General features: G+C 46.4%; 2 protein-coding genes and 2 pseudogenes across 2 annotated transcripts; all 4 read left to right on the top strand.

Moving 5' to 3' along the window:
• Nucleotides 1-1,946: 1,946 nt before the first annotated feature.
• On the top strand, nucleotides 1,947-28,285 carry LOC100084426 (scavenger receptor cysteine-rich domain-containing protein SCART1-like). Its single transcript, XM_039911330.1, has 15 exons — nucleotides 1,947-2,255; nucleotides 3,299-3,616; nucleotides 7,154-7,459; nucleotides 9,002-9,088; nucleotides 10,585-10,911; nucleotides 11,103-11,567; nucleotides 12,599-12,916; nucleotides 13,744-13,812; nucleotides 14,150-14,464; nucleotides 16,017-16,052; nucleotides 17,380-17,517; nucleotides 18,986-19,165; nucleotides 22,383-22,529; nucleotides 26,553-26,705; nucleotides 28,083-28,285. The coding sequence occupies exons 1-15, from the start codon at nucleotides 1,961-1,963 to the stop codon at nucleotides 28,163-28,165; spliced, it is 3,237 nt and encodes a 1,078-aa protein (XP_039767264.1). The 5' UTR covers nucleotides 1,947-1,960; the 3' UTR covers nucleotides 28,166-28,285.
• A 17,204-nt stretch (nucleotides 28,286-45,489) lies between these two features.
• Nucleotides 45,490-56,933, top strand: LOC100090281 (scavenger receptor cysteine-rich domain-containing protein SCART1-like). The gene is made up of 9 exons (XM_029060582.2): nucleotides 45,490-45,793; nucleotides 46,839-47,156; nucleotides 47,644-47,949; nucleotides 51,151-51,477; nucleotides 51,819-52,133; nucleotides 53,413-53,730; nucleotides 54,646-54,714; nucleotides 55,058-55,372; nucleotides 56,842-56,933. The coding sequence occupies exons 1-9, from the start codon at nucleotides 45,499-45,501 to the stop codon at nucleotides 56,931-56,933; spliced, it is 2,355 nt and encodes a 784-aa protein (XP_028916415.2). The 5' UTR covers nucleotides 45,490-45,498.
• A 20,767-nt stretch (nucleotides 56,934-77,700) lies between these two features.
• On the top strand, nucleotides 77,701-91,078 carry LOC100086871 (annotated as a pseudogene).
• Nucleotides 91,079-91,429: 351 nt separating this feature from the next.
• Nucleotides 91,430-105,381, top strand: LOC120638003 (annotated as a pseudogene).
• Nucleotides 105,382-121,896: the final 16,515 nt, after the last annotated feature.

Genomic DNA, 121,896 nt, shown 5'->3' with positions numbered 1-121,896 from the left:
GACTCAGTAGTAAAGCAGCTTGTTGCGAAGTCACCACACTCTTGAAGTCCTTTTAGACCATCATTCCATGTAAATGTGACTGACCATTGTCATGTCTCTGTTTCTCTGAAGGCTGTACTGAGGAAGAAGTGAAGCTGTTTCCTCCTGGAAGTCCCTGTATAGGAATCGTTTTGGTTAAGCACCAAGATCAGTGGGGGTTGGTGTGCAGTCATTCCTGGAATGTGGAAGAAGCATCCGTGGTCTGTAAACAGCTGAACTGTGGAACTGCCTTTGGAGCGCCAAAGTTTTTTCTAAATAGTCAATATCCATCTGAATTGTCAACACTCCCCGGGTTGCATGGAGTTTCATGTAGAGGGAATGAATCTTCTCTCCAGAACTGCAATCTAGGGGAGTGGAGTTGGAAGGACTGCTCCGACGACTGGTTCAATTCTGTTCTTTGTTCAAGTAAGAAAGTGCCTGTCTCAGATTTCATGGGCAAACTTCCCCTCACCCCATTCAACTTCCTCGAGGGCAGAGATCATGTCTACCAATCAGATTGTGTTGTAGTCTCCCAACTACTTGCAACAGCTCTTTCAAGCACACAGAAGGCACTCAATAAATATCGCTCTTTGCTTGACCGATGGATTCCCTCAAGTGGCTGCTTATAGTAAGTGGGCCAAGTAAGGGCAATCTTCATTGTAAACAAATTTTGGAAAGTAGCTAGGAAAAAAAGGGAACAAGGGGTGTGGAAATGCAGTCAGTTTATGACATGGAAACATGGAAATAGTGACTGGCAATAGAACTGGTTTGATTAAATGAAAGAACCTGGAGGGGGAAGTGCTCAGTGAAATCTCTAAATCTCCAGGTGATACAACTATATCATCATTATCATCATCATTAATTCGACTGATGAAGTAGGGACTCAATAATTCTAACATCAGATTTAATAAGTGCCTACACAGTCGATCCGTTAATGATATTCACTGAGGGCTCCTGGGTGCTAATTGTACATTCCAAGCGCTTAGTACAGTGCTCTGAACATAGTAAGTGCTCAATAAATACTATTGAATTGAATGAATAATTGCTGTACTATGCACTTGGGAGAGTACAGTAGAGTTAATAGTCATGATCTCTGCTCACAAAGGTTTTATAATCTAGTGGGAAAGACAGTGCATAAAACAAATTACAGGAGGGGAAGTAACAGAGTTCAAGAATATGTGCATAAGGACTGTACAGGTCAGGGTGGGGTGAGTTTCAAAATACTGAAGGGGTATGGACCCACATGCATAGGTGATCCAGAAGGGAGAGAGAATAGGGTGGAGAGATGAGAGGTTAATCAAGCAAAGCTTCCTGGAGCAGATGTGATTGGAATAGGGTTTTGAAGATGGGGAGAGCAGTGGTCTGTCAGATAGCTACCGAGATCCATTATTCTATACAGAATGCTTTCTGAGCACTTTGGAGAATACTATAAAAGCATAAAGATATGGGAATGAACAATCTAATCCATCTATCGATGGCATTGATTGAGCATTTATTGCGTGCAGAGCACCGTACCAAGGACTTGGGAGAATACAACACAATAGAGTTGGTAGATAAGTTACCTGGCTTCAGTGAACTTATAGTTTAGAGAGGACGGGCTGGTACAAATTGAAAAAAATATCACTACAAGCCCCTTACTGCTGATGCCTGAACAAAAATGTCAATCTGTGTGAAATGGACGGAGTTGACTCTTTCCTTGGGAGGTCTCTGTGCATTCTAAACCCACAAATGGTCTCGTTGGGAGGATTTTCCTCTCCAGAGTCCAGGGTACTTATACAAGGAAACATGGAGCTCACTGAATTTGAATTTGAGTTTCTCTCTGAAAATGGAGACTTACTCATGAAAGTTTTGATAGACTTCTTTTGAAAATCAAATGATTTGGTGGAATGTTCTCCCTGAATCTCAGGTCTATGTTCTTACAGAGAGTCCCTACTCAACACCAATGCTGGCAAAAGGTAACAGTCCCTGTGCTGGGTTTCCTGGACAACTCATAGCATCAAAAGACTTGGTGATGACATGTGACTTTCAGAGCGAAGAGGCCACCGTTCTTTGCAGAGAGCTGGGATGTGGTTCAGCTCTTCAACCTTCCACTGACCTCCGTCTAAGAGAAGACTTGGGAAACACATCCAGGGCTATCACCTGTCAGGGCACTGAGCCAACTATCCTAGACTGCTTCATTCTAGAAACACTTTTAGGTCTCTGTAATCCAGACTCGGACCCTCAGGTCATCTGTTCAGGTGAGCGTGACTTTCAACTGGAAGTGAATATCATCCACGCAGTAAGGGGGAAATCAAACACTGAATCTAGAATAGGAATTCTCTGCTTGGAAGTTCCTATCCAGGGGGCATATCATTCAGCTCATGGAGAGGCATGCTCAACTCTTTTTATGTTACAACCCCACTGAACATTCCCACTTGTCAATCACATAATAATTTCCATTCATTCATGTTTCTTTAATTGTCCTCCTCTCCCCAAACCTCTTTCCCACTCAGTCCATCCTCCCCCTGCCAACTTTATTCAAATAATGGTATTAATCTGTTTTTTCTTTTCTGTGTTTTGTTCAGCACTAACTACGTGTCAGGCACTGTTCTAAGAACTGGACACAGTCTCTGTCCCTCATGGGGCTCACAATCTAAATTAAAGGGAGGAGGAGCTAATCCCCATTTTAAAGATGTGAAGCACAGGAAAGTGAAGTGACTTGTCCAAGGTCACACATCAGACAGAGGAAACAGAATTTTAAACCCATCTCCTCTGATGGAGTCTGTCCTCTTTTCCCCAGGCCAAGCTGCTTCTGTGTATAAGGCACTGTACTAGATGCTTGGGAGAGTCTTAATTAATAGTCTGAGAAAATATCTGCCTTCAAGGAACTTCCAGTCCATTGGGATTGTCTGACTGAAGCAGCCTGGCTTTTCTTAGCTAGTCAGGGAGCAAGTGAAGGGGGCACAGTGAGACCCTTGGAGTCCCTGGCTGGAGAGTGGGCCTTTGTGTTGGCATTAACACTGATATTACTAGCCTGATTATGAGCTAATACCTTCCCAGTGGAAGATGAGATTGGGAATCCCGAGTCTTCTTAAGAGGAAAGATATTTCTCAGGCTGAACGAGGAGAATCGGGGATCGCTCTGTGTGTGTAGGTATTGCCATTGTGGTGGGTCTGCTTGTTTCATCAGGGCCATGCTGCCAGGGAGGCCCTGTGTGAACGCGGAGGGCTGGGGGTGACTCTGTGGCTGTGTGTGAAGGCTGAGGAGGTTGCGGCGGTTGTGTGTCTGCTTGCTTTGGCAGGGCACAGGGAGGTGCGCCTGGTGGGCGGCGAACACCCGTGCGCGGGGCGCCTGGAGGTGCGGCGGGGCCTGGAATGGGGCACGGTCTGCCAGTCAGACCTGGACCTGACTACAGCCCACGTGGTCTGCCGGGAGCTGCGTTGTGGAGCTGCCGTGTCCATGCCCGGGGGTGCTCACTTTGGCCGGGGGCTGGGCCCACTGTGGACCCAGGAGACTTTCCGCTGCCAAGGAAATGAGTCTCTCCTGTTCCACTGCCCCCGCGGGCCTGCGCAGACAGAGCCCTGCTCCCACAGGAAGGAAGCCGCCGTCCGCTGCTCAGGTGAGTCTCCCAGACCCAGTACTGGGGGAAGTCTAGCTGTCCAGGTCTCTTCTCCAGAAGAGTGTGATTCTTCAAGATGATTTCTTTGCCTCCGATGCTTTGGGTTTTCTTTATCCCCACTGCACTGGGAATATTAATTCAATAGTATTTATTCAACGCTTACTATGTGCAGAGCATTGAACTAAGCGCTTGAAATGTACAATTCGGGAACAGATAGAGGCAATCCCCACCCAGTGACAGGCTCTTCCCAACAAAAGGCTCCATCATCTCCATGATAAGCTTACATCTCTAGACTGTAAGTCCGTGTGGGCAGGGAATGGGTTGATCCAGCTCTTTTATGACTTCGGAGTCAGAGGTCATGGGTTCGACTCCCGGTTCTGCCACTTGTTGGCTGTGTGACTGTGGGCAAGTCACTTCACTTCTCTGTGCCTCAGTTACCTCATCTGTAAAATGGGGATTGTCTGTGAGCCTCACGTGGGACAACCTGATTACCCTGTATCTACCCCAGCGCTTGGAACAGTGCTCTACACATAGTAAGCACTTAACAAATACCAATATTATTATGGAGAGAAAAAGGGACAATTTCCCGGGTGGCTGGTCCTCCCGTTTTATACCGGGCAGCGTCATTTTTGGCCAATCTGCGAGAGGACACGTTGATGTCCTTTTTTAATTTTTGGCCTGATCCTCTCTCCGCCTCGGCTCCCGCTGCCAAGGTCCTCGGCCAAGCAGCGAGTCCTAGTGACGAGATCCCGGGCCTGGAAGCCAGAGGACCTGGGTTCTAATTTGGACTCCTCTGCATACCTGCTGGGTGATCTTGGGCAAGTCACCTCATTTCTCTGGGCCCCAGTCCTCTCATCTCTAAAATGGAGATTCAATGCCCGTTCTCCTGCCTACGGACATCGTAAGCCGCACGTGGGACCCGATCATCTTGTATCTACCCCAGTGCTTTGTACAGGGCTTGGCACGCTGCAAGCAGTTAACACGTACCAGAATTATTATTACTATTTATGGGTGCAACTCAGTGTTTATATGGACCAGGAGTTGGGGGTTTCAGTGGCTCCAGAGCAAGTGGTGGGCTTGAGGTCTACCATCTGTCAGCTGTGTGACTTTGGGCAAGTCACTTCACTTCTCGGTGCCTCGGTTACCTCATCTGTAGAAATGGGGATGAAGACTGTGAGCCTCACGTGGGACAACCTGATTACCCTGTACCTATCCAAGAGCTTAGAACGGTGCTCGGCACATAGTAAGTGCTTAACAAATACCAACATTACATTACTTTATATAGTGCTCTCCTAAATATTCGTTTATTCAATTCAATTCAGTTGTATTTATCGATCACTTACTGTGTGCAGAGCACTGTAGTAAGCACTTGGGAAAGGACGATACAACAATAAACAGACACATTCCCTGCCTCCATTGAGCTTACAATCCAGAGGGGGAGACAGATGTTAATATAAATATATTATGGATATGGATGTAAGTGCTGTGGGACAGAGAGCAGCGATGAATAAAGGGAGCAACTCAGGATGATGCAGAAGGGAGTGGGAGAAGAGGAAAGGAAGTCTTAGTTAGGGAAGGTCTCTTGGAGGAGACGTGCCTTCAGTAAGGCTTAGAGGAGGGGGAAACTAATTGTCTGTCATGTTGGAGGAGGCTGGGCATTCCAGGCCAGACACAGGATGAAGGTGAATGCTCTTTACACAGAAGGTGCTCCATAAATAACAGTGAATGATTGATGAATACATAAGGAATACGATGGCAGTATCAAGTCACCGGGGTTTGAAATGTGGGGAGGAAGTGTGTCGGTTCAAATTATGAAACATCTTTGCCATTCAGAGTAGGCAGTGGAGGGGAGCCTTCTTCAATGGAGGGGCTACTTTGTTTCTGTCACAGGGATTGTATCTAAAATTTCACAATTTAGAAACACAATTTAGAAACTACCATTTAGAGTGGGATATCTCCTAGCTGAACCCTTCTCTGTCTCTATCAATCAATTAATCAATTGCATTTTTGAGCACTTACCGTGTGCTGAGCACTGTACTAAATGCTTGGGAGAGTACAATATAAAATGACAACAGAAACATTCCCTATCCACAGTGAGCTTACAGTCTAGAGGGGGAAAGAGACATCTCCAGTGGTTGCTTCTCCACCTCCTTATCAAACAAAAACACCCCAGCATTGGCGTTAAAGCTCTCCATTGCCTTGCCCATTCTTACCTCACCTCGCTTCGCTCCTTCTCCAGCCCAACCAACACACTTTGCTCCTCTGGTGCTAACTTTCTCAATATGCCTCGATCTCACCAGTCTGGACGCCAATCCCTAGCCCATGTCCTACTCTGACCTGGAACGCCCTCTCCTCCAATCCACCGGACAATTACTCTCCCCCACTTCAAAACCTTACTGAAGGCCCATCTCCTACAAGAGGCCTTCCCAGACTAAACCCCTCTTTTCCTCCTTCATCTCCCACTCCCTTCTGCGTTATCCTGACCTGCTCCCTTTGCTCTTCCCCCTTCTCCCAGCCCCACAGCACTTATGTATATGTTTATAATTTTATTTATTTGTATTGATGTCGGTCTCCCCCTTCTAGACTGTGAGCTCATTGTGGGCAGGAATTGTCACTCTTTATTGTTGTATTGTACTTTCCCAAATGCTTAGTACAGTGCTCTAGACACAGTGGGCACTTAATAAATGCTATTGAATGATTTAAATTATTAAATTTCAGATAAATACGTAAGTGCTGCGGGTCTGGGGGTGGTAAGCGAGCAAAGGGAGCAAGTCAGGGTGTTGCAGAAGGGAAGAGGAGAACTGAAGAAAAGGAAAAGAGGGCAGAGTCTAGAGCCAACTTACTCCATTTGAATTGCTCTCGTCTCTCCCAACGCTGACCTCTTGCTCACATCCTCCCTCCTGCCTGGAACCTCTTCCCCCTTCACATTCGACAGACCATTATTCTCCCCATCTTCAAAGTCCTACTAAAAAATCACATCTCTTCCAGGAAGCTTTCCCTGATTGATTTCTAATCTCTCCGCTTTATATCCTCCTACTGCTTCTCCAGCACTTACGAAGGCAGCATGGCCCAGTGGCAAGAGCCAGGGCTTGGGAGTCAAAGATCATGGGTTCTAATCCCGGCCCCGCCACTTGTCTGCTGTGTGACCTCGGGCAACTTAACTTCTCTGTGCCTCAGTTAGCTCATCTGTAAAATGGGCATTGAGAGACAGTGAGCCCCATATGGTCCAGGGTCTGTGTCCAACCTGATTACCTTGTAACTACCCCAGCGTTTATAACAGTGCTTTGCACTTAATAAGCACTTAACCAATATCATAATAATAATTATTATTATTAGCATCTTAAATACGCAAGTGGTTTCTCCTACCCACAATCAAGTATTGTTCTTGCCTCTTGTGCTGACTCCTGTAAACTCTGTGAGGGGAGGATTCTGGTCCGACTCTACTGTGATCACCCAAGCATTTAGTACAGTGTTTTGCACATTGAAGGCACTCAGTAAATACTGATGGATCGATGCGATTGATTGTCCCCCGCGCAGAATACAGGCTGGTGAACGGCAGCAGCCGCTGCGAGGGGCGAGTGGAGCTGCAAGTAGGAGAGTCTTGGGGGCCCTTGTGCGCCGTCCACTGGGACCTGGCGGACGCCCACGTCCTCTGCCGCCAGCTGGGCTGTGGGCCGGCACTGGGGACCGTGGGCAGAGAGTCTTTTGGGGCGGGAGACGGCCCTGCCTGGACCGACGCTTTTCACTGCGCGGGGACGGAGCCCCATCTGTGGAACTGCCCGCGGAGCGCCTTGGGAGCCGCCGCCTGCCAACCCAACCACGTGGCCACCGCCATCTGTTCCGGTGAGTGCCGGCCCGGGATGGGAGCTGTGGATGGGGGGTGGACCGAGCGCTCTGTCCAGCTGCAGGGTCACGGCCCAAGCAGCCATCTCTGGATGCAGAATGGTGAAAACTATAGTAACCCTTTCAAACTCATCCTGATTCACCTGAAAAGCTGATTTCAGAAACATTTGCTCTGAATTGACTTTAGAGCACACAAATGAATCTATGGATAATCAGGTCTGGCTTCAGGCAGTTGCCCCATCCCCAACATTCCCCATGGTGTTATTCTGTGCACACATAGGATACAGTGATGTCACGTCCAACATTTTGCAGAAAGGTGTTTCTTTTGTCCCCTGTCCTCCCCCTGCCACCCCCTCAACCCAGTACGCTGAACAGTTTGACTCCTAGACTGCCACCAATTCCCTGCTAATGGGCCCTTCCCTCCCAATGCCATCTTTGTGAAGGGCAGTGGAACCGCCATCTGGGCAGAAACTGACCAGGGCCTGGCATGGAAAAAGACTGGGTTGCAGCCACCTCTGGGAAATCTCATGTGGCCTCCATCCTTGGGAAATCTCATGGGGCCACCATCACTGGGAGGTCATCCACGGCCACCATCTTTGGAAGTTTCACTGCCACCGCTTCTATCAGAAAAGCAGCGTGGCCAAGTGGAAAGAGCAAGGACCTGGGAGTCAGAGGACCCGGGTTCTAATTCCAGCTCCACCACATTCCTGCTGTGTGACTTCAGATAAATCACTTAACTTCTCTGTGTCTCAGTTACACATCTCTAAAATGGGGATTCAATACCTGTTCTCCCTCCTATTTAAGCCCACCGTGGGACCTGGTGATCTTGAATCTGCCCCAGCACCGAAACAGTGCTTGACATACAGTAAGTGAATAACAAATGATTTTATTCATTATTACCACTGTTATTTTAATGGCACGTCTTAAGTAGTTACAATGTGCCAGACATTATAGTCAGTGCTGGGGTAGATACAAGCCACATTCAGTCCTATAGGGGGTTTCCAGTCTTAATCCCCTTTTATCAAGTGAGGGAACTGAGGCCCAGAGAAGTAAATTGACTTGATTAAGCTTACACAGCAAGGAACGTGGTGGACCTGGAATTAGAACCTGACATGAGCCCCGACAGAGATCCTTTCAGACAAGTTCTATCCTCCTCATCGCCATTTTATGTCATGAGCCCCGACTGAGATCTTTGGCCTGCCTGGCCTCCCGAGGCTGCTAAAGATTCACCTCATCCAGATTCCTGCTCCCCCGGGGTGAGATCCCTGGATATATCTCCCCCAGATTCCTTGTCCCCTAAGATGACATCCATAGATTCACCTCACCCGCTGGACGGCCCTAACTAACCTGGAGTTCCTATTGGGTCAGGCATTCGCTGACAAGTTCAAAGTGAAACCAAACCACCACTGCATACAGTGGAAAGTTTTATTCTATGCACAGTCTACCTAAAAGGGGTAAATATGCACACCCACTCACACACACCAGTGATGACAAAAAATAGCTACTCATCAGACTGTTTTCCCCGGGTTCGTGTGGTACTAGTCTCAGATGGTTCCCGGCAGCTGCAGCGGGCATCTCAGTCCTCTCGTGAACCCTTGGCTTGTCCCAACCTCAACCTTCCTGGAGCTGGTAGGCTCCGTGACACGTAAAGATTCAAACCAAACCACCAAAGTTACTGTGGAATTTTCAATTAGTTTTTTACCAACATGCAGGGAATGACAATGTACACTCTCACTCACACCCACTGCAAAAAGGGTCCAGTACCAATCTTCTGCTCAAGGGATCCCGTTCTACTGATCCCATGGTGGAAGTTTGGGAGACGTTCCTGGCCACACGGACCGCTGATGATGCAAGCCTCCTCCGCACGCCACTTCTCCCTGAATGCTCCTTCCCTCACAAATGCTGCTTCCCTCTGAATGCTGCTTCCCCTCGAATGCTGCATCCTTTAAATGCTGCTTCCTGCTAGTGCTGCTTCCTCCCTTGAGCTTCAAAGTGACCGCCTTTAATCTGTCTTTGCCGTCACAGCTGTGGCTCTACGTGGCAGTCGATTGATCCAGGCCCGTTACTGGGTAGACCTGGGAGGGAAGGCCACGTCTCCCTCCGTGCCCTGACCCCATGGGCCGGCAACAACCTGTCCTGGAGTAGAGAGCGCTAGTTCTATAGCAAGTTTCTTCTCTGTTGCTTTTCGCGGGATCACAAACAGTCACGAGTAAAGCAGGTTGTTGCAGGCTCACCACAAGTGCATTTCTTAGGTAGTTTTTGCCCCCAACATGCCATAGGTGTCTTGGCTTAGATGTTTTCACAGTGCCCCAGGGGCCAGTTCTTTCCCCTTTTTGTCCAGTCATGGCAGTTTTGTCCAGGGGAACGCATTCATTCATTCGTTCATTCAATCGTATTTATTGAGCGCTTACTGTGTGTAGTGTTGCATCGGGGGTCCTGATTCACTGCACCAGTTGCCTCTCCTCTCAGGTCCGTTTCTGGGTAAAGCCGGGGGGCAGCTACCCCTCCCCACGCACCTACCCCCAAGCTATCTTTCCATCCAACAGTCCTTCTCCTGATCAGTAGGGTAATTCGATTCCTCCTCAACCTAATCTGCAAGACAATTTCATTTCTCCTCAAATTCCTCAGCAATTCATGTCCCATTTCCCCTCAAATTCCTCCTTTTACCCTGTTGCTTCCTGGGCCAAAGAGCAGTCAATTATGAAATGGCTTCTGCAATACAAGATGGATTCACTCTTGCTCTCCACAGAACCCAGGTCCTTCTGACTTCCAGATCCGTGCTCTATCCATGAGGTCGTGCTGCTTCTTAATCAGAGATGCATTGGCATATACGCATACGTTACACAGTGCCCTGAGGAGATAGCTTAACTTGTTTTCCAGAAGATGCCATCTGGGAGTTTCCTGCCCTTTGGAAATAGGACTGTTCTCTCATTCTTTCCCAGCCTGAAAAGTAGAGTGAGAGCTCACCACTCCACGATTCACGGTGGTCTCCCATCAGTATCTTACCCTCCTTCACTGAGGGGTTCTTACTCTGGCTATGGTCTCTTCTGAGTGCTGGCCTTCTCAGAGGGATGCTGGCAGTCCCTCCCTACACGTGTCCACATTTTTCCTCTCCCCGAGCCCAGGTGAGTCGGCGGAGGCGCTGCGGCTGCAGGGCGGGCAGAGCCGGTGTGACGGCCGCGTGGAGATCTCCCTGCGGGGCTCCTGGAGCAGGATCATGGCCGAGGCCTGGGGCCTGGCCGAGGCCGGGGTCGTGTGCCACCAGCTGCGCTGCGGAGAGGCCCGGAGAGCCTACAGCCTCGATCCGACGGCCCGCGGCCCAGAGGCCACCCCCTTGGGGCTCAGCGCCGTCAGCTGTGCCGGGAACGAGACCCGCCTGACCCAGTGCCGCTTCTCCATCTCCCCACCGTCTCCCGTGGGGACGGCCTGGGACGTGGGCGTCGTCTGCTCCGGTGAGCTCCTACATCAGGTTTCTGCACCCCAGCCCTGTCCGGCCATACCTGGCCCATGGGGCTATCCCTATCCCTGTCAGTTGTTCCACCCCTGGCTCCACACCTGACATTAGTCCTGCCTTTATTCTAACTCCTGATGATGGTCCTACTTCGGCCACTGCCCCACAACTAGGCATGTCCCTTATCTCTAGCCGCACCCCAGCCATGGTCTAACCACAAGTCTTACTCCTGGCCCCAGTTCCACACCCTGTTCAAACCTTGCCTTCTGCCCCACACCCTCCTCGCCCCCAGCCCAGCCCCCGAGGCCGGGGACGAGGAGCAACGTCAGTCTGTGTCCACAGAGAGCGAAGGCCTGCGTCTGGCAGACGGTCCTGGGCGCTGCGCCGGACGGGTGGAGCTGCTCCATGACGGGCGCTGGGGGACGGTCTGTGATGATTCCTGGGACCTGGAGGATGCCCAGGTGGTCTGCCGGCAGCTGAGCTGCGGCGTGGCCCTCGGGGCCTTCGCCTCCTCTGGGCCCGGGCCCGGGATGGGGCCCATCTGGCTGGACGAGCTGGGCTGCGCCGGGAATGAGTCTAGTCTCTGGCAGTGCCCCTCCACAGGCTGGGGCCGGCACGACTGCCGCCACAAGGAGGATGTCAGCGTTCTCTGCTCAGGCAAGTTCTGCGGCACGTGGGCTCATCCTCGCGTGGGGTGGTGGGCGCCAATGGGACATTCATCCACCTCCACAATATATGTCAATCGGACACAATCAATCAGTGGTGCTTATTGAGCGCCTTACTAAGTCCAGAGTACTGTACTAAGCGCATGGGAGAGAAGAAGACAGAATAATAATAATGATGTTGGTATTTGTTAAGCACTCACTATGTGCTGAGCTCTGTTCTAAGCGCTGGGGTAGATACAAGGTAATCAGGTTGTCCCATGTAAGGCTCACAGTCTTAATCCCCATTTTACAGATGAAGTAAGTGAAGCACCGAGAAGTTAATAATAATGTTGGTATTTGTTAAGCGCTTGGTGAGCCTTGGTGGGGGTCAAGGCTGGTGGGGATGGGTATCAAATGTCCAAACATCACAAATCCAAGAAAATAGACCACACCGAAGGGCGACTGAGCTGGGGAAGAGAGGGCTTAATTAGGGAAGGCCTCTCGGTGGGCTTGTGGATCACTGTCTACGGGAAATGGAGAACAAATACTATGCCCCATTTTAAAGTTGAGGAAACTAAGACCCAGAGAAGTTAAGTGGTGTGCTCAAGGTCACACAGCAGACACAGAGGAGCAGCAGGGCCTAGTGGCAAGAGCAAGGGCTTGAGAGTCAGAGGTTGTGGGTTTTAATCCCAGTTCCACCACTAGTCAGCTGTGTGACCTTAGGCAAGTCACTGAACTTCTCCATGTCTCAGTGACCTCATCTGTAAAATGGCGATTGAGACTGTGAGCCCCTCATGGGACAATTTGATTACCTCGTATTTACCCCAGCGCTTAGAATGGTGCTTGGCACATAGTAAGCACTTAACAAGTACTATAATAATAATTAGTAGTAGTAGTAGGAGTCGTATTACATGATAGCGGTGGGACTAGAACCAGATCTCTGGATTCTCAGGCCCGTACCCCTTCCATTAGACCCCGACGCTTCAAGCTTCAGGTTTCGGCCCCTGAGCCGACGTGGATTCTCAGTGGTCCTTCTCTCCCCAGAGTTCACAGACCTGCGGCTCGCTGGCGGTTCCTGGGCCTGTACTGGGCGGCTGGAAGTTTTCTACAATGGGACGTGGGGAAGCGTGTGCCAATACTCCCTGCCGGCTGTCGCCCTCACCGTGATATGCAAACAGCTGCAATGTGGAGCCCGGGGGGAGATGTTGGCCAGGCCGGAAACAGATGCGGAATCCAGTCCGAGCTGGGTGGACGACATCAGATGCCGGGAGCGGCACCACACCTCTCTGTGGCAGTGCCCCTCCGCACCTTGGCATCCACACTCGTGCCTCAGTACGGAAGAAGCCTGGATCCGTTGCAGAGGTGACGGCCTTGTCGATCTATCGCCTCTGCCCTAGGAGTCCCGTGGCCTGTTTCAGGCAACAAAGTCTCTTGATTTGCAATGTACCACGAGAGTGAAAGCCCCTTGTGGGCAGAGTTAGTAGTAGCCAATTCAATGCCACTTTCAATTACAGGGCTCTGTCACTTTGAAATGACTCTGTAAACTCTGGCTTCCTCAGTTAGACGTTATAACCTTTAGTGCCGGAGTCTCTGCGTGGCAGAAACAACTCCGGCTTACCCACGTCACTAAGAAGTATTTTGACACCTTGCATAAAGCGATTAAAGACTTTTCAATTGAGGATGAAACGAAACCTGTATATCATACATAATGAATAAATACGATTAAACACGATACAATAAATACGATTGAATACATAATGGCAGCTCTCGTGTGTGCTAATGCAGGATGCTTCATTTCTCAATGGGATGTGAAGGCTAGGTATTCATATCTCAAAGAAGATATCAAAGCTACTAACATTATTTTATACATATTTACATTGCTATTTGACCAGACAGCAATATTTTCAGTATTTTTCATTGGTGATTTTAATGTCTCTTAGTCAATCTTTGTATCTTGGGAACATACCAGCGCACTTTGGTTTTTGTAGCTTAATGCATAATTTCTCACTGGAGTTTACTGGTATCCTGCTAAAATGTTTCAAAAAGTGTTAGCCCTGAATTATATGTTATCGCTGTTATACGCACCATCTTTCTCAGGTCGGGAGTAGGGGTGGTTAAGGACAATCTGATAATCTAACATGGTAGCTGGCATCATTGGCTACATTGTCTCCCCCCTTTTATCTCCGCAGAAGAGACAGATGAAAAAAATGAGAGCCCGGAAGAGACCCTTAAATGCTCAGTCTTCAAAAACTGCACAGGTATATGGCTCATTTCTCCTCTCTTCTCATTTCAGGCTTCTTTTCTCTCTCTTTCTTTCTTTTCCTTCCTCCCTTTCACACCCACTTCACTTCCTTCGCCCTCCTCTTTTCCATTTCTCTCTCTGCTCTTCCCTTCCTCGCTCTCCCTTTTTGCTCCCTCTTCCTCTCCCTCTTTCTGCATCTCCTTCTCCATTTTCTTCTTGCCCAATCCTCCCTCCCTCGCTGTCGGTCTCTCTATGTCTATCTCCCCCACTATTTCTTTTCCTTGTCCTGTCCCTCTCTGCCCCCTATTTGCTCTTGGTGATCCAGGTGAGACCAACAGGGCTTTCATTTCCAGCGCAGGAGAAGGTGCGCCTGCGGGACGGCGAGGACGACTGCTCGGGACGCGTGGAGGTGTGGCACGACGGGTCCTGGGGCACGGTGTGCGACGACGCCTGGGACCTGGCAGACGCCCACGTCGTGTGCCGACAGCTGGGCTGCGGAGTGGCGCTGGCGGCCCTGGGATTGGCGGCCTTCGGCCCGGGGAAGGGCACCATCTGGCTGGACGAGGTCCGGTGCCAGGGCGGCGAGGCCTCTCTCCGGGACTGTCCGGCCGCCCCCTGGGGCCGCACCGACTGTGGCCACAAGGAAGATGCCGCCGTCAACTGTTCCGGTCAGTGCTGGGAGGACAGAGGGAGGGAGGAAGCTTTGTCCTGCTGGGAGGGAGTGGGATTGAACTGAAATGATGACTAGCTCCTGGTCTCTAGAGAGAGACCAACATTTTTGCCCGGCACCACGGCAGGGAGCAGCCAGTTGATCATTTGCGGTTGGTACCACTGTCCCATTAGCACCGAGTTCCTGGTCGTCCATGCCCTCTCCCCTCCCCCCTGGACCGATGTGACTTGGGCTTCCTTATGGTGATCATCACTTTAGCCCCAGAGACTATATCTCTGGAACCATTCCAGAAAACCCTTCAGTTTCGTCTTTCCTCCTGTCTTCAAGACATCTCTGATAGTATATCCCAACGACACCTTAAACAACATGTCTGAAACACAGCTCTTCATTTTCCCTCCCAAATCCTGTCTGTCCCGTGTCTTTCATTTATTCATTCAATCGTATTTATTGAGTACTTACTGTATGCAGAGCACTGTGCTAAGTGCTTTCCCTTCACTCTGGCTAGTACTACCAACTTCCCTGTCTCACAAGCCCATAACCTTTGAATTGTCCTTGAGTCGTCTCTCTCATTCAATCCACTTATTCGATCAATCCTCAATCATATAGGTTCTACCTTGAAAATATCACAAAATCGGCTGTTTTTTCTCCAACCACACTGCTACTTTGCAGATCCAAAGCGGTTCTCATAACCTGCTTTGTTTACTACATCAGCCTCCTAGCTGATGACCCTGCCTCCTGTCTCTCCCTCTTCCAGCCCTTACTTCACTCTGCTGCCCAGATTATCTTCTTAAAGGCTATTCAATCCTACACTTCCCTCCTCTTCAAGAAATCCACTGGTGGCTCATCCACCTCCACATCAAACCAAAACTCCTTGCCATCAGCTTTAACGAACTCAGTCAGTCTGCCCCCTCTTAACTGACCTCTCTGATTTCCTATTACAACCCAGCCCCCACACCACTTTCTCCTAACACCAACCCTATACCTTGGTCTCATCTATCTCACTGTGGACCCTTTGCCCACAGTATCCTCCCACTATTCTGGAACTCCTATTCCCTTCATATCTGACAGACCACTGCTCTCCCCACTTTCAAAACCTTATTAAAAGCACATCTTATCCAGGTGGCCTTCCCCAACTAAGCCCTTATTTCCTCTACTTCCTCTCCTTTCTGCATCACCCTTGCACTTGTATCTGTAGCCTTTGAGCACTTGCTGTCCACCCAACCCTTAGCCCCCCCCAGCCATTATGACATATCTGTAAGTCATTTTGAAGCGTGTTTGCCTATCTAGACTGTAAATCTCATGGTCAGGGAAGGTGTTTCCCAACTGTGTAGTGCTTAATACAGTGCTCTGCAGACACTAAGCATTCAGTAAATACCAGTGATTGATTGATTAGTTGGAGATGACACAAGCAACCTACACAGACACAGCCACAAATGCAGGTATTTTAACTGGCAGGGAGAGACATTGTCAAGGCTGTGGTAGAAAAGGTTGGAGCAACTAATCTACCATTCTCCCTCCCCGATTCTCATTTTCCTCATTTCTCTTCCTAGGTGAGAGACAGGTGACCACCTCGCCACTGGAAACAGGTAACCTGCTCCGATGTGGTTTGATATTAACCCTGCTGGCTTTTCCCCTTGCTCTGAAAACAAGGAAAACCTCTCCCTAAACCATTAGCTACAACAGGCAAGCCAGTGAGGACAGAACTTCATTTGGAATGGATGTTTGAGACTCAATCTGGCCTAACCTCAGTCTGGCCCAACCTAACATTTCCCAGGCTCGGTCACCGGCCAAGGGCTGAACTTGTAATAATAATGACAATAATAACTGTAGTATTTGTGGAGTGCTTACTATGTGCCTGGCATTCTACTAAGTGCTGGGGTGGGTACAAGCAAATCGGTTTGGACACAGTCCCTGTCCCATGTGGAGTTCACACTCCCAATCCCCATTTTGCAGATGAGGTAACTGAGGCACAGAGAAGTGAAGTGACCTGCCCAAGGTCATACAGAAAACAAGTGCTGGAGCTGGTATCAAAACCCATGACCTTCTGACTCCAGGGCCTGTGCTGTATCGACAGGGTGTTGCGAGCCGTGCCCAGATATCGATGGTCAGTTACGGATTTTGAAGAGGAGGCAGGAAATAAACACCGGACAGCACCAGGCAGAGTGTCATGGCCCCGGCTGAGTTCTTCAAAGTCCTAACCAGTCCATGGGCCCTGGGAGTGCAGGACCAGGGGAAGGGCCAAACCAGAGAAGCAGGATGGCCTAGTGGATAGAGCACGGGTCTGGGAGTCAGAGGAACTGGTTTCAACTCCTGGCCCCACCACTTGTGTACTGCGTAACCTTGGTCAAGTGACTTTATTTCTTTTTGCTCATTTCCCTCATCTGAAAAATCCTACTTCCTCCTACTTAGACTGTGAGTCCCAAGTGGTACAGGGGCTGTGTCCTATCTGATTAACATAGAGGTACCACAGTGCTTCCCCCCCCACCCCAGGATTTCATCTGGAGAATTTCCAGTACTCTACCAGTTTTGACTATGGAAAAAGTAGAGGCCTGCCCGTTCCATTCCTAGCTTGGGCAGTGGCTAGCTAGTGGAAGGCAATCTGCCACAAGTCAAAACTCACCTGTGCTGGACAGCAGCGGCACGGGAGAGAGTCGAGGGAGGAGACTCAGGTTTATGCACAGAAGGAAGCAATGGCAAACCACTTCTATAGTTACACCAAGAGCACTGTATGGATCCATGACCAGAATGTTTGCAGATAGAGTTGGGGTGTTCTGGAAGAGTTGTTTATGTCCATGGAGTCGCTTGATAGTCTAAGACGAGACCCCAGTGCTTAGTACAGTACTTGGTATATAGTAAGTACTTAAAAAGTACTGTTTCAATGATAATTTCCAGTTAGTATGTCTTCCCATTTAGAATTCAGCCCGCCTCTTCCAGAGACCCCAGAGGCTTACTCAGGGTCTGAAATCACCTGTATCGTCCTCGGAACAATTCTCTGTCTCCTCCTCGTGTTCCTGGCAATGGAGATGTGGAACAACAGATGCCAACGCAGGGGTAAGTGCTACGGCAAAGGAGGTTCTCCCGATGACCAGTCATTTCTGGCACCTGGGGCAGTGAGGAAGACTCTCAGAGAGCTGAATCAACAAAACGAATAGTCTTGGGGTGGCATCACTCGTGAGACGAATCTGGTTCCAGACTAACTTCTTTGGTGTGGACCATTCCTGGTGGGCAACAGGCTGTACCAGAGGCCGGCCTCTGTGGTCAGGAGTCCCGGCAGGATCTGGACACACACCCAGTTGTCCAAGGAAGATAGAGCGAGTTGGTTCTGGTGGGGTTTATGGATTCGGGTGTTTGCTGAGAGGCAGTGCGGTCTAATGGAAAGAGCAAGGGTCTGGGCGTCAGAGGACTGGGTTCTAATCCCAGCTCTGCCACTTTTCCTCTTCTTTCTTCCTTCTTCTTCCTTCTTCTCCTCCTCCTTCTCCTCTTCTTCCTCTTCATTTTCTTCTTCTTCCTCTTCTTCTTCTTCCTCTTCCTCTTCTTCCTCTTCTTCTTTCTCCTCTTCTTCTTCCTCCTCTTCTTCTTCCTCTTCTTCCTCCTCCTCCTCTTCCTCCTTCCTCTTCCTCTTCTGCTTCCTCTTCTGCTTCCTCTTCCTGTTCCCCTTCCTCTTCCTCTTCTTCCTCTTCTTCCTCTTCTTCTTCTTCTTCTTCTTCTTCTTCTTCTTCTTCTTCTTCTTCCCTTACTCTTCTTTCTCTTACTCTTCTCCCCCTTTCTCTTCCTTCTCCTCCTCCTCTCTCCCCTGCTCCCCAAAACAGCCCTAGATTGTGAGATCTGTAAAGGCAGGGACTGTGTCTTCTACTCTTATAGTATACTTCCAAGCACCTAATCCAAGAGTTTGCACATAACTGAGCTCTAATTGGAAAAGTTAGTGGTTGTGATTGCCATTTCTGTGGACTCTGAATCATAAAAAGAAATTCTGCTCTTCTAGCTACAATTTTCTACAGACATGTTTTACTTTGTATATTGAGCATTTGTCCTTGTCCTTAATGCTGTTTAATGTTTTAGTGCTTCACTGATACCAATGTGTCCACTTCCAATCCTTCCCCTACCTCCATATTCAAGATCGAGAGACCCTTGAGGAACAGGAACCACGGCGAATTTCCACCTGTATACTCTTTCCCAGCGCTTACATTACGGTGGTCTACACCCAGTGAGCTCTTAATAAATATTATTACTACTATTTCTACTACCAGCAATGATCAGGTTGATGCAGTAAATGGAATTTAAAATTATCAATCTAAACAAGCAACAAATACCCCAAACAATACCTCTCAGCTATGAAAACATGGGAAATACATGTAAACTACATGAAAAGATTAGTGTACTAATGAGTTAGATTTAATGTTCAGTAGTCTCAAAGGAAATGGAGTGAGTCTACTGACATATAACCCTTGGTGTATTGTACCCCTGTCCTGTTCATTTTCATGAAACAAAATTTCTGAAGGAATATGATTTTATTTTTAAGTTTTTAGGAAAGATGTGAATGCTCTTCCTGAGGACATCTATGAAGAAATTGCAAGCTCCATAGAGTCCAATTACGAGGAAATAGAAGAGACTGAAAAGTATCAAGTAACAAAGGAGTTTGATGAATTTAGGGATACAGAGGACATGCTGGTGGATGAGGAAAAGGGGGCTGCTTTTTCAGGTCTGTACATTTCTATTAGTGCCTGCACTGAAATAAATATTGTCCATCTCTTGAACCAGTTGGCAGTCGTGTTGAAAAAGGAGTCCAGTTAAATTATTATCATTATTATTTTGACATTTGTTAGTCACATAGTATGTGCCAGGCTTCATACCAAGAGCTGGAGTAGATCCAAGCTAATCAGGTTGCATACAGTCCCTGCCCCACATGGAGCTCTAAGTTTGTTGTGGACAGGGAATGTTTATGTTATATTGTTGTCTGTACTCTCCCAAGCCCTTAGTAAAGTGCCCCACACACAGTAAGTGCTCAATAGATGCAATTGATTGCTTGAATTATTGATTAATCTTCATTTTCCAAATGAGGTAACGGAGGCACAGAGAAATGATGGCACTTCCCCAAGGTCCCACAGCAGATGAGTGGCAGGGTGAGGATTAAAACCCCAGTCCTTCTGACTCCCTGGCCTGTGCTCTATCCACTAGGCCATGCTGCTTCTCAGTGTGAAGATTCTCAGCAGAATCTGCCAGAAGTAGCCAATGAAAATGAAAAATTGATGATCCGTATTTTGGGGACCACAGCGATACCGCCCTGACAGACCACAGATTTCCCCAACTTCAAAGCCCTCCTAACATCTTGTCTCCCCCATCAGCCTTTCTGTGACAACTCCTCTACATTCTGAGATGGATCAGCCCAGCAGCTCCATGCACTTATGCACTTAGACCCATCCTCAACATATTTGTAGATTTGTTTATTCGATTGTCTATTTGGATTTTTCTATTTGTAAAAATTATTTTATCTGTCTCCCCCTTAGAGTGCGAGTTTCTCAAGGGGAGGGAAGGTAGGTGTCACTTCTCACTTTTGAACTGATCAAGCAAACAGTGAGGTGTATCGTTCCTGTGGAAGTTTCATAAATACTCCTGTTGGTCCCGAAGCTGTGAGCCCACTCCTCTGCTAACTTTACCCACGAGGTCTCGGCAGCCGGGACCCTCGTGAGGTCAGCCCTGGGGGCTTCCCACCCTCTCGCTCAACCTGCTCTTGGTCCTGGGCTCAGCACGCGGCATTCTGTAGCTAAGGTTTATGACTTGGGCAGCAGCCTGAAGAGGATGCCTTAAAAGCATGACATAAAGAAGTTTCAGAATCTTCCCTCTTCCACAGAAGTTAATCAATCAGTGGTATTACTATGTGCACAGTACTATACTAAAGGCTTGGGAGAATACATCACAACGGTGTCAGCAGACATGTCCCCTGCCAATCAAGAGTTTACCATCTTGATATTTTCATTTTTACCCCCACCGGGTCCTCATCATCTCTCAGAGTCCCCTTCGCCATCATCCTGGCTCTGTAACCTTGGACAAGTCACTTCACATCTCCGTGCCTCAGTTCCCCCATCTGTAATATGGGGATTAAGACAGCGAGCCCCAAGTAGGACAGGGTCTGTGTTCAACCTGATTAGCTTGTATCTACCACACGACTTAAAACAGTTCTCAGCACATAGAAAGCACTTAACAATTACCATCATTGTTAGTACAGCCCATTCAGGGATCATGTGATAACCCATGTCTTGGCTTGGTCACTACTTGTGGGTGCCTCTTGGGGTGACGTTTCTCCTAATTTCTCTCCTGAATTTTCTCTAGCTCACATCACCATCCCCTAGCAGAACTGGTGTTAATGATAATAATAAAGTTGGTATTTGTTAAGCACTTACTATGTGCTGAGCACTGTTCTAAGCGCTGGGGTAGATACAAGGCAACCAGGTTGTCCCACGTAGGGCTCACAGTCTTCCTCCCCATTTTACAGATGAGGTAACTGAGACACAGAGAGGTTAAGTGACTTGCCCAAGGTCACACAGCTGACAAGCGGCGGAGCTGGGATTAGAACCCATGACCTCTGACTCCCAAGCCTGGGCTCTTTCCACCGAGCCACGCTGTGTTAGCGCAATACTTTCTTTAGATTAAGCTTGCCCTGCTCTCCCACAGCTGCAGTTTTTAATTAGACTTACTCTCCTGCCTTGCTTTGCCATAACTGTTCCTCTATCCCATTCTTCACCACTTTTTTTATTTGTTGAGTGCTTACTATGTGACAGGCACTGTACTCAGCACTAGGTTGGTTACAAGTTAATCAGGGTGGACACAGTCCATGTCCCACATGGGCTCACAGTCACAATCCCCATTTTACAGATGAGGTTACTGAGCACACAGAGAAATTAAGTGACTTACCCAAGGTCACACAGCAGTTAAGGGGTGGAACAGTGCTTGGCACATAGTAACCGTTTAACAAATGCCATTATTATCATTATTACCATTGCGACAACTCCTGCTACTCTACTGCTATTTGACTTACTTTTACTTCTTTACAAGATGTAGTGGGATTTCTCATCAATCTTGTTGATTTTCTCTCTCCAGAATTTGCTCCTTCTTCTCCACTCAAACTTCTACCACACCGGTTCAAGCACTTGTCATCCCCACCTTGACTACTACATTAGCCTCTTCGCTGACCTCCCTGCCTCCAGTCTCTCCCCTCTGCATTGCATAATTCACTCTGCTGCCCGGATCATTTTCCTAAAAAATGACTCTGTCCATATCTGCCCACTCCCAAATGCCTCCAGTGATGCCCATCCATCTCCACCTCAAGCTGAAATTCCTCACGATGGGATTCAAGGGTTTCATTTGGCTTTCTCCCTTATTTATCATTGCTGCTGTCTAACTTTAACCCAGCCCACACACTTTGTCCTCTGATACCAATCTTCTCACTCTCCCTCACTCTTCTATAACCTGCTGTCAACCCTACGCTCATGCCCTTCCTCCAACCCCCTCCTCCTACATATCTGACAGACCAGCACTCTTCCTGTTTTCAAATTGGATCTCCTCCAAGAAGCCTTCCTGGACTATGCTGTCATTTTTCCCACCCTCTTTCTTTCTCCCCCCACCCCCCGCTGCCTCTCCCATGAATTCGTCCCACCCCCAAGGATTTAGTTGTCCCCCCGGCCCCCTATTCCCACAGGACTTACGTCCACCTCCTTGCCCTCCATGGCTTCCTTTACCTGTCATTAATTTCAGTGCCTGTCTCCCCCTCTAGACTATGAGCTCCTTGTGGACAGGGCACATATCTACCAACTCTGTTGTATCTCATTCTCCCAAGCACTTAATACAGTAAGAGCTCAGTGAATAGCACTGATTGATTGATCACCTATCTTCTAACTGTTAAAATTACTTTTATTTTTCAGATTCCTTAAAAAATGAGGTCACCGAAGAAGATTTTCAGAAAGAGTCAAGGAGGGAGAATTACGACGATGTCATGATGGCGGAGGAGGAGAGGGAGGTAGATGAGAAGATGGTTGAGGAGGACGCCAAGGAAAAGGCCACTGAATCAGGTGAGCCTGGGGCTCCCATGGAGGACTGGACTATCTTGTTTCTTCCTCTGTGTTTAGTACTGTGCTTGGCACATCTTAAGCTCTCAACAAAGAGAAGCAGTCAGACGTCAGAGAGAGGACCGGGCTTGGGAGGGAAGATGAGGAGTTCAGTTTTGGTCATGTTGAGTCAACAAATAGAAGCAGTCTGGCTTAGTGGAAAGAGCATGGGCTGGGGAGTCAGGGGTTGTGGGTTCTAATTCCACCTCTGCTGCTTGTCAGCTGTGTGACTTGGGGAAAGTCACTTAACTTCTCTGTGCCTCAGATACCTCATCTGTACAATGGGGATTAAGACAGTGAGTCCCACCTGGAACAACTTGATAACCTTTATCTTCCCCAGAGCTTAGAACACTGCTTGGCACATAGTAAGTGATTAACAGACACCATTATTATTAGTATTATCATTATTTTTATTATGGATCATTCAATCAATCAATTGCATTTATTATCATTATCATTGTTATTATTGCTACTCAGTCAGTCAATCATATTTATTGAGCACTTATGTGCAGAGCACTGTACACTTGGAGAGTACAATTGAACAATATTACAGACAGGTTCCCTAATAATGTTGGTATTTGTTAAGCGCTCAGTATGTGCAGAGCACTGTTCTAAGCGCTGGGGTAGATACAGGGGAATCAGGTTGTCCCACGTGAGGCTCACAGCTAATCCCCATTTTACAGATGAGGGAACTGAGGCACAGAGAAGTTAAGTGACTTGCCCACAGTCACACAGCTGACAAGTGGCAGAGCCGGGATTCCTACTACAGAGCCCTACTACAATGAGCTTGCAGTCCAGAGGTGGAGATAGACATTATTATAGATGAATATTGTTTTTATGTTCCTTAAGAGCTTAATATGCATCAAACAAAGTACTAAGCACTAAGTACTAAGCACTTCACGTTAATCAGGTCTGACAAAATCCTTGTTTCACATGGGGCTCACAGCTTAAGTAAGGAGGGAGAACTGGTATTGAATCCCCATCAATCCATCAATCAATCAGTCAATCATAAAACTCTTCTCAGTGGTCTTCAAGGCTCTCCATCATCTGGATCCTCTTCACCTCTCATAATCAGTTGGATTTATGTTGGTATTTGTTAAGTGCTTACTATGTGCCGAGCACTGTTCTAAGCGCTGGGGTAGACACAGGGGAATCAGGTTGTCCCACGTGGGGCTCACAGTCTTAATCCCCATTTTACAGATGAGGGAACTGAGGCACAGAGAAGTTAAGTGACTCACCCACGGTCACACAGCCGACAAGTGGCAGAGCTGGGATTCGAACTCATGAGCCCCAACTCCAAAGCCCGTGCTCTTTCCACTGAGCCACGCTGGATTTATTGAGTGCTTACTGTATGCAGAGCACTGGACTAAGCACTTGGGAAAATATAGTCACGTATGAAGAGGGAAGGCGTTCCAGGACAGAAGCAGGAAGTGAGCGAGAGGTTGGCGGTGACATAGACAAGATTGAGGTACAGCGAGTAGGTTGGCTTTAGCAGAGTGAAGTGTGCAGACTGGGCTGTAGTAGGATATCAGGGAAGTAAGGTCGGAGGGAGCAAGCTCAAGAGTGACTTAAAGTCAATGTAGGGCATCTCTGTCTGATGCGGAGGTGGATGGGCAACTGCTGCAGGTTCTTGAGGTTTGGGGAAACATAGATTTGAACGTCCTCGTAGACAAATGATCCAGGCGGTCGAGCAAAGCATTGCTTGGAGTGGGGAGAGGCAGGAGTCAAGGAGGTCATCCAGGAGGCTGATGCAGTAATCAAGGTGGGATAGGATAAGTGCTTGGATTAATGGGGTAGCAATTTGGATGGAGAGGAAAAGGTGAATTTTTGCAATATTGTGAAGATCAAACTGACAGAATTTGGTGACGTCGAATAATAATAATAATAATAATAATGTTGGTATTTGTTAAGCGCTTACTATGTGCAGAGCACTGTTCTAAGCGCTGGGGTAGACACAGGGGAATCAGGTTGTCCCACGTGGGGCTCACAGTCTTAATCCCCATTTTACAGATGAGGGAACTGAGGCCCAGAGAAGTTAAGTGAATTGCCCACAGTCACACAGCTGACAAATGGCAGAGCTGGGATTCGAACCCATGAGCCCTGACTCCAAAGCCCGTGCTCTTTCCAATGCGCCACGGGAATAAGTGAGTTGAATGAGAGAGATGAGTCAAAAACAATGCCAAGGTTATGGGCTTGTGAGACAAGAAGGATGGTGGTGCCATCTACAGTGATGGGAAAATCAGGGAGTGGAAAGGGTTTAGGTGGGAATATGAGGAGTTCTGTTTTAGGCATGTTAAGTTTTACAACTGAGGAAATTGAGGCAGAGAGGCTAAGTGAGTTTCCTAGGTTACACAGTAGGCAAAAGACAGAGCCAGGTCTAGAACCGACTTTCTCATGACCTTTCACTGGGTTAAGCTGCTTTCCACTAGACCATACTGCATCTGAATCCTTACTGTGTGCAGAGCCCTATGCTAAGTGCTAAGGAGAGTACAATACAATGTAGTCAGAAGATATGTTTCCTCACCACAAGGAGTTTACAATCTAGAGGAGGACAAAGATGTTAAAATAAATTAGGGATAATGTAACTGAGTGTTGTGGAGCTAAGAGTGGAGTGAATATCAAGTGCTAAAATGGGTACAGATCCAGGTGCAGAGATGACACACAAGTTCACTGAATATTGCTTTTATAGACAGAGGGAATTAGGGGAGTAGGAGAAATGAAAGGAAGGGAAAGAGCCCATCCCCTATTCCAAATCCCATCATTGGTTTTAAAGACTGAGAAATAAACATCAACATTCCCCATTTCCTTGTCATGGATCAATGGGATTAGAACCCAGTTTCTCTGATTCACAGGCCCAAGATCTTTCAGAGAAGCAGCGTGGGTTAGTGGAAAGAGCACGGACCTGGGAGTCAGAGGACATGGGTTCTAATCCCAGCTCTGCCACTCGTCTGCTGTGTGACCTTGGGCAAGCCTCTTCACTTATCTGGGCTTCAGTTACCTCATCTGTAAAATGAGGACTAAGACAGAGCCCCACGTGGGACAACGTGATTACCTTGTATCTATCCCAGTGTTTAGAACAGTGCTTGGCACACAGTAAGCACTTAACAAATACCATTATCATTTCATTAGACTATGCAGCTTGCCACTAGACCACACTGCTTCTACACCCTTTCTGTGTGCAGAGAACTGTACTAAATGCTTAGGAGAGTACAATATAATAAAGTTGGCAGACATGTTCCCTCACCAAAAGAGCTTATAGTCTAGAGGAGGAGACAGACATTCCAATAAATTAGAGACATGTAGATCAGTGCTGAGGGGCTAAGGGTGGGGTGAATATCAAATGCTTCAAAGAGTAGAGATTCAGGTGCAGAGGTGACACACAAGTTCACTGGCTATTGTTTTTATAGACTGATGGGAGTAGGGGAGTAGGAGAAATGAAAGGAAGGGCAAGAACACATCCCCTATTCCAAATCCTATCACTTGTCTTAAAGGATTAGAAAAAGCATCAACACTGTCCATTTGCTTGTCATGGAACAATGGGAGAGACCATAATAACAATAATAATAATAATATTGGTATTTGTTAAGCACTTACTATGTGCAGAGCACTGTTCTAAGCACTGGGCTAGATACAGGGTAATCAGGTTGTCCCCGTGGGGCTCACAGTCTTCATTCCCATTTTCCAGATGAGGTAACTGAGGCACAGAGAAGTGAAGTGACTTGCCCACAGTCACACAACTGACAAGTGGCAGATCAGGGATTCGAACCCATGACCTCTGACTCCAAAGCCCAGGGTCTTTCCACCGAGACACGCTGCTAATTCCCATTCTTATCGTTCCTTGGGGCAGTAAGCTCCTTGTTGGCAAGAGACCGTGTCCACCAACTCAGTTGTACTGTATTGTCCCAAGTGCCTAGTACAGAACTCTGCATACAGGAAGCACTCCATACATAGCACTCATAGATGTATTAATTGATTCCCTTCCCTTAGTGACTCTGCTGAAGCCGGAGGATGTCCTGGAAAGTGCATATGATGAAGTTGGAGAGGTTTCAGGCTTTGAGCAACATGCTTGTTCCCTCCCAAGTCTTGAGGGATCACAGGGACACTCTGAAGAAAGAAGCCGGAGGACCCATGTACTGGACAGTAAGTGGGGATGTAATAACAATAAATAATGATAATCAATAACAGTAATAATAAGAGTTGTGGTATTCAAGTCGTTACGTGTGCCACACACTGTACTAAGCTCTGGGGTGGATACGAGCAAAATCAGGTTGGACACAGTCACTGTCCCATGTGGGGTTCAAAGTTTCAAACCCATTTTACAGGTGAGGTAACAAGGCACAAGCAGTCAAGTGACTTGTCCAAGATCCCACAACAGATGAGTGGTGGACTCATGATCACAACCCAGGCCCAAGCTTTATCCACTACTTCTTGGCCCCAGCTGTCAGGTAAATATTATACTAAGTATTCAGATACGGCCCCTCTTCTTCAAAATGGAGAGCAAGGGCAAAGCCAGTTGCCTTGAGAAAACAGTCACACAGCCCCTATTTTCTGAGCTTAGTTAAGCACCCAAAAATCCAGGATCCCCATTTTTACCTGGAAAGAGCTATGAGTGAGACCTTCAGCTTCAGCATTAAAACACTGCTGAAGCAATGGAGAGTGGTCTTTTCCACAGATCTGCTCCTAAATTGGGCAACCTCCGGCAGTCAGGCTCATGCACCGGTTGAGAGACTGAGGATTCTCTCTAGTCAGTTTCTAGGGTGAGATTCTGCTTTATTCATTAAAGGCCTAAGGGGTTCAGAGGCATAAGTGAAGACACATATGAATATATGATACATATACATATGTGAAGAGATATTCATCTGCTGCTATATCTTCTCCAGTACAGTGTCATGATGTCCACATTCAAGAGCTTAGTGTGTGGTTCATTGCACCTAAAAGTCACTCAATAAATACAACTGCCAGCATTCCTACTGGCAGTGCCAGCATTGCCTTTTCCATCGTGACCTGGCTGAAGAGCAATCCCAAAATCTCAACAGAAGAATTCCCTGGCTCTGATGCTTTTCATTTCATTAGAAACACTTCCCTGATGAGAGGATTTACCTCAGAAATTGAGCAAGACTTTCTTGGCAAGGCACAGGATTGTAATGATAAGAACAATAATTTTGGTATCTGTTAAGTGCTTACTATGTACCAGGCACTGTGTTAAGCACTGGGTTAGAAGCAAGGTAATTGGGTTAGACACAGTCCCTGTCTTACATGGGGCTCAAGGTTTTAATCCCCGTTTTACAAATGAGATCACTGAGGCCCAGAGAGGTGAAGTGGCTTTCCCAAGGTCACACAGCACACTGGTAATGGAGCCAGGATTAAAGCCCTGGTCACCCTGACTTCCAGGACTGTGCTCTGTCCACTAGGCCACACTGCTTCCAGTACTGAGGAGGGAGATATTTGACTTGGGAACTGGGTGACTTTGAATAAAATAGAGACTGAGAGAGTAAGGCTTTTCTGTTGTTATTTCAGAGTCCGCTTTGCTCCCCTTAAGAAGAGGTTCCGTCTTGGAATTGGAAGAAGGGGGCTATGATGATATCGAATTCAGCTTCTGAGAGAAGTAACTGTCAAGATGGAATTTGAAGGCAGCATTCTGGTCAGTTACGCATGCTCTGCAGCTTTTCCATGATCCTGTTTTTTCTTGCTGTAATGTTTTTGCCTAGCACATGAATAAATATTTTGGGGAAAAAAAAATCTCTTTTTCCTCCTCAGTAAAATATGTCTCTACCCTTCACTAGGGAGAAATGGTGGATCAAAACTCCATTGTCTCCATGTGTCTCTCGGCATCAAATAAAATCTCCTCTCAATCGTCATCAAGGATCTCCATCATCTTACTCCCCATCACCTATCAGTCAATCAATGATATTTATTGAGTGCTCACTGTGTGCAGAGCACTCTAACAAGCTCTTGGGATAGTACAATTTGACAGAATTGGTAGACAGGTTCCCTGACCCCAAGGGCCTTCCAGTCTAGAGTGGGGAGAACATCCTACTAGAGACGTACCTGCTCTCTTCACCTCCTATTCCTCCACTCACTGGCTTTACTCCTCCTAAGCTGGGTGTGTGTGTGATAGAGAATCCTGCTAAAAACCAAGCTGGACAGCCTTTTCCAGAGAGGGAGGCTAAGTGGGAGTTCTTGGTTGGCCACAGAGATTGAAACCGTGGAGGCCAAATCAGCTGCACACAGTAAGCGCTTGAGAAATACGATTGACTGACGGACCGTTAGATGATTGCAGCAGTAGAAATACTGGTTGTATCCATTGAGTGTCCACTGGGTGCGAGGCACTGTTCTGAGGTGAAGATGATTGAAGACTTCACACACTATGTTTCTCTAATTCTAACCTTCTCACTGTACCTCCATCTCTTCTATCTCACTGCTAACCTCTCGCCCACATCCTACCTCTGGCCTGAAACGCTCTCCCTCCTCATATAAGAAAGACAACTACTCTCCCTCACTTCAAAGCCTTATTAAAGGCACATCTCCTCCAAGAAACCTTCCTGGACTAAGCCCTCCTCTCCTGTTCTCCCACTCCCTTCTGCATCTCCCTGACTTGCTCACTTTATTCATCCTCCCTCCCATTCCCCCAGGTAAGCTACAAAGTAGAAGTGACATGCTCCCTACCAACAAGGAACGTACACTCTGATGAGGGAAGACAGAAGTTATGCCATTTACAATTAGAGTGATCAAAATCAATAATTGAATATCCATTTGAATAAATCATTCCTCTCAAGCCAAAACATCTCACTGTATCTTTACCACCCCCTACCTTTCACCGGTCCCTCCCTCTTGCCAAAAACTCCCTCTCCCTTCGTATCTGGCAGATCACTGCTCCCCTAGTCTTCAAGGCCCTTGGCAAAGCACATCTCTTATAGCATTAATCTTTCATCTCCCCACCCTTATTCCCCACAGCTACCACTTCATACAACTACACTTCAACACCTAAGCAGTTGGACACTCATCTCCACTCTTTGGCCTTAAACCCGTATCTTCATATTCTATTATTTCCTCCTATCTATAATTTTATTTTAGTATCTGCCTCCTCTTCTAGTTTCTAAGCTGCTCGAGGGACTTAAAACTTAATTGTACTCTCTCACATACTTAGTATAGCATCTGCACACAGTAGGTACTCAGTAAATGCAATAGATCCTTTGATAAGCATATTCATTCATTCATTCAATTGTATTCATTCATTTATTCAAATGTATTTATTGAACGCTTTCTGTGCGCAGAGCACTTTACTAAGCTCATGGAAGAGTAGAATACATCAAAAAACATATACATTCTTGGCCTATAATGAGCTCACCGTCTAGAGGAGAGACAGATATTAATATGCATAAATAAATACTTGAATAAATAAATAAATTTCAGATCTGTCCATATGAGCTCTGGGAATGGGAGGGAGGATGAATGAAGTGAGCAAGTCAGGGAGATGCAGAAGGGAGTGGGAGAAGAAGAGAGGAGGGCTTAGTCCAGGAAGGCTTCTTGGAGGAGATGTGCATTTAATAAGGCTTTGAAGTGGGGGAGAGTAGTTGTCTTTCTGATATGAGGAGGGAGGACATTTCAGGCCAGAAGTAGGATGTGAGGGAGTGGTCGGCAGTGAGATGGATGAGATCAAGGTACAGTGGGAAGGTTAACATTAGAGAAACATAGTGTGCAAAGTCTTCAATCACCTTCCCCCACTACCGCCTCACCTCGCTACTCTCCTATTACAATCCAACAGCAAAGGATTGAAGGCAAGAGATGGGGAAGATGGAGGCACGGGTGGGTTGGGGGGGCAGGGGGTTTAAGGAGGGAGTTAAATGTGTGGAACAACTGGCGGGGCCGATGGGCATGGGGAAGGATGGAGGAATAATTTTGCCAGCTTGAGAAGAGGAAAGAGTTAAAGCATGCAAGGATTACCTGGAAGTGGACCAAGTCGGCCTGATATCTAGATTTCCTCCAGTAATGGTTTGTGGCTTGTGCACAGGAGTGAAGGAGGAGAACTGTAGAGGTGATCCAGGACTGTGGATGAGTGGTATGAGATCAAGGGATAGAGGAGGGAGTGAGTTGAGTTCAGTGGCTGAGTTCAGTGGCAGTGGTGGTGTTGAGAATATCAATTTGGTCATCAAGCTAAATGGGGTATGATGAGTTGAGGAAACAAGATGGGGTCAATTTGGAAGTCTCTGTAGGGGAACAGTAGAGAGTTATGGGGAGGAGGTGTGTGGGAGTGAAGGCAGATGAGAAGGTTGTGGTCAGAGAATGTGGATTTCAGAGTTAGTGAGGATAGAGATTGTGCAAAGCCTAGAGATGATGAGATCGACTGTGTGTCTAAGGTGGGGAGTGGATGAGGTGGGGTAGAGAAAGAGGTCAGTGGAGTTGAGGAGTGAGAGAAGGAAGGCAGCGGAAGGGTCATCAGGAACATCTATGAGGATATCCAAGTCTCCAAGGAACAATATAGGCAAGGAGAAAGAGAGAGGAATGTGAGAAATGGATCAAAATGGTAATGGTGGGAAGTGGGACCTGAGAGATGGCAGATGACCGTTACTAGAATCTAGAATGAGTAGTAGAGGTAGATGACATAGGCTTAGAAGGAAGGGAAAGGAAGGGATGGGGGAGGAGGAATGGTGTGAAAGCGGCATCAGGTGCGGGAAGGAAGCCAACACTTCCTCCTTTCCCACTGAGTCTGAAGGAATGGGAGAAGATGAGTCCCCTCTAAAGAGAGCAGCAGGGGAGACAGTTGCCTTTGGGGAGAGCCAGGTTTTAGTGATGTGAGGAGGAGGAGTAACTGGGATAGGAACAGGTTAGTGATGAAGGGAAGCTTCTCCATGATGGAGCAGGGGGTCCACAGACTGACCTTGGCTGAGACTAAGGGGAGGGGGTATGGGGTGGGGACAGAGAGAGGATAGGAGGGGGTGGAATGGGGATGAGCTGGCCGGGGCCAATGAGTTGGGAGGGGGATGGAGAGTGGAGCTGGACTGGGGGGCAGGGATGGGGCGGGGAAGAGGAGTGGGGAAGGGTTAGATGGGGGTGCACTTGGTGGGGGTGGGCTGGGGGGTAAGGAGATGAAGAGGGGTGCTGGGTGGAGGAGACAGGGCAGGGGAGACCAAAGGGAGAGGAATGAAAGACCACTAGGGGTTAGGGCAGAAGAGAAAGAAAGTCCTGAGCTGCCACAACTTACACCTTACAGGCTGGGAAGGGGGGAGCCAGATATTAAAATGAATAAACAAATGACAGGTAAGTACATAAGTGCTGTGAGGGTGGGGGTGGGGTGGGGGGAACAAAGTGAGCAAGTCACGGTGACGCAGAAGAGAGTGGGAGAAGAGGAGGGGGGCTCTTAGACAAGGAAGGCTGTATACACAAATGCTGAGGTTGGGTATAAATACTAAAAGGGCTCGAACGGTTGGGTATAAATAGATACTAAAAGGGCTCGAACTGGATGGTGGGTTTCTACATTTTGGGTTTGAGGGATTATGTGGGGAAGGCTTGTTGGAGGAAGAGGGATTGTAGCTGGACTTGGAACATGGGGAGAGGTGTGGTCTAATGGATTTGGGAGAGAGAGGAACGGCGTGAACAAGGGGGATTAGTCACAGTAGAGAAGAGTCAAAAATTCGAGGACCTTCAAAATTCAAAACTCTGAAGATGGCATGTCAAAAATGAGCCACACTGAGCATTTATTTTTATTACTGCTTAATTGGATCTAGGGTTCTCCTTTTCATCCCTCTCTTCCTCTGCTACTATTGCCTCAAATCCAACCTCTATTATTTCCATCACACTCTCGGGACTTCCTTCTCTTTCCCACAGAGACAGGGGCAACACAAGGCAGAGCTATGAAGATACTTATTTCATAACTACAGAAAATTAAGGATGTGAGGAGTGGGAGCAGAAATAGGGAGAAGAACTGACTGTGTATCATTATGCCCTAAATTGACCTCTATGTCACTGGTTAGTGTCTCATTAGGCAGAATTACAGAAATCTTCAAAGTAAGCCCGCCTCAGCTGGAGGCTTGAACTAAAGAACGTTGGAGGATCTGGTTAAGATTATAGTCAGACATCTTCAAGAGATATAAACACCCAGATACAGGATGTGATGTAGAGAGACAGCACAAGCGACAGAAGAAAAGAGCAAGGGGAGGCATTTCCATGTTCACAGTTACATCCCATAAAAAGTTTTTGGCTGTTTCATAAAATCTGCTCTGAATGAGTTGAAGACGGGTGAAATTTCTCAACATACTTCTTGGAGTGAGCTGTAAACAAAATACGTCTGATATCTGAAGAAAGGTTCCTAGTTATATATGAATCCGATTTTAAAAATAACAATAATAAGAAGAATGATAACAGTATTAAGTGCTTACTATGTGCCAAGTACCGTTCTAAGGGCAAGGGTAGATACAAAAGCATCAGGTCCTTCATGGAGAACAGGCAAATCAGGTTGGACACAGTCTCTGTCCCACATGGAACTCACACTCTCAATCTCCATATTACAGATGAGGTAACCGAGGCACAGAGAAGTTGACTGACTTGCCCAACGTCACACACCAGATAAGTGGCACGGCTGGTACTAGAATCCATGACCTTCTGACTCCCAGGCCCGGCATCTATCCACTGTGCCCTGCTGCTTCAAGGTATTAACTAGTCACACCCCAATCTTTTATTCTCCGGGGACTTTCTTCCAGGTGTAACCTACACTCTTCTATCGTTCTCTTTTCCCTAGATGGTGAAAAGGCAGAAGGGCTAGTTGAGAATACTCCTCCAGTGGCTATTTGACTTGCCCTAGGGCACCAACCTTTCCGAAAGCAACTGTCTACAGATAGAACATTACTGCATAGTATTGCCACCGCAAGGCAGTGAGCTCATACTGCTCCTTTAACACCGATCTACTCACTGTATCTCGATCTCCATCCCACTGCCAACCTTCACTCCCATCTTGCCTGTGGGCTGGAACCTCCTCCCCCTTCATATCTGCCAGACCATCGCTCTTCCTACCTTCAAAACTTTATGAAAATCATATCTCCTCCAAGAGGCCTTCCTCAAATAAGCAATTTCCTCTATTCCCTCTCCTTTCTGTGTCAGCCTTGAACTCTGATTTGTATATTTCTAATTGCATTTGTATATTTATACTTTTATTCACCCCACCCTCAACCCCACAGCCTTTATGTACATATCTGTCATTCATTTTACTGTCTCTTTAGCCCTCTAGACTAGAAACCCCTTGGGTGGAGACCACGTCTACCACCGTGTCTGCGCACAAGGATCTCATGGTCTAAAGGTGAAGATGGACATTAATATTATTGAATGAATTATGGAAATGTACAAAACTGCTGTGAGGCTGTGGGTGGGGTGAATAAAGGGCACACATTCAAATGTAAGGGTGACACAGCAGGGAGTGGGAGAAGAGGAAATGAGGGTTTAATCTGGGAAGGCTTCTTGGAGGAGATGTGCCTTCAATAAAGTCTTTGAAGGTGGAGACAGTAATATCTGTCATATATGAAGAGGAAGGCCATTCCTGATCAGAGGCAGGATGTGGGTGAGGGGGCGACGGCAAGGTTGACGAGATCAAGGTACATTGGGTAGGTTGGCGTTAGAGTAGGGAAGCGGGTGGGCTGGGTTTTAGTGGAATTCAGAGAGGTGAGGTAGGAGGGGGCAAGTTAACTGAGTGATTAAAAGTCAATAGTAAAGAATTTCTGTTTGATGTGGAGGTGGATGGGCAAGCAGTGGAGGTTCTTGAGGAGTGGGAAAACATGGATTGAGTAGTTTTGTAGAAAATGACCAGGCAGTGGTGCGATGTATGGAATGAGTGGGACTAGGCAGGAGTCAGGGAGGTCAACAAGGAGACTAGTGCAGTGATCAAGGCAGGACAGGATAAACGCTTGGGTTTGCATTGTATGAGAGGAAAGGGAAAATCTTAGCCCTATTGTGAAGGTTGAACTGTCAGTATTTAGTGACAGTTTGAATATATGGATTGAATGAGACTGAGGAGTCAAGGACCAAGATTAGGGGTTTGTAAAACAGGGAAGGTAGTTTTGCTGTTTACAGTGGTGGGAATGTCAGGGGGAGGACAAGATTTGGGTGGGAAGATGAGGAGTTCAATTTTAGACATGGTAAGTTTGAGTTTCAGTGAAACATCCAAATAGAAATGTCCTGAAGGCAGGAGGAGACATGAGACTACAGAGGAGAGAAATCACGGTTGCAGTTGTAGATTTGAGAATCACCTGCTTCGAGATGTTAGTTACAGCCATGGGAACAAATGAGTTCTATAAGGGATTGGGTGTAGATGGAAAATAGAGGGAAACACAGAACTGAGCCACATTCATTCATTCAGTCGTATTTATTGAGTGCTTATTGTGTGCAGAAAACTCTACTAAGTACTTGGAAAGTACAATTCAGCAATAGACAGACAATCCCTGCCCACACCAGGCTTACAGTCTACAAGGGGGGAGACAGACATCTAGACAAGTAAAACAGCCATCGGTTTAATTAAGTAGAATTCTAGATATATACACATCAAAACAAGTAAACAGCCTCAAGGGACTCCAACAGTAGGGGGGTGGAAGGCAGAGGAGGAGCCCTCCAAAGAGACTGAGAATGAGAGACCAGAGAGAAAGGAGGAGATCCAGCAGAGGACAGTGTCACTGAAGCCAATAAATATGACTGATAGATTGACTGAACCACAATCTCAGTGAATGGGAGAAGGAAGCATTATTTCCATTATTTTAGCTTTATGCCTGGGTGCCCCACCCACAATTCTCTCTTTTGGGGTAGGGAGAATAGGATTGAATCTCCTGGTTTTGGCCATGGGACATTTCAGGACATTTTTGGAACAGCAGTGCTAACATCTAAGCCCCTCTTTTCCGCAGCTCCCCTTCCCCTCTGCGTCACCCTGACTTACTCCCTTTGCTCTACACTCCTCCCTGCCCCACAGCACTTGTGTATATATGTACATATCTATAATTCTATTTATTTATATTAATGCTTGTGTACTTGTTTTAATGCGTATATATCTATAATTCTGTTTATATTGATGCCTGTTTACTTGTTTTGATGTCTGTCTCGCCTCTTCTAGACAGTAAGCCCGGTGTGGGCAGGAATTGTCTCTATTGCTGAATTGTACTTTCCAAGCACATAGTACAATGCTCTGCACACAGTAAGTGCTCAATAAATATGATTGAATGAATGAATGAATGAACATCCTAAGGCTATGTATAATCAATCAATCCTTCAGTCGATGGCAGAGCACTCTAGTAAGTAGTTGGGAAAGTACGATGCAATAGTATTTGAAGAAATAACCCCTTCCCACAATGATCGTACAGTCCCATGGTATATTAAAACCCGGTTACTAATCCTTGGAATTCAATAACATATTCTAGTAGGATTTAGGTGAAGGCAATGTGACCTAGTGGTAAGAGGGTGGAACTGGGAGTCAAGAGACTTGGGTTCTAGTCTTGGCCCTGCTACCTGCCTGCAGGGTGACTTTAGGCCTGGCATTTAGCTGTGCTAGGCCTCAGTTTCCTCATATGTGCAATGGGAATACAATATTTGCTCTCCCTCTCACACAGACCATGGGTCCCATAGGGGACAGGAACTGTGTCTGTTTTGATTGTCTTGTATCAACTGCAGTGCTTAGCACAGTACTTGCTACATAGTAAGATCTTAAACAATAGCAGAGTAACAGTAATGATAAGAGTAACAATAATTATTATGTAATGACATGGTGATCATTATTGATAATCATTAATAACAATATCATTTGTCATCCATGAAAAATCTACCTCACTGTTTAGCACTGTACTTGTCACTTAGCTCTTAATGAATACTGTAATAATGATAACAAGAGTAGCAATAGTAAGTAAATAATGTCACTTTGATTCTTCTTCATTCAATCGTGCTTATTGAGCGCTTACTGTGTGCAAAACACTGTTCTAAGTGCTTAGTATAATGATGAGGATAATTAATGATAATTATCAATGACAATAATATTGCTAATTGTCATCCCTAATAAAACACCTCTGGGGTGACATCTCCTGAGTCACTAGTGAGCATATTGTCTGTAGATCTCAAAGGAGCAGCATGGTCTAGTGGATAGAGCATGGGCCCAGGAATCAGAAGGATGTGGATTCACATCCTGGCTCTGATATGTCTTCCGTGTGGCCCTGGGCAAGTCATTTCATTTTTCTGTGCCTCGGTTACCTCATCTGTAAAATGGAGATAAAGATGTGGGACATGAACTATGACCAATCTAATTAGCTTGTATCTACTCTAGGGCTTAGCATAATACATGGCATATAGTAAGCACTTCACAAAGACCATTGAAAAAATGTGAAATTCACAAGTTTTGGTGCCACCTGGTTGCCTCCATCTAGTACGCACGCTCTTGATTTCTGCAGTCGGAAGGAGCCATTCAGCTCTTCTCTCTCTTCACACACACACACACACACACACACACACACAAAACACCACACACACACACATATGGTGATAGCTGAGGCTGAAATTACCATTGGATGCTTGGTTTTTAGAATGTTTCAGATAAAACCTCTGATAATTTCATAAAAGGTAATCATCATTCCTATTGGTTCCTTGCCCTAGGTTTTCACCAGCTGCAGGGTCTATATATGTTTGCCCCCGATGCCTTTGTCACTTCCTGCTTGCGCTGAAGAAGGCCCTGATTAGGGGAGAGGGGCTGAGGAGGTGAGGGCAAGAGACGACGGAGCCACAAGACGGGACCCAGGATGTCAGCTCTCCTCACGCTGGGTCTCGGGCCTCTCCTTCTAGCCTCCTGGGCCGGCCTTGTGGGTGAGTGTCTTTGCTTCACTGGCGCCAGGCCGCCGGGCTCAGCTGGAGGAGGTTTCGAGCCTGAGGGACTGAAGCGGGGGGGATGCCAAGTAATACTGGGTTTCCCGGAGATCCAGTAGACCAGGGAAATTCAGCTACTTTCCTCCAGGTTTTGCCAAGGATTCCACATGCGGTTCCACGATTCACCCACCCAGATCCTTGGAGAGAAACAGTTTGGGATTTGGGGAGGTGGAGATGGTTGGATGGGAGGCTCGGTGACAGATGGTAGGCGGAAGCTTAGTAAGATTAAATAGAAAAATACAAGCGTCTTTAGAGGATTTTCTCCACAGACATATCACCCCAAGGAAAATCCCTCCAGGACAATTTTCACTTCCCAGAGAAGCTCTGGAGAGTCACTCAGCAGTAACTCAATGAATATCATTGATGGATTGAGTGAGTAGTGATGACAATTATTGAGCACTGCTGAATGTGACAGACGGTACTTTAACATCTTAGCACTTGGGAAAGTACAACAATAATAATTAATCATCAAAATGCTAATTAAGTGCTTTCTATGGACCAAGTAGCGTACTAAGCAGATTTTAAAAAATCAGGTTGGACACCGTCCCTGTCTGATGTGGGGCTCATGCTCTAAGTAGGAAGGAAGCAAAAGGAGCAAGAAGTATGTTTCCTGCTCACGGGGAGCTGACAGTCATAGAAAATATTATTCATGTTGGGAGTGGCTGAAAGAGTACGTGCATAGATGGGGACTGGAGAGGCTGTGCCGGGAAGAAATAGCAGAATAAATCAGAATAAATGAATGGAGAATTGATTATATTATAAATTCATACATGTTATTTGGTACAAGGTAAGCGTGTACCAAGTACCATCATTATCTATCTATGATATATCTATGATATAATGTGTTGTTATTGGGGCTTTTCTACCCCGAAGCCTGGCTGTAAGAGCCTGTGGTGTCAGTGTAGGACCACCTGGACCTGGGTCCTCAAGCCCTCCAGATTTCTTATTCTTCTACAGCAGGTTTGGGGAGTCCTACTAACTGAACCCCAAATTTCTGATCTCCTCTTGCTGCTACTAATCTAAGGTGGAAGGTGTCCCCCCAAAAGTGTAGAGAACATGGCGGGCTAGCCTACCACCCCTGTCCTGGGGCTGGCTGCAGGAAGCCCTTGGACAAAGCTCGCCAGCTCACGGCTCCCCACGTCACATGTCTCCCTGTCACCCTGAGCTTCTACCCCAGCCGCAACCGTAGGTTGACACCACGATCTGGAATCTCTGCAATATTTTATTTAGTCTTAACAAGGCAACAACTTAAACAAATCCAGATTAAGCCATCTTTCCCTAGATCAAACTTTGTTCGCCCCGGGGCCCTCTCTACTTCCATTTCGGGGTCCTGGGACTCATGTCCTGGGACTCATGAACCTCTCTCCCATTGGAGTCAAAGCCACTGGGCCCTGAACCTCCAGGCATCCTCTTTGATTCCTCCCTGAGGCTGGTGCCATTCAGGAGCCACAGCATGAGTTTTTCCTGTGTTCTGCTCTTCCAGAAGCACTGCTCACTTCCCCTCACCTCAAGGTGGCCAAAGGTCTCCTTCTTTCCAACCTGCCCCTCTACTTCCTCCCTAATCCTTCTTTTTGATTGGTTCGGCTCACCCTTCAGGAGGGCACCAAGGACTGACTCTCCTGGCTTCCTCCTCCCACTCTTGAGTGTGGGGGCCAATGGAATTGGTTGTCATTCCTCATTGCAGTCCTTATTTCACTCTGACCCCCAGATCATATTCTAAAAATACTGTTCAGTCCATTTCTCCTTGCTTCTCGAAAACTACTTGAGGTTGCTTATCCACCTACGAATCAAATGGCTTACTGTCTGTTCATTGTGGGCGGGGATTGTCCCTCTTTATTGTTGTATTGTACTTTCCCAACTGCTTAGTGCAGTGTTCTGGTTAGTAAGCACTCAATAAATAAGATTGAATGAATGAAAGCATTTAATCAGCTGTCCCCTTCCTGCTTTATTCATTCAATCTAACAATCAAATTTGTTGAGCACTTACTGGGTGCAGAGCACTGTACTAAGTGCTTGGTGGAGTAGAACACAGTAATATAGCAGACACAGTCCCTTCCCAGAATGATCTTACAGCCTAGAGGGGTTAACAGATATTAATATAAATTCATAAATTTCAAATATATATTCAAGTGTTATGGGGCTGGAGGTGGTGGTGAGTAAATGGAGCAAGTCAGGACAACACAGATGAGAGTGGGAAAAGAGGAAATGAGGGATTAGTCAGGGAAGGTCTCTTGGAGGAGACCATTTTTATTATTATTATATGTACATTAGTGCTGTGAGGCTGGGATGGGGATGCATAAAGGGAGCAAGAAACAGAAGGAAGTGGGAAAAGAGAAAAGGAGAGCTTAAGGAAGGCCTCTTGGAGGAGAGGTGCCTTCAACAAGGCTAAGAAGATGGGGATAGTAGTTTGCTGGATATGAAGATGGAGGGCATTCCAGGCCAGAGGCAGGATGTGGGTAAGAGGTCGGAGGTGAGATAGATGAGCTCAAGGTATAGTGAGATATTTGGCATTAGAAGAGCAAAGTGTGCATGATGGGTTGTAGTAAGAGAGTAGAGAGGTAGGTAGGAAAGGGCAAGGTGACTGAGTGCTTTAAAGCTCCCGGTGAGGAGTTTTTTTTGATGCAGAGGTGGACGGGCAGCTAATGGAGATTCTTGAGGAGTGGGGAAACATGGCCCGAACGTTTTAGTAATATAAATAATAATAATGTTGGTATTTGTTAAGCGCTTACTATGTGTCAAACACTGTTCCAAGCACTGGGGTAGACAAAAGGTCATCAGGTTGTCCCGCATGGGGCTCGCAGTCTTAGTCCCCATTTTACAGATGAGGTAACTGAGGCCCAGAGAAGTTAAGTGACTTGCCCAAAGTCAACAGCTGACTAGTGGAGAAGCTGGGATTAGAACCCACGAGCTCTGATTCCCAAGCCCGTGCTCTTTCCACTGAGCCACGCTGCTTCCCGTATCTGTAATTTAACTTATTTATATTAATGTCAGTCCCCCCTCTGGACTGTAAGCTTGATGTGGGCAGGGAGTGTGTCTCATATTATAATCTGGTACTCTCTCAAGTGCTTAGTAAAGTGCTCTGCACACAGCAAGGACTCAATGTGTATGTTTGACTGATTGACTTGCAGAAGGTCACACAGCTGGCAAGTGCCAAAGTCAGGTTTGGAACCCAGGTTTCCTGACTCCCAGTCTTGTGCCCTTTGTATTTGGCAAGCAGGGTTGCACTATGGAAAGAGGCTGGGCCTAGGAGTCGAGGACCTGGATTCTAATCCATTAGAGAGGCAATTTAGCTTAGTGGAAAGAGCCTGGGTTTAGGAGTCAGAGGTTGTGGATTCTAATCCCAGCTTCGCCACTTGTCAGCTGTTGTCACTTCACTTCTCTGTGCCTCAGTTACCTCATCTGTCAAGTGGGGATTACAACTGTGAGCCCCACATAGGACAACCTGATTATCTGGTATCTACCCCAGCCCTTGGAACAGTGCTTGGCATATAGTAAGTGCTTAACAAATACCATCATCATCATCATCATCGGCCGCTTACCTGCTTTGTTACCTTATCTCACCTTGGCTTCACGGACTCTGTCCTCTCCTGGTTCTCCTCTCACCTCTCTGGCAGGTCATTCTCTGTCTCCTTCGCTGGAGCCTCCTCCCCCTTCCATCCTTTAACTGTTGGAGTTCCTCAAGGGTCAGTTCTTGGCCCTCTTCTGTTCTCCATTTACACTCACTCCCTCGGTGAACTCATTCGCTCTCACGGCTTTGACTACCATCTCTACGCAGATGACAGGCAGATCTACATCTCCGCCCCTGTCCTCTCCCCCTCCCTTCAGGCTCGCATCTCCTCCTGCCTCCGGGACGTCTCCACCTGGATGTCGGCCCGCCACCTAAAACTCAACATGAGCAAGACTGAGCTCCTCATCTTCCCTCCCAAACCCGGTCCTCTCCCAGACTTCTCTATCACCGTCGATGGCACGACCATCCTTCCCGTCTCTCGGGCCCGCGATTTCGGTGTCGTCCTTGACTCGTCTCTCTCGTTCACCCCACGCATCCTATCCGTTACCGAGACCTGCCGGTTTCACCTCTATGATATCGCCAAGATCCGCCCTTTCCTCTCCACCCAAACGGCTATCTTACTGTTACGGGCTCTCATTATATCCTGGCTAGACTACTGTGTCAGCCTTCTCTCTGACCTCCCTTCCTCCTCTCTCGCCCCGCTCCAGTCTATTCTTCACTCCGCCGCCCGGCTCATCTTCCTGCAGAAACGATCTGGGCATGTCACTCCCCTTCTTAAACAACTCCAGTGGTTGCCTATCGACCTCCGCTCCAAACAAAAACTCCTCACTCTAGGCCTCAAGGCTCTCCATCACCTTGCCCCTTCCTACCTCTCCTCCCTTCTCTCTTTCTACCGCCCACCCCGCACGCTCCGCTCCTCTGCCTCCCACCTCCTCGCCGTCTCTCAGTCTCGCCCATCCCGCCGTCGACCCCTGGGTCACGTCCTCCCGTGGTCCCGGAACGCCCTCCCTCCTCACCTCCGCCAAACTGATTCTCTTTTCCTCTTCAAAACCCTACTTAAAACTCACCTCCTCCAAGAGGCGTTCCCAGACTGAGCTCCTCTTCTCCCTCTACTCCCTCTGCCATCCCCCCTTTACCTCTCCGCAGCTAAACCCTCATTTTCCCCTTTTCCCTCTGCTCCTCCACCTCTCCCTTCCCATCCCCACAGCACTGTACTCCTCCACTCAACTGTATATATTTCCGTTACCCTATTTATTTTGTTAATGAATTGTACATCGCCTTGATTCTATTTAGTTGCCATTGTTTTTACGAGATGTTCTTCCCCTCGACTCTGTTTATTGCCATCGTTCTTGTCTGTCCGTCTCTCCCAATTAGACTGTAAGCCCGTCAAGCGGCAGGGACCGTCTCTATCTGTTGCCGACTTGTTCATCCCAAGCGCTTAGTACAGAGCTCTGCACATAGTAAGCGCTCAATAAATACTATTGAATGAATGAAGGTACGTCACATCACTTCTCTGCTCCTCACTTTCCTTTTCTAGGAAGAAAATCCTACTCTCTCTACTTTGACTGTGAAACTCATGTGGGACAGGGACCTTGTCCAACCTGAAGATCTTGTATTTACCCCGGTGCTTGGTACAGTGCTTGGCACATAGTAAGGGCTAAACAAGTCACATAGCATAATGATTATTAGGACATGCTGCTTCTCCAGAGTAGAAGGCTGCTTATGCTGATCACCCAGGAGGAAAAGGCTATGAGAGGGTGAACCAGTCCTCTCTCTTCTCAACCCCATTGCCTAAGTAGTCCCCCTTTACTGCCATCTTGCCTGGTCATCAGTAGGGCCCCACCCTGACTTTTGAGGAGCAGGAGATTTTGGAATCTGGAAATCACAAGACTCTTTAAGGTGGAGGTTTGGGAGATGAGAGAGCAGTTTTGGGTGGCCCTGTAGCTTGCCTGCTCCAGTGGCTGGTCTCAACCCCCCAAACGGAGGCTAAGAAATTCAATTATTCAATCCCCTGGGATGGTTTAGGTCTGGCCTGTGGATTCTCCATGAGGAAAAAGGAAAATTTAGGGGCCCTCTTTGTCACAGGTCTCTGGCTTACTCATACCAACAGAACTTTCCTGGATCAGGTAGCCTTCATGACCCTTAAAGAGTCAAACTGAAGCAGGTACCCAACCACCAAGATTATTGTAGAAAGTTTTAGTTTTCTACCAACATGCAAGGGAGTGAAACAGGCACACTGTCACTCACATGCACACCACCAAGGGTTCAGTGACAACCTACTGGTCAAGGGGGCCAGTTCTGTTGATTCCGTGGTGAAAGGTCAGGAGGAGTTTCTGGCTACACAAACCACTGACTCTGCAAGCGTCCTCCACAAGCTGCTTCCCCCAAATCTGCTTCCTTCAAGCTGCGTCCTCCTAACATCGCTACTTCCTGATGCAGCTTCCTTCACTGCTTCCTCCACTGCTTCCTTCCTCGTGTTTGAAAGTGACCACCTTTAATCTGTCTTAGGTATCGCAGCTGCGGCTCTACATGGCAGTCATTGATTGGTCCAAGCCCGTTGCCAGGTTGAGCAGGGAGAGAAGGCCACATCTCCCTCCGTGCTCTGACCCCTCGGGCCACCAACAAACCGCCCTTAAGTAGAACACCCCAGTTCTTTTGCAAGTTTCTCCGTCTTCGTTGTTGTCCTCAGGATCACAAAGAGTCAATAGTAAAGCAGCTTGTTGTGGACTCACCACACCCTTGAAGTCCTTTTAGCCCATCATTCCTTGAAAACGTGACTGACCTTTGTCATGCCTCTGTTTCTCTGAAGGATGTGCTGAGGAAGAGGTGAAGCTGTTTTCTACTACAAGTCCCTGTGTAGGAATCGTTTTGGTTAAGCACCAGGATCAGTGGGGGTCGGTGTGCAGTCATTCCTGGAATATGGAAGAAGCATCCGTGGTCTGTAAACAGCTGAACTGTGGAACTGCCTTTGGAGCACCAAAAGTTTTTCCAAAGAATCAATATCCACCTGAATTGTCAACACTCCCCGGGTTGCATGGAGTTTCATGTAGAGGGAATGAATCTTCTCTCCAGAACTGCAATCTAGGGGAGTGGAGTTGGAAGGACTGCTCTGACGACTGGTTCAATTCTATTGTTTGTTCAAGTAAGAAAGTGCCTGTCTCAGATCTCACGGGCAAATATTCCACCACCCCATTCAACTTCCTTGAGGGCAGAGATCATGTCTACCAATCAGATTGTGTTGTAGTCTCCCAACTACATGCTACAGCCCTCTCTGCACACAGTAAGCACTCAATAAATATCGCTCATTGCTTGACCGATGGATTGCCTCAAGTGGCTGCTTATAATAAGTGGGCCAAGTAAGGGCAATCTTCATAGTAAACGAATTGTGGAAAGTAGCTAGGAAAAAAAGAGAACGAGGGGTATGGAAATGCAGTTTATGGCATGGAAACATGGAAACAGTGATTGGCATTAGAACTGGTTTTATTTAATGAAATAACCTGGAGGGGGTAGTGCTCAGTGAAATCTCTGAATCTCCAGGTGATGCAACTGTATCATCATTATCATCATCATCATTAATTCGACTAAGTAGGGACTCAATCATTCCAACATCAGATTTATTAAGTGCCTACTCAGTCAATCAATTAATGATATTCACTGAGGGCTTCTTGGGTGCTATGTGCTGTACTAAGCACTTGGGAGAGTACAGTAGAGTTAATAGACATGATCTTTGCTCACAAGGATTTTATAATCTAGTGGGAAAGACAGTGCATAAAGCAAATTAGAGGAGAGGAAGCAACAGAGTTCAAGAATATGTATGTAAGGACTGTACAGGTCAGGGTGGGGTGAGTATCAAAATAGTGAAGGGGTATGGTCCCACGTGCATAGGTGATCCAAAAGGGCGAGAGAAGAGGGTGGAGAGATGAGAGGTTGATCAAGCAAAGTTTCCTGGAGAAGATGTGATTTGAATAGGGTTTTGAAGCTGGGGAGAGCAGTGGCCTGTCAGATAGCTACCGAGATCCATTATTCTATGCAGAATGCTTTCTGAGCACTTTGGAGAGTACTATAAAAGCTTGAAGGCATGGGAACGAGCAATCTCATCAATCTACTGATGTGTGCAGAGCATTGTACCAAGCACTTGGGAGAGTACAACACAACAGAGTTGGTAGATAGGTTACCTGGCTTTAGTGAACTTATAGTTTAGAAAGGACAGGATGGTGTAAATTGAAAAAATATCACTACAAGCCACTTATTGCTGGTGCCTGAACAAAAATGTCAATCTGTGTGAAATGGACAGAGCAAATTATTTCCTCGGGGAGTCTCTGTGCATTCTAAACCCACAAATGGTCTCATTAGGAGGATTTTCCTCTCCAGAGTCCAGGGTGTTATACAAGGTAGCATGGAGCTCACTGAATTTGAATTTGAGTTTCTCTCTGAAAATGGAGAATTACTCATGAAGGTTATGATAGACTTCCTTTGAAAATCAAATGATTAGGTTGAATGTTCTCCCTGAATCTCAGGTCTGTGTTTTACAGAGGGTCACTATTCAGCAGTAATGCTGGCAAAGGGAAACAGCCCCTGTGCTGGGTTTCCTGGACAACTCGTTCCATCAAAAGACTTGGAAATGACATGTGACTTTCGGGGCAAAGAGGCCACCGTTCTTTGCAGAGAGTTGGGATGTGGTTCAGCTCTTCAACCTTCCACTGACCTTCATTTGAAAGAAGACATGAGAAACATATCCAGGGCTGTGACCTGTCAGGGCACTGAGTCAACTGTCCTAAATTGCTTCTTTCAAGAAAAACTTTTAGATCTCTGTAATCCAGACTTGGATCCTCAAGTGATCTGTTCAGGTGAGTGTGACTTTCAACTGGAAGTGAAAATCATCCACGCAGTAAGGGGGAAATCAAACAGTGAATCTAGAATGGGAATTCTCTGCTTGGAAGTTCCTATCCTGGGGCATGTCTTTCAGTTCATGGAGAGGCATGCTCAACTCTTTTTATGTTACAACCCACTGAACATTCCCACCTGTCAATCACATCATCTTTTTCATTCATTCATGTTTCTTTGTCATCCTCCTCTCCCCAAACCTCTTTCCCACTCACTCCACCCTCCCCATGCCAACTTTATTCAAGTAATTGTATTTATCGGCCACTTTCTGTTTTTTTCTTTTCTGTTTTTTGTTAAGCATTAAGCATGTGTCAATCACTATGTACTAAGTCTCTGTCCCTCATGGGGCTCACAATCAAAGCTGAAGGAAGGAGGATTTAATTCCCATTTTAAAGATGAGATAAGTGAGGCACAGGAAAGTGAAGTGATTTGCCCAAGGTCACATAGACAAACGGAGGAGATGGAATTTTAAGCCCAGCTCCTGTGAAGGAGTCTGTCCCCTTTGCCCTAGGCCACAGTGCTTCTGTGCATACAACACTGTACTAGATGCTTGGGAGAGTCTAAATGAATTAGCCGAGAAAATCTCTGCCTTCAAGGAACTTCCAGGCCATTGGGATTTTCTGACTGAAGCAGCCTGGCTTTTCTTATCTAGTCAGGAAGCAGGTGAAAGGGGCAGAGTGAGGCCCTTGGAGTCCCTGGCTGGAGAGTGGGCCTTTGTGTTGGCATTAACATTGATATTACTAGCCTGATTATGAGCTAATACCTTCCCAGTGGAAGATGAGATTGGGAATCCCGAGTCTTCTTAAGAGCAAAGATATTTCTCGGGCTGGATGAGGAGGACCGGGAATTGCTCTGTGTGTGTAGGTAACGCTATTGAGGATCTGCTTGCTTCATCAGGGCCAAGCTGGCAGGGAGGCCTGGTGTGAACGCAGAGGGCCGGGGGTGACTCTGCGTGGGTTGTGAGGGCTGAGGAGGTTGCGGCAGTTGTGTGTCTGCTTGTTTTGGCAGGTCACCGGGAGGTGCGCCTGGTGGGCGGTGAGCACCCGTGCACGGGGCGCCTGGAGGTGCGGCGGGGCCTGGAGTGGGGCACGGTCTGCCAGTCGGACCTGGACCTGGCCACGGCCCACGTGGTCTGCCGGGAGCTGCGCTGTGGAGCTGCCCTGTCCATGCCTGAGGGTGCTCGCTTCAGTCGGGGGACGGGCCCACTGTGGACCCAGGAGACCTTCCGCTGTCAAGGGAACGAGTCTCTCCTGTTCCACTGCCCCCGTGGGCCCGCACGGACGGAGCCCTGCTCCCACAGGCAGGAGGCCGCCATCCGCTGCTCAGGTGAGTCTCCCAGACCCAGTAACTGGGGGAAGTCTGGCCGTCCAGGTCTCTTCTCCAGAGGAGCGTGATTCTTCAAGATGATTTCTTTGCCTCTGATGTTTTGGGTTTCCTTTATCCCTGCTCCACTGGGAATATGCCACTGGCTTTTCCCAACAAAAGGCTCCATCATCTCCACGATGAGCTTACATCTCTAGACATTAAGCTCGTGTGGGCAGGGAATGGGTCGACCCAGCTCTGTTATACTGTGCTCTCCCAAGTGTTCGTTCCTTCAATTCAATTCAATTCCTTCATTCAATTGTATTTATCTATCACTTACTGTGTGCAGAGCACTGTAGTAAGCACTTGAGAAAGTACAGTGAGGCAATAAACAGACACATTCCCTGCCCCCAGTGAACTTACAATCCACTGCATTTAGTACAGTGTTTTGCACATCGTAGGCACTCAGTAAATACTGATGGATCAATGTGATTGATTGTCCCCCGCGCAGAATACAGGCTGGTGAACGGCAGCAGCTGCTGCGAGGGGCGAGTGGAGCTGCAAGTAGGGGAGTCTTGGGGCCCCCTTTGCGCCGCCCACTGGGACCTGGCGGACGCCCACGTCCTCTGCCGCCAGCTGGGCTGTGGGCCGGCACTGGCGACCGCGGGCGGAGCGTCCTTTGGGGTGGGAGATGGCCCCGCCTGGACCGATGCTTTTCACTGCGCGGGGACAGAGCCCCATCTGTGGAACTGCCCACGGAGCGCCTTGGGAGCCGCCGCCTGCCAACCCAACCACGTGGCCACCGCCGTCTGTTCCGGTGAGTGCCGGCCTGGGATGGGAGCTGTGGATGGGGGGTGGACCGGGCACTCTGTCCAGCTGTAGGGTCATGGCCCAAGCAGCCATCTCTGGATGCAGAATGGTGAAAACTATAGTAACCCTTTCAAACTCATCCTGATTCACCTGAAAAGCTGATTTCAGAAACATTTGCTCTGAATTGACTTCAGAGCACACAAATGAATCTATGGATAATCAGGTCTGGCTTCAGGCAGTTGCCCCATCCCCAACATTCCCCATGGTGTTATTCTGTGCACACATAGGATACAGTGATGTCACGTCCAACATTTTGCAGAAAGGTGTTTCTTTTGTCCCCTGTCCTCCCCCTGCCACCCCCTCAACCCAGTACGCTGAACAGTTTGACACCTAGACTGCCACCAATTCCCTGCTAATGGGCCCTTCCCTCCCAATGCCATCTTTGTGAAGGGCAGTGGAACCGCCATCTGGGCAGAAACTGACCAGGGCCTGGCATGGAAAAAGACTGGGTTGCAGCCACCTCTGGGAAATCTCATGTGGCCTCCATCCTTGGGAAATCTCATGGGGCCACCATCACTGGGAGGTCATCCACGGCCACCATCTTTGGAAGTTTCACTGCCACCACTTCTATCAGAAAAGCAGCGTGGCCAAGTGGAAAGAGCAAGGACCTGGGAGTCAGAGGACCCGGGTTCTAATTCCAGCTCCACCACATTCCTGCTGTGTGACTTCAGATAAATCACTTAACTTCTCTGTGTCTCAGTTACACATCTCTAAAGCGGGGATTCAGTACCTGTTTTCCCTCCTATTTAAGCTCACCGTGGGACCTGGTGATCTTGAATCTCCCCCAGCACTGCTTGACATACAGTAAGTGAATAACAAATGATTTTATTCATTATTAACACTGTCATTTTTAATGGCACGTCTTAAGTAGTTACAATGTGCCAGACATTATACTCAGTGCTGGGGTAGATACAAGCCACAGTCAGTCCTATAGGGGGTTTCCAGTCTTAATCCCCTTTTATCAAATGAGGGAACTGAGGCCCAGAGAAATAAATTGACTTGATTAAGCTTACGCAGCAAGGAAAGTGGTGGAGCTGGGATTAGAACCTGACATGAGCCCCGACAGAGATCCTTTCAGACAAGTTCTATCCTCCTCATCGCCATTTTATGTCATGAGTCCCAACTGAGATCTTTGGCCTGCCTGGCCTCCCCGAGGCTGCTAAAGATTCACCTCATCCAGATTCCTGCTCCCCTGGGCTGAGATCCCTGGATATATCTCCCCCAGATTCCTTGTCCCCTAAGATGACATCCATAGATTCACCTCACCCGCTGGACGGCCCTAACTAACCTTGAGTTCCTATTGGGTCAGGCATTCGCTGACAAGTTCAAAGTGAAACCAAACCACCACTGCATACAGTGGAAAGTTTTATTCTATGCACAGTCTACTTAAAAGGGGTAAATATGCACACCCACTCACACACACCAATGACGACAAAAAACAGCTATTCATCAGACTGTTTTCCCCAGGTTCATGTGGTACTAATCTCAGATGGTTCCCGGCAGCTGCAGCGAGCATCTCAGTCCTCTCATGAGCCCTCGACTTGTACCTATCAGGACCTTCCTGTACCGGGTGGGCTCCGTGACACGTAAAGAGTCAAACCAAACCACTGAAGTTACTGTGGAAATTTTAATTAGTTATTTATCAAAGTGCAAGGGGAATGACAGTGTACACTCTCACTCACACCCACTCCAAAAAGAGTCCACTACCAGTCTTCTGCTCAAGGGATCCCGTTCTGTTGATCCCATGGTGGAAGTTTGGGAGACGTTCCTGGCCACACGGACCACTGATGATGCAAGCCTCCTCCATATGCCGTTTCTCCCTGAATGCTGCTTCCCCCCGAATGCTGATTCCTTTGAATGCTGCTTCCTGCGAGTGCTGCTTCCTCCCTTGAGCTTCAAAGCGACTGCCTTTAATCTGTCTTTGTCGTCACAGCTGTGGCTCTGCGTGGCAGTCATTGATTGATCCAGGCCCGTTACTAGGTAGACCAGGGAGGGAAGGCCACGTCTCTTTCCATGCCCTGACACCATGGGCCGACAACGACTTGTCCATTCATTCATTCAATAGTATTTATTGAGCGCTTACTATGTGCAGAGCACTGTACTAAGAGCTTGGAATGAACAAGTCGGCAACAGATAGAGACAGTCCCTGCCATTTGACGGGCTTAAGTAGAGCATGCCAGTTCTGTAGCAAGTTTCTTCTCTTTTGCTGTTTGCAGGATCACAAACAGTCACTAGCAAAGCAATTTGTTGCAGGTTCACCATAGATGCATTTCTTAGGTGGTTTTTGCCCCCAACATGCCATAGGTGTCTTGGCTTAGGTGGTTTCACCGTGCCCCAGGGGCCAGCTCTTTCCCCTTTTTATCAAGTCATAGCAGCTATTTCTGGGGGAGTTCATTCATTCGTTCATTCAATCCTATTTATTGAGCACTTACTGTGTGTAGTGTGGCATCGCGGGGCCTGATTCGCTGCTCCAATTGCCTGTCTTCTTAAGTCTGTTTCTGGGTAAAGCCAGGGAGGCAGCTACCCTGCCCCCCTGCGCTTACTCTGAAGCTATCTTTCCATCCAGCAGCCTTTCTCCTGATCAGTATGGCAATTCAATTCCTCCTCAAAATAATCTGCAAGACAATTTCATTTCTCCTCAAATTCCTCAGCAATTCAAGTCCTGTTTTCCCTCAAATTCCTCCTTTGGCCTTGTTGCTTCCTGGGCCAAAGAGCAGTCAATTATGAAATGGCTTTTGCGATACAAGATGGATTCACTCTTGCTCACCACAGAACCCAGGTCCTTCTGACTTCCAGATCCGTGCTGTATCCATGAGGCCATGCTGCTTCTTAAGCAGAGATGCATTGGCATATATGTATACGTTACACGGTGCCCTGAGGAGATGGCTTAACTTGTTTTACAGATGATGCCGTCTGGGAGTTTCCTGCCCTATGGAAATAGGACTGTTCTCTCATTCTTTCCCAGCCTGAAAAGTAGAGTGAGAGCTCACCACTCCACGATTCACGGTGGTCTCCCATCAGTATCTTACCCTCCTTCAGTGAGGGGTTCTTACTTTGCCATTGGTCTCTTCTGAGTGCTGCCCTTCTCGGAGGGATCCTGGCAGTCCCTCCCTACACATGTCCACGTTTTCCCTCTCCCCGAGCCCAGGTGAGTCGGCGGAGGCGCTGCGGCTGCAGGGCGGGCAGAGCCGGTGTGACGGCCGCGTGGAGATCTCCCTGCGGGGCTCCTGGAGCAGGATCGTGGCCGAGGCCTGGGGCCTGGCCGAGGCCGGGGTGGTGTGCCGCCAGCTGCGCTGCGGAGAGGCCCGGAGAGCCTACAGCCTCGATCCGACAGCCCGCGGCCCAGAGGCCACCCCCGTGGGGCTCAGCGCCGTCAGCTGTGCCGGGAATGAGACCCGCCTGACCCAGTGCCGCTTCTCCATCGCCCCACCGTCTCCCGCGGGGACGGCCTGGGATGTGGGCGTCGTCTGCTCCGGTGATCTCCTACCCCAGCTTCCCGCCCCCCAGGCCTGTCCTGTCGTACGCGGCCCCCGGGTCTTTCCCTACTCCTATCAGTTGTCCCTCCCCTGGCTCCACACCTTTCATTGGTCCCGCCCCTATTCCAACTCCTGACGATGGTCCTACTTGGGCCACTGCCCCACAACCAGGCATGTCCCTTATCTCTAGCTGCACCCCAGCCATGGTCTAACCACAAGTCTTAATCCTGGCCCCAGTTCCACACCGTGCTCAGACCTTGCCTTCTGCCCCACACTCTCCTCGCTCCCCGCCCAGCTCCCGAGGCCGGGGACGAGGAGCAACGTCAGTCTGTGTCCACAGAGAGCGAAGGCCTGCGTCTGGCAGATGGTCCTGGGCGCTGCGCCGGGCGGGTGGAGGTGCTCCACAACGGAAGCTGGGGGACGGTCTGCGACGACTCCTGGGACCTGGCGGACGCCCACGTGGTCTGCCGACAACTGAGCTGCGGCGTGGCCCTCTGGGCCCCCACCTCCTCTGGGCCTGGGCCCGGGACGGGGCCCATCTGGCTGGACGAGCTGGGCTGTGCAGGGAACGAGTCTCGCCTCTGGCAGTGCCCCTCTGCGGGCTGGGGCCGGCACGACTGCCGCCACAAGGAGGATGTCGGCGTTCTCTGCTCGGGCAAGTTCTGTGGCCCTTGGGTCTCGTCTCCACGTGGTGAGAGAAGAGGGGTGGTGGGCGCCAATGGGACATTCATCCATCTCCACAATATATGTCAATCAAACACAAGCAATCAGTGGTGCTTATTGAGCACTTTACTAAGTCCAGAGTACTGTATTAAGCGCATGGGAGAGAAGAAGACAGAATCATAATAATAATAATGATGTTGATAGTTGTTAAGTGCTCACTATGTGCTGAGTACTGTTCTAAGCACTGGGGTAGATACAAGGTAATCAGGTTGTCCCATGTTAGGCTCACAGTCTCAATCCCCATATTACACATGAGGTAGCTGAAGCACCAAGAAGTTAAGTGACTCACCCAAAGTCACACAGCTGAAAGGTGGTGGAGGTGGGATTAGAACCCATGACTCTGACTCTTAAGACAGTGCTCTTTCCACTGAGCCTCGCACATACTCCCTCCCCATAACGAGCTTACATTCTAGAGGGGACGTAGACAGTAATATATATAAATGAGTACTTTGTAATCTATAATTTAAATATGGTATACAAATGCTATGGGGTTGGTGGAGAGTCGGGTCTGGTTGGGGGTGGATATCAAATGTCCAAACATCACAAATACAAGAAAATAGACCACATTGAAGGGAGACTGAGCTAGGGAAGAGAGGGCTTAATTAGGGAAGGCCTCTCGGTGGGCTTCTGGATCACTGTCTATGGGAAATGGAGAACAGATACTATGCCCCATTTTAAAGTTGAGGAAACTAAGACCCAGAGAAGTTAAGTGGCGTTCTCAAAATCACACAGCAGACACAGAGGAGCAGCAGTGCCTAGTGGCAAGAGCATGGCCTTCAGAGTCAGAGGTTGTGGGTTCTAGTCTAAGTTCCACCACTTGTCTGCTGTGTAACCTTAGACAAGTCACTGAACTTCTCTGTGCCTCAGTTACCTCATCTGTAAAATGGGGATTGAGACTGTGAGCCCCACATGGGACAATTTGATTACTTTGTATTTACCCCAGTGCTTAGAACGGTGCTTGGCACATAGTAAGTGCTTAACATATGCTATAATAATAATTATTAGTAGTAGTTGTATTACATGATAGAGGTGGGACTAGAACCCAGATGAAGAAGCAGCGTGGCTCAGTGGAAAGAGCCTGGGCTTCGGAGTCAGAGGTCATGGGTTCGACTCCCGGCTCTGCCACTTGTCAGCTCTGTGACTGTGGGCAAGTCACTTCGGGTTTCGGCCCCTGAGCCAAAGCGGATTCTCAGCGGTCCCTCTCTCCCCAGAGTTCACGGACGTGCAGCTCTCTGGCAGCTCCTGGGCCTGTACTGGGAGGCTGGAGGTTTTCTACAATGGGACGTGGGGAAGCGTGTGCCAATACTCCCTGCCGGCTGTCGCCCTCACCGTGATATGCAAACAGCTGCAATGTGGATCCCGGGGGGAGATTTTGAATAGGTCGGAAACAGATGCGGAATCCAGACTGAGCTGGTTGAATGACATCAGATGCCGGGAGCAGCACCACACCTCTCTGTGGCAGTGCCCCTCCGCACCTTGGCATCCACACTCGTGTCTCAGTACGGAAGAAGCCTGGATCCATTGCAGAGGTGACGGCCTTGTCGATCTATAGCCTCTGGCCTAGGAGTCCCGTGGCCTGTTTCAGGCAACAAAGTCTCTTGATTTGCAATGTACCACGAGAGTGAAAGACCCTTGTGGGCAGAGTTAGTAGTAGCCAATTCAATGCCACTCTCAATTACAGGGCTCTGTCACTTTGAAACGACTCTATAAACTCTGGCTTCCTCAGTTAATAATAATAATGTTGGTATTTGTTAAGCGCTTACTATGTGCCGAGCACTGTTCTAAGCGCTGGGGTAGACATAGGGGAATCAGGCATTATAACCTTTAGTGCCGGAGCCTCTGCATGGCAGAAACAACTCCGGCTTACCCACATCGCTAAGAAGTATTTTGACACCTTGAATAAAGCGATTAAAGGCCTTTTCAATTTAGGATGAGGAAACGAAACCTGTATATCATACAAAATGAATAAATACGATTAAATACGATACAATAAATACGAATGAATATGTAATGGAAGATCTCTAATGTGCTAATGCAGGATGCTTCATTGCTCAGTGGGATGTGAAGGCTAGGTATAAATATCTCAAACAAGTAATGATAGCTACTAACATTATTTTTTACACATTTACATTGTTATTTGACCAGACAGCAATATTTTCAGTATTTTTCATTGGTGATTTTAATGTCTTTTAGTCAATCTTTGTATCCTGGGAACATACCAGCACACTTTGGGATTTTTAGCTTAATGCCTAATTTCTCACTGGGGTTTAATGGTATCCTGCTAAAATGTTTCAAAAAGTGTTAGCCCTGAATTATATGTTATCGCTGTTATGCTCACCATATTTCTCAGGTCGGGAGCAGGGGTGGTTAAGGACATTCTGATAATGTAACATGGTAGCCAGCATCATTGGCTACATTGTTTCTCCCCCCTTTTATCTCCACAGAAGAGACAGATGAAAAAAATGAGAGCCCAGAAGAGACCCTTAAATGCTCAGTCTCCAATAACTGCACAGGTATCTGGCTCGTCTCTCCTCTCTTCTCACTTCAGGCTTCTTTTCTCTCTCTCTCTCTTTCTTTCTTTTCCTTCCTCCCTTTCACACCCACTTCACTTCCTTCGCCCTCCTCTTTTCCATTTCCCTCTCTGCTCTTCCCTTCCTCGCTCTCCCTTTTTGCTCCCTCTTCCTCTCCCTCTTTCTGCATCTCCTTCTCCATTTTCTTCTTGCCCAATCCTCCCTCCCTCGCTGTCGGTCTCTCTATGTCTATCTCCCCCACTATTTCTTTTCCTTGTCCTGTCCCTCTCTGCCCCTTATTTGTTCTTGGTGGTCCAGGTGAGACCAACAGGGCTTTCATTTCCAGCACGGGAGAAGGTGCGCCTGCGGGGCGGCGAGGACGACTGCTCGGGACGCGTGGAGGTGTGGCACGACGGGTCCTGGGGCACGGTGTGCGACGACGCCTGGGACCTGGCAGACGCCCACGTCGTGTGCCGACAGCTGGGCTGCGGAGTGGCCCTGGCGGCCCCGGGATTGGCGGCCTTCAGTCCGGGGAAGGGCACCGTCTGGCTGGATGAGGTCCGGTGCCAGGGCGGCGAGGCCTCTCTCTGGGACTGTCCGGCCGCCCCCTGGGGCCGCACCGACTGTGGCCACAAGGAAGATGCCGCAGTCAACTGTTCCGGTCAGTGCTGGGAGGACGGAGGGAGGGAGGAAGCTTTGTCCTGCTGGGAGGGAGTGGGATTGAACTGAAATGATGACTAGGTCCTGGTCTCTAGAGAGAGGCTAACGCTTTTGTCTGACACCACGGCAGAGAGCAGCCAGTTGATCATTTGAGGTTGGTACCACTGTCCCATTAGCACCGAATTCCTGGTCGTCCATGCCCTCTCCCCTCCCCCCTGGACCGATGTGACTTGGGCTTCTTTACGGTGATCATCACTTTAGCTCCAGAGACTATATCTCTGGAACCATTCCAGAAAACCCTTCAATTTGGTCTTTCCTCCTGCCTTCAAGACATCTCTGATAGTATGTCCTGGCAACACCTTAAACAACATGTCTGAAACACAACTCTTCATTTTCCCTCCCAAATCCTGTCTGCCCTGTGTCTTTCATTCATTCATTCATTCAATCATATTTATTGAGTGCTTACTGTGTGCAGAGCACTGTGCTAAGTGCTTTCCCTTCACTCTGGCTAGTGCTACCAACCTCCCTGTCTCACAAGCCCATAACCTTTGCATTATCCTTGAGTCGTCTCTCTCGTTCAATCCACTTGTTCAATCATTTCCCCAATCATATAGGTTCTATTTTGAAAATATCACAAAATTGGCCATTTTTCTCCAACCACACTGCTACTTTGCAGATCCAAAGCAGTTCTCATATCCTGCTTTGATTACTGCATCAGCCTCCTAGCCGATGACCCTGCCTCCTGTCTCTGCCCCTTCCAGCCCTTACTTCACTCTGCTGCCCGGATTATTTTCTTAAAGGCCATTCAATCCTTTACCTCCCTCCTCTTCAAGAAATCCAGTGGCTGCCCATTCACCTCCACATCAAAAGAAAAGTCCTTACCATCAGCTTTAAAGAACTCAGTCAGCCTGCCCCCTCCTACCTGACCTGGCTGATTTCCTATTACAAGCCAGCCCACAACATCCTTCCACTATTCTGGAACTCCTATCCCCTTCATATCTGACAGACCACTGCTCTCCCCACTTTCAAAACCTTATTAATAGCACATCTCCACCAGGCTGCCTTCCCCAACTAAGCCTTTATGTTCTCTACTTCTCCTTTCTGCATCACCCTTGCACTTGTATCATCTATAGCCCTTGAGCACTTGCTGTCCCCCAAACCTTAGCGCCCTCAGCCATTATGACATATCTGTAAGTCATTTTGAAGCGTGTTTGCCTCTCTAGACTGTAAATCTCGTGGGCAGGGAAAGTGTCTCCCAACTCTGTAGTGTTTAATACAGTGCTCTGCTGACACTAAACATTCCTTCAGTGCTAGTGATTGATTGATTAATTGGAGGTGACACAAGCAACCCACCCAGACACAACCACACCCGCAAGTATTTTAAGTGGCAGGGAGAATCAAGGAAAGGTTGGAGCAACTAATCTACCAATCCCCCTCCCCGATTCTCATTCTCCTCATTTCTCTTCCTAGGTGAGAGACAGGTGACTACCTCACCACCAGAAACAGGTAACCTGCTCCGATGTGGTTTGATATTAATCCTGCTGGCTTTTGCCCTGCTCTGAAAACAAGGAAAACCTCTCCCTAAACCAGGAGCTACAGCAGGCAACCCAGTGAGGACAGAGCTTCATTTGGACTGGATGTTTGAGATTCAATCTGGCCCAACCTAACAGTTCCCAGGCCCGATCACTGGCCAGGGGCTGAAATAGTAATAATAATGACAATAATAACTGTAGTATTTGTTGAGTACTTACTATGTGCCAGGCATTCTACTAATCGCTGGGGTGGGTACAGGTAAATCAGTTTGGACACAGTCCCTGTCCCATGTGGGGTTCACACTCCCAATCCCCATTTTGCAGATGAGGTAAATGAGGCACAGAGAAGTGAAGTGACTTGCCCAAGGTCACACAGAAAACAAGTGCTGGAGCTGGTATTAAAACGCATGACTTTCTGACTCCAGGGCCTGTGCTGTATCGACAGGGTGTTGCGAGCCGTGCCCAGCTATCGATGGTCAGTTACAGATTTCTGTGCGGAGGCAGGAAATAAACACCGGACAGCACCAGGCAGAGTGTCATGGCCCCGGCTGAGTTCTTCAAAGTCCTAACCAGTCCATGGGCCCTGGGAGTGCAGGACCAGGGAAAGGGCCAAGCCAGAGAAGCAGCATGACCGAGTGGATAAAGCACGGGCCTGGGAAACAGAGGACCTGGGTTCTCATCCCGGCTCTGCTGCTTGCCTGCTGTGTGATCTTTGTCAAGTCACTCACTTCTCTTGGCCTCCATTTCCTCCTCTGTAAACTGGGGATTTAGTACCTGTTCTCCCTCACCCTTAAATTGGGAGCCACATGTGGGATGGTGGCTGTGTCAGACCCAGTTATGCCAGGGCTTAGTACAATATGTAGCACATAGTAAGTGCTTAACAAATGCCATGATTATTATTACTATCATTATTATTGTCGTTATTCTTGTAAAAATCTCAGGCAGAGTGTTGTGGGCAGATCTTGGAAGAGTCTCTCTAGCTGGTTTGCGTTCTTATGGGAAAGACTAGAATTAAGCTGGCATTCTTCCAGTCTGGGTGATGGTGCCCTAATTCAACGTGGGCAATAGATGTTTGCCTGGAGGGTTTCTCGGGGTTTGGATTGGAATTTCCAAGGAAGCAGTGTGGCCTAGTGGATCGAGCATGGGCCTGGGAGTCAGAGGAACTGGTTTCTAATCACGGCCCCACCACTTTTCTGCATAACCCTGGTCAAGTCACTTTACTTCTTTCTGCTCATTTCCCTCATTTGAAAAATCCTACTGCCTCCTATTTAGACCTTGAGTCCCATGTGGTACAGGGACTGTGTCTTATCGGATTAACATAGAGGTACCGCAGTGCTTCCCCCCTCAGGATTGCATCTGGAGAATTTCCAGTACTCTACCAGTTTTAGCTAAGGAAAAAGTAGAGGCCTGTCCGTTCCATTCCTAGCTTGGGCAGTGGCTAGCTAGTGGAAGGCAATCTACCACAAATCAAAACTCACCTGTGCTGGAGAGCAGCGGCACAGGAGAGAGTCGAGGGAGGAGACTCAAGTTTATTGCACAGAAGGAAGCAATGGCAAGCCACTTCTACAGTTACACCAAGAACACTGTATGGATCCATGACCAGAAGGTTTGCAGATAGAGTTGGGGTGTTCTGGGAGAGTTGTTTATGTCCATGGAGTTGCTGTGGGTCAGGGATGACTCGACTGCATAAGATGAGACCCCAGTGCTTAGTACAGTACTTGGTATATAGTAAGCACTTAACAAGTCCTGTATCAATGATAATTTCCAGTTAGTATGTCTTCCCATTTAGAATTCAGCCCGCCTCTTCCAGAGACCCCAAAGGCTTACTCAGGGTCTGAAATCACCTGTATCGTCCTCGGAACAATTCTCTGTCTCCTCCTCGTGTTCCTGGCAACGGAGATGTGGAACAACAGATGCCAATGCAAGGGTAAGTGCTACGGCAAAGGAGGTTCTCCCGATGACCAATCATTTCTGGCGCCTGGGGCAGTGAGGAAGACTCTCAGAGAGCTGAATCAACAAAACGAATAGTCTTGGGGTGGCATCACTCGTGAGACGAATCTGGTTCTGGACTAACTTCTTTGGTTTGGACCATTCCTGGTGGGCAACAGGCTGTACCAGAGGCCGGCCTCTGTGGTCAGGAGTCCCGGCAGGATCCGGACACACACCCAGTTGTCCAAGGAAGATAGAGCGAGTTGGTTCTGGTGGGGTTTATGGATTCGGGTGTTTGCTGAGAGGCAGTGTGGTCTAATGGAAAGAGCAAGGGTCTGGGCATCAGAGGATCTGGGTTCTAATCCCAGCTCTGGCACTTTTCCTCTTCTTTCTTTGTTCTTCTTCTTCCTTCTTCTTCCTCCTTCTTCCTCCTTCTTCCTTCTTTCTTCCTTCTTCCTTCTTTCTTCTTCCTTCTTTCTTCTTCCTTCTTCCTTCTTCCTTCTTTCTTCTTCTTCCATCTTCTTCCTTTTCCTTCTTCTTTCTTCTTCCTTCTCATTCTTCCTCCTCCTGCTCCTCCTCCCCTTCCTGCCCCTGCCCCTCCTTCTTCCTTTCCTCTTTCTCTTCCTTCTCCTCTTTCTCCTCCTCCTCCTCCTCCTTCTTTTTCCCTTACTCTTCTTTCTCTTTCTCTTCGTCCCCTTTCTCTTTCTTCTCCTCCTCCTCTCTCCCCTGCCCCCCAAAACAGCCCTAGATTGTGAGATCCATAAAGGCAGGGACTGTGTCTTCTACTTTTATAGTATACTTCCAAGCACCTAATCCAGGAGTTTGCACATAATTGATATCTAATTGGAAAAGTTAGTGGCTGTGATTGCCATTTCTGTGGACTCTGAATCATAAGAAGAAATTCTGCTCTTCTAGCTACAACTCCTTACGGACATGTTTTACTTTGTATATTGAGCATTTGTCCTTTTCCTTTATGCTGTTTTAATGTTTTAGTGTTTCACTGAATCGAATGTGTCCACTTCCAATCCTTCCCCTACCTCCATACTCAAAGATCGTGAGACCCTTGAGGGACAGGAACCACGGCAAATTTCCACCTGTATACTCTTTCCCAGCGCTTACACTACAGTTCTCTGCACCCAGTGAGCTCTTAATAAATATTATTACTACTATTTCTACCAGTGATCAGGTTGATGCAGTAAATGGAATTTAGAATTATCAGTCTAAACAAGTGCAAAATCCCCCAAACAATACCTCTCAGCTATGAAAACTTGGGAAATACATGTAAACAACATGAAAATATTAGCACACTAATGAGTTAGCTTGATTGTTCAGGAGTCTCAAAGGAAATTGAGTGAGTCTACTGACGTATAACCCTTGGTGTATTGTACCCCTGTCCTTCTCATTTTCATGAAACAAAATTTCTGAAGGAATATGATTTTCTTTTTTAGTTTTTAGGAAAGAGGCAAATGCTCTCCCTGAGGACATCTATGAAGAAATTGCGAGCTCCATAGAGTCCAATTACGAGGAAGTAGAAGAGACTGAAAACTATCAAGTAACAAAGGAGTCTGATGAATTTAGGGATACTGAGGACAAGCTGGTGGATGAGGAGAAGGGGGCTGCTTTTTCAGGTCTGTACATTTCTATTAGTTCCTGCACTGAAATAAATGTTGTCCATCTCTTGGACCAGTTGGCAGTCATGATGAAAAAGGAGTCCAGTTAAATGATTTTTTTTTTGCATTTGTTAGGCACATACTATGTGCCAGGCTTCATATGAAGAGCTGGGGTAGATCCAAGCTAATCAGGTTGCATACAGTCCCTGCCCCACATGGAGCTCTAAGTTTGTTGTGGACAGGGAATGTTTGTGTTACATTGTTGTTTGTACTCTCCCAAGCCCTTAGTAAAGTGCCCCACACACAGTAAGTGCTCAATAGATGCAATTGATTGCTTGATTTATTGATTAATCCTCATTTTCCAAATGAGGTAACTGAGGCACAGGGAAATGAAGTCACCTCCCCAAGGTCCCACAGCAGCTGAGAGGCGGGGTGAGGATTAGAACCCGAGTCCTTCTGACTCCCTGGCCTGTGCTCTATCCACTAGGCCATGCTGCTTCTCAGGGTGAAGATTCTCAGCAGAATCTGCCAGAAGTAGCCAATGAAAATGAAAAATTGATGATCCGTATTTTGGGGACCCCAGAGATACCACCCTGACAGACCACAGATTTCCCCAACTTCAAAGCCCTCCTAACATCTTGTCTCCCCCATCAGCCTTTCTGTGACAAGTCCCCTACATACTGAGATGGATCAACCCAGCAGCTCCCTCTAGCATTTTATACACTTAGACCCATCCTAAACATTTTTGTTGATTTCTTTATTCGATTATTTATTTGGATTTTTCTATTTGTAAATATTCTTTCATCTGTCTCCCCATTTAGAGCGCGAGCTTCTCGAGGGGAGGGAAGGTAGGTGTCACTTCTCACTTTTGAACTAATCAAGCAATCAGTGAGGTGTATTGTACCTGTGGAAGTTTCATAAATACTCCTGTTGGTCCTGAAGCTGTGAGCCCACTCCTCTGCTAACTTTACCCACGAGGTCTCGACAGCCAGGACCCTCGTGAGGTCAGCCCTGGGGGCTTCCCACCTCTTGCTCACCCTGCTCTTAGTCCTGGGCTCAGCACGCGGCATCCTGTAGCTTAGGTTTATGACTTGGGCAGCAGTCCATAGAGCGTGCTTTAAAAGCATGAGATAAAGAAATTTTAGATTCTTCATTCTTCCTAAAAAATCAATCAGTGGTATTTATTGGACACTTACTATGTGCAGAGTACTGTACTAAAAGCTTGGGAGAGTTCATCACAACAGTCTCAGCAGACACATTCCCTGCCAATCATTTAGATATTTTCATTTTTACCCCCACCGGGTCTTCATCATCTCTCAGTGGCCCCTTCGCCATCATTCTGGCTCTGTAACCTTGAACAAGTCACTTACTTCTCCGGGCCTCAGTTCCCTCATCTGTAAAATGGGGATTAAGACTGCGAGCCCCATTGGATCAGGGTCTGTGTTCAACCTGATTAGCTTGTATCTACCACAGGATTTAAAACAGGTCTCGGCACATAGAAAGCACTTTAGATTTACCATCATTATTAGTACTTCCCATTCAGGGATCACGTGATGGCCCATGGCCCATGTCTTGGCTTGGTCACTACTTGTGGATGGAACTTGGGGTGTCCTTTCTCCTAATTTCTCTCCTGAGTTTTTCTCTAGCTCACATCACCACCATCCCTTTGCAGAACCGTTGTTGATAATGATAATGTTGGGATTTGTTAAGCACTTACTATGTGCCAAGCACTATTCTAAGTGCTGGGGTAGATACAAGGTTATCAGGTTGTCCCACGTAGGGCTCACAGTCTTCATCCCCATTTTACAGATGAGGTAACTGAGGCACAGAGAGGTTAAGTAACTTGCCCAAGGTCACATAGCTGACAAGTGGCGGAGCTAGGATTAGAACCCACGACCTCTGCCTCCCAGGCCTGAGCTCTTTCCACTGAGCCATGCTCTGTTAGCGCTATACTTTCTTTAGATTAGGCTTACCCTGCTGTCCCGCAGCTGCAGTTTTTAATTACTTACTCTCCTGCCCTGTTTGCCATAACAGTTCCTCTATCCCATTCTTCACCATTGTTTTTTTTTTTGTAGAATGCTTACACTGTACTAAGCACTGGGGTAGTTACAAGCTAATCAGGGTTCAACTTTAACCCAGCCCACACACTTTGCCTTCTGATACCAATCTTCTCACTCTCCTTCACTGTTCTATAACCCACTGTCAACCCTATGCTCATGCCCTTCCTCCAACTCCTACATATCTGACAGGCCAGAACTTTCTCTGTCTTCAAATCGGATCTCTTCCAAGAAGCCTTCCTGGACTATGCTGTCATTCTTCCCAACTTATTTCTCTTCCCACTCCCTGCTGCCTCTCCCATGAATTCATCCCACCTCCAAGCACTTAGATGGCACTCCCATTCCCACAAGACTTACATCCATCTCCTTGCTCTCCGTGGCTTCTTTTACCTGTCATTAATTTCAGTGCTTGTCTTCCCCTCTGGACTGTAACCTCCTTGTGGACAGAGAACATATCTACCAACTCTTGTTGTATTGCATTCTCCCAAGCACTTAATACAGTAAGTCTCAGTGAATCGCACTGATTGATTGATCACTTATCTTCTAACCGTTAAAATTACTTTTATTTTTCAGACTCCTTAAAAAATGCGGGCACTGAAGAAGATTTTCAGAAACAGTCAGGGAGGGAGTATTACGATGATGTCATGATGGCGGACGAGGAGAGGGAGGTAAATGAGAAGATGGTGGAGGCGGACTCCAAGGAAAAGGCCACTGAATCAGGTGAACCTGGGACCCCCGTGGGAGACTGGACCATCTTGTTTCTTCCCCAGTGTTTAGTACTGTGCTTGGCACATCTTAAGCTCTCAAAAAAGAGAAGCAGTGTGGCTTAGTGGAAAGAGTCAGAGGACTTGGGTTCTAATCCCAGCCCTGCCACTTCTCAGCTGTGTGACTTTGGGCAAGTCACTTAACTTCTCTGTGCCTCAGTTACCTCAGTAGGGCTTTGAAGAGGGGAAGAGAATTAGTTTGGCGGAGGTGAGGAGGGAGGGCATTCCGGGACCGCGGGAGGACGTGGCCCAGGGGTCGATGGTGGGATAGGCGAGACCGAGGGACGGTGAGGAGGTGGGCGGCAGAGGAGCGGAGCATGCGGGGTGGGCAGTGGAAAGAGAGAAGGGAGGAGAAGTAGGAAGGGGCAAGGTGATAGAGAGCCTTGAAGCCTAGAGTGAGAAGTTTTTGTTTTGTGCGGAGGTTGATAGGCAACCACTGGAGTTTTTTAAGAAGGGGAGTGACAGGCCCAGAGCATTTCTGCGGGAAGATGAGCCGGGCAGTGGAGTGAAGAATAGACTGGAGTGGGGCAAAAGAGGAGGAAGGGAGGTCAGAGAGAAGGCTGACACAGTAATCTAGCCAGGATATTACAAGAGCCTGTAGCAGTAAGATAGCCGTTTGGGTGGAGAGGGAAGGGCGGATCGTGGCGATATAATAAAGGTGAGACCATCAGGTTTGGGTGACGGATTGGATGTGTGGGGTGAACGAGAGAGCCGAGTCAAAGGTGACACCGAGGTTGCGGGCCTGAGAGATGGGAAGGATGCTCGTACCGTCCACAGTGATAAGGAAGTCAGGGAGAGAACCGGGCTTGGCAGGGAAGTTGAGGAGCTCAGTTTTGGTCATGTTGAGTCAACAAAGAGAAGCTTAGTGGAAAGAGCATGGGCTCGGGAGTCAGGGGTTGTGGGTTCTAATTCCACCTCCGCTGCTTGTCAGCTGTGTAACTTGAGGCAGGTCACTTAACTTCTCTGTGCCTCAGATACCTCATCTGTACAATGGGGATTAAGACGGTGAGTCCCACCTGGAACAACCTGATAACCTTTATCTTCCCCAGAGCTTAGATCAGTGCTTGGCACATAGTAAGTGCTTAACAGATACCATTATCATTACTATTATCATTATTTTTATCATGTATCGTTCAATCAATCAATTGCATTTATTATCATTATCATTGTCATTATTGCTAGTCAGTCAGTCAAACATATTTATTGAGCACTTACTGTGTGCAGAGCACTGTACACTTGGAGAATACAATAGAACAATATTATAGACAGGTTCCCGACTACAATGAGCTTGCAGTCCAGAGGTGGAGATAGATATTATTGGAGATAAATATTGTTTTTATGTACTTTAAGAACTTACTATGCATCAAACACTGTAGTAAGCACTTCACGTTAATCAGGTCTGACAAAATCTTTGTTTCACATGGGGCTCACAGCTTAAGTAAGGAGGGAGAACTGGTATTGAATCCCCATCAATCCATCAATCAATCAGTCAATCATAAAACTCTTCTCAGTGGTCTTCAAGGCTCTCCATCATCTGGATCCTCTTCACCTCTCATAATCAGTTGGATGTATTGAGTGCTTACTGTGTGCAGAGCACTGGACTAAGCACTTGGGAAAATATAGTCACGTATGAAGAGGGAAGGCGTTCCAGGACAGAAGCAGGAAGTGAGCGAGAGGTTGGCGGTGACATAGACAAGATTGAGGTACAGCGAGTAGGTTGGCTTTAGCAGAGTGAAGTGTGCAGACTGGGCTGTAGTAGGATATCAGGGAAGTAAGGTCGGAGGGAGCAAGCTCAAGAGTGACTTAAAGTCAATGTAGGGCATCTCTGTCTGATGCGGAGGTGGATGGGCAACTGCTGCAGGTTCTTGAGGTTTGGGGAAACATGGATTTGAACGTCCTTGTAGACAAATGATCCAGGCAGTTGAGTGAAGCATTGCGTGGAGTGGGGAGAGGCAGGAGTCAAGGAGGTCATCCAGGAGGCTGATGCAGTAATCAAGGTGGGATAGGATAAGTGCTTGGATTAATGGGGTAGCAATTTGGATGGAGAAGAAAAGGTGAATTTTTTTCAATGTTGTGAAGATCAAACCGACAGAATTTGGTGACGTCGAATAAGTGAGTTGAATGAGAGAGATGAGTCAAAAACAATGCCAAGGTTATGGGCTTGTGAGACAAGAAGGATGGTGGTGCCATCTACAGTGATGGGAAAGTCAGGGGTTGGAAAGCGTTTAGGTGGGAATACGAGGAGTTCTGTTTTAGGCATGTTAAGTTTTACAATTGAGGAAATAGAAGCAGAGAGGCTAAGTGAGTTTCCTAGGTTACACAGTAGGCAAAAGACAGAGCCAGGTCTAGAACCCACTTTCTCATGACCTTTCACTGGGTTAAGCTGCTTTCCACTCAACCATACTGCATCTGAATCGTTACTGTGTGCAGAGCCCTATGCTAAGTGCTAAGGAGAGTACAATACAATGTAGTCAGAAGATATGTTCCCTCACCACAAGGAGTTTACAATCTAGAGGAGGACAAAGATGTTAAAATAAATTAGGGATAATGTACATGAGTGTCGTGGAGCTAAGAGTGGGGTGAATATCAAGTGCTAAAAAGGGTACAGATCCAGGTGCAGAGATGACACACAAGCTCACTGACTATTGCTTTTATAGACAGAGGGAATTAGGGGAGTAGGAGAAATGAAAGGAAGGGCAAGAACACATCCCCTATTCCAAATCCCATCACTTGTTTTAAAGGATTAGAAAAAACATCAACACTGTCCATTTGCTTGTCATGGATCAATCGGAGAGACCATAACAATAATAATAATATTGGTATTTGTTAAGCGCTTACTATGTGCAGAGCACTGTTCTAAGCGCTGGGGTAGATCCAGGGTAATCAGGTTGTCCCACGTGGGGCTCACAGTCTTCATCCCCATTTTACAGATGAGGTAACTGAGGCACAGAGAAGTGAAGTGACTTGCCCACAGTCACACAACTGACAAGTGGCAGATCAGGGATTCGAACCCATGACCTCTGACTCCTTAGCCCGGGCTCTTTCCACTGAGACACACTGCTAATTTCCATTCCTATTGTTCCTGGGGACAGTAAACTCCTTGTTGGCAAGAGACCGTGTCCACCAACTCTGTTGTACTGCATTGTCCCAAGTGCCTAGTACAGTACTCTGCACACAGGAAGCACTCCATACATAGCACTCATAGATGTATTAATTGATTCCCTTCCCTTAGTGACTCTGCTGAAGCCGGAGGATGTCCTGGAAAGTGCATATGATGAAGTTGGAGAGGTTTCAGGCTTCGAGCAACATGCTGGTTCCCTCCCAAGTCATGAGGGATCACAGGGACACTCTGAAGAAAGAAGCTGGAGGACCCATGTACTGAACAGTAAGTGGCAATGTAATAACAATAAATAATGATAATAACAATAGTAATGAGTTGCGGTATTTCAGTGCTTATGTGTGCCACACACTATACTAAGCTCTGGGGTGGATATGAGCAAAATCAGGTTGGACACAGTCACTGTCCCATGTGGGGTTCAAAGTTGCAAACCCACCTTACAGATGAGGTAACAAGGCACGGAGAAGTCAAATGACTTGTCCAAGATCTCACAACAGACGAGTGGTGGAGTCATGATTACAACCCAAGCCCATGCTTTATCCACTACTTCTTGCCCCCAACTGTCAGTTAAATATTGTATTAAGTATTCAGATATGGCCCCCCTTCTTCAAAATGGAGAGCAAGGGCAAAGCCAAGTTGCCTTGAGAAAACAGTCTCACAGCTCCTATTTTCTGAGCTTAGTTAACACCCAAAAATCCCGGATCCCCATTTTTACCTGGAAAGAGCTATGAGTGAGACCTTCAGCTTCAGCATTAAAACAATGCTGAAGCAATGGAGAGTGGTCTTTTCCACAGATCTGCTCCTAAATTGGGCAACCTCCGGCATTCAGGCTCGTGCACTGATTGAGAGACTGAGGATTCTCTCTAGTCGTTTTCTAGGGTGAGATTCTGCTTTATTCATTAAAAGCCTAAGGGGTTCAGAGACATATGTGAAGACACATATGAATATATAAGATACATACACATATGTGAAGAGATATACAGCTGCTGCTATATCATCTCCAATACAGTGACATGATGTCCACATTCAAGAGCTTAGTGTGTGGTTCACTGCACCTAAAAGTCACTCAATAAGTACAACTGCCAGCACTCCTACTGCCAGTGGATTGTAGTTGCCTTTTCCATCGTGACCTGGCTGAAGAGCAATCCCAAAATCTCAACAGAAGAATTCCCTGGCTCTGATGCTTTTCATTTCATTGGAAACACTTTCCCGATGAGGGGATTTACCTCAGAAATTGAGCAAGACTTTACTGGCAAGGCATAGGATTGTAATAATAACAATAATTGTGGAATTTGTAAAGTGCTTGCTATGTACCAGGCACTGTGTTAAGCACTGGGTTAGAAACAAGGTAACTGGGTTGGACACAGTCCCTGTCTTACATGGGGCTCACGGTTTTAATCCCCGTTTTGCAAATGATATCACTGAGACCCAGAGAGGTGAAATGGCTTACCCAAGGTCACACAGCAGACTGGTGATGGAGACAGGATTAGAACCCTGGTCACCCCGACTCCCAGGACTGTTCTCTGTCCACTGGCCCACACTGCTTCCAGTACTGAGGAGGGAGATATTTGCCTTGGGAACAGGGTATCTATGCATAAAATAGAGACTGAGAGAGTAAGGCTTTTCTGTTGTTATTTCAGAGTCCGCTTTGCTCCCCTTGAGAAGAGGTTTCATCTTGGAATTGGAAGAAGGGGTCTATGATGATATCGAATTCAGCTTCTTAGAGAAGTAGCTGTCAAGATGGAATTTGAAGGCAGCATTCTGGTCAGTTACGCATGCTCTGCAGCTTTTCCATGATCCAGTTTTTTCTTGCTGTAATGTTTTTGCCTAGCACATGAATAAATATTTTGGAGAAAAAAATCTCTTTTTCCTCCTCAGTAAAATATGTCTCTCCCCTTCACTAGGGAGAAATGGTGGATCAAAACTCCATTGTCTCCATGTGTCTCTCGGCATCAAATAAAATCTCCTCTCAATCGTCATCAAGGATCTCCATCATCTGACTCCCCATCACCTATCAGTCAATCAATGATATTTATTGAGTGCTCACTGTGTGCAGAGCACTCTAACAAGCTCTTGGGATAGTACAATTTGACAGAATTGGTAGACAGGTTCCCTGACCCCAAGGGCCTTCCAGTCTAGAGTGGGGAGAACATCCTACTAGAGACCTACCTGCTCTTTTCACCTGCTATTTCCCCACTCACTGGCTTTACTCCTCCTAAACTGGGTATGTGTGTGTGATAGAGAATCCTGCTAAAAACCAAGCTGGACAGCGTTTTCCAGAGAGGGAGTCTAAGTGGGAGTTCTTGGTTGGCCACAGAGATTGAAACCGTGGAGGCCAAATCAGCTGCACACAGTAAGCGCTTGAGAAATACGATTGACTGACGGACCGTTAGATGATTGCAGCAGTAGAAATACTGGTTGTATCCATTGAGTGTCCACTGGGTGCGAGGCACTGTTCTGAGGTGAAGATGATTGAAGACTTCACACACTATGTTTCTCTAATTCTAACCTTCTCACTGTACCTCCATCTCATCTATCTCACTGCCAACCTCTCGCCCACATCCCACCTCTGGCCTGAAATGCTCTCCCTCCTCATATCAGAGAGACAACTACTCTCCCCCACTTCAAAGCCTTATTAAAGGCACATCTCCTCCAAGAAGCCTTCCTGGACTAAGTCCTCCTCTCCTCTTCTCCCATTCCCTTCTGCATCTCCCTGACTTGCTCACTTCATTCATCCTCCCTCCCATTCCCCCAGGGAAACTACAAAGTAGAAGTGACATGTTCCCTACCAACAAACAACGTACACTCTGATGGGGGAAGACAGAAGTTCTGCCATTTACAATTAGAGTGATCAAAATCAGCAATTGAATATCCATTTGAATAAATCATTCCTCTCAAGCCAAAACATCTCACTGTGTCTTTACCACGTCCTACCTTTCACCGGTCCCTCCCTCTTGCCAAAAACTCCCTCTCCCTTCGTATCTGGCAGATCACTGCTCCCCCAGTCTTCAAGGCCCTTGGCAAAGCACATCTCTTATAGGATTAATCTTTCATCTCCCCACCCTATATTCCCCACAACTACCACTTTATACAACTACACTTCATCACCTAAGCACTTGGACACTCATATCCACTCTTTGGACTTAAAACCCATATCTTCATATTCTATTATTTCCTCCTATCTATAATTTTATTTTACTATCTGCCTCCTCTTCTAGTTTTTAAGCTGCTGGAGGGACTTAAAACTCAACTGTACTCTCCCACATGCTTAGTATAGCATCTGCACACAGTAGACACTCAGTAAATGCTCTAGGTCCTTTCATAAGCATATTCATTCATTCATTCATCCATTCATTCAATTGTATTCATTCATGTATTCAACTGTATTTATTGAACGCTTTCTGTGTGCAAAGCACTTTACTAAGCTCATGGAAGAGTAAAATACATCAAAAAAACATATCCATTCCTGGCCCATAATGAGCTCACAGTCTAGAGGAGAGACAGACATTAATATGCACAAATACTTGAATAAATAAATAAATTTCAGAACTGTCCATATGAGTTGTGGGAATGGGAGGGAGGATGAATGAAGTGAGCAAGTTAGGGAGATGCAGAAGGGAGTGGGAGAAGAGGAGAGGAGGACTTAGTCCAGGAAGGCTTCTTGGAGGAGATGTGCCTTTAATAAGGCTTTGAAGTGGGGGAGAGTAGTTGCCTTTCTGATATGAGGAGGGAGGACATTTTAGGCCAGAAGTAGGATGTGGGCGACTGGTCGGCAGTGAGATGGATGAGATCGAGGTACAGTGAGAAGGTTAACATTAGAGAAACATAGTGCGCAAAGTCTTCAATCACCTTCCCCCACTACCGACTCACCTCGCTACTCTCCTATTACAATCCAGCAGCAAGGGATTGAGGGCAAGGGATGGGGAAGATGGAGGCACGGTTGGGGGGGAGCAGGGGAATTAAGGAGGGAGTTAAACGTGTGGAACAACTGGTGGAGGCGATGGGCATGGGGAAGGATGGAGGAATAATTTTGCCAGCCTGAGAAGAGGGAAGAGTTAAAACATGCAAGGATTACCTGTAAGTGGACCAAGTCGGCCTGATATCTAGATTTCTTCCAATAATGATCTGTGGCTTGTGCACAGGAGTGAAGGAGGAGAACTGTAGAGGTGATCCAGGGTTGTTGGTAAATGGTATGAGATAGAGGGATAGAGGAGGGACTGAGTTGAGTTCAGTGGCTATGGAGGTGTTGAGAGCATCAGTTTGGTCATCAAGGTAAATGGGATAGGGTCAAAAATTGGAAGTCTCTGTAGGGGAACAGTACAGAGTTATGGGGAGGAGGTGTGTGGGAGTCAAGGCAGATGAGGAGGCTGTGGTCAGAGAGGGGGATTTCAGAGTTAGTGAGGATAGAGATTGTGCAAAGGCTAAAGATGATGAGATGGAGGGTGTGTCTAAGGTGGGGAGTGGATGAGGTGGGGTAGAGAAAGAGGTCAGTGGAGTTGAGGAGTGAGAGAAGGAAGGCAGCGGAAGGGTCATCAGGAACATCTATGTGGATATCCAAGTCTCCTAGGAACAATATAGGCAAGGAGAAAGAGAGAAGGAATGTGAGAAATGGATCAAAATGGTTAAAGAAGTGGGGGGTGGGACCTGAGGGATGGCAGATGACCGTTACTAAAATCTAGAGTGGGTAGTAGAGGTGGATGACATGGGCTTCGAAGGAAGGGAAAGGAAGGGATGGGGGAGGAGGAATGGTGTGAAAGCGGCATCAGGGTGCGGGAAGGAAGCCAACACTTCCTCCTTTCCCACTGAGTCTGAAGGAATGGGAGAAGATGAGTCCCCTTCTAAAGAGAGCAGCAGGGGAGACAGTTTCCTTTGGGGAGAGCCAGGTTTTAGTGATGACGAGGAGGAGGAGTAACCGGGATAGGAACAGGTTAGTGATGAAGAGAAGCTTCTCCATGATGGAGCAGGGGGTCCACAGGCTTCCTTTGGCTGAGACTATGGGGAGGGGTTGTGGGGTGAGGACGGAGAGATGGGTAGGCAGGGGTGGAATGGGGATGAGCTGGCTGGGGCCAGTGAGTTGGGAGGGGGATGGAGAGTGGCGCTGGACTGGAGGGCAGGGATGGTGCAGGGAAGAGAGGTGAGGAAGAGTTAGATGAGGGTGCACTTGGTGGGGGTGGGCTGGGTGGGAAGGAAATGAAGAGGGGTGCTGGGTGGAGGAGTCAGGGCAGGGGAGACCAAAGGGAGGGGAATGAAGGACCACTGGGGGCTAAGGCAGAAGAGAAAGTCCTGAGCTGTCGCAGCTTACACCTTACAGGCTGGGGAGGAGGGAGCCAGATATTAAAATAAATAAACAAATGACAGGTAAATACATAAGTGCTGTGAGGGTGGGGGTGTCGGGAACAAAGTGAGCAAGTCACGGTGACGCAGAAGGGAGTGGGAGAAGAGGAGAGGGGCTCTTAGACAAGGAAGGCTGTATACACAAATGCTGAGAGTGGGTATAAATAGATACTAAAAGGGCTCGAACTGGATGGTGGGTTTCTACATTTTGGGTTTGAGGGATTATGTGGGGAAGGCTTGTTGGAGGAAGAGGGACTGTAGCTGGATTTGAAACATGGGGAGAGGTGTGGTCTAATGGATTGGGAGAGAGAGGAACAGCATGAACAAGGGGGATTAGTCACAGTAGAGAAGAGTCAAAAATTCGAGGACCTTCAAAATTCAAAACTCTGAAGATGGCATGTCAAATATGAGCCACACTGAGCATTTATCTTTATTATTGCTTAATTGGATCTAGGGTTCTCCTTTTCACCCCTCTCTTCCTCTGCTAATATTGCCTCAAATCCAACCCCTATTATTTCCATCACACTCTCGGGACTTCCTTCTGCTTCCCACAGAAACAGGGACAACACAAGGCAGAGCTATGAAGATGCTTATTTCATAACTACAGAAAATTAAGGATGTGAGGAGTGGGAGCAGAAATGGGGAGAAGAACTGACTGTGTATCATTATGCCCTAAGTTGACCTCTATATCACTGGTTAGTGTCTCATTAGGCAGAATAACACAGGTCTTCAAAGTAAGCCAGCCTCAGCTGGAGGCTTGAATTTAAGAACGTTGGAGGATCTGGTTAAGATTATAGTCAGACATCTTCAAGAGATATAAACACCCAGATACAGGATGTGATGTGGAGAGACAGCACAAGCGACAGAAGAAAAGAGCAAGGGGAAGCATTTCCATGTTCACAGTTACATCCAATAAAAAGTTTCTGGCTGTTTCCTAAAATCTGCTCTGAATGATCTGATGACGGGTGGAATTTCTCAGCATACTTCTTGGAGTGAGCTGTAAATGAAATACGTCTATCTGAAAAAATGTTCCTAGTTATATTTGAATCCGATTTTAAAAATAAGAAGAAGAATGATACAGTATTAAGTGCTTACTATGGGCCAAGCACTGTTCGAAGGGTGAGGGTAGATACAAAAGCATCAGGTCCTTCATGGGGTTCACAATGTAAGTCAGAAGGAGAACAGGCATTGAATCTACATTTTACAGATGAAGGAACAGTTGCACAGAGAAGTTAAGTGACCTGTCCAAGGACACAGAGCAAGCAAGTGGCAGCATCGAAATTACATCTGAGGTCCTCTAACTCCCAGGTGCAAGCTCCTTACACTAGATAACCCTGCTTTATTACACTCACACACACACCCTCACAAATCTAAAGATTTAAAATTGACTCTAATCACTACTTACACTGGAAAGATATTATTGCTCGGTTTGACTTTTCATTGAGACAAAATAAACTAAATTTAAAAGAGGATGCTATAAAATAATTACATTTTTCAAAATACACAGAAAGGTGATTCTGCCTATTTAGTAGCTTTAAGCAGTGAAAGACTGAAAAGTATAATTATGATTTGAAAATTTCAGAATTATTTTTTCTGAAATCAAATGTGACAAAGAAATTGAATTTCATGTAAATTATTAGGCAGAAAATGAATCTTTTTGCTGTCTAACATGGCCAAAAATCTTGATATATTTACAGAACAATCATCGGAGAAGCAATAGTGATTGAAATTAGAAATACAGAGGTGTAGAAAAAAACTTCTGGAAATCTATCAACTGGATTTGAATAAAACCAGTGAAACACGGCAAATAGCTAAATCTTATTCATTATGCATGCAACTGACAGAAAATAATAGTAAGGCAATTGCCAGTACTTATCGAGCAACTATTCTGTGAGGAACTTGGCTGAGGATAACTGATGTAGTAGACTCTATCCCCAAGCAAAAGGATTTTACAATCTAGTGGAGTGAGAAAAACGTAATCATTTATGGATAGGAGAAGACAAGCCTGAAAGATGTAGTGTGTAGATCAACAGTGTGCAGTGTGGCCTAGTGGATAGAGCACTGGCCTGGGAGTCTAAGGGACCCAGGTTCTACTCTCAGTCCCACCATTCGTCTGCTGAGTGATCTTGGGCAAGTCATTTCACTTCTCTGTGCCTCAGTTACCTCATCTGTAAAATGGGGATTAAGACTGTGAACCCAATGTGGGACAGGGACTGTGCCCAACCTGATCAACTTGTGTCCACCCCAGTGCTCAGTGCAGTGTCTGGCACTTAGTAAAGTGCTTAAGAAACACCATAAAAAATATGTTCAAAAGTGCAAAGGGAGGACAGAAGTGCCAATTTGCTAAATGATAATTGGGAGAATAGACACTGGAGAGAAGAAAAAATAATCAATGAAACGTTTGTGGCAAAGGGTTACTAGAATTTGGGCAATCTGGAGCTAAGAAAACATGACAATCTTATCTCTTCTGAGAGGCTTTCCCTGACTAAGCTCTCATTTCCCCTTTACACCCTCCCTTCTGGGTCTGATGTAATTGGATCTGTGCCCATTAAGCATTTTCATTCATTCATTCATTCATTCAATAGTATTTATTGAGCGCTTACTATGTGCAGAGCACTGTACTAAGCGCTTGGGATGAACAAGTCGGCAACAGATAGAGACAGTCCCTGCCGTTTGACGGGCTTACAGTCTAATCGGAGGAGACGGACAGACAAGAACGATGGCAATAAATAGAGTTGAGGGGAAGAACATCTCGTAAAAACAATGGCAACTAAACTAGAATCGAGGCGATGTACAATTCATTAACAAAATAAATAGGGTAATGGAAATATATACAGTTGAGCGACGAGTACAGTGCTGTGGGGAGGGGAAGGGAGAGGTGGATGAGCAGAGGGAAAAGGGGAAAAAGAGGGTTTAGCTGCGGAGAGGTAAAGGGGGGGTGGCAGAGGGAGTAGAGGGAGAAGAGGAGCTCAGTCTGGGAAGGCCTCTTGGAGGAGGTGAGTTTTAAGTAGGGTTTTGAAGAGGGGAAGAGAATCAGTTTGGCGGAGGTGAGGAGGGAGGGCATTCCAGGATCACGAGAGGATGTGGCCCAGGGGTCGACGGCGGGATAGGCGAGACCAAGGGCCGGTGAGGAGGTGGGCAGCAGAGGAGCGGAGCGTACGGGGTGGTTAGTAGAAAGAGAGAAGGGAGGAGAGGTAGTAAGGGGCAAGGTGATGTAGAGCCTCGAAGCCTAGAATGAGGAGTTTTTATTTGGAGCGGAGGTCGATAGGCAACCACTGGAGTTGTTTAAGAAGGGGAGTGACACGCCCAGATCGTTTCTGCAGGAAGATGAGCCGGGCAGCGGAGTGAAGAATAGACTGGAGCGGGGAGAGAGAGGAGGAAGGGAGGTCAGAGAGAAGGCTGACACAGTAGTCTAGCCGGGATATAACGAGAGCCCGTAGCAGTAAGGTAGCCTTTTGGGTGGAGAGGAAAGGGCGGATCTTGGCGATATTGTAGAGGTGAAACCGGCAGGTCTCGGTAACGGTTAGGATGTATGGGGTGAACGAGAGAGACGAGTCAAGGATGACACCGAGATTGCGGGCCACAGTAAGTGCTCAATAAAATATGTGTGTTTATGTATAGAAACATACTTATATGTCCTATGTATATGTTTAGTGTGTATTTCTGTCTTAATTATCGATATATTTATCTGTTTATTCAACTCTTTGTTCAGCTGTCTCATTCTGAGGTGCTTGTACTGTTTCTGTATTATCCTTGTTCTTCTATGAACTTTCAACATTTTTGTTTCTCTACTCAGTCAGATTGGGAATCCCTTGAGGTCAGAGAATTTGTATCCTGCTACTGCTGTACTTTCCCAAGCTCTTAGTGTCATGCTTAGCACTCAGTTAGATGCTCAATAGACGTCACTGATTGATTAATTGATTATCAATCTTCTTTTCTTTTAATTTATGAGCAGCCCCACATGGGAAAAGGACTGTGTCTTATCTTGTTATCTTATCCATTCCAGGGCTTAAAGCCCTGCTTGAAACAGAATGAGTTCTTAAAAAAATCCAAATTTTTTAACTGGTATTTGTTAAGTATTTACTTTTTGTCAATCACTGTTCTAAGTACTGGGGTAAATACAAGTTAATCAAGTCAGACAAAGTCCCTGGTCTGCATGGGTCTCACAGACTAAGTATTGAATCCCTATTTTACAGTTGAGGAAACTGAGGCACAGAAAAGCTAAATTCATTCATCCGTTCATTCAGTCATAATTATTGAGTGCTTACAGTGTGCAGAGCACTGTACTAGTAGTTGGAAAGTACAATTCAGCAACAAAGAGAGACAATCTCAACCCGCAACAGGCTCACAGTGTAGAAGAGGGGAGACAGACATCAAAACAAGCAGTCCATCAATATAAATAGAATTATAGACATATATACAGATCAAAGCTCTAAACAGGCATTAATATAAATAAATACAATTATAGATATGCACATATATAGCCAAGTGCTGTAGGGCAGGGAGGAGGTAGAGCAAAGGGAGCAAATTGGGGCAAAGGGGAGGGGAGGGAGAGCTGAAGAAAAGGTGGTTTTAGTCTGGGAAGGCCTCCTGGAGGAGGTGAGCCTTCTGTAGGACTTGGAAGTGGAGAAGTGTGATTGTTTGGCGGATGTGAGGAGGGAGGGCATTCCAGACCAGAAGTAGGACATGGGCCAGGGCCGATGGTGGGACAGCCGAGAACGAGGCTCAGTGAGAAGATTAGCGTAGCGACACCAGAGGAACAGAGTGTGCGGGCTGGGCTGTAGGAGGAGAAAAGGGAGATGAGGTAGGAGGAGGCAAGGTGATGGACAGCTTTGAAGCTAATAGTGAAGAGTTTTTGTTTGATGCAGAGGTTGATAGGCAACCACTGGAGGTTTTTGAGGAGGGGGGTGACATGCCCAGAACGCTTCTCTAGAAAGATATTCCAGGCAGCAGAGTGAAGTATATAGTATATAATGAAGTATATAATATAGAGAAATATAGACACTATACTTCAGTGAAGTACAGACTGAAATTGGGAGAGACAGGAGGTTGGGAGATCAGAAAGGAGGCTAATGCAGTAATCCAGTCGGGATAGAATGAGTGACTGCACTAATGTGGTAGCTACAGGACTTGCTCAAAATCAAAGAGCATGCAAGTGTCAGAGCCAGAAATAATTATGTTGTTACAGTTATTTTTTATGGTACGGGTTAAGTGTTTACTATGTGCCAGGAAGTGTTCTAAGTGCTGGGGTTATTACCAGATAATCAAGTTTGGATGCAGTCCATGTCCCACATAGGGTTTATAATTTTATTGCCTATTTTACAGATGATATAATTGAGGCACAGAGAAGTGAAGTAACTTGTCCAAGGTCACAGAGCAGACAATATAACAATGTAATCAGTGTACTTGGAAGAGAGGGGTTAGCATTCTGTCTTTATGTGTCAGTGTTGGTGTATGGAGAGAAAGAATCTTCCCTAAGAGGGGTGTGGAGACACCCTCTTCTCCATGAGTATCACTGAGTCACACAGTCATATATACAGTCCTAACAATCAATCAGTCATTCAGTGGTATTTATTGTGTGCTTTCTGTGTGCAGGGCACTGTACTCAGGTCTTGGGGGCGTAGGATATGACAGAGTTGGTGATAATGATAATAATGGAATAATAATAATACTGACAAACACATCAATGTTTTACCGTGGCAGGAGAGTTTGCATATAGTGATGAAGCTTCGAGCTAGGCCAACGAGAGATACTGTCTTGCTAGGGTTTCCCATAATGGAAATGTCTAAGCTGAAGCATCAGACAAAGTTGATTCAGCTGTGCTGGGCAGCAGCAGCATGGAAAAGAGTCAAAGGCAATGATCAAGTGCTCAAAATGTTGATCAAAGACTGTGGAAGAGACTCAAGTTTTCACTGCATGGAAGAAGGCAGTGGTAACCCACTTCTGTATTTTTACCATGAAAACTCTATGGATGCACATACCAGAATGACTGCAGATAGAGTGCTGGAAGATGAGCCCCTCAGGCCGGAAGGCACTCAACGAGCTACTGGGGATGAGAACATGATGTCTCAGAGTATTGCGGGTGTTTGTGACATGGCTGGAATAAAGCCTGAACTGCAACCTCTGGTTACTGATGTTACCATGTGAGAAATGAGAAACCGAAGCTATAAGATAACCTTATTATTGGAACATGGAATGCATGAACCAGGGAAAGCTGGAAATAGTAATGAATGAAATGGATCGATTGAAGATCGACATCCTAGGAATAAGCAAACCGAAATAGACTGATATTGGGCATTTCCAATCGAGGGAGTGTCTTATATACTACTCCGCGCATGCTGAAAAAGGAGAAATTGTGTAGCAGTAATTTGACCAAGAAAAATGCTAAGACAGTTATCAAATATGATGCTGTCAATGACTGATTGATTTCCATTGGATTCAGAGGAAAACCATTCAATGTGACAAAACTTCAGGTGTGTGCCCCTAAAATAGATTAAAAGCAAGATGAAATATGTAGATTTTACGATGAGTGCAGAGAGAGAGATTGATAAAAGCTCCAATCAAGATGGGTTGATTTTCACTGGGGACTGGAATGCAAAAGTTGGCCATGTAATGGAAATGAAGGTTGTTGGAAAATATGACCTTGGAAATCGGAATCAAGGCGGAGACTGACTTCATGATTTCTGTGAATCGAATGACTTTTTACTGCCTACATCTTTCACCAACCTAAATGATGACTGTACTCATGGATTTCACCAGATGGACTAAACAGAAATCAAATAGACTGTTTTATTTGTAGAAAGAGATAAAAGAGTTCTATTTTGGCAGCAAAAACGTGGCTGGAGTTGATTGTGGAACAGATCATGAGCTGTTAATGTGTAAACTCAGGCTAAAACTTAGAAAGATCAATCATGCCTTATAGCTGCCCAAGTGTGAGCCGATGAACATTCCCCCTGCATTTTTAAGATCGTGTAAAAAAAATCCATCCGAGGTGCCTAATCTCACAGAAAAGGAACCTGAGTAAATGTGGATGGAGATTAAAAATGTCATCAAGGAAGAAAGAGACACAGCATTGCAAAAGATCAGGAAGCAGAAGCCAAAATGGAAGTCAAACATAACTCTGGAAGTGGTCAGGAAAAGGAAGGAAGCAACAGTCAGGGGACAAAAGAACCTGGTTAAAGAACTGAACTGAGAATTCCACCGTTCTGCCAGGAAGGACAAACAGAAATATGATAACTGCGTATGTAAGGAAATGGAAGTCAATTACAGTTATGGATGGAAAAGATCACTATTCCAGAAGATTAAGGAAATTAAGGGAACATTTCATCCTCAGATTGACTTTGTTAAAAACCAAGATGGACTGACGATAAACAATGCCAGTGGAATCAAACAGAGTTGGAAGGAATACACACGGGAACTATACCAGAGGGATAGCAGTGGAAGATTTAGTATGAAGAGCCTGCAAAAAAATCATGAAATGTGCTGATGTAACAACTGCCAAAAAATTACAAATGGTCAATTCTATGGTGTTTCCAGTGACAGTGTATGAATTCGAAAGCTGGACAGTGAAAAAACAGGATAGAACGAGCATCGATTCTTTTGAAATGTGGTGTTGAAGAAGGCTTTTGCAAATACCAAGGACTGCCCCAAAAACAAATAAATGGGATTTTTAGCAATTCAAGCCACGGTGGTCTTTGCAAGGCCACATGACTCGATTTAGATTAGCACACTTTGGACACATACTCAAGAGGGCTAATTCTCTGGAGAAGACACTAATGCTAGGAAAAATCTAGGGAAAACGTGGAGGAGGCAGACCAGCAGCTAGGTGGATAGAAACCCTAGCTACAGTAACCGAAGAACCGTTAGAGAGTTAGGTTACAGATTATGGCAGAAGATAGGACATTCTGGAGAAAATATATCCATAGAGTCTCCCTGAATTGGAAGCAACTCAATGGCATTTGATAATAATAGTAACAAAATAACAATAACAATCCCCACTTCAGTCCCTACTTCACTCTGCTGCTCAGATCATTTTTCTACAGAAACGTTCAGTCCTCGTTTCTCCACTCCTCCCAAACCTCCAGGGGTCAAACAGAAACTTTGCCTTATCCTACCTTATCTCCCTCATTTCCTACTGAAATCCAACCCACACACTTCACTCCTCTAATGCCAACCTACCCCCTGAACCTCTATCGCGTCTACCTCACCGCCGACCTCTTGCCCTTATGCTACCACTGACCTAGAACACCTTCCCTCTTCATAAATGATAGACGATCACTCTCCCCAACTTCAAAGGCTTACTAAAGCACATCTCCTCCAAGAGGCCTTCCCTAAGCCCTCATTTCCTCATCTCCCACTCTCCCACTTCTCCACCTCCAGTTGCTGCATCAGCTTTGCACTTGGACTTGCATACTTTGTCTCCCCCTCCCTCAGCTGCACAACACTTTTGTACATAGCTGTAATTTATTGATTTTCATTAATGTGCCTCCCTCTCTAGGCTCTAAGCTCATTGTGGGCTGGAAACGTTTCAACTGATTCTGTTATTTTGCACTCTCCCAAGCACTTAGTATAGTGCTTTATACACAGTAAGAACTCAATAAATACAATTAATTGATTGCAGAGCACTGTACCTATTGCTTATCACTGTACTGGAACCCAGATTCTCTGACTCCCAGGCCATACTCTTTCCACTGGGCCACACAGGTTTCTTAATTGTTAGATAGTGTCCCTTAGTCCTTCAATATTCAATCAATCCGTGGTATTTATTAAGTACCAATGTGGGCAGAGAACATGTCTACCGACTCTGATATATTGTTCTCTACCAAGTCCTTAGTACAGTGTTCTGCACACACTGAGTGCTCAATAAATAGGATTGATTGATTAATTGGTGGCATTTGTCAAGCCGATACTATGTGTCAAGCCCTGTAACTAAATGTGGGGTAGAACCTGCCCTTAAAGATCTTATAATCTAGTGGAGGAGCCAGATACACAATAAAAGAAATTACAGGTAGGGGAAGTGGCAGAGTATAAGGATAATAATGACTGTGATAATAATAATAATGATGATAATAATAACAATAAAGATGGTCATAATAATAATCATATTTTTCTGCACTTACTATGCACCAAGCACTGTACTAAGCATTGGAGTAGATATAAGACAATCAGCCTTCCCCATGTGGGAGGCTCACAGGCTAAGAAGTAGCATGTCTCAGTGGAAATGAGCACGGGCTTGGGAGTCAAAGCCCAGCTCCTCCACTTGTCAGCTGTGTGACTGTGGGCAAGTCAATTAACTTCTCTGTGCCTCAGTGACCTCATCTGTAAAATGGGGATTAAGACTGTGAGCCTCACTTGGGACAGGTTGATTACCCTGTATCTACCCCAGCGCTTAGAACAGTGCTCTGCACATAGGAAGCACTTAACAAATACCAACATTATTATTATTGTTATTAAGTAGGAGGGAGAGCAGGTATCGAATACCCGTTTTGCAGATGAGGGGACTGAGGTTCAGGCAAGCTAACTGAGTTGTCCAAGGTCCCACAGCAGGTACATGATGGTCCTGGGATTAAAATGCGGGTCCGTGGACTCCCAGATCCTTGGACTCCTCCACTAGATTATAAGATCTTTAAGGGCAGATTCTACCCCACATTTAGTTACAGTGCTTGACACATAGTATCAGCTTTTTCCACTAGGTCACACTACTTCCCTAAGGATCTGAATCTGGTCCCAGAGGCAGTCACATGAACAAATCCTGGACTCCTTGGGGCTCACTGGGCTATAAACTCCTTGGCTCAGTGTCCCGTTCCTATTTCTCTAGTAGTTTTTGGTCTGTCTCTCTCATTAGACTGTAAATTCTCTGTGGCCAGGGATCATGTCATGTGCTTCTATGAGACTATCCAAGCTGTGCAAAGCCCACACTGGACGCTCAATACTGATGATTGCTATCATGACAGACAATTACTATCTAACTCTGTGACCTGTTCAGCAACTAGTGCATTGCTATTAATCCTGTCTTCCTGTCCACCTGTCCAGAGTACAGGCTGGTGAACGGCAGCGGCCACTGCGAGGGGCGAGTGGAACTGCAGGTGGAAGGGTCTTGGGGCTCCCTGTATGCTACCCACTGGGACCTGGTGGACGCCCACATCCTCTGCCGCCAGTTGGGCTGCGGGGAGGCGCTGATGACTGCGGGTGGAGAGTCCTTTGGCCTGGGAGTTGGCAACACATCGACCGACGTCTTTCACTGCACGGGGCGGAGCCCAGTCTGTGGTATTGCCTGCGGAGCATGCTGGAGGCCGCCGCCTGCCCACCCCACCACGTGGCCACCGCCGTCTGCTCCGGTGAGTGTCGGTCTGGGGAGGCCACTGTGGGCATGGGGAGGACTAGGCAGTTCTGTCCAGCTATAGGGTCACCCACGAGCAGCAACCTCTGCATGCAGAATGGTTTCTGCTTTGAAACGAGGGGAGCCTCTTCATGCTCGTTGTGATCCATTTGGAATGGAAAAGCCGATTTCAGAAACATTAGCCCTGAATTTATTCATTCATTCATTGTCATATTTATTAAGCCCTTACTGTGTGCAAAGCACTGTACTAAGTACTTGGGAAAGTCCAATACTATAATCCAGAGTGACAATCTCTACTCACAATAGGCTCACAATCTAGAAGTTGGGGAGACAGACATTTATAAAAATAAACAGATAGTACAAATAATTAAAAGTACAGATATATACAAGAATGCTATATGGTGGGGAGGGAAGGAAGAGCAAAGGGACAATGTCAGGGCGATGCAGAAGGGAGTGGGAGATGTGGAAAAGTGGAGCTTAGTCTAGGAAGGCCTCTTTGAGGAGGTGAGCCTTCAGTAAGTCTTCGAACATGGGAAGAGTGATTAATGGGCAGATCTGAGGAGGGAGGGTGTTTGAGGTCAGAGGTGGGACGTGGCCAGGGGGCAGTGGCAAGACAGGCTAGAGGGAGGCATAGTAAGAAGGTTTGCACCAGAGGAGCAAAGTGTGTGGACTGAGTTGTAGAAGGAGAGAAGCAAAGTGAGGGGGGCAAAGTGATGGAAAGTTTCGAAGCCAGTAGTGAGGAGGTTTTGTTTGATATGGAAGTGGATAGGCATCTACTGGAGATTTTTGAGGGGAAATGTGGGGAGTATGCTTAGGACACATAAAAGAGTCTAAGGATGATCAGGTCTTGGTTCAGGCACTTGCCCCACCACCACCACTCTCCATGAGGTCATTCTGGGCACTATATGATGCAATTATGACCTTATTGTTTGCAGGAACATTGATGTTACTATGTTGATGTGCTATTGCTTTCCTGAAGATGAGATCAGGAGTCCCAAGTATTAAATGTTCTTAGGAGGAAAGAGTGCTTTTTGATCTGAATGAGGAAGACCAGGGGTCACTCTGTGTGTGGAGGCTAACACGGTTGTGGGGCTGCTTGTTTGGGCAGGGCAAGGCTGGCAGGGAACCACAGTCTGAACGAGGATGAATAAGGGTCACTCTGTGTACTGGGAGTTAATGCCATTGTGATTCTGCTTGTCTCTGCAGGGTACATGGAGGTGCGTCTGGTTGGTGGGGAAGACCTCTGTTCAGGGTGCCTGGTTGTGTGGTGGGACCAGGAGTGGGGCACGGTCTGCCAGTCGGACCTGGACCTGGCCACGGCCCACGTGGTCTGCCGGGAGCTGCGCTGCAGAGCCGCCATGTCCACGCTGGGGGGTGCTCACTTTGGCCAGGGGCCGGGGCCAATGTGGACAAAGGAGACCTTCTGCTGCCGAGGGAACGAGTCTCTCCTGCTCCATTGCCCCCATGGGCCCCCACGGACGGAGCCCTGCTCCCACAGTCAGGACGCCGCCATACGCTGCTCAGGTAAGGTTTCTCTTCAAGATGGGAGCTAGGACATTCTAGTCCGGGTTTTAGTTTCATTTTGTAGGACAGAAGTCATCTTTCCAAGTTAGGACTTGTGACCTGACTATTAACCCACTGTGTGATTTAGTCAAGTTGTATACTTTCTCTGGGCCTCCATTTTCTTATCTGGTAAATGGGAATGAGTTACCCTCATCATCACCATCTCATCATCATCATCATCAGTGGTAATAATTGAGCAAATACTATGTGCAATCAGTCAGTCAATCATATTTATTGAGCGTATACTGTGTGAAGAGTGCTGTAATAAGTGCTTGGGAGTGTACAGTATATAAATACAGCAGACAAATTTCCTGCCCACAATGAGCTTAGACTCTAGAGGGAGAGACAGACATCAAGATATAATAAAAAAAAATCAGGTGTGTACTTAAGTGCTGTGGGGCTGCGAGGGGGGATAAATAAAGGGACCAAGTCAGGGAAACGCAGAAGGAAGTATGAAAAGGGGAAAGGAAGACAGACAGGGAAGGCCTCTTGTTAGGGAGGCAGGGAGAGTAATTGTCAGATAAGAGGAGGAGGACATTCCAGGCCAGAGGCAGGAAGTGGGCAAAAGGTTGGTGGTGAGATAGAAGAGAGTCAAGTACAATGAGAAGGCTAGCATTCGAAGAGCACAGTGTGCTGGCCAGGTTGTAGTAGGAGAGCAGTGAGGGGAAGTATGAGGGGGCAAGGTGATTGAGTGCTTAAAAGCCAATGGTAAAGAGTTGCAGTTGGATTCAGAGGTGGATGGACAACTTACGGAGCTTCTGGAAGAGTGGGGAAACATGAACTCCTCATTTCTGTTCAAGAATGATCTGGGCGTGAAGTAGGGACTCGAGTCGGGCAAGACAGGAGGGAGGGAGGGAGGTCCGCAAAAAGGCTGATACAGTAATCAAGGTGGATAGGATAAGTGCTTGGACTAACATAATAGCAGTTGGGAGGGAGAGGAAAGGGCAAATGTCAGCGATGTTGTGAAGGATGAACCAACAGGATTTAGCAATGGATTAAATATCTGGGTTGAATGAGAGAGAGGAGTCAAGGATAACGCCAAGGTCACCAGCTTGTGAGACAGGAAGGATGGTGGTGCCGTCTACGTTGTTGGGAAAGTCAGGGGCAGGCCAGGGTTTGGGTAGGAAGATAACGAGTTCTGTTTTGGACATATTAAGTTTGAGGTGACAATGAGTCATCCAAAAACAGATGTCTTGAAGGCAATGGGGTCAAGGAGAGAAGTGTAAGAGAGGAAACATCGATGTAGACATTAATGTGTCTCCCTCTCTAGACTCTTAGCTCGTTGTGGGTAGGAAACGTGTCTGCCAACTCTGTTATTTTGCACTCTCCTAAACACTTAGTAAAGTGCTCTATACACAGTTAAGAACTCAATCAATTCAATTGATTGACTGCAGATTACTGTACTAAGTGCTCAGCACTGCACTGGAACCCAGATCCTCTGACCCCAGGGCTATATTCTTTCCACTGGGCCACACTGGTTTCTCAGTTGTTAGATACTGTTCCATAGTCTTTCAATATTCAATCAATCCATGGTATTTATTTAGTACCTAATGAATGCAGAGAACAGTTATAAGCATTTGTAGGCAGAGAACATATCTACCAACCTTACACTGTACTCTCCCAAATACCTAGTATGGTGATCTGCACACAGTGAGTGCTCAATAAATAAGATTGATTGATTAATTGGTGGCTTTTGTCAAGCCGATACTATGTGTCAAGTACTGTAACTAAATGTTAGGGTAGGACCTGCCATTAGAGAGCCTCTAATCTGGTGGAGGGAACAGACAGATATTAAAAGAAATTACAGGTAGGGAAGTGGCAGAGTATAAGGATAATAATGATGATGATAATAACAGTAACAAGGATAATAACAATAATAACGATGATAATAATAATGATGGTACTTTTCTGCACTTACTATGCACCAAGCACTGTACTTAGCATTGGAGTAGATATAAGACAATCAGCCTTTCCCATGTAGGAGGTTCACAGGCTAAGTAGGAGCAAGAACAGGTATTGAATCCCCATTTTGCAAATAAGGGAATTGAGGCTCAGACAAGTTAAGTGACTTGTCCAAGGTTACACAGCAGGTCTACGGTAGTCCTGGGATTAGAATATGGGTTCTTGGACTGCCAGGTGTCAGCTCTTTCCACTAGGATCTGAGTCTGGTCCCAGAGGCAGTCATGTGAACAAATCCTGGGCTCCTTGGGGCTCACCAAGGCTATAAGCTCCTAGGCTTGGTGTCCCGTTCCTATTTCTCAAGTAGTTTTTGGTCTATCTTTCCCATTAGACTGTACACTTTCTGTGGCCAGGGATCATGTTGTGTGCTTTTATTCATTCATTCATTCATTCATTCATTCAATAGTATTTATTGAGTGCTTACTATGTGCAGAGCACTGTACTAAGCGCTTGGAATGAACAAGTCGGCAACAGATAGAGACAGTCCCTGAGGTTTGACGGGCTTACGGTCTAATCGGGGGAGACAGACAGACGAGAACGATGGCAATAAATAGAGTCAAGGGGAAGGACATCTCGTAAAAACAATGGCAACTAAATAGAATCAAGGCAATGTACAATTCATTAACAAAATAAATAGGGTAATGGAAATATATACAGTTGAGCGGACGAGTACAGTGCTGTGGGGATGGGAAGGGAGAGGTGGAAGAGCAGAGGGAAAGGGGGAAAAAGAGGGTTTAGCTGCGGAGAGGTAAAGGGGGGGTGGCAGAGGGAGTAGAGGGAGAAGAGGAGCTCAGTCTGGGAAGGCCTCTTGGAGGAGGTGAGTTTTAAGTAGGGTTTTGAAGAGGGGAAGAGAATCAGTTTGGCGGAGGTGAGGAGGGAGGGCGTTCCGGGACCGCGGGAGGACGTGGCCCGGGGGTCGACGGCGGGATAGGCGAGACCGAAGGACGGCGAGGAGGTGGGCGGCGGAGGAGCGGAGCGTGCGGGGTGGGCGGTAGAAAGAGAGAAGGGAGGAGAGGTAGGAAGGGGCAAGGTGATGGAGAGCCTCGAAGCCTAGAGTGAGGAGTTTTTGTTTGGAGCGCAGGTTGATAGGCAACCACTGGAGGTTTTTAAGAAGGGGAGTGACATGTCCAGACCGTTTCTGCAGGAAGATGAGCCGGGCGGCGGAGTGAAGAATAGACTGGAGCGGGGCGAGAGAGGAGGAAGGGAGGTCAGAGAGAAGGCTGACACAGTAGTCTAGCCGGGATATAACGTGAGCCCGTAACAGTAAGGTAGCCTTTTGGGTGGAGAGGAAAGGGCGGATCTTGGCGATATTGTAAAGGTGAAACCGGCAGGTCTCGGTAACGGATAGGATGTGTGGGGTGAACGAGAGAGATGAGTCAAGGATGACACCGAGATTGTGGGCCCGAGAGATGGGAAGGATGGTCGTGCCATCGACGGTGATAGAGAAGTCTGGGAGAGGACCGGGTTTGGAGGGAAGATGAGGAGCTCAGTCTTGCTCATGTTGAGTTTTAGGCGGCGGGCCGACATCCAGGTGGAGACGTCCCAGAGGCAGGAGGAGATGCGAGCCTGAAGGGAGGGGGAGAGGACGGGGCGGAGATGTAGATCTGCGTGTCATCTGCGTAGAGATGGTAGTCGAAGCCATGAGAGCGAATGAGTTCACCGAGGGAGTGAGTGTAAATGGAGAATGGAAGAGGGCCGAGAACTGACCCTTGAGGAACTCCAACAGTTAAAGGATGGGAGGGGGAGGAGGCGCCAGCGAAGGAGACCGAGAATGACCGGCCAGAGAGGTAAGAGGAGAACCGGGAGAGGACGGAGTCCGTGAAGCCAAGGTGAGATAAGGTATGGAGGAGGAGGGGATGGTCGACAGTGTCAAAGGCAGCAGAGAGGTCAAGGAGGATCAGAATGGAGTAGAAGCCATTGGATTTGGCAAGAAGGAGGTCACGGGTGACCTTAGAGAGAGCAGTCTCGGTAGAGCGGAGGGGACGGAAGCCAGATCGGAGGGGGTCCAGGAGAGAATGGGAGTTAAGGAATTCTAAGCAGCGATTGTAGACGACCCGTTCTAGGATTTTGGAAAGGAAGGGTAGTAGGGAGATAGGACGATAACTGGAGGGGCAAGTGGGGTCAAGAGCGGGCTTTTTTAGGATGGGGAGATGTGGGCATGTTTGAAGGCAGCGGGGAAGGAGCCACTGGAGATTGAGTGGTTAAAAATAGAAGTTAAGGAAGGGAGGAGGGCAGGGGCGACGGTTTTAATAAGGTGAGAGGGAATGGGGTCCGAGGCGCAGGTGGAGGGGGTGGCACTTGCGAGGAGGGAGGAAATCTCCTCTGAGGATACTGCAGGGAAGGATGGGAAAGTAGGGGAGAGGGTTGGTGGGGGGGAGGGTGTGCTTCTATGGGACTCTCCAAGCTGTGCAAAACCCACAGTGGACGCTCAATACTGATGATTGCTATTGTGACGAACAATTACTATCTATCTCTGTGTCCTGTTCAGCATCTAGTGCATTGCTATTAATCCTGACTCCCTGTCCACCTCTTGTCCTCCTGCCCAGAATACAGGCTGGCAAACGGCAGCAGCCACTGCGAGGGGCGAGTGGAGCTGTAGGTGGAAGGGTCTTGGGCCCCCTGCGCGCCGCCCACTGGGACCTGGCGGATGCTCACGTCCTCCTCTGGGTTGTGGGCCGGCACTGGCGACCTCGGGCGGAGCGTCCTTTGGGTTGGGGGATGGCCCTGCCTGGACTGATGCTTTTCACTGTGCGGGGATGGAGCCCCATCTGTGGAACTGCCCACGGAGAGCACTGGGGGCTACCGCCTGCCCGCCCCACCACTTGGCCACCACCATCTGCTCCGGTGAGTGCCAGCCCGGGGAAGGTGCTGTGGGCAGGGGAAGGACCGGGCAGCGCTGTCCAACAATGGGGTCATCCATGAACAGCGGTCTCTCGATACAGAATGGTTTCTGCTTCAAAATGAGGGGAACCTCTTCATGCTCACTCTGATCCATCTGGAATGCAAAAGCTGATTTCAGAAACATTTACCCTGAATTCATTCATTTCATCATATTTGTTAATCCCTTACTGTGTGTAAAGCACTGTACTAAGCACTTGGGAAAGTACACTACAACAGTAGACTGACATTCCCTGCCCACAGTGAGCTCACAATCTGGGGGGTGGAGAGACAGACATCAATACAAATAAACAAATATTAATACAAATAAATAAAATTACAGATATATACATGAGTGCTTTCGGGGAAAGAGCAAAGCGAGCATGTCAGGGCGATGTAGAAGGGAGTGGGAGATGAGGAAAAGAAGGGCTTAGTTTAGGAAGCCCTCTTTGAGGAGGTGAGCCTTAAGTAAGGTTTTGATGGTGGGAAGAGTAATTGATTGGCAGATTTGAGGAGGGAGAGCATTCCAGGCCAGAGGTAAGATGTGGGCCAGGGGTCGACGGCGGGACAGGTGAGAACGAGGCACAGTGACAAGGTTAGCGGCACCAGAGGGAGTGGAGTGTGCGGGCTCGGAGGGAGAAGAAGAGAAGGTAGGAGGGGCCAAAGTGATGGAAACCTTTGAAGCCAATAGTGAGGCGTTTTTGTTTGATACAGAGGTGGATAGGCAACCACTGGCGATTTTTGAGGAGGGGGCAGACATGTCTAGAACACACAAAAGAGTCTAAGGATGATCAGGTCTGGGTTCAGGCACTTGCTCCAAAATGTGATGTAATGATGTCACATCTAACGTTTTGCAGAAGAATGTTTCTCTTGCCCCCTGTCCTGTCCCTGTTGCCTCATCAACCCAGTGCCCTGAGCAGTTCGACTCCTAAAGTGCAATTTATGGGTCCTTCTGTCCCACCGCCATCTTTGTGAAGGGCAGTGGAACCTCTATCTGGACAGAAACTGCCCAGGCCCTAGCATAAAAAAAAATGGGCTTCAGCCATTTTTGGGAAATCCCATGTAGCCTCCATCCTTGGTAAATCCCATGGGGCTGCCATTATTAGGAGGTCATCCATTGTCACCACCTTTGGAGGTGACACTGTCATGGCCTCTGCCACTGCTTCTGCCAGAGATGCTGCATGGCCAAGTGGAAAGAGGAAGGACCTGGGAGTCAGAGAACCTGGCTTCTAATCCCAGCTCCAACACGTTCCTGCTGTGTGACCTTGGGCAAGTCACTTAACTTTTCTGTGCCTCACTTACTCATCTGTAAAATGGGGATTCAATACCTGTTGTCCCTTCTACTTAGACTATGAGCCCAATGCAGGATCTGATGATCTTGAATCTGCCTCCACACTTCATATAGTGCTTGACATATAATAACAATATATTATCGTTCTTCATTATTATTATTGCTTTTAGTGGCATTTGTTAAGAGCTTACAATGTGCCAAGCACTACACTCAGCGGTGGGATAGATACAAGCCAATCAAATTAGAGACAGTAACTCTTCTACATAGGGCTCACAGTTTTAATCCCCATTAAGAAGCAGCAGGGCTCAGTGGAAAAAGCCCGGGCTTGGGAGTCAGAGAACGTGGGTTCTAACCTCGGCTCCGCCACTTGTCTGCTGTGTGACCTTGGGCAAGCCACTTCGCTTCTTTATACCTCAATTATCTCAACTTTAAGACGGGGATTAAGACTCTGAATCCCGAGTGCAACTAACCCAGCGCTTAGAACAGTGCTTGGCACATAGTAAGCACTTAAATACCATAATAATAATAATTTTTATTTATTTTACATGTGAGGGAAATGAGGCTCAGGGAAGTGAAATGACTTGCCTAAGCTGACAAAAGACAAGTGGCGGGGCCATGATTAGAATCCAGGTTCTTCTGACTCCCAGTTCTGGGCTCCATTCACTAGGCCAAAGTGCTTCTTAAGCATATATGCATGTATTACAAGGTACCCTGAGGAGATTGGTTAGCTCATTTTCCAGATGAAACCATCCATGATTTCCTGCCCTATGGAAATAAAATTGTTCTCTCTTTCTTTCCCTGTTTGAAATGTTGAGTGAGAACTCACCACCCTGTAGCTGATGGTGGTCCTCCTGTCAGTTCTTACCTTCCTTCATTGAGGGGTTCTTGCTCTGGCTTTGGTCTCTTCTGAGCTGTGCCCTTCTCAGAGGAATGTTGGCAAGCCCTCTCTGCACGTGCCCACATTTTCCCTCTCCCCTAGCCCAGGTGAGTCGGTGGAGGCACTGGGACTGCAGGGCGGGCAGAGCCGGTGTGACGGCCTCGTGGAGATCTCCCTGCGGGGCGTCTGGGGCCGGATTGTGGCCGAGGCCTGGGGCCTGACAGAGGCTGGGGTGGTGTGCCGACAGCTGCACTGTGGAGAGGTCCAGAGAGCTTACAGTTTCATTCTGCCAGCCCCTGGCTCAGAGGCGGGCCCTGTGGAGCTCAATGCCATCAGCTTCAATGGGAACGAGACCCTCCTGACCCAGTGCTTTATCTCCACTGCCCCACCATCTTCTGTAGGGATGGTGAGGGTTGCGGGTATCATCTGCTCTGGTGATTTCCGGCAGTATTCCTGACCCTGCCCTGTCGCGCTCAGCCCATGGGCCCGTCCAACTCCCAGGCTGGGTCCCGACCCTAGCCTCACCCCTGGTCTTGGTCCCAACTCAAGTCCCTCCCTTAACCATGGTTCCACTTTAGACATTTCCCCACCCCTGACAATGGCTCTGCCCCTTGCCATGATCCCACCTCCAATTCTGCCTTGAGCCCTGAGCCCAATCCCAGGCTCACCCCCAACCCCGGTCCTGGCACTGATCCCTGCCACACCCTCGCCCCACCCCTGGCCCGGTCCCATAGAGCGGGGACAAAGAGCAAGATCAGTCTGTGCCCACAGAGAGCGAAGGCCTGCATCTGGCAGATGGTCCTGAGCGATGTGCCGGGCGGGTGGAGGTGCTTCACGACGGGCGCTGAGGGATGGTCTGCACTCCTGGGACCTGGCGGATGCCCAGGTGGTCTGCCGGCAGCTGGGCTGTGGCGTGGCCCTCGAGGCCACCACCTTCGCTGAGCACAGAGCCGGGACGGGGCCCATCTGGCTGGACAAGCTGGGCTGCGCGGGGAACGAGTCTCACCTCTGGCAGTGCCCCTCCGCGGGCTGGGGCCGGCACGACTGCCAACACAAGGAGGACATCAGCGTTCTCTGCTCAGGCAAGTTCTGCGGCTCTTGGGGATCATCTCCGCGTGGTGCGAGAAGAGGGGCGGTGGGCACCAACAGGGCAGTTGTTCTATACTTCCTATTCATTCATTCATTTATTCAACTATATTTATTGAGCGCTTACTGTGAACAGAGAACTGTACTAAGTGCTTGAAAAGTACAATTCAGCAACAAATAGAGACAATCCCTACCCAACCATGGGCTCCCAGTCTAGAAAGGGGGAGACAGACAACGAAACAAAGCAAAACATGTAGACAGACATCAGTAGCATTCTATGTGCCAAACATTATGATAAATGCTGAAGCAGAAACAACACAAGCCAATAGGATTCAATCAGTTAACCAATAGTGAGAATTGAACAATTACTTTGTGAAGAGCACTATACCAAATGCTCATGAGAGGACAACGCAAAAGAATTAATAGACTCATTCCCTGCCCATAATGAACTTACAGTCTAGAGAGGGAGAGAGATATATAAATAAATAAGTAATTTATGATGGGTACTTAAGTGCTGTAGGGTTGTGGGTCAGATGAATATCAAATGCCTAAATGTCACAGATCCAAGTTTCGTAGCCTACTTAGACAGAAGAGTTTGCAATAGACTGCAAGCCCATCAATGGGCAGGGACTGTCTCTCTCTGTTGCCAATTTGTACATTCCAAGTGCTTAGTACAGTGCTCTGCATATAGCAAGCGCTCAATAAATACTATTGAATGAATGAATGAAAAGAAGTCTTAATTGGGGAAGGCTTCTTGGAGCACATGAGGCTCACTTTCTGAGGGAGACAGAGAATAAGTATTATAACCCATTTTACAGATGAGGAAACTGAGACCTAGAGACATTAAGTGGCTTGCTCAAGGTCACACAGCAGGCAGATCTTAGAGGTAGAACTAGAACTCAGATCTCCTGACTCTCAGGCCCGTGCTCCTTCCACTAGGCCCCATTGCTTCAATCTTTGGGTTTTGGCCCCTGAGCCGACACAGTTCTCAGTTCCATTATTCATTTATTTAATCATATTTATCGACCACTTACCTTGTGCAGAGCACTGTACTAAGCTCTTGAGAGAGTACAAGAGGACAATAATCGGATACATTCCCTGCCCACATTGAGCTCACAGTCGTTTCTTTCTCCCCGGAGTTCACAAATGTGCGGCTCACTGGCGGTTCCTGAGCCTGTACTGGGCGGCTGGAGGTTTTCTACAACGGGACATAGGGAAGCGTGTGCCATAATTCCCTGACGAATGTCTCCCTCACCGTGATATGCAAACAACTGCGATGTGAAGCCCAGGGACAGCTGTTGCCCACACCGGAATCGGATACGGAATCCAGGCTGACCTGGGTGGACCACATCGAATGCCGGGAGGAGCACCAGACGTCTCTGTGGCAGTGTCCCTCTGCACCTTGGCATCCACACTCGTGCCTCAGTTCGGAAGAAGCCTGGATCACTTGTGAAGGTGATGGCCTTGTCGATCTATAACCTCTGGCCTTGATTTGCAATATACCATGAGAGTGAAAGCAGCTTGTGGGCAGGGTTGGCACTAGCCAATTTCAATGCCACTCTTAGTTAGAGGGTTCCTTAGCTTTGAAACAACTCTGTAAACTCTGGTTTCCTTAGTTAGAAGTTAAAACCTTTCCAGCTGCAGCCTCTGGATGGCAGAGACAGCTCTGGCTTATGCACATCTCTAAGGATCAATTTAAATGGCACCTATATATCATAGATAATGGCAGACCTCAAACGTGTTAATGCGGGATGCTTTATTGCTCAGTGGGATGTGAAGGCTTGTCTTGTCTTACGCCGTCGAGTTGTTTCCGACCCATAGCGACACTATGGACACATCTCTCCCAGAACGCCCCGCTGTCCGTCTGCAATCGTTCTGGTAGTGGATCCATAGAGTTTTCTTGGTCAAAATCCGGAAGTGGTTTACCACTGCCTCCTTCCACACAGTAAACTTGAGTCTCTGCCCTCAACTCTCTCCCAAGCTACTGCTGCCCAGCCCGGGTGAGTTTTGACTTGTAGCAGATTGCCTTCCACTTGCTAATCACTTTCCAAGCTAGGAATGGCATGGACAGGCCTCTGCTTAACTCTCCCTCCCATAGCAGAGACTGGTAGAGGACTGGAAACTTTCCAGGTGCGACCGTGAGAGGGGAATGTGAAGGCTAATATCTGAAAATTACATTTACCTATATATTCATATCTCAAACAACTATTAAAAGCTACTAACATTTTCAACTATTAAAAGCTACTAACATTTTTTGTATACATTTATGGTGGTGAGTGGGCAGCTATAGTGATTTTCTTCAGTGATTTTAATATGATTGTCAACCTTTTGTATCTTGGGAACATATCAGTGCACTTTAGGGATTTTTAGCTTAATGTATAATTTCTCAGTGGGGTTTAATGGTACTCTGCTAAAATATTTCAAAAAATGCTAGCCTTGCTTTATGTGCTAATGCTAATGCTAATGTAACAACATTCACCATCTTTCTGAGATTGGGAGTAGTGGCGATTAAGGGTACTCTGATAATCTAAAAGGGTAGCAGTTGATATTTCTATCCAGCATCATTGACTACAGTAACTCCCCTTCTCTTTATCTTCTCAGAAGAGGCAGATGAAATAAATGAGAGGCCTGAAGAGACCCTTAAATGCTTAGTCTTCAATAACTGCACAGGTATGACCCATCTCTCCTCTCTTCTCACTCCAATCTGCCTCTTTCTTCCTCCCTCTTTTTCCTTCTCCCTCTTCCTTTCCTTTTCTCTCTTCCTCTCTCTTTTCCATTTCCTTCTTTCTCTTCCTCCCCCCCAACACTCCCTTTTCTCTCTCCCTTTTCCTCTCCCTCTTCCTTTTCTTCCCCCCTCCCTCCTTCTCCAATTCCTTCTCCATTTCCTTCTTTCTCTCCTTTATCTCTCCCTATCTCTCTCTCTCATTTTTTTTCTCTCTCTCTCTGCCTCTCTGTCTCGCCCACTATTCCTGTCTTTGTCCTACCCCTCTCTGCCCCCTCATTGCCCCTGGAGGTGCGGATGAGACGGATGGGGTTGTGGTTTCCAGCATAGGAGAAGGTGCATGTGCGGGGCGGCGAGGACGGCTGCTCGGGGCGCGTGGAGGTGTGGCATGGTGGGTCCTGGGGCACAGTGTGCGACGATGCCTGGGACCTGGCGGATGCCCACATCGTGTGCAGACAGCTGAGCTGCGGAGCGGCGCTGGCGGCCCCGGGACGGGCGGCCTTTGGTCCAGGGACGGGCACCATCTGGCTGGACAAAGTCCGATGCCGGGGCAGCGAGGCTTCTCTCTAGGACTGTCCGGCCGCCCCCTGGGGCCACACCGACTGCAACCACAAGGAAGATGCTGCTGTCAACTGTTCTGGTCAGTACTGGGAGTCAGCCAGGGAAGAATATGAGAACCACTGAGAGGAAGTTTTGTCTTGCTGGGAGAGAGTGGGATTGAACTGAGATGATGACTAGGTCCTGGTTAGAGAGAGGCCAACCTTATCGGCTCATGGCAGAGGGCACCACTGTCCCATCAACACCCAAGTCCCTGGTGATCCATGCCCTCCATCATGCCCCAAAACCCATGTGACCTGGGTTTCCTTACCAAGATCATAATTTAGCAACAGAGACGATATCCTACATGGAAGCATCCCCAAAAATCCCTGCAGCAAAGTTTCCTGACTCCTTGAGTCTTCAATGGCTCTTTTCTTTCCTGCCAAACCCACCTCAACTGTTCTCTGGTGAGAAAAGAAATTTTTCCATCCATATTGCCACCCATTCCCATTGCCATGCCACCTGTTTGAGACATTTAACTTCCTCTTAAAACCCCATGATCCACTTTCCCCACCATTTCATGACCCTAGTAATCTTGACAGAATTGAAGTCATTAGGCCTGATCTCCCTAAATCTCCTGAGATCCTCTCCAGTCCCTCCCATGCCCCACCCCTTCTTCAACTCTCCCATCTTTCCCTGTAGTATCTGAAGAGACTTCCTGTCTCCTCTCAAAATCAATGCCCTCCACTTATGCCTCTGATCCCAGACCTTTGCACCTTATTAAAACTCTTGCCTCTTCCTTTCTTTCCTCTCTGACTGCTACTCTTTCAATCATTCACTTTCCAATGGATTCTTCCCCACTGCTTTCAAACATGCTCATGTCTCCCCACCCTAAAAAAAAAACTTCCCTTAGCCCCATGAGTCCCTCTAGTAATTGTCCCCTCTCACTCAGCATTCCTCTCCCAACTTCTTGAGTGAATTGCCTACACCTTCCTCTCCTCTCTTCCAATTTTCTCCTGGAACCCTTTCAAGTTGGCTTCCATTTCCCTTACTCCATAGAAACTGCCTTCTCAAAGGTCACCAATCAACTCCTTGTTGCCATGTCCTCTACTCCATGCTAGTCCTCCTCAACTTCTTAGCTCCCTTGGAAACTGTAGACCACCCCCTTCTAGAAACATTATCAAACCCTGACTTCACTGACACTGTCCTCTCTTGGTTCTCCTATTTCTCTGTCCTCTCATTCTCAGTCTCTTTCACAGACTCCTTCCTCTGCCACCCATCCTCTTGAGTCCCTCAAGGCTCAGTATTGGGTCTCCTTCTATCCTCCATCTTCACCCACTGCCCTGGAGAACTTACTTGCTCCCCTGGCTTCAACCTCCATCTCTGCAGATGATTCCCAAACCTACCTTTCCAGCCCCAACCTCTCCCTAACTCTGCAGTCTTGTCTTTCTTTCCTCCAGCCTTCAGGACATCTCTAATTGTGTGTCCCACTGACACCTTAAACATATTCAAAACAGAACTCATCGTCTTCCCACCCACATCCTGTCTTCCCCATAGCGTTCCCCTCACAGTAGACAGCTCTATTGTCCTCCCTGTCTCACATGCCCATAACCTTGGCATTTATCCTAGACTCATGAGAAGCAGCGTGGCGCAGTGGAAAGAGCACGGGCTTTGGAGTCAGGGCTCATGAGTTCAAATCCCAGCTCTGCCACTTGTCAGCTGTGTGACTGTGGGCAAGTCACTTAACTTCTCCATGCCTCAGTTCCCTCATCTGTAAAATGGGGATTAAGACTGTGAGCCCCACGTGGGACAACCTGATTCCCCTGTGTCTACCCCAGCGCTTAGAACAGTGCTCTGCACATAGTAAGCGCTTAACAAATACCAACATTATTACTCATCTTTCTCATTTAACCCACATAATCAATCAATCACCAAATCATGTTAGTTCTACCTTCAAAACATCCAAAATCAACCCTTTCCTCTGCAAATGAACTGCTACATTGCAGTTCCAAGAGGCTATCCTTTCCCCCCTTGACCTAATGCTTTAACCTTCTTGTGGATCACCCTGCCTCCTGTCTCTCCCCATTCCAGCCCATATTTCACTCTGCTCCCCAGATAACTTTTCTAAAAAAAAATTCAATCCTTTATCTCCCTACTCCTCAAGAAACTCCAATGGCTGCCCATCCACCTCCTCAACAAACAGAAACTCCTTACCATCAGCTTTAAAGCACTCAATCAGCCTGCCCCCTCCTACCTGATCTCACTGATTTCCTATTACAACCCAGCCCACACACCACTCTCTTCTAACACTAACATTGTACTTTGGTCTCGTCTATTTCACTGTGGATCCTTTGCTCATGTCCTTCCACTATTCTGGAACTCATATCCCTTTCATATCTGACAGACCACCGCTCTCCCCATCTTCAAGGCCTTATTAAAAGCACATCTCCTCCAGGCGGTCTTCCCCAATTAAGCCCTTATTTTCTCTACTCCCTCACCTTTTTACATCACACTTGCACTTGTATCTATACCCTTTAGCACTTGATATTCACTCCTCCCACCCTTCCCCGAGCTTCACAGCCCTTATGTACATATCTGTAAATCATTTTCAAGGGTGTTTCTCCCTCTAGACTGTAAACCTTGTGGGCAGAGAACATATCTAACAACTCTGTAGTGCTTTGTACACTGTTCTGCAGACAGTAAGCACTCAATAAATACCAATGATTGATTGACTGATTAATTGGGGGTGACACAAACACACACAGTCACACATGCAAGCATTTTAACTGCCCTCTGGACTCAAAGATGATGCTACTGACAGAGTTTTATCACTGAGTGCCCATATATCAGATCAGATCTCAATTCAAGACTGACCATCTCTTCCACAGAGTAGAATTGTATGATCCCCTCTTGCTTTCCGGGCTTATCCGTTACCCAAAATACCCAGCACTGCCTCTCTTTGTATCATGATAGCTGGCAGGTGGAGCCAATGGCGAAGCTGTGGTAGGAAAAGTTGGAGCAACTAATCTACCAATCTCCCTCCCCGAGTCTCATTCTTCTCATTTCTCTTCCTAGGTGAGAGACAAATGATAACCTCATCACCGGAAACAGGTAACCCTCTCCGATGTGGTTTGTTGTTAACCCCACTGACTTTTCCCCTGCTTTGAAAGCAAGGAGACTCGCTCGCTAATCCATGAGTTACAACAGGCAAGTCAGTGAGGGCAGAGATGAATGATAATAATTAACAATAATGAAAATCATTATCATGCTTCTTATGTGCCAAAGCAAATAATGCTTCCTATGTGTCAAACACTGTTCTGAGCACTGGGATAGACACAAGCTAATCAGGTTGGAAACAGTCCCTCTCCCACATAATGATGATGATGATGATGATGATGGTATTTGTTAAGTGCTTACTATGTCCCAGGCTCTGTTCTAAGCGCTGGGGTGGATACAAGCAAATCAAGTTGGACTCAATCTCACAGTCTCAGTCCCACATGGGGCTCATACTCTTAATCACCATTTTCCAGATGAGGAAATTGAGGCCCAGAGAAATTAAGTGATTTGCCCAAGGTCACCTGCAGACAAGTAGCAGAGCCAGAATTAGAACTCATGTCCTTCTGACTCCCAAGCCCAGAGTCTATCCACTAAACCACTCTGTTTTCATGTAGGTTGGACATTTGAGGTCCATTCAGGCCCAAAACCAGCAGATCGCAGGCCCTGTCAGAGCCATGGGCCGCATTTGTACAGGACGCTGCTGGGTGGGTCCCAGCTTGCCCTCTGACCCTGGATGGTCTCATATGGATTTCACTGTGGAGGCAGGAAATGAAGTCTCTGACGGGACCAGGGAGAATGGCATGGGCCTGGATGAGTTTTTCAGAAGTCCAAACCAACCCATGGGCTCTGGAAGTGCAGGACCAGGGACCAATCATTCCTGGTGTCTGATGCAATGAGGAAGACTCTCAGAGAGCTGAATCAACAAGACAAATAGTCTTTGGGTGACATCTCTCCTGAGACGAATCTATTCCCGGTTTGGACCATCCCTGGTGGGCAACGGGCTGTACTAGAGGTCGGCGTCTGTGGTCAGGAGTCCCAGCAGGATCCAGACACATTCCCAGTATTCCCGGGAAGATATAGCTGGTTAGTTCTGGTGGGGTCCATGGATTCGGATCACTGCCTCCTGAGAAGCAGGGTAATCTAATGGAAAGGATGACATGCAAATTTGTGACGTGTTCCATATTTTTATAACTATAATTCTACTTACTTATATTGATACCTGTTTACTTGTTTTGATGTGTGTCTTGCCCCTTCTAGATTGTAAGCCCACTGTGGGCAGGGATTTTCTCTCTTTTTTTGTACTTTCCAGGTGCTTAGTACAGTGCTCTGCGCACAGTAAGTGCTCAATAAATACGATGAAAGTAATTGAATGAACGAATGAAAAAGCAAGGGCCAGGGTGTAGGATGACTTGAGTTCATTTATTTATTAAATCATATTTATTGAGTGCTTACTGTGTGCTGAGGACTGTACCAAGCACTGGGAAAGTTCAATTCAGCAACAGAGACAATCCCTGCCCACCAATGGAAGGAGGGAGATAGACAACAAAACAAAACAGGTAAACAGGCATCAATAGCATCAGTGTAAATAAATGGAATTATATATGTGTGTGTGTATATATATATACATATATATACATCATTAATAAAATAGAGTAATAAATGTGTACATATATACCCAAGTGCTCTGGAGTGGGGAGGGGGATAGAGAAGAGGGAGGGAGTAGGGGAGATGGGGAGGGGAGGAGGAGTTGAGGAAAAGGAGGGCTCAGTCTGGGAAGCCCTCCTGGAGGAGGTGAGCTCTCAGGAGGGCTTTGAAAGGGGGGACATGTGCTTGTTTGGCAGGTGAGGAGGGAGGGCATTCCAGGCCAGAGGTAGCACATGGGCCAGGGGTCAATTGTGGGACAGGCAAAAATGAGGCACAGTGAGGAGGTTAGAGGTGGTAGAGGAGCTGAGTGTGTGGGCTGGGCTGTAGGAGGAGAGAAGGAGTGGGCAAGGAGATGGAGAGCTTTAAAGCCAAGAGTGAGGAGTTTTTGTTTGACATGGAGGTTGATAGGCAACCACTGGAGATTATTGAGAAGGGGGGTCACATGCCCTGAACGTTTCTGTAGAAAGATCTTCTGGGCAGCAGAGTGAAATATAGACTGAAGTGGGGAGAGACAGGTCAGGAGATCAGAAAGGAGGCTGATGCAGTAATCCAGTCGGGTTAGGATGAGGCACTGTACCAACAAGGTAGCAGTTTGGATGGAGAGGAAAGGGCAGATCTTGGCAATGTTGCGAAGGTGAAACTGTTAGGTTTTGGTGATGGATTGGATAAGTGGTTCTAATCCCACCTCTCCCACCTGCCTGCTGAGTGAGCTTTGGTAACTCACTTAACTTCCCTGGGCCTCAGTTTCATGATCTATAAAAAGGGGATTATGTATCTGTTCTCTCTCCTACTTGCACTGAGTGTTCCAGATGGGACAGGGACCATGTCTGACCTTATTATCTTAGATATATCCCAGCATTTAGTACAGTGCTTGGCACATAGAGAATGCTGAACATATACCAGTATTCTTATTATCCTTCTTCTCCTTCTTCTTCTCCTCCTTATCCCCCTCCTCCTCCTTTTCCTTCTCGTCCTACTTATCCTTGTCCTTCTTCTTCTTCTTTCCCTCCTCCTTCTTCTCCTTTTCTTCTTCTTCATCTTTTTTTTCTTTTCTTCATTTTTTTCTTTTCTTCTTTACCCATTCTTCTTCGTCTTCTTTTCTGCTTGAGGGACCATTGAGGGACAGGGTCCGTGTCTAATTCCCACCTGTATACTCTTTCCCAGGGCTTACTACAATGCTCTGCACCCAGTAAATGCTTAATAAATTTTAGGACTACTGTTTCTATTACCAGTGATGATCAGATTGATGCAGTAAATGGAATATAGGATTATCGATCTAAACAAGTACTTAATACCCAAAACAATATCTCCCAACTACGGGAACTTGGGGGAATATGTGTGAACTACTTGAAAAAATTAATGAACTAATGAAAAGCATCATGATGAAGTGGTTAGAGCATGGGTCTGGGAGTCAGAAGGTCATGGGTTCTAATTTTGATTCTGCCACTTTGCTGTGTGACCTTGGGCAAGTCACTTCACTTCTCTGGGGCTATCTCATCTGTAAAATGGGTATTGAGTCTGTGAGTCCCACATGGGATAGGGGCTATGCCCAACCCAATTTGCTTGTATCCTCCCCAGTGCTTAGTATATTGCCTTGCACATAGTAAGCGCTTAACAAATACTGTAATTATTATTATTAATGGGAGATCTTGATTGTTTAGGCATCTCAAAGGACACTGAGTGATCATATTGACGTAGAACCCTTGGCATATTGCACCCTATCCTGCTCATTTTTTTGAAAGAAAATTTCTAAAGGAATCTGATTTTCTTTTTAGTTTTTAGAAAAGATCTGAATGCTCTCCCTGAGGACATCTATGAAGAAATCGTGAGCTACACTGAGGCCAATTACGAGGAGATAGAAGATACCGAAAAGAATCAAATGAGAAAGGACTATGATGAATTTAGGGATACTGAGGATAAGCTGGTGGATGAGGAGGAGAAAGGGGTTGCTTTTTCAGGTCTGTACATTTTTCTTTCTTTCTCAGTGAAATTAATGTTGACCGGTCTTTTGAACAAATTGGCAGTCACGCTGTTAATGAAGTCCAGTTAAAGAATATTTTTCTTTTAATGGCATTTGTTAGGCCCTTATTATGTGCCAGGCACTGTACTAAACACTTGGGTAGAAACAAGCTAATCAGGTTGGACACAGTTCCTGTCCCGCATGGAGCTCAGTCTTAGTCTCTAGACTGAAAGCTCACTGTGGACAGGGAATGTGTCTGTTATATTGTTGTCTATACTCTCCTAAGCTCTTAGTAGAGTGTCCTGCACACAGTAAGTACTCAGTAAATACAATTGATTGATTGAGTAATCCCCATTTTCCAGATGAGGTAACTGAGACCCAGAGGAATGAAGTGATTTGCATAAAGGTCACATAGCAGACAAGTTGGGGATCAGGGATTAGAAACCGGTTCTTTTGAGTCCCAGGCCTGGGCTCAGCCACTAGACCAAGCTATTTCTCAGTGTGAAGATTCTCAGCAGAATCAGCCAGAAGTAGCCAATGAAAGAGCAACTCGCTGCTCCATTTTTTGGAGACCACAGCGATGCTGCCCCGACAAACCACAGCTTTCCCCACCTTCAAAGCCCTCCTAAAATCCTGTAACCTCCCGCAGACTTTCCCTGACAAATCCCCTACATCCTGAAGTGGAGCAACCAAGTGGCTCCTTCTAGCATACTATGCACTTAGACCCATCCTCAGCACTTTTGTAGATTTGTTTATTCAGTTATTTATTTTGATTTATGTATAAAATATGTATAAATATTTTTTCTCTCTCCCCCTCTAGAGCTTCTTGAGGGTAGGGAAGTTAGGTGTCACTTCTTACTTTTGAACTGATCAAACAATCAGTATGGTATATTGCATCCCATGGACATTTGATAAATACTCTTGTTGGTCCAGAATCTAAACCCACTCCCCATTAAATCTGCCCTTGAGGTCTCTGGAGCCAGGACCTTAAGATCAGACCTAGGGGCTCCCCAGCCTCTCGCTCACCCCACTCTTAATCCTTGGCTCAGTACATGACATTCTGTAGCAGAGCTTTATTAGTTGGGCAGCAGACCTGAGAAGCATGTATGAAAAGCACATGACAGCAAAATTTAAGATCTCTTCTCCTCCTCAGTCAATCAATCAATCTGGGCTTCATTCATTAGGTGTTTCCTATGTACAGAGTGCTTTACTAAGCGCTTGGTAGAGTACAATACCATGGCGCTATCAGACACATTCCCTGCCCATACATAGATTCGTTTGTCATCATCTCATCATCTGCCTATGTCCCCTTCACCATTACCCTGGCTCCTCCTCTTCCCCCCCTCCTACATCCCATTCAGCGTTCATGTGTTGGACAATGTCCTTTTTAGGTCACTACTTGTGGGTGGCTCTTGGGGTGACTTTCTTTAGCTGAGGCTTGCCCAGCCCTCCTGCAGCTGCAATTTTCATCTAGCCCAATTCCCTTGTCTGTCCCTCTATCCCATTTTCCCCCATTTCTTAAATGGTATTTCTTAAGCACTCCCTATCTGCCAGGCACTGTACTGAGTGCTGGTTCAGATACAAGCTACGCAGGTTGAACACAGTCCATGTCCCACATGGGGCTCACAGTCTTAATCCTCATTTTACAGATGAGGTAACTTAGGCACAGGGAAATTAAGTGACCTGCCCAAGGTCACACAATAGACAAGTGGTGGAGCCAGGATTAGAACTCAGGTCATTTTTATTTCCAGGCCTCTGCTTTATCAACTAGGCCACACTGCTTCCCCATTACCTCAGTCCCTCCCACACCTACACCATCCAGGAGTGAAATAGGCCAGGGTATTTTTTTTAATGGTATTTGCTAAACATTTACTATGTGCCAGGCACTGTACTAAATGCTGAGGTAGACATAAGAAGGTCAGGTTAGACCTAGTCCCTGACCCCCATAGGGCTCTCAATCCTAAGCCTCATTTTATAGATTTTATTTTTTAGATTTTATAGATGTGGTAACTGAGGGCCAGAGTAGTGAAGCTATTTGCCCAAGATCTCACAAAGTAGACAAGTGGTGGAGTTGGGATTAGAACACAGAGTTCATTTTCTCTTAGGGGAAGCAGCGTGGCTCAGTGGAAAAGTGCTTGGGCTTTGGAGTCAGAGGTCATGAGTTCGACTCCCAGCTCTGCCTCTTGTCAGCGGTGTGACTGTGGGCAAGTCACTTAACTTCTCTGGGCCTCAGTTACCTCATCTGTAAAATGGAGATTAACTTTGAGCCTCACGTGGGACAACCTGATTACCCTGTATCTACTCCAGCGTTTAGAACAGTGCTCTGCACATAGTAGGCGCTTAACAAACAAATATATTATTATTTTCTCCAAGACCCTGAGGATTTCTCTTTTATTCATAATAATAATAATAATAGTAATTGTGAAATGCTAAACATGTGCCAGACACTGTACAAAGCACTGGGGTACATACAAGATAATCAGGTTGGACACAGTCCCTGTCCCACATGGGGTTCAGCCTAAGTATTTCATTATGAACACTCAATAAAAAATAATGATAATAATAATGTTGGTATTTGTTAAGCGCTTACTATGTGCCAAGCACTGTTCTAAGCACTGGGGTAATAATAATAATAATGTTGGTATTTGTTAAGCGCTTACTATGTGCCGAGCACTGTTCTAAGCGCTGGGGTAGACACAGGGGAATCAGGTTGTCCCACGTGGGGCTCACAGTCTTAATCCCCATTTTACAGATGAGGGAACTGAGGCACAGAGAAGTGAAGTGACTTGCCCACAGTCACACAGCCGACAAGTGGCAGAGCTGGGATTCGAACCCAGGAGCCCTGACTCCAAAGCCCGTGCTCTTTCCACTGAGCCACGCTGCTTCTCCACTTCACTTCTCTGTGCCTCAGTTCCCTCATCTGTAAAATGGGGATTAACTGTGAGCCTCACGTGGGACGACCTGACGACCTTGTATCTCATCCATACTGATTGTTTGATCAGTTCAAAAGTGAGAAGTGACACCTAACTTCCCTACCCTCAAGAAGCTCTAAAGGGGGAGAGAGAAAAAATATTTATATATAGAAAAATCAAAATAAATAACTGAATAAACAAATCTACAAAAGTGCCGAGGATGGGTCTAAGTGCATAGTATGCTAGAAGGAGCCACTTGGTTGCTCCACTTCAGGATGTAGGGGATTTGTCAGGGAAAGTCTGCGGGAGGTTACAGGATTTTAGGAGGGCTTTGAAGGTGGGGAAAGCGGTAGATACAAGGTAATCAGGTTGTACCACGTGGGGTTCACAGTCTTCATCCTCATTTCACAGATGAGGCAACTGAGGCACAGAGAAGTTAAGTGATTTGCCCAAAGTCACACAGCTGACAAGTGGCGGAGCGGGGATTAGAACCCATGACCTCTGACTCCCAAGCCTGGACTCTTTCCACTAGGCCACACTGCTTTTCCAATAAATAAATGCTAGTGGTACTACTATTTCTACTATTACTACCATAAGTTAATCAATCAGTTGTATTTTTTGAGCAATTACTGTGTGCAGAGCACTATAAAAGCTCCTTGTGGACAGGGAACATGCCTACCAACTCTGTTGTACTTTACTCTCCCAGGCATTTAATACTTGAATATCACTGACTGATTGACCATGTTTCTTCTAACCATTAATCTTACTTTTATTTTTCAGACTCCTTAAAAAATGAGGCCACTGAAGAAGGTTTTCAGAAAGTCAGTGAGGGAGAATTATGATGATGTCATGATGATGGAGGAGGAGAGGGAGGTAGATGAGGAAGTGGTGGAGGAGGATGCCAAGAAAAAGGCCAATGAATCAGGTGAGCCCAGGAGTCCCGTGGGAGACCACACTGTTTTGTTTCTTCCCTAGTGCTAAGTACAGAGCTGGGCACATAGCAAGCTCTTAACAAATACTACAATTATTATTAATTATTATTATTTTTTGCCAGTGAATATCTTTCAATCCATCAATTGTATTTATTATCATTATTGTTGTTTTTATTGTTAGTCATTTGTATTATTGAGCACTTCCTGTGTGCAGAACACTGTACTAACAGCTTGGGAGAGTACCTTATAAATGTTTCAACAGACACATTCCTTGCCCACAATGAGCATACAGTCTAGAGAGGTAGACAAATGTTAATATCAATACATATTGTTACCGTATTTGTTAAGTGCGCCAAACACTGAAGTAAGCATTGGAGTAGATTAAAGTTAAAGTTAAAGTTAAAGTTAGTTAAAGTTATATTAAGTTAAAGTTATATCTAAGTTAAAGTTAGTCAAAGCCACGTGGGGCTCACAGTTTAAGTAGGAGGGAGAACTGGTATTGCAACCCCATCAATCAATCAATCAGTCATAAAACTCTTAATGGTCTTCAAGGCTCTCCATCATATGGTTCCACTTACCTATTGATCACTTTTATGTCTTGAGTGCTTACTGTGCAGAGCACAGTACTAAGTGATTGGAAAAATTCAATATAACAGAGTAGGTAGACATGCTTCCTGCCCACAACGAGATGAAGGAGGGGTGAGTTACGGGTGCAAATTCAAGTGCAAAGATAAAACAGAAGGGAATGAGAGAAAAGGAAACGAGGGCTTAGTCGGAGAGGGCTGCTTGGAGGACCTATGCTTTCAGTAAGATTTTGAGGGTGGAGAGAGTTGTCGTCTGCCACATAAGAAGTGGGAGGGCATTCCAGGCTAGAGGCAGGATGTGGGTGAGAGGTCGATGGCAAGATAGATGAGATCGAGTTAAAATGAGAAGGTTGGCATTAGAGGAGTGACCTCTGCAGGCTGGGTTGTAGAAGGAGAGTCGGTGAGGTGAGGTAGGAGGGGGCAAGGCGATTGACTGCTTTAAAGCCAATGGAAGGTGTTTCTTTTCGATGTGGAGGTGGATGGGCAACTACGGGAGGTTCTTGAGGAGTTGGGAAGCATGGCCTGAACGTTTCTGTGGAAAAGTAATCTGGGCAACAGAGTGAAGTATGGCCTGGAGTGGAGAGAGACAAGAGGCAGGGAGGTCAACAAGGAGGTTGATGTAGTAATCAAGGCAGGATAAGACAAGTACTTGGATTAACATGGTAGCAGTCTGGATGGCGAGGAAAGGGTGGATTTTAGCAATGCTGTGAAGTTTGAACTCACATAATTTAGTGACACTGAATATGTGTGTTGAATTCATTCATTCAATAGTATTTATTGAGCGCTTACTATTTGCAGAGCACTGTACTAAACTGAGTCATGAACAATGCCAAGGTTATGGGCTTATGAGACAAGAAAGATAGTGGTGCCGTCTAAAGTGATGAGAAAGTCAGAGGGTGGACAGGGTTTAGGTGGGAATATGAGGAGTTCTGTTTTGGACCTCTGAAGTTTTACAGTTGAGAAAATTGAGGCAGAGAAGTTAAATGAGGTACCTAATAGGTAAATGACAGAGACAGGATTAGAACCCAGTTTCTCTGACTCCCAGGTCCATATTCTTTCACTAGACTATGCTGCTTTCCACTGACCACGTTGCTTCTAAGTCCTTACTGTGTGCAAAGCCCAGTGCTAAGCACTTTGAAGAGTACAATACAATGGAGTTGGAAGATTTGTTCCCTCATCAAAAGTACCTTACAGTCTAGAGGAGGAGACAGACATTAAAATAAATTAGGGATATGTAGATCAGTTCTGTGGGACTGAGTGTGGGATGAATATTGAGTGCTTAAAAGGGTACAGATGGGTGCATTCATTCATTCATTCACTTGTATTTATTGAGCACTTAATGTGAGCAGAACTCTGTACTAAGCACTTGATGCAGAAGTGACACACAAGTTGACTGACTATTGCTGTTACAGACAGAGGGGAGAAGGGGAGTAGGAGAAATGAAAGGAAGGGAAAGAGCTCATCCCATAATCCAAATCCCATCACTGGTTTTAAAGGATTAGAAAAGGCATCAACATTCCCTATTCCCTTGTCATGGATCAATGGGAGAGACCATTCCTATTGTTCTGCTAGACTGTAAACTCCTTGTGGGCAGGGAGTGTGCTGACCGACTCTGTTGCACTTTACTCTCACAAACACCTAATAGTGCTCTCTCTGTGCACAGTAAGTACTCAGTAAATGTCACTAATTGATTGATTGATGGATGGATTCCCTGCCTCATTTGCTCTACTTCCTCCCAACCTTTAGTGACTCTGCCAAAGCCGGAGGATGTCCTGGAAAATGAATATGATGAAGCTGGAGAAGTTTCAGCCTTTGACCTTTATGCTGGTTCCCTCCCAAATCATAAGGGACCACAGGGGCACTCTGAAGAAAGAAGCTGGAAGAACAATGTATTGGACAGTAAGTGGGGTTGAAATAATAATTATTATTATGGAATTTGTTAAGCTCTTACTATGCATTATTCATTCAATTATATTTATTAAGCACTTACTGTGTGCAAATCACTGTACTAAGCACTGAGGTAGGTACAAGTAAATCTGGTTAGACACAGTCACTGTGTCATGTGGGGCTCACAGTCTCAAAAACCATTTTCCAGATGAGGGAAATGAGGCACAGAGAAGTGAAGTGACTTGCTCAAGGTTACACAGCAGACAAATTGAGGAGCTGGGATTAGAACCCATGACTTTCTGACTCCCAAGCCTGTGCTCTATCCACTACACCGTGGCCCAAGGAGTCAGTTAAATATTGGATCCACTTTCAGATACTGACACTCTTTTTCAGAATGGAGAGCAAGAGAAAAGAGCCAGTTGCCTTGAGAAAACAGTCTCGTAGCCTGTATTTTCTGAGCTTAGCACACAAAAATCCCCAATCCTCATTTTTACCTAGAAAGAGCTAAGAGAGAGACCTTCAGCTTCAACATCAAAACACTGATGAAGCAATCTGGAATGATCTTTCCCACAGATCTGCTCCTAAATTGAGGAATTTCTGGCATTCAGGCTCATGCACTGGTTGAGAGATTGAGGATTTTCTCCACTCCTTCCCCAGGGTTTGATTCTGCCTTATTAATTAAAGGCCTATGGGGTTCAGAAACATATATAACACATACGAATAGAATAAGATACATATATGAAAAGAGACACAGCTACTGTTATAATCATCTCCAACCCAGTGACATAACATTCATATTCAAGATCTTAGTGTGTGGTTCACTGCACCTAGAAGTCTTTCAATAAATATGACTGCCAGCATTACTAATACAACTGGAATTAAACTCCCTTTTCCAATACCATCTGGCTGAAGAGCCCTTCCAAAATCTCAACAGAAAAAAATCCCTGGCTCTGATGCTTTTCATTTCATTAGAAACACTTCCCCGATGACAGAATTCAATATGGAAATAGAGCAAGATTACACTGGCAAGACACAGAATTGTCACAAACAATAATTGTGGTATTTATTAAGTGCTTACTATGTGCCAGGCACTGTGCTAAGCACTGGGGTACAAGGTAATTGGGTTGGACACAGTCCGTGTTCCACATGGGGCTCATAGTTTTAATCCCTATTTTACAGATAAGGTAAGGGAAGTCCAGAGAAGTGAAGTATTTGTCCAAGGTCGCATGACAGACGAGTGGCAAGATTAGAACCCTGGTTCTTCTGACTCCCAGGCTCATGCTCTAACCACTAAGCCACACTGTTTCCAGAGTCAAGGCGAAAGATACTGTCCTGGGAAAAGGGTGACTGTAAATAAAATGGAGATTGAAGGAGAAATGCTTTTACTTTGCTATTTTCAGAGTGCACTTTGCTCCCCTTGAGAGGAGGCTCTGTTTTAGGATTGGAAGAAGGGAGCTATGATGATATCGATTTCAGCATCATGGAGAATTAACCGTCAAATCCAAGTTTGAAGGCAGCATTCTTGTCAGTTATGCATATTCTGCAGCTTTTCTGTGGTCTAGTTGTTTCTTGCTTTAATGTTTTAGCCTGGCATATAAATAAAGATTTTGAAAGAAAAATCTGTTTTTCTTCCTCAGTAAGATATGTCTCTATCCTTCACAAAGGAGAAACGGTGCATTGAAACTCTCAACTACCTCCATATTTCTCTTGGCATCAAATTAAACCTCCTCTCAATTGTCTTCAAGGCTCTCCATCATCTGAGTCCCCATCACCTACCAGTCAATCAGATTTATTGAGTGCTTACTGAGTGCAGAACACTGTACCAAGTGCTTGGAAGATACAATATGACAGAGTTAGTAGACATGTTCCCTGGCTATGAGGAGCTTCCAGTCTAGAGTGGGGAGAACATTCTAGAGACCTACCTGCTCTCTTCATCTGCTATTTCCCAACTCACTGGCTTTGCTCCTCCTAAGCCGGGTGTACATGTCATAGAGAATCCTGCTAAAAACCACTCTGGACAGCATTTTCCAGAGAGGGAAGCTAAGTGGAAGTTCTTGGTTGGCCACAAAGATTGAAACCGTGGAGGCCAAAACAGCTCCACATAGAAAGCGCTCAATAAATACGATTAACTAACTGTTTGATGATTACAACAGGAGAAATACCAGTTGTACTTACTGTGTTCACTGGGTGTGATGCACTGTACTATGCACTTGGGAAAGTACAACGTAGAAGTGACATGTTCCCTGCCAACAAGGAGCGTGCACATTGATGGGGGGAAGACAGACATACACACATTTGCAATTAGAATGATCAAAATAAATAACTGAATATACAATCGAATAAATAGTTTCTTTCAAGCCATCTCACTGTGTCTTTACCACCACTTATCTTTCACTTGTACCCTCCCTCTTGCCTAGAACTCCCTCTCTCTTCATATCTGGTGGATCACTGTTCCCCCAGCCTTCAAGGTCCCTCTGAAATCACATCACCTGTAGGATTAATCTTTCATCTGCCTATCTAATATTTCCCACAACTGCCATTTCAGCACTTCCATATCACCTAAGCACTTGGATACTCATTCCCTCCCTTTGCACTTAAACGCATATCTTTACATTTTATCATTTCCTCCTGTTTACAATTTATTTCAGTGTCTGCCTCCCCTTCTAGTTTGCAAACTTCTTGAGGGCAGAGATCGTATCTACTAACTCACTTGTACTCTCCCAAATAGCACAGCATCTGCACACAGAAGAGGCTCAATAAACACTACTGATTGCTTGATAAACATATATACACAATTGCTGAGAATGGGTATAAATAGACTCTAGAAGGGCTAGAAATGTATGGTGAGTTTATACATTTTGGTTTTAGGGGATTATGTGGGGAAGGCTTGTAAGAGAAAGTAGACTGTAAGTGGACTGGGGAAGATCTGGGGTTTAAGGGATTTAGGAGAGAGAGAATCAGTGTTAACAAGCAGACAGAGGCAGGAGAATGGACAGTGAACTACTGTAAAGAGATTAATGTGGGAGGAAAAAAGTGAGTGAGTTGGAGAGTGGCAAGGGAAAAGAGCAGAAATGTATGATAGGGAGAGATGGCGGAACATTATGGAACCAATTGGGAATAATCTGGGCTTAATGCAGGAGTTGGGAAGACAGTGTAGGGTTTCGAGGAGAGTGGGGATGAGTGAGTATCATGCAATTGCTTCAAGATGATTTGTGCACCAGCATGAAGTAAAGATGGGAGCTGGGAATCTGGAGGCCAGAAGACGAGTGAGGAACTTGACACTTGCTTTAAAAATCCTTTTTCTTCACATGAAAAGTTTCCAGCTATGGTGCCTCCTCCCTTGTCTACTTCTACCTCTCGTCAGCATTCAATCGGCATTTATTAATTCCCTCTCTGAACTCATCTTCTCTGGAAAGATATTCTTGTAACCTGTCCTGTGCAAACTAAGGAAAGTTCTGATTGATAGAAGTTCCTCTGCTAGACTACATGCTCCTTGAAGACAGGGATCATGTCCATCAGAATCTAATATACTGAACTCTCCCAAGCGCTCTGTACAAAGTAAGCACTTAATAAATACCATGGACTGATTGATTATCACTCTCCTCTTCTCAGTAGTGTGGAAAGCTGCCCTTCTTCTAAGCATAATCAATCAATGGTATTTATTGAGCACTTACTACATGCAGAGCACTCTGTTAAGTGCTTGGGAGAGTACAGTACAACAGAATTAGCAGACATGCTCCCTGTCCATAATGAGCTTACAGTCTAGAGGGGGAGACTATTAATTATTGACTATTAATTATCAATTAATAATTTATCATACGTAGCAGCGTGGCTCAGTGGAAAGAGCATGGGCTTTGGAGTCAGGGCTCATGAGTTCGAATCCCAGCTCTGCCACTTGTCGGCTGTGTGACTGTGGGCAAGTCACTTAACTTCTCTGTGCCTCAGTTCCCTCATCTGTAAAATGGGGATTAAGACCGTGAGCCCCACGTGGGACAACCTGATTCCCCTATGTCTACCCCAGCGCTTAGAACAGTGCTCGGCACATAGTAAGCGCTTAACAAATACCAACATTATTAGATATGGACTCAAGTGCTATAGGGTTGGGGAGGGGGAAAAATCAAATTTCTAAAGTTTCCAGATCCAAGGGCAAGGAAAAGTGAAATATGAAAAGATTCTGAGAGAGCCTTTGGAGAGGGGGAAGGTGCTACGAAACGAAAAAGTTGAAGAAGGATTTGTTCACAGTGATCACTGTTTCATTTGTGGAAACACAGGGATTGAGTCAAAATACTCATTCAGAAAATGGTCTTAAACCTCACTTTGAAATTTCTCCCAAATGCTCTAGCAATTTACACTTACTGTAATTCTCCAAGTCATTGTAGACTTAATTCAGTCTCTGCTAAAAGTCCCATTGACACATTTAGGAGTCTTCAGACATGTAAATAGTGAGACTTTTTAGTACAAAGTCATCATTATTGCTTTGAAGAGGAAGGTTTCTGATTTCTAACTGGGTGGTTCTGAAGGTGGCGTTAGCATGCTTTGCATGTTCTCTTCTTAGTTAAATAAAAATATGCATTTTCATAAAACCAGGCAGTTTGTTTGAACTCTGACATACTGCTTCCAGAGGATTTTTAGATTCATTTAGTTCCTATTTGTTTTAAGTAATCACTAGTACAAGTACCACAAAACCTCCTAGCCCATCAGCCTCCAATCTTTCAGTGAATCTGTGTGATTTATCTATCAAGGGAAATGACAGGAATCGGGTTAGTGCGGTTTTTGTCTTCAAATTAGGCTAAGGTTTTCACTAGAAGCTGACTTTCAGGCAACATTTTTATGCCATTTTTTCTAACAAACAACAAACGCTCTGTTTCTGTAGAATTACTTCACAGTAAGTCCTCAAATCAGCTAATACTCAGATAAGTGCCTGCAGGCACTTTCCATGAGAAAACCAAAGCAAAATAATCTAATCGGGAAAAATAAGTAATTAATAAAAATTGAAATCATCTTGGGAGTGGAGGGGGCGGTGATGGACACATGGAAATGATGTATCTCCCATTTGAAGGCTTGTCTGGGGATGGGAGAGGAAAAAACAAAGGAAGCAGACACCTGATCTTTCATAGAAAACTACTCAGGAAGGTGAGAAAAAGACCAACATCTTTAGAATCTGTCCTTTCCACTACTCCATGCTGCTTCAACAAAGAGATTTGCCCCAACTAAGCTCTCATTTCCTCTACTCCCTTTTTCTTCTGCATCATCCTGGCATTTGGATTTGCACCCTTTATCCACAAGAAGCAGCACAGCATATGGATAGAGCACAGGCCTGGGAGTCAGAAAGTCATGGGCTCTAATCCTGACATCTCCCTTGTCTGCTGTGGGATCTTGGGCAAATCACTTAACTTCTCTCTGTCTCAGTTACCTCTTCTATAAAATAAGGATTGAGACGGTGTGTCCCATTTGGGACAGGGACTGTGTCCAACTCTATTAACTTGTATCCACTCCAGAGTCTGGCACACAGTAAGTGCTTAAGAAATATCATAATTATTATCATTTTCCCATCCTTGACCTCAGAGCACCGACTCCACCACTTGTCAGCTGTGTGACTTTGGGCAAGTCACTTAACTTCTCTGTGCCTCGGTTACCTCATCTGTAAAATGGGGATCAAAACTGTGAGCCCCACATGAGACATCCTGATTACATTGTATCTATCTTGGAGAAGCAGCATGGCTCAGTGGAAAGAGCACGGGCTTTGGAGTCAGGGCTCATGAGTTCGAATCCCAGCTCTGCCACTTGTCGGCTGTGTGACTGTGGGCAAGTCACTTAACTTTTCTGTGCCTCAGTTCCCTCATCTGTAAAATGGGGATTAAGATTGTGAGCCCCACGTGGGACAACCTGATTCCCCTATGTCTACCCCAGCGCTTAGAACAGTGCTCGGCACATAGTAAGCGCTTAACAAATACCAACATTATTATTATTATTATTATTACCCCAGAGCTTAGAACAGTGTTTTGCAGATAGGAAGTGCTTAACAAGTGCCGTTATTATTATATGTGTCATTCATTTATTTATATTAATATCTGTTTCTCATTCTAGGCTGTAAACTCTGTGAGGGCAGGGAATGTGTCTGTTTATTGTTGTTTTGTACTCTCCCAAGTGCTTAGTAGAATGCTCAGCACATAGTAAGGACTCACTATGATTGACTGACAATTGAATGATTCATGTCCACATCCCCAATTTTTTTATTTATATTAAAGTCTGTCTCCACCTCTAGACTGGAAACTCCTGATGGGCCAGGAATATGTCTACCGACTCTGTTATATTATACTTTTCAAGCATTTATTACATTGTTCTTCACACAGTAAGCATTCAGTAATGCAACTGATTGATTGGCTCATAATACTAATGAATAATTATGCTTACTATGTGCACTGTTCTAAGCATTGGGGTAGACACAAGTCAATCAGGTTGGACCAAAAAATGCAAAAGACCCATCTTCCCTGAAAGATGAATCTTCATTCTTTAATGTCGGTATTTGCACATGAAGTACCGAAGGGAAGGAAAGAGCTCACAGGGGATTTCTGTGAGGGGGGAGTATGAGTCACACTGGCTCAACTTTTCATTTTGTTTTAAATTGAATTCATTCATTCAACAGTATTTATTGAACGCTTACTATGTCCAGAGCACAGTACTAAGCGCTTGGAATGTACAATTGGGCAACTAATAGAGACAATCGCTGCCCAATGATGGGCTGGAAAAATACAGGATCTCATTTGACGATTCAAGCTTAAAAGTTTAACTAATCATTGGCTTTTAACTACAACGTGAATAGTTTGTCCTTCCTGTAGCTTGGCAGCTTTTCTTGAGAAGCAGCGTGGCTTAGTGAGAAGAGTTCCAGATGGAGAGCCAGGGGAGCTGGATTCTAATATCTGCTCTTCCACTTACTTGCGGTGTGACCTTGAGCAGGTCAGTTAACTTCTCTAGGCCTCAATTTCCTCATCTGTAAAATGTGACTCGAATACCTGTTCTCCCTTCTCCTTAGACTGTGAGGCCCATGTAGGACAGAGATTCTATCAAATCTGTTTGTCCCATATCTACCCCAACTCCTAATACAGTCCTTGGTACATAGTCTGTGCTTAACAAATGCTGTCATTATTATTATTCTTGGGCAGGGTGCTTCTGCTTGACAATACATTTTCCTGTTCGAGAAGCTGCATGGCCTAGCGAAAAAAACAGGGGCCTGAGAGTCAGAGTACCTGAGTTCAAATCCTAGCTCTGCCAATTGCTTGCTTTGTGACCTTAGAGGTCATAGGTTCTAATCTAGGTTCCACCACTTGTCAGCTGTGTGACTTTGGGCAAGTCACTTAACTTCTCTGTGCCTCAGCTACCTCATCTGGAAAATGGGGATTAAAAGATACCTCTCAGCTGAAGCACCTCTTCTTCGCTTTCTTCCTGCCCCAGAACCTGGTGACCGTGGTAGGAATATCCCTCATTTTCCCAGTGATCAGCCTGAATTCCATACTCCCCACTCTTGACTGTGAACTCCTCATATGCAAGGAAAGTGTTTACCAACTCTGCCGAATTCTACTCTCCAAGCACTTAGCACAATGTTCTGCACACAGTCTTGTCTTTTCTTGTCTTATGCCACTGAGTCAATTCTGACCCATAGCTACTTCACGGACACACCTCTCCCAGAATGCCCCACTCTCCATCTTTAATCGTTCTGGTAGTGAATCCAGAGAGTTTTCTTGATAAAAATCCGGAAGTGGTTTACCATTGCCGCCTTCCGCGCAGTCAACTCGAGTCTCCTCCCTCGACTCTCTTCCGTGCCACTACTGCCCAGCATGGGTGAGTTTTGACTCGCTAGCCGCTGCCCACGCTAGGAATGGATTGGACAGGACTCTGCTTGACTCTCCCTCCCGTAAGCAGGACTGGTAGAGGACTGGAAATTCTCCACGTGTGACTCTGAGAGGGACTGTACACAGTAAGCACTCAATAAATACCACTGATTGATTGATTGATCATAGCCCACTTAGGTTCAGATCAAAATTCAATAATAATGATGACATTTGTTAAGCACGAACTACGTGTCAAGTGCTGTACAAAGAATTGGGGTAGGTAAGAGAAAGATCATGGGGTTGGACACACTTCCTGTCACACATGGAGCTCACAGGGCTCCACAATTTATTTATTTCTATTACTGTCTGTGTCCCCTTCTAGACTGCCAACTCTCTGTGGGCAGGGAATGTGTCTGTTTATTGTTGTATTGTACTCTCCCAAGCACTTAGTACAGTGCTCTGCACACAGTAAGCACTCAATAAATATGGTTGAAGGAATGAATGAATTAATGAAAGCCACTGCTGGGCCCATCTGCCAGGGGGGCTTCAACTGGCCGGGGACCACCCGCAGCCAGAGGTGCCAGGGAAGGGAGGTGGTTACTTTGCTCCTTGATATCTGAAGTCACTAGGAAAGCATGCAATGAATCACTAGGAATGCATATAGTCACTTTGAATACATACTAATCATAATAATAACGGTAATTGTTAAGCTCTTTCTATGTGCCAGGCACTAGCCTAAGCACGAGGATGGATATAAGCAAATTCGATTGGACACAGTACTGTCCCACTTAGGGCTCACAGTCTCAATCCCCGTTTTACATGAGGCAACTGAGACCCAGGGAAGTGAAGTGACTTGCTCAAGGTCTCACAGCAGAAAGGTGACGCTGCTGGGATTAGAACCCATGACCTCTGACTCCCAGGTCTGTGTTCTAGTCACTATTCCATGCTGCTTCCACAAGTCACCGGCTTCATGCAGCCTGCACTTATAAAGGGCAGTGATCCTGCAGCCGAGCCATTTACTGATTACCCTTTTCTTGTGTTCTGCCTTGGATGGCAACACACCGGAAGTGTTTTATTTTGTTACCATGGAGGAAGTTTTTTATTCTGCAAGAGGCCGGGAGATTGAGTAAGATTACTGTGTTGGTTGCTTACCATCTGTTGTGAGTAAGTATCATTATTTTATATAGTAATGCTCCAAAATGAAATGTGTTCATATCTACAGAGGGCTGGGTACTTTAATTTCATTTGGTTCAAGAAGAAAAATGACACAATAATAATAATAGCAATGAATAATTATGGTACTTGTTAAGTGCTTACAATGTGCCAAGCACTAAGCATAGGGTAGATTCAGTGAATCAGGTTGGATACAGTCCCGGTCCCACATGGGGCTCATACTCATCTCCATTTTACAAGGTCTTTTCCAAAGTCCCACAACAGACTTGTGGTGGAGTTGGGATTAGAATCCAAACCCTTCTGACTCCCATGCTCTATCCTTCACTTCATTTTATTTTGGTGGGATTTTGGGGGTTTGGAGGTGGGTTTTTTTTCGCATTTCAGGCGTACTTCAAGACTGTAAGCTTTTTGTAGGCGGGGAATTTGTCTGTTTATTGTTGTATTGTTGTACTGTATTCTCTCAAATGCTTAGTACAGTGCTCTGCACACAATGAGCACTCAATAAATATGATTGAATGAATGAATACTTAGACTGTTAGCCCTATGTGGGACAGGGATTGTGCCTGACTTGATTATCTTGTATCTACTCCATTGTTTAGAACAGTGCCTGACACAAAGTAAGTACTTAGCAAATGCTGTAATTATTATGGTTGTTATTTTTACTATACTAATCTTGAAAAAGAATATATTCTAACTCACTTGAAAAAAGGGTAATGAATGAGGAGGAAAAATAGCTCTTTAAAAAAAAGCAGAACAATTTAGGGTAAATGGATCATCTCTTTAGGATTAATGAGACAAATTTGTATTGGAAATATTGCTTGAGATAGCCACGGGTGGTTAAAATGTGGCTTTTTAATATCTTGCTTTCACTGCAAATCAATTGTCCCCCCATCCCAAGGGAAGAAAACTTTCATGATGGTTACTGAAGGACTATTCTATCAGCATTCTGGGAATAGTAGTTGTTTCAGTTGGATTTCTCTCCATTTTGAAAAATGGTTAAAATTACATCTGGGATACTGTGATGACTGTGACTCCCAACTGGGACAAGGACTGTGGTCAATCTGACTGCATTGCATGTACCCCAGTGCTTAGAACAGTGCTCAATACATAGAAATCACTGAACAGATATCACAATTATTATTGTTACTCTTGTTTTTATGTTCATTTGTTTTAATAAACTAGTCCAAGCTGGCTGTAAATTCCAGCAGTGTATGACCGAAAAAAATCCTTCACTCCAAAGGAGAAGAATAGAATAAAAGAGCAGAGAGATGAAGACAACATGAGGGATATCCAAGATGTTGGTGGCTTCTACTTAAGCCTTTGGAAAGACTAAACTTAAAATGATTTTCAAAGGGAAAACTTCAGAGCAATCAGAGGGAAGCCATTTCTTGGCCCATTTCATAAGATGTTCTCACTTGGGCATAAAAAATGCATATACAGGGACCCATAATAATAATGGTGTTTGTTAAGCATTTAGTATGTGGCAAGCACTGTTCTAAGCACTGGGGTAGATACAAGATAATCAGGTTGGACACAGTCCCTATCCCACATGGGGGTCAGATCTTTAATCCCCATTTTACATATGAGGTAACTGAGGCCCAAAAAAGTGAAAAAGACTTGCCCAAAGTCACACAGCAGATAGGTGGTGGAGTCAGAATTAGAACCCACATCCTTTGATTCCCAAGCCTGTGCTCTTGCCACTAAGCCAGAATGCTCTTCATTGCTGTCATTAATATTGTTCCATAAAAGACAAAATAGTTTTAATAGTCCATAGGGAGCTGAATCTAGAGACATTAGATATTAGGTAATGTGATTTTAAAATAATATTTCCTTATACACTTTAGATCTTAGTGTGATTTGTAAACAGCAGTGCATGCAACTTCACAGCTCTCTTGGGAATTAAGTTGGCATTGCCTAACCTTACTGCATGAATGTGGTTGACGAATCTTCAAGAATTTAGGCAAATTCTGCTGGACTGGAGCACTGGATATAAATGGTAAAGGGAGAGGCTGAGCAGAGTGTGGGCCTAGACCACATTTTTCAGAGGCCATGATGGGTGCTCAAACTCTGAGGGGTCGAACTGTGAAAGAAGATCCCTAATTGGTCTAAAGGGTCAGTCTTCACAGAAGAGATGGCAAGACAGCAGGGTATCCAAACGCCTGCCATATGGGAAACCAAAATCAGGGAGGAAAGGGAAAACATTTTAAGGATATGGTAAAATAAAAGCTCAATGCTGTCTCCGAACTGAAAATGGGGAGATAATAGCCACAGACAGAAGATCTTGTCCTTAAGTGAAAAGGGGTGGATGTTTGGAATTTATTGAGCTTTCCCTTAGGGCAATGCACCATACTGGGGACTGGGGTAGTACAGAATAAAGAAGAGGTACATTCCCTGCCCAAGAGGACCTTACACTCTAAAAGGGGAGACAAACATAAAATTATTTTCAACTAGAATAGTCAAAGTAATAATAATAATATCGGTATTTGTTAAGTGCTTACTATGTGCCAAGCACTGTTGTAAGCTCTGCTGGGGGATATAAGGTGATCTGGTTTCACAGTTTTAATTCCCATTTTACAGATGAGGGAACTGAGGCCCAGAGAAGTGAAGTGACTTGCCCACAGTCACACAGCCAAGTGGCGGAGGTGGGATTAGAACCCATGACCTCTGACTCCCAAGCCCGGGCTCTTTCCACTGAGCCAAATTGAAGACACCCGCACACCTGTTGGCTCAGGCCTGATCTTTGAATGCTATGGGGGAGGAGGCTATGAAGGATGTATCATTTTTCAGGAAGCTTAATAAAATTTTGAAACTCCCCATCATTAAAACAGACCTCATCCAGGGAGCTTTCCAGGATTAGCCTCACCTACTGTTCTTTCTTTCAGACCAAATCATTACCCCAACCCTATCTCTCCTCGTAACTATTCATGTAGTTGTTGTATAGACAAAATCATAGTCATGATTGTTGCATGTCTTATCTGTCTCTTCTATTATTCTGCAGGGTTCTTTGCCCTGAGAATGTTTCTGCTCCCAAAGATAATCCACAAATCTCTAGTATCACATTGGGGATGTTGATTGACGCGATCATCTTGTCGTACCGAAGTAAGCATTTGAAAATGTCTTTCCTGCAAACCTCTTTAATCAATCAATTGCATTTACTGAGCACTTGCTGGATGCAGAACACTGTACTAAGTGCTACAATTAAGTTGGCACACGTATCCTGCCCACAAGAAGCTTACAGTCTAGAGTTTTTTAAGTTTTCCCTGTAGCTATTTGGGACTCCTATCAATCAATCAGTGGTGTTTATTTAGCATTTACTATGTGCAGAAGGACTGTACTAAGCGCTTGGGAGAGTACAATACAACAGAATTAGCAGTTACGTTCCCTGCCTATAATGAGTTTACAGTCTAGAGGGGAGACTGTCATCTGTGAATTTATCCAAACTCTTTTGAAACTCTAATATTTTCTGCCTGCATCTAATTACTTCATCAGTGGGATTTAGAATCCATGAGATGAAATGTAAACTGAAATACCTTTATTAGAATGACATCCTGCAACTGTAATGAATTTGACTGCAGATTGCCAGAGGCTCAGTCACCAATCTTTCTTAGAGATGTGCTCTTTCCAAGCAGGAAAGGACACACTGACTTGTAAGAGGAAGAGTTAAAATCTCTCCCCCACACCCCGAGAAACACCCTGGCTTCGGCATTTTTAGGCAAAATGATACAGGATGTCAGTTACGCTGTGTGTCCCTTGATAATGCTCATGAAAACACATTTGTCTATTAATAATAGTAGTGATACTAATGCTATATTATTATTAGTATTGGTGATGGTGGTGGTGGTAATAGCAAGTAGCAATTCATTCATTCATTCATTCAATCGTATTTATTGAGCACTTACTGGGTGTAGAGCACTGTACTGAGCACTTGGAATGTACGATTCGGCCACAGAAGCAGTAGTAGTAGAATTAACAGTAATCAGTAGCGTGGTGTAGTGGATAGAGCCTGGGCCTGGGAGTCAGAAGGTGAGGGGTTCTAATCCAGCTCTGCCACTTGTTTGCTAGGTGACCTTGGGCAAGTCACTTCACTTCTCAGGGCCTAGGCTACCTCATCTGGAAAATGGGGATTGAGATTGTGAGCCCCACCGGGGACAGGGACTATTACTATATTACTATATAATACTAATATAATTACTAATTATAGTTACTAATTACTAATATATAATACTATATATTACTATACTATATAATACAATGTATTGTTATACTATTATTATAGTACTTTTATCATAATTATAATAATGATGGTATTTGCTAATTGCTTACTAGGTGCTCTAAGCACTGGGGTGGCTACAAGGTAATCGGGTTACCTACATAGGGCTTACAGTCTTCATCCCCATTTTATGGATGAGGTAACTGAGGCACAGAGCAGTTAAGTGGCTTGCCCAAGGTCACACTGCAGACAAGTGGCAGACCTGGGATTAGCAGCCCGTCGTTTAGACTGTGAACCCATCATGGGGCAGGGATGGTCTCTATCTGTTGCCAAATTGTACATTCCAAGTGCTTAGCACAGTGCTCTGTACATAGTAAGCGCTCAATAAATACTATTGAATGAATGAATAGTAGTAATAGTAAAGTAGTAAAGGGGAAGCAGCATGGAGTAGTGGTTGGAGCACAAGCCTGGGAGTCAGAAAGTCATGCGTTCTAAACCTCGCTCCGCCAGTTGTCTGCTGTGTGGCCTTGGGCAAGTCACTTAATTTCTCTGTGACTCAGTTATCTCATTTGTAAAATGGGGATTAAGAGTGTGAGCTTTGTGTGGAAGAGGGACTGTGTCCACCCAGATTTGCTTATTTCCTCCCCAGGACTTAGTACAGTGTATGGAACACAGTAAGCACTTAACAAATACCAGATTTATTAAGTAACAGTGTTTATTGAGTGCCTACCTGGTGTGATGT

This window comes from Ornithorhynchus anatinus, chromosome 3 (assembly GCF_004115215.2).
Source record: "Ornithorhynchus anatinus isolate Pmale09 chromosome 3, mOrnAna1.pri.v4, whole genome shotgun sequence".
Lineage (NCBI taxonomy): Eukaryota > Metazoa > Chordata > Mammalia > Monotremata > Ornithorhynchidae > Ornithorhynchus > Ornithorhynchus anatinus.
Note: the sequence above shows the minus strand (reverse complement) of the source record. Positions and strands in the feature narration are given on the sequence as shown.

Coding starts and splice junctions, on each gene's coding strand:
- LOC100090281 (XM_029060582.2), top strand. CDS start 45,499: ATGCTGGCAAAGGGAAACAGCCCCTGTGCTGGGTTTCCTGGACAACTC. Junction 45,794..46,838: donor TCCTCAAGTGATCTGTTCAG/GTGAGTGTGACT, acceptor TTGTTTTGGCAG/GTCACCGGGAGGTGCGCCTG. Junction 47,950..51,150: donor GGCCACCGCCGTCTGTTCCG/GTGAGTGCCGGC, acceptor CCCCGAGCCCAG/GTGAGTCGGCGGAGGCGCTG.
- LOC100084426 (XM_039911330.1), top strand. CDS start 1,961: ATGCTGGCAAAAGGTAACAGTCCCTGTGCTGGGTTTCCTGGACAACTC. Junction 7,460..9,001: donor GGCCACCGCCATCTGTTCCG/GTGAGTGCCGGC, acceptor GTGTGGTACTAG/TCTCAGATGGTTCCCGGCAG. Junction 26,706..28,082: donor GAGGACCCATGTACTGGACA/GTAAGTGGGGAT, acceptor TTGTTATTTCAG/AGTCCGCTTTGCTCCCCTTA.